This window comes from Barbatula barbatula, assembly GCF_947034865.1.
Source record: "Barbatula barbatula genome assembly, chromosome: 13".
NCBI classification, from domain to species: Eukaryota; Metazoa; Chordata; class Actinopteri; order Cypriniformes; family Nemacheilidae; genus Barbatula; species Barbatula barbatula.
Genome location: NC_136776.1, coordinates 11781638 through 11903533, shown reverse-complemented (window position 1 = coordinate 11903533; position 121896 = coordinate 11781638). Strand labels below are relative to the sequence as shown.

Here is a 121896-nt window from a genome sequence, read left to right as displayed (position 1 = left end):
CAATGTCTTCCGCTATGTATTCAGAAATATTGTGCCTGCTTTACACCAACTCATTTCCTACTCGAGCCTTTGAGACCTCTATCCCACTTCCTCATCTGTGTGTGCTGGAACAAATGTCAACGTTTCAAAAAACATTTCGGTTTGAATTCTGAGCAGTGTGTTTTTATGTCTGCTACACAATTTTGATGCAATTGGATGCACTGATTAATCAAAATTTTCACAGAAATAACACAACGAAGCAATAAATTATACATAGATAACTAACATTACATGAATGATATGAAAGAATAAAATTAATGATCAATATATAACAAAAATGATTCCAAAACATAAAATGTTATGATCCATCAACAAATAAATGACCTTCACTAAACACTATATTAAAAAAGATTACATTTTGTTTAGTTATTATATAATGTAAACATACGTAATATACTTAATATCACAATATAACTTACAATGTTTGTAGAAAAAAGTATTTATTTTATATTCTAGTTTATCACATGCTTCACAACTAATATTTTAATTGTAAAAATATTAAACGTTAACAAATATATTTTTTGCATCTTCCAATTTCATGAGGCCTAAGTGCCTTCCAAATGCTTTAATCCTATGTCAGACGTTGGGTATTATAACCAATATCAATGGCATTGAATAATGATGACCTAGTTGGAATTTAGTGTTTTGGCAGAAAATAAACCCACAAGAGCTGGTTGTCCTGTCTTCTACACTTGCTTTTTCTCCCCAACTCCCCAATTTGGAACCTTTTATTGTCACTTCTCATGTTATATTCATAATGCCATGTGCATGAAATGGGAACATCAAAGTAATAAAGGTCTCATTTTGAGCTCTAAACCGCTGAAATATGTTCAATACATTATTTAGACTAAATTGTATGTATTTGTTTGTGTATTGCTCACCTAAGAAAAAAACTGTCCTCATGCCATATATGCCATAACATTGTGCTTTAAAACAATCTCCAATGTGTCAATGCACAGTCAACTAAAATGTATTTTAAAACAGCTTTTTCTTATTTACTGAATTACTTTTGCACTGTTAGTTATTACATATCATACATTTAAATGTATTTTATATTTGAACATCAGCATCATTTATGTATTTTCTTATTTAAGTCAATTCATATTAAATAATGTATTCTACGTTAAATTAATATCCAATGCCTATGATGCAATATTGTTTTTATCATTTTTTTATTTATAAATAATATGCTGCTACACGTTGAACGGTGCACCAATGCTGCGTTCCAGACCACTCGGAACATGACATCTGGATTTAGTCACATAAGTATTTATTGATATTAAAACATTCACTTTTCTTAAGATTAAGTACCATTAAAACATCAAAGCATTAAAACGATGTTTTCTGGATTGAAGTGGAAAATGTCCTCAATCCAAGATGTCTGGAACTAGTCCAGCTAATAAAATAATGCAAAAAAGTACATTTACATTTAGCAGACGCTTTTATCCAAAGCGACTAACAAAGAGTTCAGGGAGCAATAAGCAATAGTGCGATAGGTGCTAATACAAAGTTAGTTTCAACAAAAGCCAGACCACAACCTGTTGAGAAGAGAGAGGGTACTTTTTTTCATTTGTAAAAGTATATGTACCGTTAACAATTTAACCTGACAACTGTGCCATACAATTCGTTTTTTAATCTTAAATTGCGTTTAAATCACCCGAAGATCGCAAATTCGATTCCAAATGGGTCTCATGATGTGATACAGGTCACTTTCACTTTCCACAGTCTTCTTTAGCGTCCGTGTCTGCTGAAACGTTTCCAATCGCGCAGAGCTCCTCCCCCCAGATAATTTTCCGGTTTTATCGATTGACGATTGGCTCTTTTTTCTAGAAGGCGGGACTTCCTTGCTTTTTCGTCCATTCATAATAAAAGCATTGCCGTATGCTATGATTTTCAGCTTTTGCATATTCAGTATAATTCACACCTTCCAACAGAGTGTCTTCCGAGCAGCCGAGTAATATTCCTCTGCCAGGTATAAATGCACTTATGCGTTATTTGTTACGATGTATTATTACACGCACTTGACCGCAGTTAGTTCGTGTCGAATGAGGGTTTATCAAAAAACAAGAGTTCACTACATATATAAACAATTGAATGCAATCGTTTACACTGCAGTACTTCCAGGACAGCTGGAATCAAAATGTCTCTGCTGTTGCACGTGACTGCGGGCTTGATTTGTTAATGTAAGCGTTGTCAAAAGTAACCTTAATGAAGTAGAAGTTCATCTAAATGAGTCGTAATAAATCATGTCGTGCCTTGGATAAGATATGCTGCACAAGAATGAAATATTAACCTTTTAGATAGGAAATGTACAGAATATTGTGATGCACTGTTTTCACGATCTAAGCGCACTGTTTAGTGCTAGTTTAACGGCGGGGAAACGAGTCGGCGCGTGGACTGCGATTCTCTTAATGAATAAGTAGTGGGTGTTTTGGGGCGTAACCTGCAATAAACCAATCAGAGCGTCATCATCTTCCATTGCCTTTAATAGATTGTACGAGCGCTGCGCATAACGCGCTCTTTATAAAGTATTGCGCCATTGACTTTAGACCCGGGTTGAGTTGGTCTATGGCGCAGTTTATTGTCAGTTCCTCAAAATAGAGACGCGCACGAGCAAATTTACACGAGTAAATTTATCAATTTTTAATCAATTCCTTTTATAGAAATAAACAATATACACTAATGTTTAAAGGTTTAGAATCACCATCTAATTTGATTATTCAGTCCACATTTTTTATTAAATAAATGTTAGTTTTGTTAATTTAACTAACATTTTGCACAATATATTTGTCTACAAAATCAATTTGAAACATTTTGGCAAATACCGTCGGATCAAAAGGTTTGAAACTATTTACATAAAATATGGTCAAAATATAATTTGATTTGTGAAGAGATTTATTTATCAATACAAAATTGTCGATAATCTGTTGAACCCCTCAGAATAACATCTTGAAAAATACAGGAGGTGTTACAACTTTGATGTCTGCCTTTTAAATTTATGTTTTTAGAAAAAAATCGGTCAAGTGTATTTTTTCAGTTTCGGCTGCTCCATGAACAAAACAACACACTGGTTTAAAACACAAAGCACATTTTGGCTCTCTCGACAATAGACGTGATCCATTCTCATATTTATTGTTTGTCTTTTCATTGAAAGCAAAAGTAAGTTTGTGTTTTTCTCCTCAGCCATGTTAGCTAAAGAATCAAAGCCAAACCTCAGCCATTCCCAGGTTACCGAGGTAATCCTGAGGCTGTATGGTCTGCACACATCTGTTATTCGCCCGTTGCCCAGTTATGATGACCAGAACTTTTATGTGGACTCCAGTGAAGGTGGAGAGTCCGTGCTGAAGGTTTTGAACTCAACAGACAGTCAGAAAGTCACTCTGGTGGAGCTACAAACCCACACTATGAATTTCTTACATCAAAGTGGCCTTCCAGCTCAAACAACTCTGCCCACCCTGACTGGTCAGCTCATGAGCCTGGAGGAATTTGGTAAGAGCAAACCTGTCAAAAACTATTAAAAAGTATCAAAGTAACAAGGCATACTATTTACAGTATATTTTTTGTTTCTTTTTCCGAAATTATTTTGACAGATTGTGGTTTTGGTAAGCAGAAATATTTGGTGCGATTGCTCACCTACCTGCCTGGAACTACCATAGCCAAAATCCCCCCCAGTCCACAGATCTTGTATGAGGTCGGGGAAATGGCAGCTACATTGGATACAACTCTTCTGCAGGTACAGTCCTTCATTTCAAATAATAGTTTACCACAAACGTACATTCTATTATTCGTTAAAATCCTATTAAACTATTAAAACAGAACAGTATATTATCAGCATGTTTGATATCTGTTAATTGCAAAACATATTGTGATATATATGTTTAAAATATTTGGAGTATTGCAAATATCAATATAGTGTGCATTACAATGAAAATGTAAACACACTGACAGACGTGATCAATTTTTACGATTTACAAATCATTTCTTGCACCTAGGATTTTGTATGTGTATATTTGTTTGTTGTTTTTGTGTAGATGGAGCACCCAAACATCAGTTGTCTTCAGAGGGAAGGGTTTATATGGAGTCTATCCAGTATTCCGCTCTTGAATCAGTATGTTTATGTGATGGACGGGACTCCTGTACATGAGATTGTCAAAGCCGTTTTGAAGCAGTACGACACCCACGTCGTACCCAAACTATCATTGTTTCGCAAGTGTACGACTTTTGATTGACTTATTTACTCATTATTTATTTTGATTTACACACTCCAGAGTTATTGCAAAAGTAAGCTATCAGATTTTGTACGTTTTGGAGCCTGACACCTTAAAATTTCTTTGTATTTATATATAAAATATCTTGAATTATTCCTTTAATTTCCCCATCGCAGGCATCAACCATGGAGACCTCAATGACCACAATCTCTTGATGGAACCCAACGGACCCTCCAAGTTTAAGATATCTGGCATTCTTGATTTTGGAGATATGAGTAGCGGGTATTTCATATTTGAGCTGGCCATCTCTATCATGTACATGATGATCGAGAACCCCGATCCAATAAATGTCGGTGGGCCGGTGTTGGCGGGATGGGAAAGTGTCTTTCGTCTCAACGAAGCAGAAAGAGACTGTCTCTATATTCTGGTTCTGTGTCGCTTCTGTCAGTCTTTGGTTCTGGGCCGGTACACCGTCACACAGCAGCCGGAGAATGAGGAGTATTTGATGACCACAGCAAAGACCGGCGTCCTGCACCTCTGCCGGCTTTGGGAACTAGGGAAAGAAGAAGTGGAAAGGATTTGGTTCCAGAGCGCTGCACAATTCAGACAGTCAGCGGTTGTCGACAGTAACCAGAGCTAAGTGTAGTAAGTTGTAATGCTTCTATAGTGATTGGTTCACCCAAAAATGTATTCACCCTCATGTCATTTCAAACCTGTATGACTGCAGAACAGAAAATATGTTTTTTTCAAACGACGGTAACGACACAACATTAGCCCCATTGACTTCCACAGTAAAGACACAAAACCACTGAGACATTTCTCAAATACAAGTACGTTCAAATGCAGGTTTTGATAGACATGAAGTTAAATAAATGATTACACGATTTTTTTGTTTAGGTGAGATGTCCATCTTGATCAGAATCTATATTTGTTATAATTATGAGCTGCTCACTCAGAAAAAGGAACATCTTTTTCTTTTTCATGAATTACTAGAACACTAAAGGGAATTATTAACGGTCAATGTTCTGAATCCCATGTATACCGTAGCCACCATTGCATATTTCAACCAGCAAGAAGTTTTGAAGAACATGACTTTGTAATTTACAGTTCTACAAACGTGCTTTCATTTCAATATTTGTTCGATGCATTTTGCATTTTCCTTGTGCCTTTAACCTGTTGTAGCACAAATAATCCAAATGCATTTTTCCACAAAGCAAAGTGATGAAAATTAATATGATCATGGTATATTTACTGTAATATGTTCGGTATGGAATGTGATGAAGGGCCACATAAATGTTTTGGTGTCCAACGTGTAAATAAACCACTAGCTGACACTGACGTTTGATATTTGACTGCACTGGACTTTATCAAAGGTCTGTTTTACTGCACAGATTAACTGTTGGGAAAGCTCAGAGTTCTGTTCAGATCTTAACCTGGCTGATATATTGTGTCATTGTTAGCATTGATAGTTTACCGCGGTTGCATTGTTGCTGGCGCAAATGCCAAACATGACATTTGATGTTTATGAAATACAGTATGAGCTGTAATTTAATATCCTCAAATTTAAGATGTTTCTTTTCATTTATTGTCCAGTTCTTTTGCTTAAAAGTCTCTTTTTATTCAAAGTTAATATACTGTAATGTTATAACCGACTCATGCAAGTGCCAAGATGCTAACAGCAAACCCCATTTTTAGAGGGACGTTTCTGTGTAGTGTACAGTACTAAGTAGTTTTATAGCCCTGTGGTTGTTTTACAATGGTGCACTAAAGTCTGCTTCCATGTTAATAAAGAACTGATGTGGGAAGATGGCGTAGAGGAAGATTGTGTAAATATTACCAAAGGACAATACACAAGATGTTGTTCCTTTAAACTCGTCTTATGGTGTGTCCCTTTTATTCATGCAATACAATGATTTTTTAAAAACACAAAATGTGTTAAAATGACACTGGTGGTAAAAAGTAAAACACAAACAGCGTGCTATCAAAGAACACATCCTTTTTGAGAGTGTACAGTAAGCATTGACAAAATGATTTATATTTTATTCAAAGTAGATATTTATTTTTAAACTGTACGGCTTCTATAACAGCAGCTTTTAACAGTGACTGAGTATGCAGTATGTTTGTACTTCCACCAGACGGCGGTGTTACTGCACGGACAGCAATAGACCTTATAGTTGCACGCCAAGCTTTTACTTCTCAACAGTTATCGACTAGGGCCTACACAAGACAACATTGTGACATCAGAATCAGATGAGCTATAATTCCTTCATATATCATTATTTATATATAATACAGCCATATCAACTTTACTAGCTAGAACTTACTTCACAACCAATTGTTTTTTTTTGTTAAAAGATTGGATAGCCTATACTTGGATTATAGACTACATAAGAACATATTTAAGCAATAAATCCCATTTTGAAATATATAACAGGCATATTCTGTGCATGCTACGTGTCAAACCATGTCAGATTCCAGGTCCTCGCTGAGTTGGGAATTTCTAAATGAAAAGACGACTAAATGGATGACAAATGTGTCGTGTTTTAAAAGCAGTGGAAAGGCTTCAGAAATATCTGTTATTTTATCTAAAGGTTTTTTACGTATCTCAATGCTTTAAGTGATACATTATGAAGGTATGTACTCGAGACCGTAAAACATGTAAACATATAAACATTTTATCATACTGAACATCTGACACCATCAAGCCATATATAGCAAGCAACCCAACATGGCAACTCAGATGACTGAAGACCTGAAGAAAATAGGCGTGTGTCATGATGTATGCTGTCATAAGTGCATTAATGCGTTTATTAATACATAGTTATGCAGGTGAATTTTAAACTTGGTTTTTAACTGGATTATTGTTAAAATAATATATCCACGTGGGGTGGCGGGGTCTGGATGGAGTAGTACCTTTGCAGTCCGGCAGCTGCACCTTACCTGGTGGGGCGGACGGCCAGCACTGGCCCGCATCCATCTCCTAAATCTCTCGCGTGCTGGCTCCACTTGCCACACCCCTGAAATCCACCTCAGCTGGCGGGGTAAACCATGTGAGGGTTGGTGTTCACACTGCATCACTAGACGGATGAGCTGCTCTTGCAGCCAATGGCTAAAGGACGGATCATGGACTGAACCAACAGCCGAGTGTGGGGGAGCAAAGGGAATTGACCACAAAGCCCTGTAAAAACCTACACCAGGAAAAATAAGAAGCAAAAAAACAAGCTGGAATGTCAGAACCATGCGCCCTGGCAACTCTGATGAACTACGCCAGGTTTGACCTTAAGACTTGACTACTGTAATGCGCTACTTAATGGTTGTCCTGCATCATCAATAAACAAACTACAGTTAGTTCAGAATGCAGCTGCCAGAGTTCTTACCAGGTCCAGAAAATACCATCACATAACCCCAATGTTATCAACCCTTCACTGGCTACCCATTAAGTATGGTATTGACTTTAAAGTTATTTTAATATTAAACGGTTTAGCCCCTACCTACATTACAGAGCTTCTATCACACTACAACCTACAACGCTATCTAAGATCTCAAAACTTTTGATAACACCTAGAATAACTAAATCCACTAAAGGTGGTCGAGCTTTCTCATACGTAAACTCAGGAATAGCCTTCCTGATATTATTCAAGGATCAGACACACTCTCCCAATTTAAATCTAGATTAAAGACACATCTTTTCAGCCAAGCATTCACTTAATGCAAAAAGAACACTGGGAGACTGCATTTATTCGATTTTATATACTAGAATAATTTAGCTTGTGCTATAAACACTATGTACTGTGCTGTGTTTGACCTTTTTTGTGTTTTTCTCATTTTCTCCTGTAAAGCTGCTTTGGAACAATGCACATTGTGAAAAGCGCTATTTAAAATATAATTTAATTGAAATGACTGCACATCGACATTGCTGCTTGACAGGAGACCAGAATCCCTTCTTCTGGCAGGGAAAGGAGCCTGAAGAGCCAGGAATATATGGCGTTGGATTTGCAGTTGGGAACTCTATGCTGTCCTCATCAGAGCCCCCTTCTGAAGGTTAGAATCCTCTCTCTCTAGCTCTTCAGGCCCAGAACAAATCCTGAGCATCTACACTCCTACACTTTGCTCCTCGGCTGAGTCAAAGGACGAAGGGACTTTAACAGCCATTTAGCCATTTTGGCAAGCTCAATGAAAATGGACAGAGATTGTTATAACGTTGTTCGTACCATGACCTGTGCATCTGAAACATGTTCTTCTCAACCAAACCCTGCCATTAAGTGTCCTGGTGACACCCCAGATCTTGTCACTGGCACCAGCTTGATCTTGTCATTACCAGAAGACCCCTGCTGGACTGCGTTCATACTACACACAGTTACCACGGCACCGACTGTGATACTGATCACTCACTGGTTGGGAGTAGGGTAAGCTTTCACCCCAAGCGGATCTACAACTCCAAGCAGAAAGGACTGCAACATATCAACACAGAACTGACATCAGTTCCAGAAGTTTGCATTGTGCCATTGAAGGGGCCCTAAAGGACTGCCCAGACAACAGCGCTGAAGAGAGATGGACCTTGCACATCTGCATGTAAAGACCAAGGTGCGGAGGGTCCTGATTATGAAGACGCAGCCCTGACTGCCCATACCACGGAAGCACTACAGCCCCTCACCAGCATACAGAAAACCAATGTCATGGGCCAGAATGTCGGCAGCACTCCTTGCATCTCCATCGGCAATTAAAGCCTCAAGGTAGTGGAAGATTGTACGTATCTTGGCTCCACCATCTCCAGCAACCTCTCCTTGGACAACAAGCGGAACACCAGAATCGGCAAGGCATCAATAGCGATGGCACACCTGACCAAGAGAGTGTGGAACAATAGCATGGTCAACCCCAACACCAAGATGAAAGTGTGCAATGTCTTCTGTCTGTTCTCTATGGCAGTGAGACGTGGTCTATGTACACCAGGCAAGAACGGAGGCTTGACTATCTGAGGAGGATACTGGGCATCACCTGTTAGGACCGTGTGCTGGCCCCGGCATTTTTGGCATGCATGCACTCTTTTCACAAAGACACCTACGCTGGCTTGGCCACGTCTGCCGAATGCAGGATGGCCGGAATCCTTAGGACATCGTGTATGGCGAGCTCACCACCGGCACCAGACCAATTGGCAGACCATTGCTCCGGTACAAAGACGTCTGCAAGCGTGACTTGAAAGCCGGAAGCCTGAATCCTGCAGACTTGGAAACTGCTAGAGCAGACCGTGCCAAATGGCGACTTGTCACAAGGATCAGCACAAAGCTGAGCAAATGCAAGAGAGAGGACCAGTGGACGGAGAAAAGATGGGGCAGACGGCAGAGAGCCCGTGGCCACAGAAGCAGTCTCAGGCTTCACCTGTAGTAACTGCAACAGACTCTGCTGCTTTCGTATTGGACTGTTTAGCCACAACAGGCACTGCAATTCCACAACAGACTGACCCGGGCGCAGATACTTCATTGTCTCTTGAGACAGAGGGATGCCGATTGGAATATTTCGACAAATGGATCATGTCAGTTTATATTATAGCAACGTGATTAATTTATGTATTTTATACCTTTTCTAAAACATTTAATTGTAAACTGAGCGCACAGCAAAAATAGAGATAAGAAATTGTAACAACCAAAACATGTCAAAACATGTAAGTTCTTCTTGAACTTACCCAAGTGTGAAGGGAAGTAAGGAAACTTGACAAAGCACAAACAGTAATGTGTGAACAAGCGAGTGAACTTTTTCATCATTTTACAACACGTTGCAAAATAACGTGTTTTGAAGTTGTACAAGAAATGTTGTGTAGTTACTGATGAAGTTGTTAAAACATTCTCATAATACATTCTCCACATTTTTTTATGTCAAGTTTCGAGTCTCTCAAAAACATTTACGCATTTGACAGACGTATTTATCCAAAGCCACTTACATTACATTATTCTGTACATTTTGTTTCTAAGAATGTGCAATCCCCATGGAATGCAAGCGCCATGCTCTTACTACTGAGCTACAGGGATGAAAACAAGTATGAAATAGCAGCAGACCTGATCCAGAGTCATGAGGCCCAAATTTGTTGAATGAGTAGAAAAAAAATTATATACTCAAAGCTATGTACTTTGAGGGTGTTTAATGCCTTCATAAACAAATTTTGCTTATAAAAAACACTAAAGTTCAACCGGCAGATCAAATAATTGTTCAAATTTTCACCCCCCTAATCCAGTTTTTCAGCATCACATAACCACCAGAGGTATATGTACCATCTTGGCTTAATAAATACAATTGAATTTAAAGTGACACAATGACAATAAAGATACACTTTAAAAAACGGGCTGTTTATACCCAACTGTTGGTTTCAATGAAACTAGAAAATGTCCATATTTGACCCAGCCATGGGTTTTCAACAACCCAACATTTTCTTAAATTGACCGCATACCGCTTAATGACAAAATATAATAAATTCTATTAATTATTTTATATATTTATGCATGTAACTTCCTGATGTCACACAGTAGCTGATGACATCAAAGCACATGGATCCTCCCTCACAAACGTGTGTGCATTAGTCAACTGCTTCTGCAACCCATAAACACTCAGTCAACATGATTCGCACAAGTCGCATCACCCTTCTGTTTCTCGTGCTCTGTTCCCTGAACTGCCAAGGTGAGTTGATTTGCTTTTTTAATGCAAAAACATCCGAATTGAATATTGAAACGAATAGGCCTGTGTATCTAATATGTATTATTATATCTCTGTTGAGTTTTTTACACACTAAACGCAAGAAGTAGCTGTCTGAGATTCTCGTGACAGCTCGTCTTTGGTTAACACTTGGCCTTTTGGCTCTGTGGTACAGGAAGTCCTCCCACCTCAAATGCTCTTGAATCTATGACTAAAGAAGCTGCAGATGATGAACTTGTTAGCATCACCAGTGATGCACGGCCTCCCCTCACCAACGTCTCCATCAGTCCTGTTCTTCAGCCCAAAGAAAGCATCCCGCCTCAGTTCACATACTCCTTGAAAAACCCTCAGGGTAAAGTGTGTGTGCGGGTCAGTCTTGGAGTGGAGTATTTGGTGAGAGAGAACAAAGTAAGTCTGTAACAGTCTCAGCACTTTTACTTGACACTTCAGCATATACGCTCAAGGGGTGAGAACTCACATTTGGTTTATGAACAACCTTGTGGCAAACCAGATAACGGTTCGCCAACGGTTCATTTTCAGCAATTCAGTAAAAAGAACAGACAATTTTTGTCAGCTGGAGTAACAAAGAAATATAGTTTTCCTGTAAGATTAAAGGATATAAGGATATATAAAACATTGTTTTTGTGTTTATCTTGTACTTTTGCTGTCGTTTTCTGTAATTGTACAGTTTTTTACCGTATTTAAAAAAAATCCCCTGTAAAATTACATGTTTTCCCCGTTTTTCTATTGTAAATCTGCAGTCTTTTCTGTAATTTTACATTTTAAATTTATTTCAAAATACATAGAAAATGACGTTCTTTTGAGAGAATAGCACTTATGCAACCATAAAGAATAAATTTGATTTTAGTTATTATGTACGATTGTGTTTTGCAATTGCAGAAGAAGTATTATTTCAACATCAATCCCAGTTTAACACGTGTAACTGGATACTGTGGCATCAGTGAATCTCTGCTCTCATTGGACTTTGATGGTGGAAATCTACAGTTCGTTTTCAAGAAGGTCTGATTCATCTGAATCTATTTTTCACAAGATCTCAATTTTCAGTTTATTTTATCAAACATACATCACAAAAGGCTAATGTATTTTATGTGTCACATATGTTTAACCGTGCTTTTAGGAAGGCAGCGTCTCATACGTAAATAGCATTAAAGGTCATCTGAAACCTGCCCCTCCTTGTAAAAATTGCAAAAGTAAGTATACTACACGAAAGTCCCCAGCCGTCCAAATAAAGAAAAACATACTTTGCATAAATAAAAGAAGCTACTGGATTTTCATTACCCTATCATCCCATCTTGACACAATATGTTTTTTTAAGCATTTTAAATACAACAAATTAGATGGATAAAATATGCACATTTAGTTAAAATAAAAAATTAAATTTGGTCAGTGCTTTGTCAAAAAAAGAAATGAACATTTGTTGGAATTACATTTTGCCATTAACCTTCTTCACACACTCAATAGGCAAACTATACGTTGGAGTTGTGGCTCACGAAAAGCTATTCAAAGCCAACAATGGTCTGAGCTTCAAGTGCCAAAGTGAGACGACGCTGATACTGGCAGACTTCTTCAGAGTTAAACTCGTACCTCTGCAGATTCAAGCCTTTGATCTGGATAAGGGTGCCTTTGGGAAAGGTACTGTGGTCATCCTCTTATGCATGTGTACATTTAATCCTCCATATAGTGAATATTGAACAAATCTATTTAATTTTAAGAATCATGTAAACTAAAAAACTCTTACTTTACAATAAAGGGAAAGTTCATTCAAAAACGTAATTCTGTCATCATTTACTCACGCTCATGTAATTTCATACCTGTTCCGATGAACACAAAGAAAGATATTTGGAAGAATGTTTGTCATTTTCAGTTGTGGGACATCATTGACTACCATAGTGGGAAGAATTAAATGGTGCCTGAAAACTCTTTGTTTTCCTAAATTCTCTCTATATATATATATATAAATACTATATTTTTTTGCTATATGGTACTGGATGATGTCCCAGAACTGAAAATTGCAGACATTCTTCCAAATATCTTTCTCTGTGTTAATTGGAAAAAAAGACATTTATGCAGTTTTGAAACAACCTGAGGGTGAGTAAATGATGACAGAATTTTGGATGTAGTATCCCTTTAAAGTTTTACTTTAACATTAAGAAAAAACAATAGAAACATCACAGTAATTGTAAAGGATTTATTGGTTATAATGGGAACTGCACTGGTTTGAACATAAACTTTAATTGGTCTCTGTGGGTTTTCCTGGTGGGATGTTATCTGGCAGATGGGAATCAATAACACACCATTAAATAAGACCCATAATACGCTGCCTAATGAAACTGTGTAATGGTTTTAGTGGTATTTGTGATAGAACTATTGGTTTTTCAGCAGTGTGGTTTAAATAATTCAACAGGATGTTAAGATTCAGATGCTATATTCAAATAATAATGCAACTAAATGCATGCATGATTTATATAGTTTCATCAAAGAAAACAGAATCTGTTTTTCTTTATTTCAGAGGTTGAGTGCTCGGCGGATTATAACAGAAGGATGATCCCGATTATATTGGGGTCTGTGGCTGCAGCAGTTTGTCTCATTGCCATTCTTACCTTTTTGCTTGTCCGTGAGCGGCGCGGGCAAGGCTACGAACAGCTCTGAGGCTGTATATATGCGTTATACTAAGCACTGTATGGTGATTTCATCATGTTAAATTGTTTGAATATATGGTTTTGGTAAACATTTGCTCACTGTAATAGCCAACCTTTGATGGCTAATTCTGATGTGTAGGACAATAACTCAAATGCAGTCACATATATTTTAAAAGGATTATCAGCTAAATACCTTTTCCAAATAAACACAAAAGACTGTAAAAACGTATTGAAAATGAAATCTTGTGGATTTTTTGCATAATAAAAAAGCAGGCAGAAAGCACATGTACCAGCCGTACTTTGCTAAGTAATTTCCTTCTGAGTTTATGGCAAAGTATTTGAAACCTACATTTATAACAAACTCCAAATTGTAGTATACCTAGTTTGATAAAGGTTAAGATGTGAATAAATTTGTATTACTGCACTCTTCCAAATGTATAACTTCAAGTGAATTAATGAGGCTTTCTATTTGAAGATATTTTTAGGTGGATATAAGTGTTTATACAACTTCTGGTGTTTAATTCATGCTTTATTTCTGGATCATTCCCCTGAAACACGGTTTGCATTCAACATGTGTATTTTGATTTTAAGAAAGATTGTTCATATACATTTGTGCAAGGTGTAAAAATTCGGGTAGGGATTGCTACAAATATGAATGAGTAAACCAAAGGCAGATACAGTATTAAAGGGGGATAAGAGATTCACTGCTGTTTCACATGCAGGGGTGTTACGGGAAGACTGTTTAACTAATGTTTTATGATGTAAAAATGCATGTTTGGTGCTGTGGGGAGAGAGAAGTTTCTTGATGAAACTTTTTTTTCAATCGGATCCAAAACAAGCAGTTTAATCAACTTCATGTTTAGCATAAAAGGAAAGTTATCACAGAAAAGAAAAGATATCACATTTGTCCGAATGACCCTTATTTAACATATTGATATTTTGAAATGAAATTTCTAAAGTTGAGCAGCTGTGCAGTTTAACAGAAGTAAACACGCAAACGATGATTTATTTAAGTGTTTGAGATAAAAAAAAGTTACTTGATTCATCGCCGTGTGTTGGCATAGAAAGAGACGAGTAGGCCTACAGACAAAACAAATTGGGGTTGTGAGGGTGTGAATATACAAGAATTGTCATTAGAAATTACTGCTGTAGTCAATGTAAATGCAAAAATTGTGGTCAATTTAAATGTTATTTCCTGTGAGCTTTTATTTTTTCTATGCATTTTCTATGTTAAAATAAAACCCTCCTTCCCTAATGTGCTGAAGTTTAATTAATTAATTAAGTACATTTTTGTTTGTATTTATTTGATTTACTTATTTTATAGCGAGTGTTGTGAAAATGCGTATATCATGACTGTAAATCTGCTTGTCTTTAACTGCTTTTCTGTTAAAAACTAAAAAACAACAACTGTTAAAACCTTTAGTCTAGAGCACTTCACATACTACATATCCCACAATACCGGCACACATACGTCCGTTTCCGCCTCCCGACTCTCTACTCTGATTGGCTGCCGAAAGTACGGCAAGCTGCCAGTAGGGGTAAAATCTTTGCGTGTCAGGTGGCAGCTGCCTCGCGACCCGTCAGTCTGCCACGTGACCCGTCACTCCTGCCTCGCTGCCTGTCACTGTTTTAATCACCTGCCTCGCTACCTGTCACTGTTTTATTCACCTGCCTCGCGACCAGTCACTGTTTTAATCACCTGCCTCGCGACCAGTCACTGTTTTAATCACCTGTTACGCTGCCTGTCACTGTTTTAATCACCTGTTACGCTGCCTGTCACTGTTTTATTAACATGTTACACTTACTGTCACTGTTTTATTAACATGTTACACTTACTGTCACTGTTTTATTCACCTGCCACGCTGCCTGTCACTGTTTTATTCACCTGCCTCGCGACCAGTCACTGTTTTATTCACCTGCCTCGCGACCAGTCACTGTTTTAATCACCTGCCTCGCGACCAGTCACTGTTTTAATCACCTGCCTCGCGACCAGTCACTGTTTTAATCACCTGTTACGCTGCCTGTCACTGTTTTATTAACATGTTACACTTACTGTCACTGTTTTATTAACATGTTACACTTACTGTCACTGTTTTATTAACATGTTACACTTACTGTCACTGTTTTATTCACATGTTACACTTACTGTCACTGTTTTATTCACCTGCCACGCTGCCTGTCACTGTTTTATTCACCTGCCACGCTGCCTGTCACTGTTTTATTCGCCTGCCTCGCTACCTGTCACTGTTTTAATCACCTGTTACGCTGCCTGTCACTGTTTTATTAACATGTTACACTTACTGTCACTGTTTTATTCACATGTTACACTTACTGTCACTGTTTTATTCACATGTTACACTTACTGTCACTGTTTTATTCACCTGCCACGCTGCCTGTCACTGTTTTATTCACCTGCCTCGCGACCAGTCACTGTTTTATTCACCTGCCTCGCGACCAGTCACTGTTTTAATCACCTGCCTCGCGACCAGTCACTGTTTTAATCACCTGTTACGCTGCCTGTCACTGTTTTATTAACATGTTACACTTACTGTCACTGTTTTATTAACATGTTACACTTACTGTCACTGTTTTATTAACATGTTACACTTACTGTCACTGTTTTATTCACATGTTACACTTACTGTCACTGTTTTATTCACCTGCCACGCTGCCTGTCACTGTTTTATTCACCTGCCACGCTGCCTGTCACTGTTTTATTCGCCTGCCTCGCTACCTGTCACTGTTTTAATCACCTGTTACGCTGCCTGTCACTGTTTTATTAACATGTTACACTTACTGTCACTGTTTTATTCACATGTTACACTTACTGTCACTGTTTTATTCACATGTTACACTTACTGTCACTGTTTTATTCACCTGCCACGCTGCCTGTCACTGTTTTATTCACCTGCCTCGCGACCAGTCACTGTTTTATTCACCTGCCTCGCGACCAGTCACTGTTTTAATCACCTGTTACGCTGCCTGTCACTGTTTTATTAACATGTTACACTTACTGTCACTGTTTTATTAACATGTTACACTTACTGTCACTGTTTTATTAACATGTTACACTTACTGTCACTGTTTTATTCACATGTTACACTTACTGTCACTGTTTTATTCACATGTTACACTTACTGTCACTGTTTTATTCACCTGCCACGCTGCCTGTCACTGTTTTATTCACCTGCCACGCTGCCTGTCACTGTTTTATTCACCTGCCTCGCGACCAGTCACTGTTTTATTCACCTGCCTCGCGACCAGTCACTGTTTTAATCACCTGCCTCGCGACCAGTCACTGTTTTAATCACCTGTTACGCTGCCTGTCACTGTTTTATTAACATGTTACACTTACTGTCACTGTTTTATTAACATGTTACACTTACTGTCACTGTTTTATTAACATGTTACACTTACTGTCACTGTTTTATTCACATGTTACACTTACTGTCACTGTTTTATTCACATGTTACACTTACTGTCACTGTTTTATTCACCTGCCACGCTGCCTGTCACTGTTTTATTCACCTGCCACGCTGCCTGTCACTGTTTTATTCACCTGCCTCGCGACCAGTCACTGTTTTATTCACCTGCCTCGCGACCAGTCACTGTTTTAATCACCTGCCTCGCGACCAGTCACTGTTTTAATCACCTGTTACGCTGCCTGTCACTGTTTTATTCACATGTTACACTTACTGTCACTGTTTTATTAACATGTTACACTTACTGTCACTGTTTTATTCACATGTTACACTTACTGTCACTGTTTTATTAACATGTTACACTTACTGTCACTGTTTTATTCACATGTTACACTTACTGTCACTGTTTTATTCACATGTTACACTTACTGTCACTGTTTTATTAACATGTTACACTTACTGTCACTGTTTTATTCACATGTTACACTTACTGTCACTGTTTTATTCACATGTTACACTTACTGTCACTGTTTTATTCACCTGCCACGCTGCCTGTCACTGTTTTATTCACCTGCCACGCTGCCTGTCACTGTTTTATTCACCTGCCTCGCGACCAGTCACTGTTTTATTCACCTGCCTCGCGACCAGTCACTGTTTTAATCACCTGCCTCGCTACCTGTCACTGTTTTAATCACCTGCCTCGCTACCAGTCACTGTTTTAATCACCTGCCTCGCTACCTGTCACTGTTTTAATCACCTGCCTCGCTACCAGTCACTGTTTTAATCACCTGTTACGCTGCCTGTCACTGTTTTAATCACCTGCCTCGCTACCTGTCACTGTTTTAATCACCTGCCTCGCTACCAGTCACTGTTTTAATCACCTGTTACGCTGCCTGTCACTGTTTTATTAACATGTTACACTTACTGTCACTGTTTTATTAACATGTTACACTTACTGTCACTGTTTTATTAACATGTTACACTTACTGTCACTGTTTTATTCACCTGCCACGCTGCCTGTCACTGTTTTATTCACCTGCCACGCTGCCTGTCACTGTTTTATTCACCTGCCTCGCGACCAGTCACTGTTTTATTCACCTGCCTCGCTACCTGTCACTGTTTTATTCACCTGCCTCGCGACCAGTCACTGTTTTAATCACCTGCCTCGCTACCTGTCACTGTTTTAATCACCTGCCTCGCTACCAGTCACTGTTTTAATCACCTGCCTCGCTACCTGTCACTGTTTTAATCACCTGCCTCGCTACCAGTCACTGTTTTAATCACCTGCCTCGCTACCTGTCACTGTTTTAATCACCTGCCTCGCGACCAGTCACTGTTTTAATCACCTGCCTCGCTACCTGTCACTGTTTTAATCACCTGCCTCGCTACCTGTCACTGTTTTATTAACATGTTACACTTACTGTCACTGTTTTATTCACCTGCCACGCTGCCTGTCACTGTTTTATTCACCTGCCACGCTGCCTGTCACTGTTTTATTCACCTGCCTCGCGACCAGTCACTGTTTTATTCACCTGCCTCGCTACCTGTCACTGTTTTATTCACCTGCCTCGCGACCAGTCACTGTTTTAATCACCTGCCTCGCTACCTGTCACTGTTTTAATCACCTGCCTCGCTACCAGTCACTGTTTTAATCACCTGCCTCGCTACCTGTCACTGTTTTAATCACCTGCCTCGCTACCAGTCACTGTTTTAATCACCTGCCTCGCTACCTGTCACTGTTTTAATCACCTGCCTCGCGACCAGTCACTGTTTTAATCACCTGCCTCGCTACCTGTCACTGTTTTAATCACCTGCCTCGCTACCTGTCACTGTTTTATTAACATGTTACACTTACTGTCACTGTTTTATTAACATGTTACACTTACTGTCACTGTTTTATTCACATGTTACGCTGCCAGTCACTGTTTTAAACACCTGTCACGCTGCCTGTCACTGTTTTATTCAACTGCTTGCTGCCTGTAAAAGTTTGAGAGATTCTAAACTTCTATAATCTACAGGTTAATATTTTATTTACAGACAAAAGTTTGCAAAATCCTTACCCAATTGTAAATACTGTAAACAGTCATTGCTTAGATATGTTTGCAAAATGTTATGTATCCTGTAGCATCTTTCATATACTGTAGGCAACATGTCATTGTTAATAAGGGTGTTAAAGTTAGATCTATTACACCTTAATGTTTAACTGTCCTTGGTGAGTGAAAATCTCTGTCATCGATTATTGTGTTAACTTCACAGACCTCTCCAGTTCAATGTCATCATGAGGAGTGGTGTTTGTCTCTCAGTGGGGGGTTTGGGGGCTGATTGATGCTTTTGTTCTAAGAAGTTGTGTGAATTTTCTGGGGTGTGATACATTTAGATTCTGCTTGTTATCTGATCTGTTAAAACAGGCCTTTATTTTATACTCTGCTTAAATGCTTCCTCACATTACATTACTTATGTTGGATTGTTTTGTAGTATTTAATAGTACAAATTAATGCTCCAAATGCTATGGCTTTGTGAACTGTAAATTATTTCTTCTGTCAATAAAGAACTATGAAACTGAAGTTTGCTCTGAACATAAATTATATATTGCTTTGTACATCTGATCATCACCTTATTAAAAGATGTGTAGAGAAACAGTTTAAGATTCTATACATCAAAACTTTATGTATTTCATGTGTAACAAGTTAGAAAACTAAACGTAAAACGTTTCCTAAATATCAATGTATATTTTTTTAAAGAATAAATAATAGCCTAAGTTTATAAATAAATGTTTACACAAACTGTAAGTATAGTTTCACTAGTGATACATTCATGCTTTGTTGCACAAACAAACGCATCTTAATACCAGGTGTAAACGGCCCAAAGTGACACAAAAAAGCGTCCCCCACCCATAATGCACAGAAGTGAGGTACAGTCTACCCTCCCCCAAGTTGTCCTTTATGTCGCCTTTACATGCTGACTAGGCTACCTTCAAAGTTAGTTATTTGATTGGTGTACGTGCGTTAAACCTGGCGATTTGATTGGTCGAGCAAAGACGCTATGTGTCGGAGACAACGGTGAAGGATTCAAGGGGCTTCACGGACTAAGTACAGCATCATTTTCAACGTAAGTTAATAATCGTTATTTAACGAAAATAGTTTATTATATAATATTTTTTATCATTTGAAATATTGTTGGTTGTGTATGATGTGTTATGAACTTTATGAAGAGGATTTTGTCAATCAATTGACTACTCAACATATAGGCCTATATATATACTTTTTAATCGCAACTTCAAATTCTTTTTAATGGGTTTAGGTGTTGACCGTTATTTGAAGAACCGACAATGGAAGGTAAGCTAAATATTCGATTGTTCTCATTGTTTAGTTTTTATTTTAAAGTTTGTTGCATATGTTTATTTATTTATTTTTGTATTTCAATCGGTACTTCAAGTAAATTGTATTAAACACATTTTCCAAGGCGTTTTATTAATTGAGGATCAATTGTGGTTGACTCGGGGAAATCTGCTAGAAAACGCAGAAGAGATGATGCAGTGCGTAAAGAAAAGTTGTTGATTGTGACAGTGAAACCAAGTCAATGTTGTCAGTCAGTTTTGGGCCTGCGTCCAACCGAGTCAAAAAAACGACCACTCGGTGTCGCACAGATAGTTGGATTACTCGAGAATTACGTCGTTATGCATGTTTTCATGGTCTCTCAAAGCAACTTTATCTGTTAAAACCTCTGTAGGCCTATACTGTATATAAAAATTTCAACCAACACATATATTGTTGGCCCATATAGGCATATATTGTCCTTGTTAAGGTAAATATGCTTTTGTTTGTAGTAAATACATTTTCACGTTGCAATTATATATTATTTTTATAATGTTCACTTTACATAGACTTAAAAGTGGTGATAATTATAACAAATGTTTAAGTTATTGCTATTTTTATGATGTTGTTGTCATAATCACATGTGAGTTGCGTTATATTGATTGTTGCCATGACTTATGTGTTCAGGTGTAAGTGACAGTGTATTTAACACAAAGTTTTTGAACAGATGCCTAACCAATGGGCTGTTTTAATTAGATTATGAATAGAATTAAATAAAATAACAGTTAATGAAAAGTTTTTTTAAGTATGAAGTTATTTTTAATAATTCATTATTTAATCATTTGTTTAATTTATCACTATTAAGGATTTTTTCCTTAATTCAGTTGTCTAAGTAATTAATTACAGTTATGTTAAGTTCTTGCCTCCCACCAAAAAGAGTTAAATTAAATGTGTAATGCAACAAATGTTTTTGAACATCAAATAAGCACATTAAACCAATTTCTGAAAGACTATGTGACACAAAAGACAGTATTAATGATCAACGAAAATGTTACTTTGCATCTCTTCTATATTTAATTCACAGGAATAAAATTTGAGTTTCGCAGCAAAGAGGAGTTTTTAAAAATAAGAGGCGATCAAGACTGTTGTTACTGCTGTACATCAGTTACAGCATCAGAATATCATTTGTCTATTCGGCATATTCGATTTGCTGTATACTTCGAGGATGGAGGCACCAGTAAGTAATCTCTGAAAATTAATTTAATTTCCAAAGATATATACAAAATATGCAATCTTTTTACAAAATCTAAAAACATGTTTTTGACATTGTAGACAAGTTTACCATACCTTGCAATTGCCCAGAGCGGAAAAGTGGAAAAAGGAGCCATTGGCATTGTCCTAAGTGTGCCAAAATAGTTAATAGAGCTCCAGATTTTAAATCCCACTTACAAAATCATGGTAAGTTATTGAAGACCATTTAAATTATTTATTTTGGTGCTGACACATTTGTAAATAACCCGCACATTTCAAAATTTTGCTGCAACAGGACTGACAGTGACAGCAAAACCTTCTGGTGAGTACACTGACAAATGTAACTCAACCAATCAACAGATTGAAAATAGTTCCTTTTACCTAAAATGATAATAACCACAGTGGAATCTGTCATATTTTTCTCAGATGAGAAAGAACCCTGTGAACAGACTGATAATTTACATCAGGAGCAACAAGGAAAAAGAATGTGCCAGAAATGTGGCATTCATTTCAGCAGCATGTCAAACTTAAGAAGACATGAAAGAGAGCAGCACTCTGGACAGGAACCAATGATGTGCATTGACCCAAAGAATGGACTTTATGTTACAACCAAACATTCCCATGGTCTTAGACTTCCCATACACGTACAGAAGTGTTTACTAGCACAGCACTATGATTGCGAAATGGATGAGTGTAGGGATTTTATGGGCATAGCAGCCCAGAGTGGAAACCCTGGTAAGGAATGCCACCACCTTGAGAGGACCAGGAATGCACTTCCGTATATTTCACCACCAGCATTGCACAGTAATGCCATAAACGAGATGGTAGAAAAAGGACTTGTTTCTAATTCCAGACAAGAAGACTGTATGGCACTATTTAAACGTGCTCAGTCAGAGGAAGTAGACTGTGTGTTCCCTATATTCTGGGGAGAACAGATTTCTTCTGACAGATACATATTCTTCTCAGTGTTCACCGGACAGAAGGACAATTGGTGTAAGTTTGGAAGGACAGTATTAACCTATGATTCAAAGTTGGGTAAATGGCACTGCCAGTGCTTCGGATGCAAAAACAGGAACAGTTGTGTCCATAGATACATATCTATGTGGTGGTTGTTCCAAGAACATCCCGATGTAGTAAAAAATACAGCTGAAGAGGACATAGAGGATATAGAGGGCAATGACAGTGAAGCAGTGGAAATTCATCCTCACCAAGAATATACCCAAAGCAATGTCATCACTGCAACAAACTACTTGTGGGACTCAAAAAGAATTCCTGAGGAACTTCCTCTGGAATTAACTAAAACGGAGATGCCCATTCCAGTGACATTTGAGCCGGCAGAACTGTGTTGTCCTTACTGTCCTGGGCCTTGTCCACCTGAACTTACAACATTTGTCATAACAACAAAAGCAACAGTATATGGGATATTTTCACAGAATAAAGGTATCAGAACTTTTCAGTTTTTACAGAAGTCACTTTTTTAGTGATTAAAATACAATTATTTAGTTGATGTGATTCCATCCAGGTGTTTCTGTAAATGGAAAGGAGTGTCCAGTTTGCAGAAATGTGGTTCGTTTTCAAGACTACAGTTCTGGCTTTCACAATTATAACAACAGAATCATTCTGACCATACCCTTGTGTTCATTTTTGACAACTGGTCTTTCAGTAAGTACATTCAAATGGATCATATGCTTTACAAAAGTACACTTTAAAAAACTGTTGTGTGTTTCTGTCAACACTGTGTGTAGTTAAGCACAACATAATTTGTGTTACTTGTTACTAGATTTATTTAACACACATTCAACATGAAACTAAACATATTTGCCCGGTTCCACAGACAAGGTTTAAGGCTAATCCCAGATGTAACTGAAAATAACTCACCTTAAAACATCTTAAAGTATGTCAGCGCCATTGTTTTAAATGTGTAAAATGCACACCAATAATGTTTTTTACGACATTTTTATAAAAGTATCCTAAATATCATAATTTAACTAAGGCTAGTCCGGATTTAAATTAAGCCCTGTCTGTGAAACCGAGCCATTGTGTTAAAAAAGCATAACACAAAAATGTGTTATTCATTAAATAATCCTTTTTAAAGTGTAAGAACATTACAAGAACTCATTCTTTCTTTATTTTACTTTCAGAACCACATTGCTCTGGGTCGAATGCTGCGCACAATTGCATCACATTCTGGATGTACAGTTCCTTACAACCCCCTCAGAAAGGCGTTTTATCACTTTTGCGCTCTGAGAAAGTACAGCTACAGTTTTTTCTGTTACCGCTGTGGACACCACCCATCAGTAGTGATCGCAGATGCCAACTGGAAAATTGCCTTTGATTTGCCAAGTTAGTGTTATCAAATATACTACAAAAGTTTTTTTTTTATAATTTATCACACCATTACCTGTTTTGTGTTAACTTATAATGTGTAAATTTTTCATATAAATATATTACTAGTCCATCTGTTGAGACGTCCTGAGAGACACAACATTACGCCTCAAGACACAGAGATCAATGTGGCAATGAGATGGGAGAACTTGGAAAAGGAAATAATTGCCACTGGCTTCTCTGATGGTAAGCATGTTATACTTCATAAAACAAGTGGTCTTTAAGAATTTGAGTAAATTTGCATGATGAGTAATCTTAATATCATAAATGATAATTGGTCTTAAAATATTAATATTCTTCAGATGCATCTAGCAACCCCTTCAGGAGCAACCTGACATACTCTGGGTTTGCTCCATGGATTGGTCAGCATACAAGAGTTACTGATTGCCTACCAAAAACTGAGGTGTTCAAAGGGTTATCCCACAGTGAAAAGGCTAGCACCACAAGCCATGTTGGGAAAAAAATAGATGAGGACCAGATTCTGCAAGTACTAGATTCAAAAAAGGTATTGTATGACATCCAGCATATTGATATACTGTAAGACATTAAATAATGAATGTGTATTTTTTTCCTAGCCTAAAAAGGATGAGTTGATCAAAGCTTGCAATTACCTTGGTGTGTCAGAACGCGGATCAAATGCTGACATAATAAACCGGCTTGAGGAGCTTCTGCTATATAAGGATCTGTATCCTAAAATGTTTGTGAAGCTTAAAAAGGCTGGAGGTAAGAGGACCTTTTATTTCATGGCATGCAAATTATTTGAAGCAGAGCGGGCCTTTTAGGGCTAAATATTACCTTTTTACCACTACCTAAAGAATCTTGTCCTGAGATGTGAAGTATAAGAGAGAAACAAGGGACAATGAACGGACAGGAATGTGACATACATTTTGTAGTATGACTTGTAGTGAAATGTAATTTACAAAAATATGATTTTAGCTTGGTTTTCAATGACGTTATGTGGGGTACACAGTATGCATGTATATGCTTAAAATAAAGCATATTCCCATGTAACGTATAACCTAAACGTATCATTAATAATTGGAGTATCATCAATTTTACAACAGCATATATATTTTAAATTGATCCTTTATAACTGTTAAAGAACCTTCAAAGAAAAATAACAAAAAAATATTATTTGTTAAATCTTAATCAATATTATTTGTGGTTTGCACTTATCTTGTTTCATAAAGTAATTTGTGATATTCTGTTAATATAGGTGGAGTGCTCCACATGGGGTGCACTCATGGCGTTGTGTATTATACGTCACCTTTATGGTGGCAAGAGTCGGCTCGGGATCACGGAGATGCTCTGTTGAGTTTTAAACACCCTCCCACAGTGTACATATCTGACATCGCAGGACGTGTTGCCAGACATGTGAACAACCGTACACAGCAAAAAATGTTCCATCCTCATGATGGAAGGATATGTGAACCAACAGAGGAAAACATCTCTTTGGCAACAGCTGGGGAGTTGAGTTTTAATCCTGACTGGGTCAAAAATATCAAGATGAAGAGAAGACTCGCCCATAATCAATCTGCAGAGGACAGACTTTCTAGATTACACCCTGAAACTGGAACATCAGAACGCTTCGCATTCTATGATAGGTTTCATCAGAAGAACCAGAAACGACCCGAGGAGAGACTGCGAAGTCTGAAACTGATTCCCGAACTGGCTTCCCTAGTGAACTCATCAGAAGCGGAACAAGTTAATAGAGAACTGTCCTCTAGTCGGTATTCACTGTGCCAAATGAAAGACACTCACTATATGTTTTCGCTACGCCTGTACTTTCATCTACACAATGAAAGAAAAAATGCATTATTTTTAAAGGAAATGCAGAAGCGTGCAGCAGAAAACATGCACTTAGGAATAGATGGCAAACTGTTTTATGGTCAAAAAGGTAAGAATGTGAATGGTTTAATTATTTTTTCAACAGTGGAGTAATTTGAAGTAAGCTGTTCAGCGACCAAAACATAAATATGTATAAATGGTTACAGAGACACACAAAAGACCGATGGAAACACAGGGCACACCACAAGGCCAAATGGATGCAAAAGTGAACAGTACATCAGAGACAGGGGTGAATTTTTCTGTGGCAATGTTCCCAGTTGATCCATCCAACAAGGTAATGTGTATCACACCACTTCTAACCATTACCAACGAGATCAAGTAGAAGTGTAATGCTAACATAGTTTTAATACAAATTATTTTCACAAATTTAGGAAAAAATCTCCAAACTTTACGCTGTACAGAGGAGAGAAGAGAACACGGTTGCCAGAATTTCTCCCTATGCCATTTTGTCTCTCCGGGATCTGAAAACTATTCTTCCCCCACATCTCCTGACTGAAAGCAGTAGTACAGCAATGCCCTGGCTAACCGACAATGTATGCATTATATGTTCTCAAGCTTTTATGTAATATTGTTATCTATAAAAATTATATCTTTAATTTTAAATGTATCACCTCACATAGAAGTTGCTGTATACAGTATTTTTAACAGATTTTACATTATTTTCCTTTAAAGGTTGTGAATTGCCGCATTGAACAAATTGCACTACAGGCCAATGGTGTAAGTTATCTGTAATCTTTTGTGTATGGTATTTAAAGACAAAACTATTTATAAGTATTGTGGAGTTTTACATTTCTTGTATTTTCAGGTTTTGGCTTTGGACACCGACACATATATATTGTGGTACAGGGACTGTGGGGCAAAAGGAGAAGTGACAGTTGAACATTTGAAACGACTTCAGGTATTCTTAAAATGTAAAATTTTCTCAAATACATTAAGACTAATAGTCACAATAGCATTACTGAATGTTTGTGGTTTCCTTAGAATGCTTCAAATGCACAGAAAATCCTTTTACCTAGGGTGGTTGGATTAAAAGATAACCCAGAGTTGGGATGTCACTTCATTTTATGGGTAAGTAACACACAATGGGATAATATAACACTGTTTATATTCAATCTTTGTACTTTGTACAAAAAATTACTCATAATTATAGTTTCTATTAATCTTATTTATTATACAGGTTTTTGATATTGCTGAAAAGCAAATTAGAGTGTACGACAACACCAGCCGGTATAAGACAATTTCAGTAGAGGACATGGGCATTTTAAAGTATTGTTGAATTTTCTTACTTTCATTTTCAAAATTAGTTTGTCTAAATTGTGGTCAAACAATTAATAAAATTAATTTATTTAATACATGTTTTTTTGGCCTTAATGATGTGCTTTTTTAGAAATGCATTTAGAAACCTTGACAAATTGGATGGATGGACTGTGTCCAGTCCGAACCAATGGAGGAGAGATGATGGAAGGAACTGTGGGGTTTTTGTATGCACCGTAAGTTAACAAGGTTTTATATTTTTTGTTCGTAAATATAAAATGTTTTTTAAATATATATTTTATATTTACTCATAATTTAGCTTTACATTTATTAAATCATTATTATAGATGGCAGAGATGGAAGCAAAAAATATTAAAATGATTAATGAAAGGCTGCACAACGAACAGTTAGGCTACCTTCGGCTTTACCATGCCTCATGTATGGTGAGAAGACTGCAACCTCAGGTAATAAGAGGATAAAGAATTTAGTATTAAATGTGTTAGGTTTTATTTAAGATGCTTTTGTTTCGATGCCAAAAATGTACATTTCTTTTTAGAACTTTCCCCGCGAGGTTGATGGAACAGTAAAAAACAGTGTTGAATCAATGAGTGCAGGACAAAACAGTTGCATGGCCCAGGAAGAAGAAGTTTGCCTTTATCAAACAATTAATTCCAAGTAAGTGATGACAATGCTATTTTGATATGTTGCATAACTGTTATACAATAGTTACACTCATTTTTATTATTGTTAATACTGTCTTTAGAAAAATGCATCCACGTGTCAACACACTGAGCTGGATTCAGTGCGACCATTGCCAAAATTGGCTGCATGCAGACTGTGCTGGCATCACACTTGAAAATATCACAGAAGAAACACCATTCAGTTGTGGCTGTGAAACCAGTCATGTGTATACCTTTGAGAAGTATGTAAACCTTTTATAAACATAGAAGTTTCATGTAAAGTACTTGTTTTTAATGTTTTATTTTTACAGGACACTGGCACTCTTGAAGGAGGGCTTAATGATCCACCTTGTAATAGAAGATACCGAGATCTTGGTAAATATTTATAAATACATAGTACACAATTGGAATAGCAATATCTTAAGGCTGGAATACACTACACAACTTGTAAAATCTGAACAGATTTAAAAAAGACATCACACTTGCAGACTTTTAGAACTTTTGCACAGAAAACAATATGTAATAAAATATGCAGACTGGCGCAGACTTTCTGCAACAAATCCAGACTGAAAATCTGAAGAAAAAGTATTGTAGTGTATTAAAGTCTTTAGATGCATTATAGTGTTATTTGTAAGTATGTAGGATGTACATGGTCTTTTGTATTAGCACAAATCGTACTATTGCTTTTTTATGATATATCGCTTATTGCTCCCGGATTCTTTGTAAGTCGCTTTGGATAAAAGCGTCTGCTAAATGACTAAATTTAAATTTGTAAACGAATGTAGGATATTTACTGTGTTGATCGTGGACTTGTTAATAGTCATAAATAACATAATAAAAACAACACTTCTTAAGTTAAAGTAATACCACATACTGTTTCTTAACTATTAAATTGTTTCACCTGTAACTTGCAACACTCACATTCCAGGAATTACACGACGGCTTGAGGAATGGAACAATTCTGTCCAACAGAATGTTTTTATTTTTACATCCAACATTTGCCCCCAAGCTAAAGATGAAGCTCAATGAAAAGTTGAGTTTTTTTGAAGAAAATCAGGTAGCACTTCTGTTTTTATTATTTGCCTTTTGTATTTGCCTATTATTTGCCTTTTGATACCCTTTCTACAATGACATGTTTGTGCATTTGCTATATTAATAATGTTTTACATGTTGGCAGACTTCAAATATAGAGTACATGTGAGCAGACTAATATGTGTAAAATTATTTAAATGATTGCTTTTTAACAGACAGAGGCAATAATAGAAAGACTCTATGAAGTCACACAACTGGCTAGAGATTCCATGGAGAATACATCCTACATACTTGATGTTATGACACCTGAGGTAAACATAATGATACTTTTAACACTTCTACACAATAAATAGGACAATGGCATTTAATGCACTTTGCACAATTTAAAGCTGTACAATGTTTTTCAAAAAGGTTACCCTCATTATTCTCCACAAGACTGAGGGCTTTCACAGGTACCAGGCAGAAATGGCATTACAATCAAACATTTCTTTGGAGTAAGTCTTCCTTTTCTGTTGTTATTCCTTTCTGGCTAACATACGTATTTATTTATTTATTTATTTATGTGTACTATTTGGCTTTTACAGGGTTCAATGTACCAATCCACCATGGTTCTAAACGAACGGCAGCAAGAATCTTTTTCCAACCCTTTCTTAACAGAGGGGAGTTCATAAATATGGTTCATGTTACAAATGTAAATATTATAGTATCTTTGTATGTTTCTGCTGTAACAAAATAAATTACTTGACGGTATTTTTTTATAAATACACCATGTGGGGAAATGTATTTAACATAATATACTTTTGCTTGCTATTAAAAGTTTTTTTCCATACTGGCTGTGTACACCACCAAAAATGTTGAAATGATATTCAGCATTTTAAATGTATATAATTCTTAGCTAATAGCCTACATTTAGCTTTAATTAAACAGTATTTATATATCATATTTTAATACAGGAAAGCTGCCCAAAATGGACCCAAGAATGATAACACAAATAGCATATACAACATAAAAATAAGACTAACGCTGTGTAACAAATATTGGTTGATGACGTTGTCAAAATACAAATGTGCGCATGCGTGTTATAACATCATCGCGCTACAGGAAGGCACGTAAAACAGTGACCGATCTTGTGGCAGGCACGTAAACAGTGACCGATCTTGTGGCAGGCACGTAAAACAGTGACCGATCTTGTGGCAGGCACGTAAAACAGTGACCGATCTTGTGGCAGGCACGTAAAACAGTGACCGATCTTGTGGCAGGCACGTAAAACAGTGACCGATCTTGTGGCAGGCACGTAAAACAGTGACCGATCTTGTGGCAGGCACGTAAAACAGTGACCGATCTTGTGGCAGGCACGTAAAACAGTGACTGGTCGCGAGGCAGGAGTGACGGGTAACGTGTCAGCTGTCACCTGACACGCAAAGATTTTACCCCCTCTCCAAGCTGCTAAGGTTAACCGTTCTGTCCGTCCTGGCTAAACTTATTACCACAAATATCATTTTACATTGATAAATGACTTCATTGCGACAACGATTGTTATTGTCCGGCTAAGTATCGTTTAATTTGACTGGATAATGTCGCAGAGAAATTCATGAAATAGATCAAATAAACCAGACAAACCAATCGTTTGTTAACGTTACAGCTAAATGCTAACACAGTGAACATGGCTACAGTGTTTCTGACAACTCGCACGAGCAGAACTTTAAACAAACATCTGCTGTAAGTGCACATCTACATTGTTATTAAGTGAACATTTACACGGTTGTAAAGTTGGGAAGTGCACGTTTTTATTCTAACTTAAATGTTAATATTTCGCTTAGCTATTTAGACTTTGTGATCTTCAGTGATCTGTTTTTAGTGATCGAAGAGATGTGCTGAATATATATTGTCATATTAAACATATGAAAACTGATGCGTATTACGTCATATGAAACAAGCAAAAGCTTTTGAAACAAAAAGAGAAACCAGAAAAAGAGGAATGCAGTTATTTTTACAATGCGGAATAAACCTTGGATAGGGAATTGAACATATATTTTTAACTCTGAAGAGTTAGTCTTAAAGTTGTGTTAGTGCTAAATATGCATTGCATTGCGTGAAATGGAGAGGTCACCTCTGCAGATGTGTGTGCCCTTGACATTAGCAAACCCAATCTGTTCACACTGTTTACTAAACAGATCAAATTGAAATAATGTTTGATCTCATCTTCTCTTGTATTTAGGAAACCGATCTGGACTAATGGGTTGGTCAGATATGCATCCGTGGGTAAGATCACATAGGAAACAATCATTTTACTGTCATGGAGACGTGCAAGGATTCTCACTTGTGTCCATGTTCATATTTGTACAGGCAGGATTGAGAAAGTCCTTATCGCCAACAGAGGAGAGATAGCTTGCCGGGTAATGCGGACGGCTAAGAAGATGGGTGTTCGCTCTGTTGCCGTGTACAGCGACCCAGACAGACATTCCATGCACGTGGCCATGGTGAGAAAATATAAAAGTCGTTTTCTGTAGTCATTGCTATCTAGTATAGAAGTTGACCGAGTATTATTATCATGTGTTACAATCTCACTGCAATAATAGGCAGATGAAGCGTATCATATCGGACCTGCAGCTTCTCAGCAGAGTTACTTACGCATGGACAGGATCCTAGACGTGGCCAAGAAATCCTGTGCACAGGTATTTCAATGAGAGGATGTGTTTTGTAGCCTGAGCATTACAGTCGACTTTAAATGTACAAAAATAAACCAAATGGGTTTTTCTGGGGTAAGGCGGTTCATCCTGGATACGGTTTCCTCTCTGAAAATACAGAGTTTGCTGAACTGTGCAAACAGGAGGGGATTATTTTCATCGGTCCGCCTTCATCGGCCATTCGGGACATGGGGATCAAAAGGTACACATAAAATGCTTTAAACATCAAAGTAAGATATTTCTTTCTTGTTTCTTTTAAATAAAATCTACATTTCCGTTGCAGCACATCTAAACACATTATGTCAGCTGCTGGCGTGCCTATCATTGAGGGTTACCACGGAGAGGACCAATCGGATGAAAAGCTTCAAAAAGAGGCAGCAAGGATCGGCTATCCCGTGATGATCAAAGCTGTCCGTGGTGGTGGTGGAAAAGTGAGCTGGACGTTGCACACGAGAATCATTTTGTAATGTTACACTATTCCTTCCCCTGACGTCTCGGTGCGTCATTGATTCGCAGGGAATGCGGATCGCGCTCTCAGAAGAAACCTTTCACGAACAACTGGAGTCCGCCCGAAGAGAAGCCCGCAAGTCTTTCAATGACGATGTCATGCTGATCGAGAAGTTTGTTGAAAACCCCAGGTCTGGTTTGTTAGCGGAAACGGTTCTTGCCCCGAGTTCTAATACAGTGTGATATATGAGGATTTGTTTTGTTGCGTTAGACATGTGGAGGTTCAGGTGTTTGGCGACCAGCATGGGAACGTGGTGTATCTGTTTGAGAGAGACTGTAGTGTTCAGAGACGGCACCAGAAGATCATTGAGGAAGCTCCGGGGGTACGAATGACGCCATACATCAGTTACATTCATACATCCTGTTGAAATGACCTTTTTTGGCGTAGTCGTCAGGATGTACTTTGTTAATGTAACATCTCTCAAATCTTAAGATTGTTCTAGGCTACATTAAGGTAAAATACATTATATAGACAGTATTTAACCGTGGCATATTTACTATGATCTCTCATGACTAGCTTATTGTTAGGATGAGAAGCTAGTTACACAAAGATTCATCACATAGGCGTGATGCGCATAGATTTATTAATATATAAATGTTTTGCTGATGGAATTGTTGGCTGTGTTTGTGTCATTACAGCCAGGCATTAGTCCCGAGGTCAGACGGAGACTCGGCGAGGCAGCGGTGCTGGCGGCTAAAGCCGTCGACTATGTCGGAGCAGGTGAGGATTTTGTTATGCATTCCAGTCAGCCAGTGTTCAACATAAAGGACAAATATTGTTGTTAAAGAATGATTTTGAGTTTGTATGTATCTCTATTTTAAACATTAGGCACGGTAGAGTTCATCATGGACGCCCAGCACAATTTCTACTTTATGGAGATGAACACCCGTCTGCAGGTGGAACACCCCGTCTCAGAGATGATCACAGGAACAGATTTGGTGGAGTGGCAACTGCGGGTGAGACAAGGGACAATCTACAGACCAAGCTGAAAATGGCATCCTTGTTTAAACTCAAAAATGAAAATCGTGTGATTGTTTATTCACTCTCAGGTTGTTCCAAAGCTGTATTTGTTCTGCTAAACACAAAGGAAGATATTTGGAAGAATGTCAGTAACCAAACAGATCTCATTTCCCATTGACTTCCATAGTGTTTATTTTTCTTACTCTGGCAGTGGATGGAGGATGAGATCAGTTTGGTTACTTACATACAAATATCTTCCTTTGTGTTTAGCAGAACAAACACATGTATACAGCTTGGAACAACCCGAGGGTGCATAAAGATATTGATTGTTGGGTGAAATATCACTTTAATGCAGGGTGCCAAGCTCTGAGATGGGGCAACATTTTCAGATTGTATTTATTGTATGTAATGTACAGAACTAACTTTGTGCTACTGTAATATCTAATATTGGGGTAAAAAAGTGGATCTTGATGATTTTTTTATCATTTCGGTTATATTGAGCTAATAAGGGCCTGACAAAAATAAGGGACAAGCAACATATACATCAACTCCACAGATCATTAATGTGTTTGTGGATGGACTGTGCAACCCGTTTCTCGCTGTTTGAGAGAGGCTGTATGGCTACAACATGGCATCATTTGCATATTGTAGTGTTTACAATGCATTTAGACTGATTAAAATATTATTTCCAGTTCTCCACAAGGGGTCACAGCTATACCTTTATTTTCCACAAGGCAGCTTGTGTATTTATTTTCTGAAATTGTCATTATGTGTCGGCTCTGCCCTTCAGGTGGCAGCGGGGGAGAAGTTGCCCCTCTCTCAGGAAGAGATCTTGTTGAGGGGTCACTCTTTTGAAGCCAGAATTTATGCTGAAGACCCCAATAACAACTTCATGCCAGGAGCAGGGCCGCTGCTCCACCTGTCCACCCCGCAGGGAGATCAGTGCACACGGATAGAGACGGGGGTTCGAGAAGGTACTTCCCGTTAAATTGTGTGCAGAGATTGCTTATACAGAATGTATTGGTCTCATGTACCTCAATAGTTGAACTCACAAAGACATGTTCAGGTTACAATATATTCTAAAACCAAACGGATATTCTCAATGAAAATCTTTTTACATTGTGATGCCATATTTATTGACCCCCAATTTCACATTCACATACTGTTTTACTCAAGTTGTTAACATTTTATTACATTTAAAGGTACTGCAACATACACTGCCATGACACATACAGCAAGTGCTTTAAAACTTAATATAAAATAAATAATATATCATTTTGTCCAGACAATATATTTTTGCAAGGCAGACAATAGAACAGAATTGTTCCCGTACAGTAACGTAGTGTCACAAACAATAAACAGTTATTTAGTTTTAAGGTTTTGTTTGTTTAATAATGATTCAAATGACGTGTAAACAGTATCTGTTGTTATTGTGTTTAAGGTGATGAGGTGTCGGCGCACTATGACCCCATGATAGCTAAGCTGGTGGTTTGGGGGGAAGACCGCCCCGCTGCTCTGAAGAAACTCAGATACTGCTTACGCCAGTACAACGTGAGCAAACTATATGTTCATACAGCTAAAACAAGATTTTTTATCAGGAAAACGACCAAACTGCTTAGTTCATTTGTGCACAACACATACCAAAAGTGAAATTGCAGAAAGTACATTAACAAGACATCAACACATGTGACGACACGTACGATTTAAAACAAGACGGAAATACGGAATGATTCAATGTTAGGGTTTTACATTTCAGCTATGGGCGATATTATTGGTGTTACAATCTGACCTTTACAGGTCAAAACACTTGTTTACATAAACAACAACACATGCAAAACATACAACAACAAATAAAAGAATAAAAAACGACAGGACAAGTCACTTTAGGCTTGTTTATATCAAGAAAGTTGACTACATTAGCATCCACACCAACAGATGATCATGTTTATCATGGTGTTTATTCTATGCTGCACTTTTACATTTTAAATGCGTTTCGATTGGAAAAACATTCTTTTAGTGATCTGTATCTTTATCATTAAAGTTGTGATCTGAACTTGAATCTTTTTTAGCGCTTGGTATGAATGGAGAATTCAAGTATTGAATGTCTGTATAGCAATGTCTCACACTGACCGATCTCTCTTTAAAACAGATTGTAGGTCTAAACACCAACATCGAGTTCCTGCTGAGTCTATCAGGACATCCAGAATTTGAGGCAGGAAATGTTCACACCAGTTTCATTGAGCAGCACTATGATGAGCTCTTCCCAGCAGCACAGAGAGCGTCTGGAGAGATGCTGTGTCAGGCTGCCCTTGGTTTACTGCTCAGAGAAAAACAACACACTGACTGCTACAGAAACCAATCCAACGGTGAGACATTACGCAGAGATTAGTCTGCAGTATATTTTCAGACCGTTGACAGTGAGAGCATTTTTGCAGTACATAAACAGCATTTACCTACATGTATTATGTATAGTTTTCTTGTAAATAAATAGTTGTTGACCTGTAGTTTCCTTTTGCAGACACTTACTCTCCATTCGCCTCCAGTAACGGGAGACGACTGAACGTCGTGCACTGCAGGAACCTGACCCTGCAGTTAGGAGACAACAGTAAGTGTTCACGCTCTAATAAACACACAGACAAAGCAAAACTGGTCCGTGATGACATCATCAGCCAATGAGTGATGGGCTCCTGTCAACACATAAGTGCTTGGGGCAATGGACACACAATGCTAATCATATTCATAAAATGTGTTCCTACAACTCCGTTGGAACAACATTGTGCTAGCAGCTTCTCAGGGAAAACGCATATTGATAAAATGTGAACAGGTAGATGTGCTGTAAGTGACTTATTTTGTTATTTGATTATATAACAAATATATATACACACCCCACATATCGGTGACTTAATATCCGGTGCGCCGCAATACCCTCAGTTTACGGTTGTACAAACTACGGCAACATGCTAATGAGGAAGTGGTTATGCAGCATCGGTTGTTCTGTTATGATGGCTCACGATGACACTTTGGCGAGTAAAGGAAACTCAAAAAAGCGTAAATCTAAAAAACGACGACTCTATGACTGTTTTAAACATGTAAAACTGTGTAGCATTACGCTACCAAATCAATTGACAAAGTCCAATATAATTCACAAGCTAACATAGCATTACGTTCCACATTTCTTGCAAGGGAATTCTTTGCGATGACGTCCATGAACATGACGGGCAATCTCCATAAGCCTCCTTAAGCAAACTTTTAATATTAACTTGTTGTGTATGATGGTTGGTCAATGGCTTGTTTGTCCCGTCTCTTCTTCACTGTGATTAGCTCTGCGTTAAAAAGTAAAAATGTTAAAAGACCGGCCAAAAGAACTGGTGAAATATGATACATATTGCATCAAAATACAGTGTCATCCGTTTTTTTTAAATAAAACGGAATGTTACGTGCGTTTTTACGCAGTATTTACATATGACATGGAGCACATGTACATTTCCTTCGTACCGACTAAGATTTTAATGAAACTGAAAATTGACTTAAAAAACAGTTTTACGAACGTTTTACACAAACTCGTTCTGCTCGTGTTTCCTAAAATGAAGCCTATTGTGAACAGACATATTACTTTATGTTGTTGGTGTGTTCAGCGTTTGAGCTCCAAGCTCAGGTGATCCTCTTTTGCGTTGATAAAATGTCCCGGCTAAAAATGTCACAGAATGAATTTACATCATTCTGAATAACTGCATGATGGATTTGGCTATTAATAGGCCGCACACATCTTCATACTTCTATATGTCAAGACTGTGAGGTTATTCTCCTGAAATAGCAGCATATCCTCTGCATTATGTATGAGCGGTAATGTGATGGCATTGATCATCAGTAAAGCAGATTGGAGCATAAATGTACCAGCAGAGCGCACGAGTCAGGTCATATTTCACCTTGAAATGACTTATTCGTTTGTTTTTCACAAAACTGCATCAAAGTTTCATATTACATGGGCTTTTATTTTGTAAGTGTAGCAGTACAACATATGCTGTCCTTGAAAAATGTATAGCATGTAAATGCATGCTGTCGGGCTGTCAGAATATCAGATTTACAATTATCACGGTCATTCCCAACAACATCTTGAGGATTTTAAATAAATGCTATCCGCCACATTTATTTTTAATTTCGTTTATTTACTTCTCTTTTTTTAATTGTCGTGGCTCCTAAAGGGATTGTTCACCCCAAAATGAAAATTCTGTCATTCTCTTGTTTTTTTGCACCTGTATACATTGTATTGTTCCACTGAACACAAAAGAAGATATTTGGAAGAATGTATTCAAACAATTCTGTGGCACTAATGACTTCCATCGTGAGAAAAATTGACTATGGTAGTCAATGGTGCCCCATAATGGTTTGGTTTCCTACATTATTCCAAGTATCTTCTTTTATGTTTAACAGAACTAGAAATAACTCAAGAAATACATACAAATCTGAAGCAACACGAGGGCGAGGAAATAATGACAGAATTATCATTCTGGGGTGAACTATCCCACCATAAAACCAAAATGGAAAATTCTTATTTTCCATGTAATATCACAGTATTATAAAGATCTACAATAATATTATGTCATACATTTGTGTAGGTCATTTTTTCTTCTGTATATTAAATATTACTAGGGAGTAATATTTAATATAAAAAGCCAGAAACCTCCCCTTATTCTAATGAAAATTTGGGGTGAACATAAAAATTATAATAACAATGCAGTGTTTCCCCTAGTTTAACGGCTTTGGGGGGGTCTCTTTATTTTTGCGGCGGAGGTCGGGACCATACTTTTTAAAATAATGTTAAATTAACAGTAAACTCACTGGAATTGGTCGGGCTTTTGTTGAAACTAGTAGCACCTGTTGTATTATTGCTCCTGTATGACATATCGCTTATTGCTGCCTGAACTCTTTGTAAGTCACTGCGGATAAAAGCGTCTGCTAAATGACGGGAAGTGCCGTTGGAATGAGGTAATGGTAGGGGAAACACTGCAATGTCACAATGCAAGTAAAGTTAATCACTTTGATGATTTATGAACATATTTAATTTTTTGCAGAAGTGGCAATATATGTTACCTACAATCCAGATGGAACATTCAGTATGGAGGTACGTTTATATTTTCAGATTTTCAAATGTTGGCTATGTATAATGAGCCTCTATGTGGATGTTTATCGTATTAGCAAAACTGTATTCTCAAATCAAAAGCTTGTTTGAGGAATAGAACCTAGTCGCAGTTATAGTCAAGGATTGTCACGCATTAAAAAGATTAATGTGCAGGAATAAATGCTTTGTTGTTGTCAGACCGAAGGTCAGGTATTCCACGTGTCAGGAGAGCTTCAGATGGAGGGCGATGTGACTTACCTGTGTTGCTCGGTCAACGGAGTGCTGTCCCGACCCAAACTGGTCATTCTGGATAACACCGTACACATCTTTTCTACGGTGGGTTTGGTTGCGTTTATCAGTCAGACTTCATCCCCTGTGACATGTCTGAGGGAACGATTTTTGATGGTCTGGTATGTTTTCTTTTGTAGGAGGGTAGTGCCCAGATCAGCGTCCCTGTGCCCGAGTTCCTGGCCGGTGTTAGTGCCACCAGTGCACAGGGAGGCGCTGTTGCACCCATGACGGGCACTATTGAAAAGGTTTGATGCAGGATTTCTGCCGCATTGTAGCAAAAACAGTCCCCATACAGTGTTGGTTTTTGTATTACCATGCACTAGACGTATACCTAGATGCCGTATTCAGCCGTACCAGACTCTCACCTTGTATTTCATTAGTTTAGCCATAATATTCGGGTCTACACAACTGCACTGTAAAGTTTCATATTCATGAGGCATCTAGTTATATATATCTGAGTTTTACATTTATGCTTCATTTAAAACAATCCAGTTACGACTTGTGAGCAATGTACAGTTTTGCTAGTGTAACTGATGTTGTATTTTGTTTGTAGGTCCTAGTTAAGGTTGGAGACTCTGTCCAGAAAGGAGATCCTTTAATGGTGATGATTGCCATGAAAATGGAGGTGAGGCTTCAACGTCCATATCTCATTGGGTGTCTAATCCACTGCTTATGACTTGTTTGTTTCTGTACAGCATACCATCCGTGCGCCCAAAGCGGGGATCATTAAGAAGGTGTTCTTTAAGGAGGGCTCACAGGCAAATCGGCACTCGGCTTTAGTGGAGATGGAGGAGAAGGAAAATGAAGCAGAGTAACTATGCAATACATTTAGTGTGACGTCAAAATGATAGATGTTAAAAACTGGGGCTGTCCACTTCTAGTCCACAAGAAACACCTTGTTTAACCTTTTTTCAATTGTTCTGTTTGGCGTCTTGTAGAAATAAATCTAAAGCAAGCTATACACTTGTTTATCTAACACCATAAACATATTTTGAGTTATTTCAGTCCCTGATTTAATTTATTTGTACGAAAAAGCCACGGGACCAGAACAAATGATATCATTGTTTGGTGGATGATGTATTTGCCCCATTTTTCTGTACGCTTGGTTTGTTTTCCGGGTCAAACACTGATTACTGTAGACGCTCATTTTTAAGCGTATTCGTATGCATTTGCATTTTAGCAAAACAAATCCAGCTACAAGCACTTCTAATAAGACAGAGAATACAACTGTGATGTGTTTAACCAGACATGTTGTTTAGTGTATTGTAAAAAGTAAATGACATCTGTGTTGTTAGTGTCTGTACTTTATAAATTCTTTCTAAAAGCATTCGCTTGACACCATCCCATGCTTTTCACTGTCGAGTAGAAATGACACTCCACAAATTAAAAACGTATTTATTCTGTAAATATAACTTTCATAAACATCAGCATTTAAACATATGAAGTATAAGGAGAAAATCAAAAGAAGAGAAAAAAACATGAAACTGCGAAATGACTGATATCACTGCTACATCGAGTTTATTGCTAATGTCTTCAGATAAATGGCATACTGAATTGCTATATCATTCAATACTTCACATAGCAAAACACTTTTGAAACAGCCGATCTGTGTTCATGAGTCATTTTAGGTTCGTTCAAACAACGACAGCCACAAAACGGAAGTAACAAAACTAATCCACAGTATGACGTAACGGAACAATTCCAAAATTTCAGTCCCGCCATACAGGTCACGGCACCAGATGTGAAGGATCCAGGTCCTTGCAGCAAAAACAAATCCCGTTTTCCCAAGTCTCCATTGAGAGTTACAGTGACTCACCGAAGCGTCGCATGCAGTCGAATATCAAAACGTTAGTATAGTTGATTTAGCAAGTTTAAAACGGTTGTCTCGATGCCTAGGCATTCATGTAACAGCCCATGAGGGAAGATTTTTCCATTGAATCAGTTAAATACACACACAACAAAATCAAACAACTAATGAGTGGTTAGCAAAGTAAGTGGAAAAACGAGAAACACACCAAAAACTGAACTAATGACAATGGTTAGAAATGAAAAACCGTGCGCGAGAAACGAAGTAATAAGCAGGCACGTGGCATATGAAGATTAAAGTGAGCGAGTTTAAGAATGATATGTCAGTTTTTTCCCCATCTGCAACATTCTTGCATCGTCTGCACAATCCAAAACAGGTTGGGTAGAGGCATCTTAGGTTCTCTTCACTCTAAAGGAGGCTACAGGTTTGCAAGCTAGTGCTACTTATGCTAAACTTACATGTAATACCTTGAAAATCAGGCATTTAAAAAGAATCATGGCTTTCAAACAGACCCCTGGTTTTCCTCAGGAAAGACGGCGGCCCTTTGCATACACTTCCACGGTTTGCGACCGTCGGAATCGTTCAAATGAGACAAATCCTTTGGTTAGTTTGAGAAATCGCTGCTTATCCGCTGTCGCCGGTCACGTTTGACGCTCGGAGATTCAGAGCCGCGTGACTTTTCTGTGAAGGAATGGCTGGTGATTGTACTAGAGCGGGGAGGGGGAACGGCTCGGTGTCTCTGGACTCCACGACTGGTTCCTTTTGGGCTGGTGCATGCATGGGTGTCCTTAACAATGAGAGACCTCCATGGGCGAGAGCGTCAAGATGCTTCGGTCATTGGAGAAGGTCTCAGAGTTGCTCCATGATCTGGAAGCATCAAGGAAATTGGGAAGAATGAGGGGGACAGTGGGGATTCTTTGGACAAGTGCACAATATACCATTCCTGTTCTATCTGCTCTACAATCTGACATTTATTGGAGAGCTGGAAGATGATGAGGCACTAAAAAGCTTTTTTAAGACCTTTATAATAGGGATGCACAATACAATAACAATTGATTTTAGCGACTACATTGGCAACATTAGGTTAGAATTGAAATTTGGCCCTACATTGGTCATCAACAACTTTAAACATGACAAAACATAAATATTAAACTGACATTTTAAAAAGTGCTTGATCATCTTTCACAAAAAAGAAATGATCGCTATTGGTCAAAATTTGTATATCGGTGCATCCCTACTATACCAATCCTCCAAAGCTTTTGGAACTGGGCGCATGAAGATCAGCAAGCAACAGTCAAAGTCAATGGAAAATGAATGCAAAATGTTAGTGTAACATGGGTTAATGTGCATAGTTAAGACACCAGACACAAATATAAACACATCCTTCCACGGCCTTGACAATATATTACATTCTTCTAAAAAAAAAACATAACCTCTCCGTAAGCATATTACAAGGTACCTATATCAGGGAACAAGGTTACGTACATATAGTAAATATAGAAACTAACCGATGACATAAATCTATAGACTGTAGAAAAATATCTTGCACGTATACAGGTTTGCTATAAAGTGTATATCATATATTTGTAAATAGAATGGCAGGCCAAAAGCTTCTCGAACGCCATACCTGTCCCGCTTAATGTCTTCATACAATTAATTAGCTTCTAGGACGGAATGCCCTTACAATACAGCCGGATTATAAATAGACCCATGCTATAAAAGATAAAGAGTACATTGGTAACTACAGTAATGCGATTATCTTTGGATCACGTATAAGGAAGAAGAAGGACGCAGCCAATAAATTAATGTAACGTTGTTGCATCCTGCAGATGAAGACAACCGTTTTAAGGTCTTGTGAAGGGGTACAGATGTTAAATGAGTGTTTTTGCATTTATATACTACTGACTGCGTACCGTAGTAGATCAATTACAGTACCATCACGGTTTGAAACAGTGGTTCTCAACTGATAACGAAGGAATGATTTGTGAGATATGATACTAATATAGAAGACTATAATAATACTATCGGCCAATAAAACGATCGCCCTCATATTTGCTTATATTATGCTTATTAAAATAAGTGACTTGTTTGACTATGTTTTATATTAATAACATTAAAAGCACGGACTGGAATTCGATCATTTTTGCTATGAAATAAGTCAACTCAAACTATTTCCATATTTCACAGCTGTGCTTTTGAAACCTCATATCTTCATATTTCCTGATTAAATGGCAAAAGCTTTTCATTAGGTTTTATAAATATCTAACACACAAAAAGTATTAAAACGTGCTTGTGAACTTTGATAACGCTGTAAGGAAAGAAAATCTGTTTTTAGGAAATGATTATTTGTATTTAGTTTGATTACTTTTTAAATATAGGGACAAGATCATGTTAGAAACTAGTCAGATTGGGCAGATGACAACAACAAGTTATGATTTTACAATAAGGTGCTATTAGTTAATAAGACACTCAGTCTTATTACTTATTAACAAAAAGATATGGGAAGCTTCTGGGAAAACACACTGACGAAAAGGACCTGAACACATTTTGGCTTGTGAGAAACCAGTTGAGAACCACTGGTCAACAAAACGTGGACAAAAAAATGACAAATGCGAAATGCCACTGAACTAAACATTAATTTATTATCGTATAGACACTTTAATTTGATATCAAAGTAAACAAACAGCGATAAAGCTGAATAAAGTGTCTAAGAAAACACTTCTGGAAAAACGTATTCACTGACCGCTCAACAGCACATCCCTACGGCTGCCTTCATTCAAATCGTCTTTATCTTTCGTAAGGCTTGAAGTTTAACACAAAAACGGACCACAGTTTCCAGTGTCTCTCTCGATCAAAATGTGGTCCCGTATTTATTCGGGCAACGGTAGACGAACGCTGCATCTACAGTCGACATTGGCCAGTCATATCAGAAGTCATCTCTGACACCCTGCTCTTCGATGGCAGTGTTCTAGCGCTTCAACTGGAACGGGAATTCTACATTTACTAAGTGCTTCCCAAACTACGGATACATACAGTTGAAATGAATACGTGAAATGCTTAAAAGTGCATTACAGTAGCTAGCATGCCGTCACAAATTCCCTCCGATGAGAGAAATGCACATGTGGCAAAGACAAAGACACTGATGCAACACTGGGATGCGACAACTCTGAACACACAATGTGAGGTTGTTTCAAGGATTCGGTCATTATAGTACAACATTCCACAAGCATATACTGGACTTCTGATAAGTAGACGGATACGGAGTCTGATATATAATTGAGGCACAAGCTGTATGGTAAATCTTCAGCAGATCGTAGAATCTGACACACAAAGCGACGACAACAAAGAACGATGTACCTCGAAATGAGGCAAAGTAAACTCAAAAATATAAGAATTACCAAACAGTTCCTTTGTATACATACATAACTAGACCCTACCGTCTCACTAAGAGGTTCAAGGCAAATTAATGCACCCGTTTCTTTCCTAAACGCTATGCTTTAACATTTTGGGAATGCTTGAAGTGCCTTCAATCGTCCGGTGCGGCCGGCTCTTCTCGCTCCAGCTTGTAGGAGATGTGCTTACAGCAGAGGCTAGAGAGAGAAAGCTCGCACCTGGTGGCCCGAGAGGGGTCGCAGCGGCCCATCATTCGCTCCACCAGCCGGCCCATTCGGGTGCATGAGTTTTGCCCTTCTGAGAAACAGCACATGGAGTCCACACATCCGATGCCCTGGTTGGCCTCAATAAACTGAAAACAGACAGAGGGAGAGAGAATGAGGTTAAAACGTAAACACAAACGCATGCCTCTACTAGATAATGGACAGGGTGAGCAGGTTACTTTCCCTTGACAGTCCCGTATTTAACAATGCAGTTTGTATTGTTTCTTTTTTCAATAAAAGTGTCAAAGATGCTTAACCGTTGATCGCCCAAACCAATGAAATATTAGACAATTTCCACAAATAAAGTACAAAGTAAGTCCAATAGTAAGATGGACGGAAAGCAACTCAAAAATTACAAATCTGACAACAAGTCAAAAAATATATATATATTTATACAAAATGTAATTAAATATTAATATAAATGAATATATGTTGATGCAAACTGACCAAATTAACAAATTGCGATGCTAAATTTTCATTCACTATTTAGTTGCGCTCGAGGACATCTGCGGGTTCACGTGTAAATGCAATGAAAAGACGAGTCAAAAGAAGCAATACACACCACACACGCACCTTATTTTTAGGCCTGTCAAAAACGCGATTAATCGCATCCAAAATAAAAGTTCGAATATGCACAGTACACAGACATATATTATGTAAACACAAACTTTTATTCTGGATGCGATTAATCGTCGGGACAGCCCTATTTATACATGTACTTGTACACCCTTATATTGAACTTTACGTGAGAAAAGGGACTCAAATACAGGACCAAGGATCCCTGAAAAGATAGGGCATCTGTTCATCCAAAAAATAGAAGGAATAATCTTAAAGCAATTAACTTAAAATCAAGAGAAGCGGTGCATGGATTCATTAGGGAAAAATGAATAATGAATACATCATAGTGACAAATGATCCTCTCTCTTCGAATCCAAAGACATAGATTTGGCTTCCATCTAAATGATTATAGGCTGGTACGGTTTCAATAAATTACAGCTCAAAGAATGCATTTGCGTGTAATATTAAGATGTGTTTTAAGTATAGAGATACATCGCTATTTACACCCTCCCTTAGTTTAAAAAGTAAGGAGAGGCTCTATGATTTAACTACACTTTTGTTTGAAGCTGCCCATAACCAAGAATGCTTGAAACCACAGTAATCGCTATGTTTAATTGACAGTTAATGAAAACTAAATGGTATCTTAATTCACCGCAAACCCGACCTATGTGATTCAAACAAAACTGCAATGGCCAAGGATCAAAGATCATCCGGGAAGGTCCATAAGTGGGTGCAGTCTGAATAAGATCTTCTTCAAGACCCGCGATTCTCAGTTACCCTGACTTGGCATTATGCAAACCACCAATACCAACATCCCTCCAGACCCACATCAGCAAAATTACAATCCGGTCCAAAGACAAAATGTTCTCCCGTAAAATGGTTTTAGAGTAATGAATAAATTATGAAATATACACACCTCCTCGTAAAGTGTAACTGATGACCGACTGGCATCCACAAACACAACTGTATGTGTTATATCTGTAACGCGTGTTCATTTCACACTCCAAACAGGAAAAATCTGCCTGGATATCTGCAGTGGTCTAGAATTACCTCCTCATAGATGTTTACACCAGGTGCAGCAAATGCTCTAGTATGAAAATGCCCTCAAAAGCTGCACTGACTTTTGTATCCTGTACCGTTATGGGAACAAAAACCTAAATGACCGGTTTGCTGCAGATCTACGTACACTGAAATGTAGATTGCAATGCATACATAATATATCCATAATCCACTGCATACAGAATGGCAACATTTTAGGATTTTACAAATAAAAAAGACGTAATATCGACATTAGCACCAGCTAACAGTTTTGATGTCTACTCTTCTCCATTTACATGACATCCCTCGGCTCGGTCAATCAGAAGAATGGCTTCTCCTATCACAGCTATGCGGACGACACACAACTCTACTTGTCATTTCAACCGGACGATCCGACGGTCGCTGCTCGCATCGCGGCATGTCTGAGTGACATCTCGCTTTGGATGAAGGATCATCACCTGCAGCTGAAACTTGCAAAAACGGAACTGCTTGTGATCCCGGGCAACCCAAAGATTCACCACAACCTTGCCATTCAACTAGGCTCATCAACGATTACACCGTCCAGCACAGCCAGAAACCTGGGAGTGGTAATCGATGATCGGCTTAACCTCACAAGTCATGTTGCCAGCACCACCCGGTCCTGTAAATTCATCCTCTACAACATTAGGAAAATTCGACCTTTCCTATCGGAGCACTCTACGCAAGTCCTAGTTCAGGCTCTTGTCCTGTCCAACTGGATTATTGCAATGCGCTTCTGGCTGGACTTCCTGCTTGCACAAGCAAACCTCTCCAGATGATCCAGAATGCGGCAGCAAGAGTGGTCTTCAATGAACCGAAGAGAGCGCATGTAACTCCGCTCTTCATCAGGTTACACTGGCCCGCATAGAGTTCAAAGCTTTGCTCCTGGCCTACAAGACCAACACCGGATCTGCACCATCGTATCGCCACTCGCTAATGCAGATCTATGTTCCTGCCAGACCACTGCGGTCTGCAAAGGAACAACGACTAGTGGTACCATCCCAAAAAGGAAAAAAGTCACTCTACCGTACCTTCTCTGGATCTTATCCACATTGGTGGAATGATCTACCAGCTGCTACAAGATCAGCAGACTCTGTAGCCATCTTTAAAAAATGCATCTCTTCCGTCAACACGTCTCTGATTGATTTATCCTAATTCTTTTCCCTTTCCTTCTTAAAAAAATTATAATAATTACTAACCTCACTATTCTTAGCTTTGTATACCGTGCTAGGCTTTAAAGGACTAGTTTTGATGCACTTATGTATTTTGTTGCCTATGTTGTAATAAATGCTTCCAATGTTTCCTCATCTGTAAGTCGCTTTGGATAAAAGCGTCTGCTAAATGACTAAACGTAAATGACAGGAAGAGGCAGTGTCCCATGACAGGATGTTGGGGGGCCAGTACTACCTAGGGGAAAGGGGCGGGCTGCACCAGAGGTGGGGGAGGAGAAGCAGCGTTCAGTGGCCGATTGTCCTCCCCTCTGCTCCTGATTTGAGCAGTGTCATATTCTGACCTGCCTGAAATCTTAGCCCCTCCATCTAGAAGGACAAATAACGCGGTAAGTCTCGAAAGAAAGGTGAACGAGCATTACAATGCTTCACGTCCGCTGTGAGAAACACATTTGAAGACAATTTTCAATAAAACAATTGTAAAAGCTATTATTAACAAAAGAATCTATTAAAACTCAATTAAAGTGGGCCAAATACTTGTGTTCGAGCCAAGGTTATTGTAGTTTACTAAAATGAAAACGTATTGATGAATTTTTGTGAAGTATTATCCTAACAAATGCTGTAAACGAAAATGTTAATGTTGCCTCAAAAATAAACTGCAGCTAAAGGCACTAAAATGATCAAAATAATAAAAAGTAAAATAAATTAATCTTATGTTGCAAGATAAAAATAAATAAATAATGAAAATCATAACATGAACAAAAGCATAGAATGAAATTGCTTAAAAAAGGAACTAAATTTAACATAAAAACTAGAGATGCACCGATAATATATTTCTCCACATATTGCTACACCGATATTGTAAATCTGCATATAAAGATATTTTGGTGTTTATATTAACTCACATTAACTAAATTCTAAAATATAAATTAATAAACTTTCTGAATGCTATTAATTCATATAACCACTATTAATGTTGAACATCAAATTGATGATGTTTCTAAACATTTAATACACACATAGAACAAATTCATTGCACTTTCTTGTCCTCTTTTGATTGACAGGATATATCGGCACTGATCATCACCTGTTTTTAAACTCTCACCCATTAGCCGATAGTGTGAAAAATCACTTTATCGTCCGATTATTTGCCGATATATCGGTGCATCTCTGATAAAACCAAAAAACTATTTATAAAATAATTACAAAAGTCCCAACCGTACAATAAATGGAAGATTTATGTCCCGGGACAATGTGTTTAGGAATTGCAAAGACTTCACTAAACCTTTAGGTAGTTCATTATCCATCCATACAGGTGAAAGCAAGAATTAAAGACTTTGTATTTTCACCGATGTAGCTAGATTGGAGATCCTCATCCTTGTTTTGTCTTTAAGGCCAAGTTAAAGGAAACCGTTTTAGGATCATGCAATCCAAGATTCATATATTTCAACAATAAAGCAACTTAAAGGTTGTAATGCAGCGCTCCTAGATAAACACATATCTCCAAACATGCCCTGCATGCACTTGTGGGTGATGGGGTACACATGCAAGGAGAACTGCTCTCTTTCCTCTGCTCTCTCAAATGCTGGTTAGTTTATTTTCCGCAGCATGCAGAGTGAGAGTATCTGTCCTACTCTACCTAATCTTGCCCAGCTGATTCTTGGCTCTGGACAGAGGCTGCAGTGCGATGAAGTCATCACCTATAGCCACACGGTTGGTGTACATCTACAGAACACACACACACAGAGGGTCAGTAAAGAGGAGAAAAGCACATGTGCGGTTAAACACACGCCCTGAAGGTAACAATCCATACGCGTTCAGAAATGAAAGAGACAGGCAGCGGATGCAGAGAGAACGCACGCCGTGTGCTGATGCCACAGAATCGTGCTGCTGTGAAAGGAAGCGCTCAACTACAGTTACCGTCTCGCTTAGAGGTGTCAAATTTAGCGTAGGGTTGGTCCTACGTCAATACGCATATCTGGAGTAGACACAAATCAACGCACAATGCAAATCAAAGCATCTCCCTCCAAAAAGAATCTTAACGTCAGCCCAATGAGGAACTGTAGTGTTATGTCAGTAAGGAGTTCCGACAAAAAACTATTTACAGGATGCACACAGGCGCAGTGAGTGGCTCTTAAACCTGTCATCATTCATTACTATCATTCTTGCATTGTGTTGTTCCTGCACCACCACCTCCGCAGGACTCCAGAGCACGCGGCGTCCACTGCCAAGATCTCAAATAAGACTCATGAGCGTGTTTGAGTGATGGTGGCTGTGTGGTAAGAAGTAACGTGGCGAGATGAACTAAATCTCTTATTTATACTTATACACCAACATGCACATTGATGCGCTCTTTCTGAGCTCATATTGAGGTCGGAAACGTGACGCTCACCTGAGATTTCTGCGTGCTGGTTGGATGCAGGTGCCTGAAAAGCACTTTCTTGATGACATCGGGAAACAGACAGGTGATGATCATGATGATAATGGCAAACCAGGCCGAACCGCTGGATAGTAGCTGGACGAAGACAAAATACATGTCCTGCGTGTGGAGGAACGGCCTAACATCACGAAAACATAATCAAACCGCGATTAGTTCACATAAAAAACATGACAAGCAAAAGAAGCAAAATAGCCATACAGTACCAGATGATGCCGCCGTAAAACAAAGAGAAGATGAAGTAGAAGGCGATGGATCCCCACGTGACGAAGTGATTCATCCACGTCCAGAAATGTGTTTCTAAGGCAAGCTGTAAAGAAACACTTAAAATGAACGTCGTGCCCACATTTTATCCAGAAACTACACACGCTGGATCCAACCTCACCTTCAACGTTACCGTAATAACCATCACAGTGAATACTAAAGTGCCAAAAGTCCAGTTTCCAAACATCTGCAAGAAAGAAACCAAAAAAAGATTGACGTGCTTCGACTGATACAGAACCAAACATCTGGATGGTCGGAAGCCATTTACTCTCAAGCAAACGTCAAGTGCTAGAGGGACGCCTCCAGATCTGGTCTTAATTAACCCTCATAATTGAGGACGGCATTGGCAGTAATGGAAAGAAAGCAAATGAGAGCCGAGAGAGAGAGAGAGATACACTCACACAGACAGCTGGCCATTTATAAAAGACACATGCATCAGCTGGAAACCACTCAATTCTTACCAGTTGCTTGTTAGCTCGCAAAATCTGAGAGCATGCACGGCAAGAAAGAGAAAGACATAAGCAGAAAAATGAGAATACGGATAAAAAAGGACAATAGTCATGAAGGCTGTGTAATGGTTATTAATCTCAAAGTGCATTTATTATCTTAAGCACTTTGAGCTCCTTAGATCCCAATCTATATATATATATATATATAAATAAATAATAAAACTGATATCAAAGGACTGTCATGCTGAAGCAGAACAGAACTGAGATGGACACACATGAGCTTAAGAGATAAAACAAGAGAGGAACTAAACTACACTTAATAAAGCTGAAGAGGAGTCCTGACCTGTCCGTTCCCCATCAGCGTGGTGTCCTCTCCCATCAGGATGTAAGACCCAAAGAAAAAGACGAAGGCGTGGCAGAAGCCCAGGAAGGTCCAGTACAAAAAGGTTTTGAAGGAGAGGAGGGAGTTTTTACTGTTGTCTCTGATGAACAAACAGAAATTCATTTACTGTGCCTGACCTGAAATGTGATGGCAAATCCTTTAGTGATCGAGTATGTATTGAGAATTGTACCTGTAAAGTGCTGGTTTGCTCTGCAGCACATGTGGATGCACCAGTTGCTCAAACAGACTGTACACCAGTATGGGCAGAGAGGTGAAGCAGATATTATACAGCGTCAGATACACGCTGTCATACAGAGTCTGTAAAACACCACAAACACGACACGCGGGTATTACAATATCACAATCCCTTAAATAACTGCAAAACATTGTTCTATAGTCATGTGTTTTAGTGTTCTCTGTATTACAGTTCCTCAGTATTTGTATCTCTGCCCACAGGGACTGCAGATGAAATTTAGCTTTGTATTAAAAAGTAATCACTTAAACCCACTGGAGTCATTTGGAATACAAAGTGTAACAAATTGTTGTTTTGCCCGACATTTTTATAGTTCTTGTACAATTCAGTGATGCTAAATATTGTGATAATATTTCTTTTCATGTGGCTTCAATGTTTTAGCGTACAGTAGGTAGTTAACCAGAATGCCTACTGCCGCGTTGAATGCCGCCGTTGGGGAAGGGCGGCAGTTAAAAAACATTTACATGTGAAAATAGTTGCGAAATTTCCACCATGAGGCTCAAAGAGAGAATTTTCACGTTTATATTTTAACCACGTGTACTGTGAAACAATGAAAGTTAAAGTGTTATCACTTTATTTCATTATTACATGACAGGAAGCAACACATTAAAGATTAAAACAAGAGTTATTGAGAATTGAGCCTGGTTAAAAGAACACACTATTATAATAAAGAAATATTTTCTGTCCTTGTACGAGCAAACCGCTGAACCATTTAAGTGTTTTAAAAAAGTTCCATAACCACAGTTTAAGTCCTAGTCGCAGGTAAGCTTTTATGATAAATGTATCTTTATTCAAGGAGAATCTCATTTCTCACCACAGCGCAAACGCAATGAAGATCAATATTAACATTAAACATTAAATAGTCTTCATTTAACATATCCCCAAGAATATGTTGCTCAAGTCAATTTTGAGATGATGTCATTAGTTATGGCATTTGGTATATTGGAAATAAAAAAGCGATGATGGGTGACTACATCTGGAATTTGTTTTGTGAAGACAGTATTAGTCATAAAAGATAGAAACCAACAAATGTACTCTTTTGAAGTTTAGGACGCCTCATTTTTACAAACTGTTATGTTAAACCGTTGTTTTGAGATCCGTGTTATGCCACTTTCTTGTCATTTCTGCATACATGAAATAATACCAAAATATAAATGTGTGAAAATTGTTGTTATTTTTGATAATAGCTTTTTGGAGTTTAAAAATTTTGGGACCCGTTTAGGTAGATAAAATGACAGATATAAAAAAATCATTCTTTGTGTTCAACTGAAGAAAGAATTCAACAATTCAAGTGACGCCAGGACACCAGTACATAAAAGATGACCTCTTCTGTGAATACTTGACAGACAAATGAAAAATATGAAAACAAAAAAACTTCTCTTAACAGGTTGTGGTCTTGCTTTTGTTGAAACTAGTAACTTTGTATTAGCACCAATAGTACTATTGCTCTTTTATGACATATTGCTTGTTGCTTTGGATAAAAGCGTCTGCTAAATGACTAAATGTGAATGTAAATAAAGAGACACTTACTTGTTGTGAAAACAGACAGAAGAACTGGTATAAAAACTGAGGGGTGATAAAGCACACATTCTACAAGAAAAAACAAATACATTCATAATTACATCACATCTCGCCTAAAGTGCACGCAAATGGCAGACGGAAACCGTACCTTGTAGAAAAAGTATTGCACAAGGGTCGCTATTCTAATATAGTAGAAATGGCCGTGCACCAGCAGCAATTTGGAAAGGAATCTGAACCTGGCGATTGCATAGTCGCTGTTTCTCACAGCTTGTCTTCCTTCTTTCCCCATGATACCTGTGTGGAATGGATTCCTGTTAGCTTGACTGCCAAAGGATGCGATTCACTAACGGACAAATTAACATTTTAATTGCAAACACCCATCTCAAACTTAAATGCCACGTTTGCTGTTCCTACCGATCCCGACGTGAGCTTCCTGGATCATACTGACATCATTGGCTCCATCTCCAATGGCTAACGTAATGGGCTTCTCCGGAGAAGTCTTGAGAAGTCTCACCACCTGCCAAACACACAGTGACCATTAACACCAACATTGTGAAAACAACAGGCTAGTGTGGGCCAATTAAGCCTAGACCGAAGACACGAGGTCACTCGCCTTGGCTTTCTGGAGAGGTGCCATTCTGCAGCAGAGCACCGCCGAGCAGTTCTTACACACATCCATGAAGAGTTTCTCATGTTCCCGCAGAGCCAGAGACAGACTGGCCCCGTCCACCACCAGCCCGTGCTGGATCACGTGATCTTCTTTGATCCTGGGCAAAGATCAATTATCCGCCACAAGTCATTTTACGATTCTGCTTCTGATTTCATTGCAGCGATATGAGGATTGTCACTTAAAACGACAAACTCAACTGTACCTCCTGGCAAGCATGCGGAGCTGCTCGGCACACTCGCTGTCGGATTTCTGCTGCACGAGCTCTAAGATGTTCATTGTACGGTGGAAGTGACCGCAAGAGAGACTCACGCTAACAGCCGTCTCGTGTTTATCGCCTGTCAAGACCCACACCTTGATCCCAGCCAATCGCAGGGCTTCTATCGTCTCCTGGACCTTATCCTGCAGCCTTTGACAAAGACAAAAATGTATTGCGCTTTAGTGAAAGTGATGTGACGTGTGGCGGAATTTAACCCATCCAAGAATTGAAAACACAACCCGAGAAGTGGTCAGACATTTTACACAAAACCACAAAATACAGTACAGACTTAAGTTGAACAAAAAGAACAAGAGCGGCCATGCTTTGAATTTAGCGCTCGGATTTGCTCGTTCGTTTACATTTCAATTTCGCTAAATATGGCGCCACGTCTATAACATCCAACCTCATTGGGTCTTTGGTCACGAAAACGGGTGTTTGCTTTGCAAAAATACAGTGAAGATTCGACTGAAGACGCTCAATGAGTACACTTTGGAGAATGTGGTTTATGGCTTTAGTTCTTTGTGGCTACAGGACAGTCACTTCAGTGCGATTACAGGAACATTCCTGCATGACTTTATATTGTGCTGCGGTTCACATGGCTGGCCTTCAGTCCACAGAGAGCCGCATGAGTCACCACGACATGTCAAACTACATCAGCAGCAACAGCCGCACACCCACTCACTGCTGACTTACAGCTCACCGTGTGATCACACTCTCGTCACATTTCGCCTATTACAATCCATTAAGGTATTATTAAGCCCAAAATGTAAATTTAAGCAAACATTTTAATTCATCACTCATTAACCTGTAGCTCAACTGGCAGTGTTGAGCCAGTTGGTGCCCTGTTCACACAAACACGGGTATTTTTAAAACACAGCATTTTCTATTTGGTTTGGCCGTTCGTCCACACGCAAACGCAGTACCCGGTCAATGAAACCGAGCTTTCTTGAAAACTCCTGCCAGGGTAAAGCTTTATAGAAAAAACTGAGTTTTGGTGTATGACTATCACTCTGTGTGACATTAGATTTCAGGCTTCTGATTGGCCAACACAGCTTGAATGGTGATATCGCCACCTGTTGGTTTGGCATGCGCTTGACAACACTTCAGAACGTGTTTTCATGTGGATGTGAACGAAGAAGGAGAAACTCGGTTTATAAAAATACTCGTGTACGTGTGGACTAGGCATTCAATTCTTGTTCTAATACCCGGTCAAGTTCTCGTGTGAAAATTAAAAAAATTTGAATCACTTTTCTAGGTTTTTTAAACAAACATTTGTCTAAAATTTTATCCAAATATGATTTTTAAGTTATATTGTATTAGAAAATTTGACCTATTTGATTATTCTTTCATTTAAATGCATTTTAATGAGAGTTTTTAATCAATAAGAGTGTGTCACCATTCGAGAACAAGCTTATTATAAGACCACAACAAGCGTATATTATATATTTAAAACAGTTAGCTAAACAACGTGTATAAACAACAACAAAAATTGTTCCAGGCAAAGCATGCAAAAATTCTAGACAGACTTCGAGAAGTGTTTCAACGTCTTCCGTGAACTTGAATACAGATGTCAGCCTTCAGACTGAATTAACACAAATCTGATGACTCACTTGTCCTCCACACCGGTGGCTCCCAGCACTTCCAGGTCTTTCTCGATGAAGTTGAATACCTCGGCTAGCCGTTCCTCTCTCTGTTGTAGAGCTGTTCTGGCTTCATGGAGCCGCTTGTCCACTTCTTGGTACTCATCCGCGCTGAAGTTTCTGCAGGCCACCACCAGCGTCCGCAGACCTTTCTGCAAAAACATGTTGCACATACAACTATTGAAATGTGTCAGTGGAGGGAGTCATCTGTCCAGGGCACTCGCTTTTCAGAGCGATGAGCTTTGTACAAAATCCACCTACTAAAACAACCAATTAGAATTACGGAAGTGTCGGTTTTATTTTTTATTTATTTACAATCCCATTTCAATGTCCAAATATTCTATTAAAAGGCTTTTGTTCTTTAAAAGGGTGTACTTGTATTATTATATTATCATTAACCAGTGGTTTAAAATATTTATAATATGACGATAATATTGAATATCGCAATTTATCGGCAAACAAAAAGTTACTATCGCGTTGGCCTACTGCTTAGGTCTATTATTATTGTGTTGTAACTTACAGACAGAATCGGACAGCCATAGAAATCAGAGAGCATGTAAAACAATCTCACCATAGCAAACTCATCCACGTGCACTCTGGTTTTTTCGATCTCTCCACTCGTGGTGTAGGGGAGGATGGCTGATTCAGCTCCTTTTGTGAACAGCACCTTTTCACCTATTGAGAGACATCATGGGATAAGGTTAACTCATCATCCGGAGCGTCTGTACAATCACCAGCACATACGTGTTCAAAAGCACATGCCTGAGGGCTTCTGTAGAATCACGCTCATTCTTCTGCGGTTTGCATCAAACTCAAGAACGTGGAGGAGTTTGTACCTGCGAGCAGAAAGACGGCTGATAAATAACTCGAAATGCTAAGATAACATCATTTACTACCCTGTGAACATTGGATTTATCTCAAGTAAATGCAGAAAGGAGCTTTACTTCTCTGCTTTCCCAAACGTTTTAATCTCCATGGTTTCTCCACTGCATTTTGTGAACGTGACACCCATCCTGAAGTAAAAAAAACATGCAAGATATTAAGTGATAAAATAACGGTTTTCTCTGGTAAACAATTTCTCAGATCAGTGAAAGAGGTTACAGGTCATTACAAATGTAGGATAACCAAGCACGACTTGATCCAGCAATGAAAAAAGCTGTGCTCTCACCTCTTGGTGGCTTCCACGAGTGCCTTCTCATCAGGAGAGGAGGCGTAATACTCCATCTGAGGTGTGAAGCCATTGGCATGAGAGAATGGGTCTCCAGGTGCATCTGTTTGATCATAACTGATCTGTACCGTATGACACAGCGAGACAGCTTTCAGGAACAACTCCTCCTCTTTGTTCTGAAAGATATGTTAAGAAGCAGAGATGAGCTGCAGTGGCTGACAAAGTTCATTTATTTTGTTGTCATCGTATTTCGTAACACATTTGGTTATTTTTATACGCGTTGTTACTTTATACTGTTATTGTCATGAGATTAAACCTTACCAGACAAGGCACGGGTCCGTCTGGAGTGTCTGCTGTCATTCCTTCGGGGACAAGCTTTCCATTGATCTCCTGGTATTTTATGCCATTGATGGAACATTCCCTGAACTGCATCTCGTTCTCGGTCAGAGTTCCCGTCTTGTCTGTGAAAACATACTCCACCTGGGACAAAACATTATTCTCTTTTTTAAACTATGTAGGACAAAACTGAATCTACGCACACAGATAGTCCAATATCGCTTTCATTTTCTAATTCAATTTCAAATCCTTTACGCCACAGATGTAAGTTTTTGATTTCATTTGGTTCAGGACAGCTTCGCACACACCTGGCCGAGCTCCTCGTTGAGGTCCGATGTGTTTACTTGAGCTTTCTGGTCACTTTCTTCGTGGTAAAGATCCAAGTCCCAGCCGATGAAAAATGAGCCCAGAAACTTCTGCAGCTCAACAGTCACGTACAGCGAAATGGGGATAATGAAGTTGTACAACACCAGGAAAGCCAGGAAATCAGATATAAATTTCAGAATCTGTAAAGAGAACACAACCACATGTCTCAAAGTGCAAAATGAGCAGATTTCATAGTGACGGGTGTTCACAATCAAAGTGCCATACGTGTACTTATTAGTGAAGGCGCTCATGGTGAACATATAAAAGAACTAAACTTGTAATACCAATACATGTAACCTGATTTAAATTTATATTTATGCATTTGGCAGACGCTTTTATCCAAAGCGACTTACATTGCATTATACTATACATTTGTTTTAATACATTTGCAATCTCTGGGATCGCACCCATGAAACTGGCGTTGCTAGCGCCTTGCGCTAACCACTGAGCCAGAGGAAAGCTTTTTTTAATTCGTGTTTTGATGAGATATTGTTGTGTAGTGACCTGGCTGCTGTTTCTCTCCTTATCAGTCTTCTGGTTGTAAAAAGGCTCGTCCCACGTTGTCTCTGCCTGCCACGCGTACTTCAAGATAGTGCTGAGGATTGCTTCAAAAAGCAAAATACCCAAGTAGATGATGAGAAATGTATTCATGGACCTGAACGAGAGAGACAAGACGTGTGGTCATTTAAAGGACAGGCAATGTACAATCGAAGAGGAGAAATGAGAATACACACTTCTCTACTGCGGAGCGCTTCTGGGATTTGCATTTGTAGTTCAGTGCCATCTTGGACTCCATGCCGGTATACACCGCCACACCTGCACGATATACATTTTTCACCCACCATTAACAAAATGCTAAGTGACACATGTGTATAAGTACTACACATGTTACTAGAGATAACATATTAGCACAATAAATAAATAAATGCAAAATCTAAAACTTATATCTTAAGTCTTTGGCTTGTTTTCGAGTGATTTTATTAAGAAACCCCCGTTTAACTCTATAACCACAAATGCAACATTTGATGGTTTCTCTGATCTCACAACACAAAAAACAATTCAAGTTGTACCAAATATTTCTTTGGTGTTTTTTAATCTTGCTCCTCGAAGCAGGAGGTTCTCTGGTCCTAACGGTCTGAAAGACATAAAAATGAGTAACTCTCAAACCCCAACGCTCCTCTTGAATGAAAACCAAAATCAACACTTAGGTTACAAATTCTTAAGCATTTTTATTAAGTTCTGTTTCGATGTTGCTAAGGGTTTACTGGTCAGTACTGGTCTTACCTGACTATCTCCTCTCCTTGTTGGTCTACAGTTATTCTTCCCACATATCTGAGGTCAAACACATCAGGCGAGAGTATGAGTCACACGGCGTGTAAAATTTACAACATGGCAACGATCTGGACTTTTTTCATGCTTCAGCATTGTAAAGTTCTTTAAGAAACCATCCTCATGAGGGACGATGCTGTAGTAGTTGATTTCTAGGCTGTATACCTGTACAAGTCAGCTTCGGGTTGCTGGCACTCCACCACAGCCTGGATAGACTCCAGCCTAGACACCGTCTGCGACACAGCTGTTTCTGGCACTGCAAAGTGCGTCTACACAAGATACATTCGGTTTACCACTAGTGCAGTTTGTAAAACCAGAAAATACAATGCAAAAAAATTCTTCCCGTTCGGTCTATACATTCTCCATACAATTGGCAAACTATACTGCTTCTCTTTAAATCAATTGTATGAGCTTCTAGAACATCTTTACGAGCAGATGAAAACAAAGACCTTCAGGTTAGTCTCTCCATCCAGGCTGGCGGTAGTAATATGGCAAGTTCCCTCCGCCCGGTCTGATGATAAGAGCACCAGGTCCGCAGGAAACGTCTCATCTTTGGCTACTCTCACAATATCACCCACCTGCACACATTCACATTTAAACATGTCGTCATTAAATACTCATTTTCATACGGTTTATTATTAGCAGTGGTAGTCTGTGAAAAACCTTAGGGGGCATGCGAATCAATATTGAGTAATTTAATGTCCTAAGCATATAATGTACAAATTAATCTTATTTTTGTCTCCTTTGTGCCATTTGAGGACAATCTGAACAAATGCAAATAATGTTGTGCCATTTGAATGTGCATCCCCATTTATCAGTTTACGAACAAGAGCAGGACATGCCCTCAGCTGGACCTTACTCTGATATTCTTGGATCGCGTCTGGACCAGACTGCCGCTGCGCACGACAAATACTGGGGCGCCGTTAACTTCATTGTCAGCATTGTGCCGCAGCCAATCCTCGTATCCCTGTATTTTTCAGTATTGAAACAAAAAACGACATTTACCCAGCAATCATACTGACGCAAAGTTGTGTGCACATCTTTTTCCGGAGGCTCACCTGTTTGATGGCAGTTACTGTGATGACGAAAAATAGAGGAAGTCCACTTGTTATAGGGGAAGTGGGTGTGTCTATCATTAACTGAAGGGGGAGAAAGCTCGTCTGATTAGGAAGCAGTGCAATGTACCATCCGCTGACCGCTTTTACATTTGGTTTCTCGAAATTTGTCACCATTGTTTTATCAATGCTCATTGAAAGAAACACTGCAAAACACTAGTTGTGAAACGTATAAAAACAACTCATTTGCATGAAAAACTGCTGTGCAAAGCAGTTTTTCATGTTAAACTAAAACTATGTAGATAAATGTTGTTTATAAGAACATATTCCTGTGTAAACATACATTAATGCATATCCATGTGTACGTATTGCACTTAATGTATTGATGTAGTTATTCATTTGTTTACTCTCCTGTTGCCCTAAACCTGTATTGACTACCTTTAAATGGAGTAATGAATAATCCATTCATATAAATAATCTTACATGCAGTTACAATGAATGTAGGACTGGAACCTAAAACTTAAATACTCGAGTCTAAAACAGCATCATTAAGTGGTTTATTATTACATACGTGCACACTATCCTAAGCCCTCTGAAGCCGATAAATATCATTGTTTGAGAGCAAACTATTCGTTCATCATTATTGTCAACTTTCAAATAGTTCTCTACATATTTATCCAGTTTGAAGAATTGGCAGATTTATTTGACAAAACTAGCCCTCATGTTAGCTGGAGGGAAGAGCATCAGTAAACAACTTAAACTTTAGTCCACATTTATTGTACTTGCATGGAAAAAAGCAATCATCCGTTACATTACAATTTCTTTTTTGTGTTATACGGGACTACATTTCTCGGGGGTACTTTCTATTTCAGTCAATTATAGGGAAATGGGGAAACCAGTATCATCATCATTTTTGGTCATGATTCAGGACTTACCTGAACTAAGAAGATGATGAGAAAATAAAAATTGGCTATTCTTCTGAACTGCTCGAACAGATTCTTGGGGACAAAGTTCCATACGGTGTACTGCAAAGAGAAAACAACAACAACATGGAGAATTTCACTGTCAAATCCTCCGGCAGAGTATGAAAAGTCTGCACACGTGACAGTCAAATAACTCAAAATTTACATCTGTAGCTCGGCTGCAGACCTTTTTACATTCGCTGCATGTGAACTCCTACCTTGGATGAGATGATCCTGTTGTCTGCAAATCTCTGAGGAATATAATGGCCGTGGTGCGGGAACTTGTTTGCTATGTAAACTGTCCGTGTGTCACTCTGATGGGGCGGGTCAAAGCCCTGTAAGAAATAAGAAAAGACATTCTGGTTTGTGTGTCGGACGGGCAAGCAAAGAGACAACATTTCCACCTGCACCTCACATTCACACGGGGAAACGAACAGATGTTTGGGATAGCAGTACAACCATGTATACGTTTCCCATTAAAAGAAATCTGAGATCAGGCATCAACAAGTATGCAAATGTTTAAATCAAGACTTCGGAACTACAAACTAATACAGTACGGCAAGATATCGGTTGCCTGCCATCACAAAGTTCATATTAAGCATTTGGATTTATTAATATACCAGTATGAGGAGTGATGGGTGATCTTCTCCATAGTCAGATTGTCCTATCGCAAGCCAGCGAGATTGCTCTATTAGAAAAATGATAGCGGGGGCCCAAAAATGACTAGCAAATGCTAAAACAAGAGCATGTCTCATGAATGAGCAAAGAATGATTAGGGGCCTTAACAATTATATTAGGTAGACAGAGAGGGCAATAATGCCATTACCGGCAGAATGATTGCAGACAGGAGGCAGTCAGATACACTTGACCAGGAATAGAACGTTGGCAGGGCTGGGATGAGTGTAAGAGCAAGAAAGTGTGCCGGAGGTCAAAAGCAGAAACAAAGATGAAAAATGTCTTGAACTCATCAAAAGAAGTACTGAATGAAGATGAGTCATTCCCACATGTCCCAAGTTCATAATGCACACAAACAAATTCACTGGTGAATATACCATATCCGCTTCAGTCATTGGCAGGGAATCAAGACTACCGTGTCAGTGTACCCAAGGAGGTTGTCAAATTATTATTATTTATCTGACACACAAATGATATCGCACCTTTAAAAAGAAGAATTGGGAAAGACAGCAGCACCAATTCAAATGTGAAAGTCCCAAAACAGACTCCATGTTCTCTAGCTTTTAGCACACGTCACATTTATAATCGTCATCGGTGCATTTTCTCTAAATTCACATTTGTTTTTTGAACATATGACTTTTAAAGGTATCATATAGGAGTTTAAAGGTGTCGTGAATTAAGAAATACATTTTAACCTGTGGGTGTGTCATATAAAAGCTCATTGTATTCAAACGAACATCCTGTAAGTGTCAGAACTGAAGACGTCCTTGAAATGACAACTTCTATTAACACCAGGCCATGACGTCATTGATAGGTTGAACGACTACTTCTCAAGCCCCGCCCACTGGTTCACAACTGACTTAAGCCATGTACACAGACCCACATTTGTTTCCCACAGGATTTTGACAGACTATTGGGGCTGTTGACGCCACAGACTAATTAGCATATTTGTGACATCATCACGCCGTGCTTGCGTCATATCAGTGTAAGCACTTGATATCTGCTTTCCTTCTCATCTCTGATCTGTCACATAATACTGTATTTTACAACTGAATGCCACCAGCAGTCACTTTAACGCAGTCACGTTCCAGCTCACGTGGGTAAAACATTGAGCGTTTGTTCGCTTCATTTCACTTCCTTTTCTAAACAAGGCACACGTCGATGCTGGATTTGCGGAGAGACTGAGATTAAAAAACAATGTTTTGAACCCGCCTGGAATCTAATGCGAGTAAAAATATATGTACGATGCGTCACGATTGCTTTGTTAGATATCGCTTTATATGTCTTGATTATGTGTAACCTATGTGTCCAACCAAGTTTACAATGTCCACAAAAATGCTGGAGGGTTCATGGACCCCTCAATAGTTCCAAACAAATCCGTGCTGTTAACCTACCTAAATAGTTTTTAGCAGGACACATAACAACATTTTGTGAAATAATAGCACATTGGGCCTCATTTATCAATCTAATGCACAGATCCGTGTGCAAAAATCATCTTACTACTGTGTTTACGTGCGATTCATCAAACATTCGTATGGCGCCAATCTCATCGTAGGAATGACCGTACCTTGATAAATGTGGCGTCTGAAATCGTAATTTACATATCACGCCCTATATATTCAAGGTGTAGATGCCTCGCCCTCAGATTTTATGACATGGAGAAATGTAATTTGGCAAAAAAGATGGACTTTTCCGATTAAGAAATTGAAGATAAACTTGAAGAGTGGAATGTAGGAAGTAAAAAACAGTTAGGAAAGAGATCACTGCTGCGGTTTACATTGCTGGTGAAGTTTACCGAACTCCAGCTAAGGCTTGTATTTTTTTTTGTATATTTATGTTTTGTAAATATTTTATATTATTATTGTTTCACTATTATTTTTACACAAATAATTTTGTAGCTTTAAATTACTTTGGTTGTATAATGCGTTTACATTTAAACTAAATTTATCTGAGTTCAGTCTTGAAACTTTGTTACATTGATGTGTTAATGTAAAAAAGAATGTAGATGTAAATTACTGATAATTTTGAGGCCGCAATAATATAATAATGTGTTTATGTAAATGTTTTTCTCCTTTTAGGTGAAGAAAAAATTGCCTGTGGTGGAGGAGACAGATGCATGTTTCTAAGAAGGATAAGCGATTAAAATCTTGCATTTCAGGCTGCTTCAATTAAGCACATACAGTTTTATATTTGCTTCATTTATTTCACTATTTCAGGTCTGTCAAAGGCAGGAAATATATATATATATATTACACAAGTGGTATCTTATTAAATAATTGCAGATCTAAATGATACCATTAGCCTATTATTACATACTTTGCTAACTGCATGAGACTTTAGTTAAAGAGTTACTCTTTCTGCCAAAATTCTGCCAATAATTACTCATCCTCATGAAGTGTAAAATCTAAATGACCTACATCTTTCCCAAAAACACTCATCTGATGTAGAGCCTGTATGGTCAGAGCACTCATGTGTCGGCGATGTGGCTCTTGAGTTGGTTGCGTTGCAATCTAAGGAGGAGACTGAGGAGTCAGAAATCTTCCAGAACTACCTTAATATGCGTTTTTGGAAAAAATAGAAGTCATGCAGATGTTAAACTACTTGAGGGTGAGATATTAGTGGCAGAATATCCATTTATCGTTGGAGTAACCCTTTAAAAAACAACCTGGAAACCTTTAACAATTTTGGGTCACTCAGGTATGCAATAATGAATTATATATACATAACACTACAGAAATGCATCAAAAGCAAGACTTAAAAACCAACTTCATTGTTAGGTATGTCAGGAAATAATATATTTTTTTATGTAATGCATTACACACGCATCTGTCATATAACAAAAGAATGAAGACTTAAGATTAACTAATCGTTTCTGTGTCCGGTACAGTCAGTTAATTTGGCTAATAACATGCAACATTTCTCAGATCAAGGAAATGACTCGAAATGTTTTCGTTCATTTTGCTGAATGAGATTCAAACATCCGAACGACGAAAATGACTCAAACTTCCCATCGCGAATCTGCACCAAATATTTCAATCGAAATGAACACATGGTAGCAGTGCCTCTCAGACATTAAAAGAAAGCGACCGCAGAGGCAAACCAGATCTAGAAACACTTCCTGCAAAAGCATCAAGACACAGCCATTAGATGAACAAACGCTGCATTACAACACAAATGTTTTGCAATCTTCAACTACTTACACAAAGCAACTGCTACCTGATTGAGAAAAACTCAAATACGTTTTTAAACAACCTAGAACCACATTTAGTCAAATTTACATTTAGTCATTTAGCAGACGCTTTTATCCAAAGCGAATTACAAAGAGTTCAGGGAGCAATAAGGGATATGTCATACAAAGAGCGATAGTACAATAGGTGCTAATACAAAGTTACTAGTTTCAACAAAAGCTAGACCACAACCTGTTAAGAGAAGAGGTTTAGTGTACTTTTTTTTGTCTGTCAAGTATTCACAGAAGAGATGGGTTTTAAGTAGTTTTTTGAAGGTTGTGAGAGATGTGGTTGACCGGACCGCATTGGGAAGAATGTTCCACCAGAAGGGAGTTGTGAAGGAGAATGAGAGGGAAAGCGATGTAATGGCCTCATGAGAAGACAATACAAGACGCCGCTGGTTTGCTGAATGCAGGGCTCTTGATGGGGTGTAGGAGGATGTGATAGTATGCCGGCGCAGATCCAGTGATAGTCCTGTATGCAAACATCAGTGACTTGAATCTGATACGGGCTTCAACCGGTAGCCAGTGGAGAGAGATGAAAAGGGGTGTCACATGTGCCATTTTGGGCTGTTGGAAGACGAGGCGTGCTGCTGCGTTTTGAACCAGCTGAAGTGGTTTGATAACCTTTGCCGGAAGACCAGCAAGGAGAGCATTGCAGTAGTCCAACCTTGAGATTACCAGGGCCTGGACAAGGAGTTGTGCCGCATGCTAACATAGGGTCTAACCTTCCTAATGTTGACTAAGCACATGGACAGGATCGCGTTATCTTTGCAATGAGAACCACTATTCAACGCTGATAAGAAATGGAGTTTTTTGCTATGACATCATCCTCGTTCAAGTACATTTATTCATTTAGCAGACGCTTTTATCCAAAGCGACTTACAAGTAGTTTTATACAGTGGCACATTACTGCACAGCAATCAGGGGTTAGGTGTCTTGCTCATCGATGGTAACCTTCTATTAGGGCTGTGTAGTGATTCCAAACTTTTCGTCAATGTTGGCCTTCGTCAATTACGAAAACAAAATAATCGAGGGAATATGATTATTGTGCTGCATTTCATTTGGCAATGATCCTCTTTTGTCTTGTAAAGAAATAGCACTGCTGAACCACTGTAAAGGAAAGGGTGCGCTGTGGATTTATACTACGTTTATTTATCAGTACAATTCACAGTTTAAAAGTTTTGTGTTTCTTCTATGTTGTTTTAAAGGTTGATACAATAATAAGATGTTCTTATTGCCGCACACACCATAGTCATAGTCGTGGCTATTGTTTATGGTCGACAGATGTGTTTGTTTAAATGTACACTTTACCATGTGCGTATGGGGTCAAATAGGAAGAACATTACCTGGATGATCACCAGAAAGGTGTGGTGCTACTTAGAAAATAGACAAAACAATACTTGTTCACTGGTCCATGCAGAAATAGTGAACACAAACACATTTGCTCATTTAGGGGCATAAAGATTTAGATTTCGTAAGAATAGCTAAATGTACAGAATATTAAAAACAAGTTCATTCATACAGTAAGAGCCAAAGGGGTCTCTGGGAGCACAAAGGATAGTAAGGTGAACATTAAAGGAACAAACGTGTTGCCAAAATCTCGGCACGAGCCCTCACCTGTGATATGTGTCGCAGAACAAGCTTTGTAGTTTTTCAGAAGTGTTAAGATTGAGAGAAACAACACAAACAAACCGAAACTAGCAACACATACCAAACAAAGTGCCACACGTTCTTCCCTCCGAATCAATTAAAACACACAATGCCTAGTAAAGTTCACATTCGCTTACAATCTTACCTAAATAACTCTGATCACTTTTGTTATTTGCCGATATCAGAAATACAACATTTCCTTCAATACCTAAACTAACACCAGCACGGAAACTGCTTTACACGTGATAAACGCGGTCACCTGCCTCAACGTAACTTACTCAGTAACGTCAGTTATTAAATCTGTCAAAAAACTTCATTGGCAGACTGATGCTGCCTAGCCCGCAGCTAACTGACTGACAATGCATTCACAAAAGCCAGAGAAGCAAGCAGCACGTCTCTGGGACAAACGACTGAGTTTGAACGGATCTTTAAAAGTGACAGCGTCATACCAGCTGTTGTCGGATCCAGCGGATCATTCTGTCCTCAGGTACCGTAGCTCAGTAAGCTAGCCCACCTCACCGACACGAGTCCCCGCGGCATCAAAACAACTGCTCGCTCCGATACTTCCCCCTCTCCACATCACACAGAAAACGTGTAGCCGCCAATAAAGTGCGATTTCCGACCCATCGTCAAATACGTAGAAGCCCGAACGCAACCGTGCAGCGACTGCGCTCAGCGGTGATGACTTCTGACTGACAACATCCCGGAAGTGACGTCACCAATCCCGCGTATGAACTGCGCACGTCGGCGGTGAAAGTTGTTTCACGCGCTACGGGAAAGTTCCCACCGTAATATTAACGTGGTGAGGTGTACGTTATATAAACGCGTCGTTTCATGTACCACGAGCCCCATTTCTGTGGATCAGAATACGTTATACGAACGCGATCGCTAAATAGTCATAACCTTGAAGCTACAGGTCACGCTCGCGTTTTTCAAGCCTGTGTATGACGTTATTGCTTATGAAGAGGAATACACACTTCATAGTTTAGGTGCGCTTTTTATTACACTTGTCGTCACGACGTCCAGCGATCCATTCACAATAGTACATTTTTATGTGAAATAAAGGTAAATGCATACGACTGTTTCTCAGCAGGCTGTGTGTGTGTGATGTGTGCATTTCCAAACAGAAATATCTGGACGTCACGTTGCACCTCAAAGGCAGAATGGGGAACAGATGCAGAGATTATAGCATAGTGGAACATGCTGCATTGAACCCAGTAGGCCTACATGCACCATGAGGATTCATGTCAAGCCCGGTTTCACAGACAGGGCTAAAACAGACCACGAGACAAAACAATGACACTGACATATTTTAAGAAATGTCAGAGCAAATTATAACAGCTCAAACATTTATTTAGTCTGTCTGTTAACCGGGCCTCAGAGTACTGCATTATACTGCCATCTGCTGAGTCTCTCTGGAATAATTCAAGAATATATGCATATTATGCACACTTGCACTATTGTTTAGTCTAAATTATTATCTGTTCATAGCCACCTGTACATTAACGTTCATAGTATATAGTCATCTGTATATATTGTTCATAGTACATTCCTACTGTCATATTTTCATAAAACATACCTACTGTAAAATATTTTCATAGTCCATGCCCACTGTATAATATTCTCCTAATATTGTATTCTGTATTTATTCACTGTATATCCTGCACTTGCTAATTGCACTTCTGGTTAGACCTAAACTACATTTCGTTACACTGTACTTGTATATGTGTAATGACAATAAAGTTTAATCTAATCTAATATTACAGCTGTCATATCGCGCCCTTATAAAACTGAAGACATTCGAGTATATGCTGCTTTGATGCAGCATCTTAACCATTGGAGTGATGAATAAAAAAATGCCACAGTGATGTTTATATATTGGCATTACATTTACATAAGATTACATAAACATTTACTTTTGTTAATGCTAACAATAGTCCACGTTTACAGCTTTTGTCTTATTTCTTCATGATTTTATCAGCCATATACATTATTAAAACTCTACCACTTTCAACCAAAACTTTCTGTTAACATTTTAACCTAATAATTTGTTGTTCTGACGATGATGGTTGTTATGATGGTCGGTCTTAATGGAGTCGAAATTTGCCCCCATAGTAGGAATAAACATAACTATGGAAAGTTTCTATTTTGTATCCAGGAGTTGTCTGTTCTGTTGCAGGATTACACTGCAATGCGGTCAATATGAGTACAGTATCTCCACAAATAACCCTAGTCTATGAATCAATACAAACTTTTATTAAAAACTTTTTAAAACAACAATCTGTATCCATCACACAGAGAAATCAATATATACATATATACAGAAAAACTACCCAGCGTAAAGCGCTGGCCACTACTGTTAGGCTAAAACCACTAGATAAAACAAAGAGTCAGTGTTCCGAACATGCTTTTGTCTGCTGCCACAAACCTGTTCGTAGTCAACAAAATGCCCTCCATGAAAGCGCCCTGCTGGCACCTTGCCTCAGCCACCTCTGCTCGCGCCCCTTCACCTCTCTTTGGGACTGATCCTTCAGCACATCCACAAGGCTTTGCAAGTAAGAACTGCTTTGCCCATGGTCCCCCTTCTCCCGTTTCATAATAGGGTCACGCAGGCTTCTGGACCCTACAACAAGGCATAGTCATGCCCTCCGTGAAAGCAGTCTGCTGGCACCTTGCCTCAGCTGCATCTCCTCTATGAGCGTGTCCACAAGGCTTTGGTACTGAGCATGGCTTTGCCTGCGATCCTCCTCCATCTTTTGGACACTCATGTCAGACCTTTTTCTTTTACCTGGCAGAAGAGAATGACAAGTTTAGTAGTTTTTCGTTTTTCCCCTGTAAAGCTGCTTTGGAACAATGCAAATTGTGAAAAGCGCTTTATAAATAAAATTGAATTGAAAATACAACTGTAAATAGAAGCATAAAACAACACAAACAGAGCTGAAGAAAAAAAATCAAGAGACCTTTCGAAATTTTGATTTGATCAGCGTTTCTTGATGTTTTGTGTCCATTCCAGTGTCTGTTGAATTTCAACAAAATCAAACCTCAGGAGTGACAAAGTCATCCAACAGGTGTTAAAGACACATGAGAACTGTGATAAAAATCGAGGTTAAAGTTTTAACTTTTCCGTGCAAATATTATTATTGAATTGCTTTTATTTTACTTTTAGAAGATGTGCGTTTTCAAAATTGTTACTGTAATAATTCGATTTAAACCTGTAACGTATGTTCCTACTCCTAATTTTAGTTGTATTCATGTAATAATAGGTTTTATATTAATTTTAGTTGAGCCATTTTGGTATATGCTTTTGTCATGTTATACTTATTAGAAGTGCCTGAACTTCTGTGTCGGTCCACCTGTTGTACTCAATGCTTATGCTTGTGGTGAGTGTGGAGTAAACACAAACTTCTTCTTATAGACTTTTATGGCGGTTGGCAAGCAAACCTTTTGGCATTAGCGCCACCAACTGGACTGGATAGTATTTTAAATGTCCGAAGTTTAATTTAAACTACTCAACAGTTGTTGATTCTTTTGGCCACATGTTGTTCTCGCAGAAACCGTCTTATAGTTTTCCAGTACCTGTATGGAAGAGTATGAAAACATTTTAAACTCTTATTCTCGATTCAGAGTCAAGATAACAGTTTATTTATTTATTTTATTCGTTCATTTTATTTGATGTCCATCTAGGATTGTAACTTATACAACTTGTCATAACCTAATAAATAAAACTTGTCAACTGTCAAAACTAGACCGAAAGCGCCCTCGTGTGTGGTTGAAGGGAAAAGCAGGACCACGCAAGCCAAAGCTTCTTTGAAAGCATCTCTTGTCACTAGGGCTGAACGATACATGAACTCAACAGATGAATAAAAGAAAACAGTTTACATGCCCTAAGCGGATGTAATAAACATTTGACTTATGTTTAGCCCTGAAGACATTGGTTCATGCTATTTCCCGCACCAGAGCCTGATAAGGCAGCTTGGAAGAAGCGCCCGCAGATCTCCGCAATAAACTTCAGCGCGTTATTGACAAATATACAGACACAAGCCCCTCTACAAGATGCGCTGTTTGATGTGACAGATTTAGTCTGAGGACCAACGATGCGATATTTGATATGTTTTAAACGAAATGAACCAGAGAAGTTCAGGGAACGTCATTATATCTGTCTATTACTTGACTTGAGACATTGGATCATTTAAAATCCGTTCAAAGCGAGAACAAACGATATGCAAATGCTCTTGTTAAGTTTTATTTCAAGTTATCTTTACATTGTGTTGTGAACATGTGGAAAAATGTCATTATTACAAACTAAAATCAACATAGTAACGTATTAACACAACGCCTTTCTTTTTGCTTTAAACTCTATAAGCAATAACATGTTTACTCTTTCATATAGTATATATAATATCTCAATATGGTCTTGACATTTCTTTTGGTTCAAATGGTCGGGTGTTTTCAGAGTTTAAACAGTCGTTTTAGCATCAATCAATAAAAAGCTTCTCTATCTCTTTTTAATAAAGCAGAACCAAATCTGCTATCAACTGCATTAAAGTATACAGTATAGACATGCAGCGTTTTAACACTATTTCAACACATTTACACACCATTATATTTGTGGACAAATGTAAACACATTTGATACTATTCCACAGAATTTCCCCAAATTTTAGTGCAAGAATTATCATGAAAAGTCTGCAGATTCCGGATGTACTCGCTTATGAGGAAAAACAGCAAACTGTATGTGAGCAAAACCTATGAGGGGAAGATGTACATATACAATGGGATAACTAAAAGTAGTTTCAAGTTCATGTTATGCTCCTTAATTGATTTTTTTGTCTGGAGCCCTGGTGCATCCGTAAGTAATATTTTTGTCTACCTAAAAATACTGTAGTATACTATATACTTTATTCAGTGGGAATAGGCTATTCAATGTTTAGGTTCGCAAAGAACCCATTAAAGCACCAAGGAACAGTTTAGTTAACATTCACATTTGAATATTTATCGCAAGTCATATCGTCATCGCAATATGCCGGGTAGCATACACAGGGAATGTGCTTTTCGAATGACAGGAAGAGAGACAATTATTAAGTGAGAAGTTTTTTTTATTTGACTTTTAACAGAGTTGAAAATATTAATAAATGGAAGTCCTAGCATTTTCGTTGTTTTACAGATATATGTCACCGCCGCATAGAGATGAAAATAGTTAAACATTTCATGATGGCGAATCGCCCCTTACTGGACATCGGTTGACTAAGGTTTGTTATCTAAATGTTGATGCGCGTCAATCAAACTCAAATAGTAGGCCTAATGGTGGACCCCAAGGGAACACAAACTCACAAGAGCCAGAAAGAGGGAAAAAGCTACGCAGCCAGTGTTTCTACGGGCCTAACATTTATATGATAAAACAGTTTTCAAACATTTAGCTATTTATATCTTTCACAGTTAAAGCGGACCTTAACCTCGGCCTCTGTCCATAGCAAATCCCGCCTTCCTTTAATTGTTTGGCCACCTCAATTCAATAAATTAAACTCATTCTGTTTTGACTCAGCAAGGTAAACAAAGTAATGTTGCACATTAAAAATTATACAATAATGTAAGAGTGTAAATGATTATATGTATTACAATTATTAAATAGATGATAACTAATTGGGACAATAAAGAACTCTCTAATACCCTCACCATACAGTTTATTATTAAAGACCTGTAAGCCATTTTCAAATATTTTCTTCACTTTGTTGAAAATAAATGCTTGTATGATCTAATATGTGATGTGAATGTAGTTCGGCAAAAGGTTGATTCGATCTTGCGTTCATATGTAGCGTTAGCTCTATTGGTCACGCATCTAGACCACAGAAGCTGGGGGCAAAGATGTGTTGTTTTTACGCTCTAAATTATTTTGCTGAGATGCACCCACTCACATCCGCCATTGGTAGACGCGCAAAAGACACAAAATGTAACGGCCCATAAATTATTCGTATGTGGTAATAAAACGTTCAGTGCTTTGCTGAAAACTTTCCCCCCTTAGCCCAACAATTGAGCTAAACTGTTCTGGGGTATTTAACACGATTATTTTTTACGTTGTTAAAGTGTGCGGTTGTGGGCGTTTTGGGGTGATTTTGTATGAGCTCACCTCTCATTCACATGCATTCAGTATAAACATATAACATAGCACAATACTTAGGGTTGGGGTTCAAATATGTAAATCTTTTGAAAAAATTAGATATTTACATTGGTTAGTGGTTGTAAGAATCACTTGTTGATAAGACTTGTTTGAAATTTGTCAACCTACTGCATGGTTGCCAGGTTGAAAGGCATAGAAACTCAGGAAAGCCAGTGCTTTACAGAAAATACACCCAGACAGTTCTGGTTTCTGTTTGTTGCTGTTTTAATCCTATTTAATGGCAGATATGTGTAATTGCCCACTTAGGATCCTTAAAGCAGGGTTCCTGTTGGTCTTGCTTGGTTGCACCTGGCAAGCTCTCTGCACTTTAAGAGTCGGTTGGATTGAGTTTCGTGAGAAACTAATCCTTCCTGCCTACATCTCCAACAGCTACTGACCCACAACGAAATGAAATGTCTCTCTAAATATTTTCCATGGCTGACCTAACTGTAGGCTATCTGAAAAAAACCCTAATTTGTTCATTTAAGATTTCAAATGGTTTCACATTGAACAAAGTCCCCAAAATAACTAATAGCTTGTACAAGAAGAGATAAGTCACAAAAAGCTTAGCAGTCCACTTAAAAGCACTATGTTTTTAATAGGTTTTCATGCAAATGTTTTACAGACTATGAGCGATGATAAAAGGGATGCTTGTCTTACACTAATAATTGTTTTATACTTTCTGACCCAAAAATCAGCAGGGATTAAACTAACTATAGCTTATGACGCGTCTCATTTCCAGAGGGACCTGTTGTAGCTTGAGGGGATACCAAGTTGACAGCTCTCAAAGCGTTGTGTGGCTATCACAACATGCTAATGGTAAACTGATTATAGGGTTTGTCAGGGAGTCTGTCACACATGCTCTCACGTAATAGGCAAATATGTAGTGTGGTCTTAGACATGTGTTGGATTTTACAATGATTGTCATGCTGCAATTGAAGGGCCCTTTGCCAGTTATATCCAAGTTGGTTACCATTCAACAACAAAAGACTTTGAATGAATGTGTCTGGATTTTACATTTTAGCATTAGAAACAGGGAATAAATTAAGCATTTTGTTCAGCACGTTTTTAAACCATACTTAAAAAAATATTAGGTACAGTGTGTATCTTGAGACAAAAGAATCACACAGACATATTTTAAGATATGTCAGTGAAATCTGTTCTTGATCAAGACACCTTTAACATTTAAGTTAGTCTGCGCCTAGGCTTAAGGCCTGTTCAGAAAACCACCCCTAAATATAGAAAGACTCAATACTATTAACTTATTGTTATCTTTATATCATATCCAAAGAACTTTGCAGTTGACAGCTAATAAAGCCCTCTTCAAGAAACCACAGCTTGTTCTAAGATCTCCAATCTTCTATTTGTGTAAATCATAACCCCTTCAACTTTTTTCTCTTATTCAGAGAGACCTGTGGGGAATTTAAAACAGGATGTAGGATCAAACACAATTTAGGGGTACCACAGGGTTCAACTTTGGGCCCTCTGCTTTTCTTCTTGCATATTCCTCATTTTTGCCAATATCAGAAATCACATCATAGATATTTCTTCAAAAATAATACCCTACAGCTATGCATTCCTAATCCAAATAACCTACTTTATGCTTTTATAAGTTGAAATGTCCACAGGTCATACGGATTTTGTAATAGTGTTACATTTTTACATTTCAACATATATAAAATCCCAATTTAACCCATGTCGAGGTTGAAAGTAAAAGCTATGTTTTTACTATATTTATAGTGTTTCTTATAGTGTTATTAAGGTATTTGTAATGGTATGTGATGGTTAGGATTCTATGTAGTTGCTAGGATGCTGCTTTGCAGTTGCTAGTGTTCTTTAGTGATCTTTATTGCACTGCTGTGTGTTTACAAGGGTTTTACTAGGCAGCTGCTCATAAATAGTTATTTACCAGCCCCTCTCCGAGTATAAGGAATAGGTCCCTCTGTCTTCTCAATAAATAGGGTTAGGGTTGTTCTAATACCTTACAAAAAAAAAAAAAATCAAGGTGATATTTGTGTTGGGTAAAGCATTAATCAAACGTATATCTTGGCTGTTTCCATTTACATATTATTACTTTATCTCATGTGCATTTATTTATTAAATTACATGAACCTGTTCGGCTTTGAGGAGCTGCAGTTCTCTATGTGATCAGTATGTGGGCATCTGACATGTTGAAGAGTCCAGGTGTTGCCTTGAATGTTATCACAAGACCTGGAAATGAACTCTGTTCAAAGAGAGCGTGTCAAAATCACGCCGCTTGAAGTCTTTTGTTTCGCCTTTTTTGCTGATAAATCTGACCAAGTTCACTGCTATAAATCATGTATGGTGTAGACAGGCTTTGCATGTGTCAGATAAGCTTAAAATAGTTGTTGAATTAGTTGGCAATGGTAAAGTAGGGACATCTTGCTCTAAAAAGCATTTAAAAACTATTTTATTCCATACAATTGAGTTATAGTACAGATAAGGTATATTTAAAGCCAATACAGACTCATATTGCTGCAGGTTCAGGGGAACATTTGTATGACACCGTTTCCAACTATAAACTTTGTTTGATTGTAAGAATGATACTTTCTATGACTTAACTACAAAAATATAAATTTGTGAAAATGGAAAAGTCATGAGCATGAAATATACATGTTCTATCTATAGGTATGTGCAAATAATTGACAACCAAACAAAAATGGTCGACCATAGGCATTTTGCCACTTTATCGTTCAGTGGCACTTAGTAGTAATAAACCAAGCTTATTAACTTTCAAGCCAAATTCTTTTGATGCTTTTGATGTTTTTTTTATAAAATTGACATCACCAACTACTGGCCTGGCATGCATAATACAACTTCGAAGTTTCCGCAAATCTGTGTTATCGACCACAGATTCAACTACATGTGTTTTATAGGTTGTCAACTAAAATCTTCAAGGTATTTTGGCAGTATACGAATACTGCATCACTATTTATATTGCTCATGTGATTTAGATACGGAAAGTACAGAAATACTTAAGGCCCACGACAACTGTTAAAATGTAACTTAAAAACATCAACTTTCGTGATTCAACTAGATTTTTTAAGTCAGTTTACTGTTTAAGTCAGCATTTGAATTTTTTTTGACAAACTTTTAAGCCCGGTTTCAAAACCAGGCTTAAGCCTAAACGTTTGCAAGTTTGAGCTGTCTAAACTGAAAATAACTTGCAATGACTGATCCGTAAACACGTCAGTGCTATTGTTTTGTTTCAAGATTCAAACTAGCATAGTTTTTTACTTAGGAAAGCTACTTAAATATCCTAATTTAACTTAGGCCTAGTCCTGGTTTAAGCCAAGCCCTGTCTGTGAAACTTTGCATAAATTAACTTTGAAAGCCACTTACAAATGTATAGTAACATTCTACAAAACCACAATGCCTTAGTTAACACATAAGATTGCCTTGACAACAGCACATAGCAACCACATTGAATTGCCACTTAAGGAACCACAACACATTAACAACAGCCTAAAAACATCTTGAAAACTGCATAAAAACATTCAACTAAATGGCCTTGAAACTATCTAGAACACCCTAACAACCTCCCAGGACATCTTAGCAACCAGGAATGCCCAAGCAATCTCTAACACTCCAGTCTCATGTAGCCTGACCTTAGGTTGGAAAATAATTGTTAGATATTTGGTGCAATAAGGTATTTTCGAGTTTAGTGCGCAATATGCATCAGGTGGTTGGTGAACGGTCTGTGGGTGTGATGTTTGAAGGCGAGACTACTCGCATCATATCGTTGTGGTGGTGAGCTTTGCAATAACAGGTACTATAAAAACAAATATTTTACACTTTTCTTAAAGCTGCAATCTGTAGCTCTCTATCGCCATCTCTGTTCGAAACATAAAATTGCAGGTTCATTTACCTCTTAAAGTGAAAGGTCGACCAAAAATGAAAATTTTGTCTCCATTTACTCACCCTCTTGTTGTTTCAAACCTGTTTGACTTTCTTTCTTTCGCAGAAGGTGAACTATTTCTATTTCAAACTGACATATTTCCTACGAAATCATACATGACATTTTAAAGTAAAAGTTTTATATGTCTATCAGTTTTTAATGGAGTAAGATAAGGGGACAGGAGACTTGCCCAATAACCAAGTTTGTTTAACAAAAAAAATGACAAATTGCTTCAAGCATAATACCACTGAACATAAACTAAAGGGGAAAATTTCTTCTAATATACGTGTGGCCTTTTTGCTAAAACATGTCTTGAAATTGCCATGACATCATGTGCTTGCCGACCCTGCCTCGAGTTAGCGTGAAGTGCCCTGTCAAATACTTTCTTGGGGCTGTTAGTACCTGCATGTGTCTTAATCCACTCAATTTCGCTTGTTTTTCTCTGCTTAAATGGAAGAGAAGAATGCCTGAGGACTGTCAGCACACACCTGCAGTCTGCGCTCCCCGGGCTGATCTCTCGGCCTCCAACGACGCTGCCGCAACACGAGAAAGATATTAGCGACTATGAGAAATGTAACAAACGTAGCGGCGGTATAACAGAGCGGCTCCCAAACTTGGCCGGGGTCCAGGAGGAAACAAGCCAGGGCAGTGAGAATCCCACGGAGTCCTCCAGACGTTGTTGGCATGATGAAAGGTGGATTCTCAATGGCTCATCTCACCGCAGGCCTCACCGTTTAAAGCCTGTGATGTTTTGGGTTTTTTTCATAAACCTGCAATAATTACATGTAAGCAGGGGTTAAACTTTAACATTTACACCTGTAAAGTGAATAGCGTCAGTTTTCTTGAGCGACAGCGATTCATAGCTGTCACCTTGGCGGTTAATCCATGCATTTGAGTTGCTTGCGCTCTGCTCAAAGACCACCAAGTATAAATGCAAAGTTGTTTGAGCCGTTATTTTCAGTTTTTTCTTTGTCTTGAAAAGAAATAAGTGAATCATTTATCTTGAGTAAAACTGTAAGCTCTGTTCCAAACCCACGTTTTCTGCATATTAAGGCATCCTAAACATGCTTCCAATACAAAGACGACTCAAAAAGGTACAATATAAAATACATATGATTTTAAGATTACAAGTGTTTAAATAATTTGAAGGTGACGTGTTTATTTAAGAGATGGTATAATGCTCTAATGGATCATGACCACATTTCTTTTTGGGCTTTCCGAAGAACCCTTTAGTGTGATTCCATAGCCTTATGACTCTTTTTCCATTATGAATAAACGTTTGTTCCGTGGATGTTAAAGGTTCTTGGAATTTAGCAGTGAAGCTGGCAAAGAAAGACATTTAAAAAAAGCAAGAACATCATCATTCATTCAGGTTTAAAAATGATCGATTAAAATAATGAAAATGAAGTAAAAATGTAAAAAAGTCTATTATGCCCAATTAGACGTAACATAACATATGTCATATAACAATTAACACAACACATAACACACAACACAACACATAGCATATAACACAACACAACACAACACAACACAACACAACACAGATAACAAAATTGCTATTGGACAGTTGATTAGAACGACCATAATTCATTGATCATATGTACAACTCAGTTTCCAACCAGATGATGGCACTGTGTATCCATCAATGCCCTGTGTTTCATGTGATCCTGCCTCGGACTGCAGCTTTTTGCTTTGCACCCACTGACCCATCTAGTTTGAATAGATCTGTAGTAATTAGTAAATAAAGCCTAATATGATTTAAATTCTGAAAGAACAATAATACAAATGGGGGTGGGTTCTTTTGGAAAAAAAATCATGTCATTTAATTGACTGTTGTAATTGTTTTGTTATTTATATTGTTATTTGTGTAGCCTTATTAAGTTTACTTTAGTCAGATTATATAGTAAATGATGAATAACAGCAGAGTTGCTCATTATAATTGTTGTGTATTTCACACTGGCAATAGCAAACTTGACTTCATTCACATTTGAAATATATTTTGGTGAATTTACCAAATGACCAAAAATATTATTTTATAATACGTGAATGCACTAATTTTGTTTGTATTAATGCAAACTGAACTCATTATATCGATATGAGGTGTATAGGTGAATTGTTTTAAATATGTTATTTGGACGACATATTTAGGAATGTTTCTCTTTTTCAGTTTTTTATTTCAAGCCCTTTGTGCAGATTTGAGATTCACTTATTTAAACCTATTTATCATATCAGATCTCACTTTGTGACTTTCAGGTGCACAACAAGACGACGGTCTTATACGAGTCAATGGCTTGCAAAACACAGCAGCGCGCTCGCTGGAATCAGCCCGACTGCCAGACATGACATAAATGGCTAAGCGGTCACAATTACATGAAAGATTGTTTGTTCAGCTAAATTGATTCCTCTGTTTTCCAGGGCTTGTTTGCAGTGCTCAAGCTGTCCGGCGCACAATACCGGCTCGCTTCTGAGAACATTTCTGCTCTGTGTGTTTATCCGCCTGTGCGTACTGTAGTGACTTTCACACGAGCATTCAAATCCATCTTTTAGGCCGAAAGTGCATGTGTCCACATAACCTCTCACATACATGGCTTCCAAGAGGCGAGGGTGTGCTCGTACACCGACAGGGTTGGGCAGAGATCAGAAGTAACATACAGGTGCACGGTGACAATTGACTGCGGATTGATGTTGCCTACAGAGAAGTTGTGGTTTAGTACCTGCGTGACTACAGCGGGTAACCCGGGGAAGGTGGAATGGGGCGGCAGCTGTGTGTATGGAAATTCTTTTCTTATTTGTTTGCTTTTTGGATGGCGAAAGTACCGCTGCGCTCTAATGACACTAATCCCTCCTCAACGCAAGCGGAAATTCTGATGGTTTCAACAGAAACTCCGGACAATGTCCTCCTCCGATCCTCAATTACATCCGAGATGATGAAGTTTGTTTGTTTCTGGGCCAGATTCACAGGAAGGACTTGCACACACACACCCACACACACACACATATATATATATATATATATAAAACTTATCTTGAACTTGTTACCTTCTGCTAAAGTAAATATTGGTTTATGAAGCCTCAGAAGCTTTCATGTCAAGAACAGATATCCGCTGTGTCAACAAGTGGAATGAGAAAGTCAAAGTATTACTTTCTCGTGTTGAGCATAAAGACATTTGGATTTGGCTTTCTGAGTCAATAGTCTCACACTTTGTCAATAGGTTAAAAGACTTTGTAGAACTGTACTCCTAAAGTCTTTTAGCACACGCGATTTCATTAGGGTGGTTAAAGGCATAAATCCTCTCTCGGCCCCAAGGACATGTTGTCATGGCGACGGCGAACAGCAAAACAAAAGCCGGGCAAAAGAGACCGGTTTAATGTCCAGAAACGGGACGGGATGCAGAAAGTGACGCAAAGCTAAAGACTTGAAATTGAACTGTCATAGCTTGAATCCAATGAAAAACTCTGTACAACTGAGACATTTTTAACTATTTTGATGAAGTTTCATATCGTACATACATTTTAGTACTGTTTGATTTTGCGACAGTGATGGTTATAGGTTTATCGGTGTTGCATTTTCTAACAATTATACGTTTTTGTATAATTCACAAAACTATGCCACCTTAAAAGAGATGCTGACCCACATATTATGTGTTCCTGGCCGAATGAACTGCATGATGTACATAAATTCGGAAACATTTATACAGTTTTCATTGCGTTTCTTTGTAAAACGAGATTTGCGACTCCTGATTTTTTAATTCAATATAGGAAAGAGCTGCCAATTGTTGGCTCTGCTTTTTCGAACATACGCTGCGTTTAGCATTCATCTTCTTCAACAAGCTGTCACCGTTCCACATGGCCCCCAAGGAAGGCCTGCCAAAATATCTGCACTCGCAGAGGCCCTCGTTGGACGTGACTCGAGGTTCAGGTCCTTTTGTTTCAAGCAGGGCCCATGGAGCGTGACCCCGAGGAGTCGCATGCATGCATTAATCATGAGGGGTGGCCGGGACACCCGACAGGCCAGGACATTCCTGGGACCGCTAGCCACTGGGCAGGTGTAACTCGGAGGCTGGCCCGTCTCCGCTGTGAAGCCTAGGTAGGGGCCGGAGGCGTTGCTATGGGCCCGATCCCTGCAGAGCGTTCGGCAAGCGTGCTCCTGACAAGTAAATAGGATGAGTAATTAGATATTACAATGAAAGATTAATGGTGTCAAATAGATGGTTCACTCATGGAGTCTTGTCTACAGTAGGTCATCGATCTTTCGCAGTCCTGTGCTGGTCATCGCCACGTTTGCAACCACTAGAGTTTGGAGAATGTAAATGTTGTGTTTATGTTTGGTGTTGCGAATAAGGTCGAAGGAACAATTTATTGTTCTGCCAGAGAGCTTGGATTCCATCCAGTTCCTCATGCCCAGCGACTAGACTCGACATCACCCACTCAGTGAGTGAACAGGTTGTGTTGGCACCCTAACAGTGGACATATGTTCCTCTTATGGTGAATCAAACCATTTTGTTCGGCGTTTAAGTGAACATGCCAAGGAAAGTTGAATCGTTTCATTTTAATAATGAATTATTAATGATTACCACATCATAAAAATGAACATTGGTGAGTGTCAAAATAAGACATGAAAGATTAAGACAAACAGACACTACTAGTAATAAAAAACAATAATAATAAATAAATAATATATTTGAGTAGGGTCATAATAATGATTACAGGTATTATTATTAATATAAACATATTAATTGTTAAACTACACAAACTATTATTTATTTATTTATTTTAAATAATATTATTATTTGTATTATATGATTATAACTCAAAATTACCATATATAATGTAGCATGTAAAAACATTTTCTTTTGTAGTGAAAAAGTCTTCAATATCTTTGTATTGCCCGTTTGTACATTTAAAACGTACTTGAACTCATTTTTCTTTCTCTTACCACTGTGCTAATACTAAACATATTTTCGGGTTTAACTGTTCCTGAAGCTCAATTGGTACATCATTACGATTGAAGCGCAAAGGTCTGAACCCTAGAGAACTCACACATACTCATAAAATATATACAGTTTGAATGCACTATAAGTCCCTTTGGATAAAAGCATATATGCTGAATGCATTATTGTAAGTGATGAACCTAAATTAATGTGCCCTAGCTGGTACTCGACATGACCTCAAATCGCGTTTCTGTCAACATTCTTTCTTAATTGATGACGACAGGTGCAATTACACACGATGGTCAGTTTAACCGAAGCTGACGCTCATTTTTCTGGACACCTCCTCTTAAATTTTGGGTTCACTGACCTTCGTGACCTGCCGGAGTGCCTGAGACCCTGTACGTCAGGACACATGTCTGCTGTTTAATTAGGGAAATTGAAGGGATGCTCCGCAATACATCATCTAACAGGGCCTCTGCCTTATCTGTGTTTTCCATTGTTTCAGAGAACTCAAGTGAGCTGTTAACCATTGGTGACACGTTTTGGGGTTTTGTTCATAGTGTGCTGGTATGTTTTGTCTAGAAACTGTTTTTCCTGAATTACTTTACATGGTTTACTTCAGCATAAATTTTGACCCCATATTTTTTACTTCACTCATATACATGTGAAGTCATTCTTGTTCAAAAGTTCAGTTTTGTGTTGATAAAGAACTTACTCATTGTTTATTAAAATTTTCTACATTTCTTAATATTAGTAAACTCATCAAAACTTTGAAGTAACACAAACGTAACTTTGGGAATTGTGTTGTGACAAAAAAACTGCTTTATTTAATCATCTTCAACGTAGTCATCATTTGTCTAGAATTTGCAAAAATTGATGTCTTTGTCATTTTCTCAAGCAGCTTCTTCACATGTATTCTGAACTTTTATTGGCTGATTTTAGTCAGCCATAGTCATTCAAATTTTCAATGATTCGTGCTAAAAGAAACTTCTATTTGCAAAACTACTTTCAGACATTTAAGCAAACACCTATAGATTTGAAAGGTCAAGAGAAACATTTCACTCAAGTGACCTTACACTTTTCAAATGCATTTTGCATTTTTTTAGCTTTTTATCATTCGCTTCTACAAGAAAAGAAGCAAGAAGAGCTGTTGTTTTAATCATATTATCCTTTTGGCTTTAAAACCTGAAATCATCAGTTACAAAACGCTTGCGCTCACTCGTTGTCAGACATGCAAAGCACCCAAAAGAAAGGTCAACAAATGAGTAATTACACTAATCTCTTCTGAAGCCTGCTGTCTGTATACAGAACATATCAACAACCTTACAGTTTACAAATCATTCTTTCTGAAACATACTAAGCACCACCAAAAGCAATTCTAGTAGCCATGTTTTAGTTGTTCCCCATCTTTGTATTGCACGATACGGCTTTTAAGGATGAGTGTGTATGTGTGTGTGTGTGTGTGTTTGTGTGTGGTGTTTTGAAATGGTGTTTGCTTTGGAGCACATATTATGAGATGAAAGAGATATAGCACTACGCCCTGCGGTGCTCCGAAATATGGAACGCTCCACGTTTGCTCACCTGGACCCGCAGTCAGTTCAGAAGCATTAGTAAACAAAAGGCTGGCTTTTCGCTGCGAGCATGTACAACAGATGTTCACTGCGGCTCTGGATAACAGCTGCCCTTCACTGTCTGACTGCAGGGCGTCACATTTGACTCGCAAGACTATGTTTTGTGATTCTGTAGTTTCGTGACTTTGTTTAGTCTAAATTTAAGGTACGTTTAGGTGACCTGGTGAGCTGCTAACCTTCAAAAGTTTAGACAAGAGGTACTGTAGGCTACACTCTAAATGTGTTTAAAGGGTTCTCTACAGCGACGCCATGGAAGAACAAATTTTGCTCCACATGAACCATTTAATCAAAGGTTCTTTACAGACCCAACTCTCTCTTACTTTTAAATCTGAAGAACCTTTTTTCGCCACAAATGGAACCAAAATGTTCCTCTATGGCACCAAAGAACCTTTTAAAGCATCTTTTCTTTCAAGAGTGTTCTTATGAGATACTGTCACAGGCATCTTTTGCTGCGAAGACCCTCCTGTAATACAGCCAAAAGAAAGACATTTGTGATAAAAGCTATTCATAAGAATTTTTTCATAAGAAGTAAACAAAATGGTTTAGTTAATTTAGTTTTTTATGAACTCACTTCTTGCTTTTTTTCTACCCATCTACCATTTAAACAGTGCTTTCTATATAGCATATTTGTGGGGGTCGTATGAAAAGATTACTAAGTTACTAAGCTCCCGTTTGTATCACGGCATAGAGAAGTGTCCATCGAATGCACATTCACAAATCTCGGCGGAAGCAGTAGAGCGTCTCAGTATTTTTCGCTTACTGTTTTGTGCATACTGAGGTTTCGGACATACTACTACTAATTACTACTACTGATGATTCATACTCCTTTTTGCCAAGTAGGGAAGTAGGCGATTTCGGACGCAAGGCAGGTTTTAGTCCTAATGCCGGGTTCACACCAACGGCTGCAATCACCAATTGCGGCAATCGTGCTGGCCGATTCGCTTCATTTGAATCGCCCGCCGTGGGCGTCTATAAATGCCTTTGCATTGCCTTTGTGTGTAATTTACTCAGGCAAACAAGCTTAATTGTGATGGTGTGAACCCAGCATTACAGTGGCATTGAATGGTGCCTGTTTCTTCTCAAGCTTCAAAGATACATTGCATTGTTCCAAAGCAGTATTACAGGAGAAACACTTTACAATCATACTGCAATAACAATAAGCAATATCGTTTTGGAACATTTATTAGTCTCTCTTTATGTTAATTAGTGCCAATACAATAATTCATGTTTATCATTGTGCATTAACTAATGTTAACAGATACAGCATTGGATGTTAAACAAGTATTAGTAAATGCTGAAATGAACATGAATCAAGATACATGCTGCAGTATTGTTCATTGTTTGTTAATGTTTGCTAACTCATAACAAATACAACTTTACTGTGAAGTGTCCAAAAACAATAAAATATTTATCTGGCGTATTTTCCAACTGGTCTTAAGACGTTTGGGAGGCCGCTATTTGTATTCCATGAAAAAAGGAGGTGGTGCAAATTATGAGAGAATTTACATTTCCATTGTATTCCATGGACAAACTTATATTATGATGAATTAAATGGATCTTTTTTAATATTACAATTCTAGATTTTAATTGAAATGCAATCCCAATCCCATGTCACACACCAACCAAACTCTTGACAGTCGACAGGAGCATTGGCAAACCACTGTAATTGCTACTGCTTGACATCAAGTTTACTGTGATAAACTACTCATCTAATTGAAATAATGGTATTTGCCAAAGCTTCTCATTAGTTGCAGATAATTAAGCATGTGTGATTGAAGTGCCTTGATAGCGGTTAAACAGTACTAATCAAATAATTCACAGCGACACAAATGAGTCCACTGAAATGTCTTCATTGTGTACACAGCAAATCATCTGTGTTAGCTGAAGATACTGTCTTTACTGCCTACTGACCGAATGAACACTTACCTTCTAAGACTGACCTACCTGACCCAAATACAATCTCCTGATCTACATAACTTCATTAAATCTCAAACAATAAGGTGCCGCGGGGACGACGTATTCTTACGGAAGGGAGTTAGCATTTAATCACTTCTGGTACCATCGCCCCAATGTTAATGAGTTTTATGAATGGGCTTTTGGTTAAATGCCTAAAATAAGGTCTGTGGTTAACAAAACCTCGTATTTTCACGTTTTATTCTAGGTCATATAACACACCAGTTATAACCCGCTAGTGATTTTTAAAGCTTTATTGTGTCTTAAAATGACAGTTCACCCAAAATTAAAAATGCTGTCATTATTTACTCACCCTCATGTCATTTCAAGCCTGTATGACTTTCTTTTTTCCGCACAGCACAAAAGAAGATATTTTGAAGAATGTTGTTACCTGGCCCCCACTCACTTGCATTGGTTTCGTGTCCATACAGTAAAAGTGATCAAGGTCCATTACTGTTCCGTTACCAACTTTCTTCAAAATATCTTCTTTTGTGTTCTGCAGAAGAACGAAAGTCATGCAGGTTCTCTGAAGAACTATGACAGTTGATAAAAAGCACTGTCTGCAGACATCTGCGTATTTAAACAGGCAGTCCTTCAGCACATCAAAAGCAAACTTCACCTAACCCCATTTTTACAGTAGCCAGCGTTTATGGTGATTATGTGAGTCAACGCCACAGACAAAGTCAGAATGACACGTACATAAAATGGTTTATGTAGGACCCAGCCGTCACCCTTAGTTAGCTTTTAATGTTGCCTGGGAGAGCTGTAGGGCCATAAGCAGTAGTCGTAGTGGGTGTGAAGAGAAGCATGGGTCCTTACAAGGTTATTCACACAGTCATCCACAAATGACCCCTCTGAGATTTGTGTTAAGCCTCCCCGCCACTCATAAAGGCCAATCACGTGAGGAATTTCCTGTCTGAGTTTGCTTTAACAGCTTGGAATAAAAGCTGCAGGGACTTGTGAAAGAAAACTCAGAGGGGAAGGTTTTTTTTTAAGCTGATCTAAACACCTGCAACCCTTTGCCAACCGTCTACCCCAGTGGACACTATTGCTTTCAATGCGTTGCAATTTGTCGACAAACTTTGAGTCCAGTGACATCAGGAAATTGCCTTGTTAGAAAGCCCCCACAGAACGATGACATCATCATATGGAAGTGTAAGTATTGTGGCCCCAATCGCATAATAGGGACGTGCCCCTCCTAATCTGCTTAAAATCTCCTCCCAGAGGAACCTGGCGAGGGTCCTGCGGGTAGTGCATACCAGTGTATTACAATCGGTATTGAGTTTGTTTCCTTAAACTCCAAAGTAAGTTACATGGAGATACTTGTTCAAACACTTGATTCCATTCTTTTTATGAAAACTAATCTATGCGAATAGGACGGAGACAGCATGGTTATTATATTAACTATTAAAACTATCACATAAACATTTCTGTTAATTCAAATTAATTATAGTCCTACTTTACATATTACTTTCAAAACAAAAATGAAATAATTTAAGACACTAAAATGATTACCTAAAAATACATAAACATAAACACAAATAAATAAATATAAAACAAACAAATAAATGAAAAAGCAAACAAAAGATTTGGTGCTAAAAAAAAAAAAAAAAAAAAAATACCTAATTAAAATACAAATCAAAATATTATTAAAACTTCAATAAAAACAATCTTAAACCATCACTTTAAAAACTTATTTTGTAGAATTTTGAAGTGTGGAAATGCTAATTTACAAGTAAAATAACAAGAAAAACATGTCGTTTTTTTACCTTTTACTTTTTTTTCTGGCATCCAGCTGCCAGAATATTACCGTTTTGCATGCTTTTTTACAGTATATAGTAGTTTTTTGTATAAACTGTATATATAGTAGTTATACTGTATATAGTAGTTTACAGTTTCAATATATCTGTACTACAAACACACTTTAAATTACATGTAATTATACTCTATACTTATAAAGTTGAGATTAAAACTTTAAAAAACCTCTTGTATTTGTATTATGTACAACTCCTCTGGTGTCGTGTCCTATTTCCTCAAACCATGACTCCCTTATTGCTATGCACTGCACGAACAGTCACTGCGTTTGTTGATCCACAGGACTCGAACGAAGGAAGGCTCTGGATGGGGTTGGGGGGTATAGGTTCCCCATTCATTCATTCCAGCCTCTCATTTACATTGTAACAGCCCTGGCTACGCTCCTAACTACCGCCCAAATATTAATGCACTCTCCGTTCCCGCTAACAGCCTTCATCTCAAATCTCCAGCAGTTTCAGGAGGAAAGCTCTTATATCTTAAGTCTGCACTCCAGACCTCCTCTCCAACCCCCCGTCCGACGTTCAGCTTCTTTGATGTCTTATTTTCTCATCTCTCACCGGAGAGTCTTGAAAGAGTGGCTATGGAAAAAAGAAACCTTCTTGTTTTGGATGGCAAAGTGAAAATGGTCTTGTAACAAGCAGGTGCACTGGGCCCTAAGCAGCTGTTTTTGGTACTCAAGACAAGGTGTCCCAGGTCTCCTTAAACACTTCATATAATCCTCTCGTGCAATTCACACTGTAATTGCTGAGATTCACGCTCTCTCTATTCTCCAGTGTCCACAGTAAACACGGGCCGGTGAATTAATGAGACCTGTGAAGCTAGACAGGACTGTATCACGCAGACCATTGTTCCTGTTTCACATTTGAGTGCTCGATTGTACGTACGTGCCTTTTTCCCTTCGAATCCAAAGATGGTTTAGGTTGGGCGTGAATTCGATGAGCTCCGCGTGGCATGGTCAACAGCTCAAGTCTGGCACATATTTCATCGGCTGCTAGTAATGTTTCGCACAAAAGCGCTCTTCCCCCAAGGCCTCGGCTGATCAACTGATGACTAATGGAGGGGGCGGGGGCGAGATGTGTCTGTCACTGTCGGCGTGAATGCTTTATTTGCCTGGCGAGGTCATTTTCTTGCTGATAAATATTTAGTTTGAGAGCTGCTTGTCACATAAAGCCATTTTGGAGATTTCTGTTTTGTAGGCGATGTGTGTAAATATTTTATTATTAAAGCTGCAAAAAAAAATTATTTCAGAATTTAAACATTTGTCAAAGCTGACAAGCTCTTTTTTAATACTTTTTATAGTTAACTGTCTATAAAACCCATAAAAAAGAGTGACCAATTACTAATTAAAAAATCCAAATCATAAAAATGGAGATATCAGGTTTTCGCCCCACTGCGATGACCGACAAACCTAAATAATTTGTAGGTTGTTTGCAATGAAAAATATAAACTCTAAAATTCAATAAGGCAAGGCAAGGCAAGTTTATTTATATAGCACATTTCATACACAATGGTAATTCAAAGTGCTTTACATAGAATAAATTAAAAATAACCATTTGATAAAACAGTGAAGAAATAAGAAAAAAAAAATGTAACCAGTTAAGAATAAAAAAATAAAATAGTTTAGAAGAAACAAAAAATAAATTAACCAGTTGAGAATAAAAACTTGTTCTGATTCTTGAATCATCCCAATCAGGCCAACATAAAAACGTTGGCATAATTTTTATCCAATGTGGCTTTTGACAATCAATAAGGTTTAGTCTTGTTGGGTGTAGAGATTCTCAGCAGCTCCAGGTTACTTTCCGTTAGATTTAATGCCATTTGGATTCAGCGCCATCCCTCTTAAAACTGAAGGAATGCAGATGCAAAGGACTAACGGATTTAGGGTCCCCCGCACTGAATTCTCGCACACCGCTTAGGTTCCCTTCGCCCCCTTCCAAAAGCCCCCAGGGATGACACAGCTCATTGATGCATCTCTCATTAGCATTTTACCGGCTCGCTTCACTAGTTTCAGAAGCAATCCGTCATGAGAAAAACGGAAGAATGTGCTCTATTTGCATGATGCTGTGCCAGACCTACACTTCTGTTCTCTCATGGTCATTTGGTTATATGCCCAAGACTGTTCAACTTTCCCAGGGAAAATCTTAGAAATCAACGAGACTTTGTTTGGTGCAGTGAGAGGAGAAATGATTTGCACTCTGGCATTACACGCACAAGTGAAAAGTTATTGTGTTATGTATTCCGAATATGGTATATTTCTATCAACCTATGAGACTTTTTGTTTACAAACAATAAAATGCGTAAGTAAGTAATGGTGCTTGCTTTTATACTCTTATTCCTTAAACAGGGGGTTAAGGATTCGATTTAATCCCTGATACAATCTTACATTTCAGCTTTGACTCATACCACCATGTTTGTGATGTGGATACCCCAAATAATTTTATGTGTTTTGTTACTTTTCAGAAACTTTGAAGCTGTTTTTATATTTAGTATCCACCCAGACAGACAAAACTATACAACCATTAAAGGAACAGTTCACCCACGAATGAAAATCTGTCTGCATTTACTCAAATTTTCTTTTTGAATATTTCTTTTCTCTGTTAAAGATATTTATAAAGTTTTATAAATAACTGGAAGAGATTTGAGGGCAGACCTGACCTGTTGAAAAGTGACAGTCTACACCCCTCCTGGGCTGGTGCTTTCGTCCTGTCTAAAAATATGGCACATACTCTGCTTAAACTTGACTCACTGGGGCCCAGGTCAGGGAGCAGACAGAATGGCATAACCAATGGTCTGCTTGCCGTCTCACGTCGCAGAATACACAAATTGCACAACATGCGATAATCTCGTCTCCCAAATATCATAAAATAGAGACTGTGTCCGTCCCCCGGATTGGCAAACATAAAATAATGCGTAAACCTCTTAAAGGTCATTTAATTAAGGCTAAACAAATTAAACATGAACAAAATGCAGATAATCAACTGTTACGACTCGGATTGCTAAATATTAGATCTCTCTCTAATAAAGCACTTTTTGTTAACAATATGATAACCGATCATAAAATAGACATGCTCTGTCTGACAGAAACATGGCTAAAGCCAGATGATTATATTGCTTTAAATGAGTCTGTCCCCCAAGATTATTATTATAAACACGAGCCTCAACTACAAGGCAGAGGGGGAGGTGTGATGCTGCACTTTACCGTAACTCTTTTAGCATTTCCCAGAAGTCTAACTCTAAATAAAACTCTTTTGAAGAAATGGTACTTCATGTATCAACACCTTTTTTGGTTGTTGTTGGTGACTTTAACATCCATGTAGATAACGATACAGATGCTTTAGGAATGGCTTTTATAGACAGTCTTAACTCCATGGGCGTTAGACAACATTTGTCAGGACCCACTCACCTTCGTAATCATACTTTAGATTCAATACTGTCTTACGGTATAAACGTGGACGACATATAAACGTGGACAACGTTAAAATCCTTCAGCAGAGACATTTCGGATCATTATCTGGTATCACGCTTGCCTTACTGGCCTATGGCTGCAAATCAAACTCCTTGTTACAAATATGGTAGAACAATAACTTCAACTACCAAGGGTACGTTTCTTGATAATCTGCCTGAATTGTCTCAAATCTCTAGCATGAGTAATAATGTTGAAGATCTTGACTTTACCATTGAAAATTTTTAAATGCTAGACACAGTTGCTCCTTTGCGCTTAAAGAAGATTCAAATTGGCAGCCCGACGCCGTGGTATAATGAACACACTCAGGCTCTAAAGAAAGGGGCATGACAAATGGAGCACAACTTTAAACAGGTAATTTGACGCGGCTAAAACTAATATAATTGTTTGCTTTAGATGTTATACAATGTGCATAAATGAATTAAGGGTTAAAATTGCTGTATTTTCCACATACTGTGCATGTTTGTATCTCCACTTTGCTCCGCCTCTGAAACGCGCTGATATTTTACAAAGCTCATCGCTCTGAAAAGCGAAGTGTGCTAGGATTAGCCAGTTCACTAGTGCGTAGTGATTGGTGGAATACTGCATGGAAATGTAACGCCTCTTACCATATTCGGAACATCAGGTTCCAAAACTACTGACATGTGATAAAATTGCATCGATCTTTCCTTATCGATTCAAGCCCGAATCTGATCCGTAAAATGAAGATTAAGCCGATACAACTTTGCCAGCACAGAAAAACATGTATTTCCGGAAAATCACCCCTTTAAGAAAACTAAATTAGAGGTATTTCGTACAGCATGGAAGGATAGTATTAGAAAAAAAGCCCTAAAAACGTCTTGATCTGCCTACTTTTAATCACCAAACCAGCACAACACTAGGTTTTTATTTAACACAGTGGCTAAATTAACAAAAAATAAATCATCAGCGACTTCTGATTCTGTATATAAACATAGCAGTTATTTATTTATGAACTACTTCACAAATAAAATCCAAGATATTAGAGAAATTGTTACAACTATACAACCAGAAGTGAAACCCGCTGAACAAACAACTAACTGCTATTAGGACAGCAAGAAATTGCTATTATGTTCTACCGTAGATCTAAAATCATTAGATCATCTTAATCAACACAATGCATGCTAGACCCTATACCTAAAAACTGAAAGAGATGCTCCCAGATATTATAGATCCTTTTCTTAGCATTATTAACACATCTCTGACACTAGGACATGTGCCTAAAGCACATAAGGTGGCTGTTATAAAGCCCCTTGTCAAAAATCACCAACTCGACCCTAGAGAACTAGTTAACTAAAGACCTTTATCGAATCTACCTTTCATATCTAAAGTTCTTGAAAAAGTAGTCTCAACTCAATTATGTTCCTTCCTCCAAAGGAATGGCATCAATGAAGATTTCAAGTCGAGTTTTAAAGACCATCACGTAACAGAGACTGCTTTGATCAGAGTTACAAATGATCTACTTTTGGCATCTGACAGAGGTTGTATCTCCTTATTGATGATGCTAGACCTTAGTGCTTCATTCGACACCATTGACCACAGCACGCTCCTACATAGACTCGAAAAAAAAGTATGTCAGCATCAAGGGAATAGCTTTGAAATGGTTTAGATCTTTTTTATCTGACCATTTTCAATATGAAGCGATAAACAATGAGGTGTCATGTAAATCGAAAGTCCAGAACGGTGTACCACAGGGCTCAGTATAAGGGCCTGTGCTCTTCGCATTATACATGCTACCTCTAGGAGATATATTAAATTGAAAAAGAGTTAGCTTTAACTGATATTCTGATGATACGCAACTTTATGATACATGTATTGAATATAAAGCTCTACATGGTTTAGCTCCTCACTACTTGAGTGAACTTCTCTTGTATTACAGCCCTTCACATGCATGTTCTAATGTGTCCGGTCATTTGGTAATACCTAGAATCAAGTGCAGGTGGTAGATCCTTTTCCTATTTGGGGCCTAAACTTTAGTTAACCTAAACAAGTGCGTTTTTGTATATGTTTCTTTGTAAAACTCACAAAGTTCCTTTTGACTCAAACAAGATATGGGCTGTTTCAGAAAAATGCTGACAAGTTTCTACCACCTGTTGAGTGCAGACAAAGTCCAAGAATTTCAAAATGATCAGTTTACAGAATACTTGTAAATAGTTTCACATTAGGACATTCTGTTTTACACATATTTGACTTTATATTTCCACTCAAGGGTGATGTACTAGTGTCCTCTGTAGTAGATGATGTCCGACTTTGCCATCAAAATTCAATTTGAGCAATTCCGAAAAAATGTCAACTTGAAGATTAATAATTTTTATTATTTAATAAAGGTTTTCACTATATACTGATGACTCAGATGTCAATATTTGGTGGTTTGAATCCTTATGTGAAGTCATTCTGAAAAGCTAGTTTTCCATATTCTCGTAAGTGAATTATCACATTCATAACAGAACTGTCACATCCATAACGATACATATACTTTATAAATGAACAGATGGTTTAGTATTATTGCTTCTGGTTTACAAATTAGAAAAATTCTACAATGTTGTTTCTCAGAAACGTGCGTCCTTTTTTGTCACATTCAACAAATTATTTTTTCTCTTTTTAAAATAAGAAACTTGTGCATAGACTGATATTTTTCTGATGTCTGGACTCATCAGCAGTTTAGTAGAATATACAAAAGATGATTCAATATATTGGTAATAAATACATTCTCTTTGAATTGATATTTCAGGGTTTGATTGGAAATGTTACATCCATATTGCTGGAATTGGCCTTTGAATAGCTGTCCACTGTAGTCATCTCTATTTGTAAAAGGGTTAAACAATAGAAGTAAGATTTCAATAAAGGAATATTAGGAAACTATTAAATTAGAAAATCATTAGATCATCTAACTATTTATGTAGTACTGAGATTACGTCGTCCTCTCATTTCTGCTCATTATCATTGGTATTTTCAGCACCTTTAAGATGAACAAGATCTGGAGGTTGCTGATTTGTTCTTCTAAACGGCAGGTTGTACACGAGAGCTTCCACCTCAAAAGTTGCTCGTAATTAATTTTACCTCTGCCAGCGCCTGGAAGCCTAACCCATTTCTATCCCCGATAGCTCTGGGCGCAGCCTGTTGTTTAACCCTCAGTCTAATCCGGCTCATCTTGAGCTGATGGGAACCACTTTTATCCCACTTCTTCTGGAGGTAAAAAGGAACAATCTTCTTATTCATGAGCATCACAGACCAACACACGTAGACACAGAAAGACAGTAAAAAAACTGGCCCTGATTAATGGCCGCTAATTAGCAATGTTAATGACCAGGTGTCCGTAAGCCGGCCAGATTCTCTCAGCATGGAGGGGCTCCTCATTGAGAGCCCGGCAAATCTATTCCTAGTGACCCCTTCCCCTCAGCTGGCAGCTCCCCGACGCTCCCATCTCTCTCATTACCCCAGAGAGAGTCTCAGAGGGAGGCCGGCGCTGAGAGAAGCCTCTGTTCCCATTTCCAGCCGGGCTTGTATTAATTAAGGTCAGGATTGGCCAAGACTGTGAGGTCCTCAACGGAAAGTACGAGCGGAGAAGAGGAGGAGTTTGTAACCGTTTGGAAACGTCAAACACTCAGCTAATCCATCATGACCGTCAGGAACAACAGTTAGCAAAGCGAAGACAAAATCCGCATGAGCGCTGACTCGCAAGGCGTCGCTTTTCAGTGTATGGACAAAGATGAGAAAACCATATCAAAGCCGTATTAAATATAAAAAATAAATTGTCCACTTACATCTGGATGCTAACAAAAAAACAATGTTCTATCCACAAGCCCCCTGCTAATCGGGCTGGCATAATTGCGTGTATTGAAGAGTTGTGGAGCTACGGTACTCAAGGTTGCCGAGTAATTAAGGAGGCATTTTCTCGCCAAGCTTTAGCATCCCGGTTATGTTCTACTTCATTACCTTTTATGCTAAAACCTCGATTCATAAGAGGCAGGAAACCATGTCGCAATTAGCGATGGGATAACACTTGAGATATGGGGAAGCGGTCTGCCGTGGGAGGGTTGACATTGAGAACAGGCTTTTTTGTTTGCAAGTTTTGCATGCCTGTAGGAACGCAATTGCCGATTACGGTATTTCAAAAACGTTTTGTTTTGTTTAAGGTTAAGATTCGTCGGTTTCTGAAAGTTAGCTTGTTCAACAAAAAAATCGTCTGTAACTTGGCAACAACGTGTCATATTCAAAGATGTTATAATAAGGCCAGACCACCACTACTAAGATAGTGAAACTGCAGTCGCTCAGGTAGGATTTCGTGATAACTTGTGGCAGTTTAGGTTAATTCTGGTCCGTTCTCGGGCAGGAGAGTGGGAAAGCTGCATTTATCACACACTGTGCCATCAAGCTCTGGTTCCCACACACTCTGGTTACATCATTACGAGGTTTGCGAGCCCGGCCGTCCAATGGCGCTGCGGGTTACCGGTCAGCTGACCTGGGTATGAAAACATGGCCGAAACTCTATCTGGGCTATGGGGTTTCAGCCCAAACCCACTGATAGCCGTCTTCTCTGCTGCTGCACTGCAATTTTCAGATTCTGTTTCACCTTTGCTTTCATGCTAAGCTGTCGGCTTCCCAAAGGCTGATGAGCGTGTCTGTGTACGAGTTGGGCTGGGGCAGGCTTTGTACCCAGGTGCTGTGGTGGAGCACCACCTAGCTGACATTACAACAGACTCCCTAGAGTGAACCCCATCTCAATGACACCGGTTAACAATGACGTTTCCCTTTGGGTGCGATCACTCACCTCTCTTCTAGTCAGACGCTACCTGGTTCAGTCCGGGAGAGGTTGCGCTCACAGATGTTGTGCTCTAACAATGCAAGCAAGGAAACATATAATCATGATACACTCTTCATAAACAATAGCAAAAAGATTTCGCTTGTGACTTGGATACTTTCTATTTATCCAACAATAGATTGTAAAAGCTCAACACTAGGGGGAGACAAGAAACAAAAGGAGCAATTTCCATCAAGTATCACCCCCCAAAAGCATGCATGAATTTTCTTTCTCCATTGGTGCTTGCTTAGGCAACAATAACTGTTTTAATCATTAAGTTGCACGTGTACAGTGCTTGCTCTGCATGTATAGGCGCATCTTTAAAATCAAAGTATACTTTAGGATTTGACTGTGAGTTTTTCTTTTTTTGCCTGGGCAAGGAAGGAAGTAAGCCTAGCAATACTTCAGTCAACTCCTTACTATGCTCCAAAACCAATGAATACACTCTCATAAACCATGTAGAAATGTTCTGGACACCAACCAGAAAACTAAACAGCTATCCCTTCAAACCACCAACATTGCTGTGGTGTTTTACCTGAGCAAGCAATACTAACATTTTGATCATGAAATATATACCTTACAAAACATTTGTGCATGTTTTTAAAGCAAACATCTTTTGATGCTGGACTACAGAAATGGTTAAAGTAACAACAATAATTTTGGATACTTTAAATACATGCATGTCGTGGTTGTCTTTCATTTGTATGCGAAATAAAATTACATGAATTATTCTCGAGCAGCAACCTCAGTGTGTAAATAATCAGCAAGGTAGCGGTGCTCGGTCAATGTCCGCAGGCTTCACACATAAGGACACTTCTGCGGCTCTTCATCTCACAAACCACACACATCCTGAACACCTTGGACAATGAAAGCCATATTAATAGACTCTAATCTTCACGCTAATAATTCAAAGCTCTGGAGAGTCGACATGTGGCAAAACCAAAAACAGTCTTTATTAAAGCCCCTGGGATTATGGTAAAGCCGATATTGGACAAATGTCCAGTTTTAAATTACTATCATTATCAGCACACCGTTTTTTCATATGTCTTTGACTAAGGTGTTCCTGTATAAAATAATCCTTCCAGTACCTATATCTGTGGTTGATGGTTGAGCATCAGAAGCACACAGATCCTGTCCCTCTATCTAGCTGTGAGAGTGAGTGACAAGCTTCCTAGTCTTTCAAAGTGTAACCTAATCTAAGATCTTTACCTTAAACCCTTGGGCAACATGTTCCCCTGAACTTGATTGTTAATTCTCATGGCACTTTGACCCAGAGTGAAACCAGATAGGCCTCTGGGTGCAGGGATCGAACTTCTTCATGTGAAATCATTTGAATGATGGCTTGCACTAAATCTATATTTCTATTTGCCTAAATAGTGCAATAACACATTCTTTTAATAAGATTGGGGACATATCGAATGTACCTTAACATTAGTTTATTTACTTTTAAAAACCTTTTCACAATTTTGCATGGCAGCTTTAAATACATTTTGGTAACAGTAGTATAGAGATAAAATGATGCATTTTTTCTCAATACGATGTATGTCGATGAAACTTAATAATAATAATAAAGATTCAAATGTTTGCAATCTGACCTTTTAATTGTTTCTATTCTAGTTATTTCTATTTATAATATGCCATGTATGTCATTTTTTAATGGGATGTATATTAGTAGTGCCCACTATAAAAATAAGAGAGAGAGTAGAATTATTTTATAAAAAAAGTGTCATGAAAGAGTTTTCTCATTGAAAGGGACAAAGCTTAATCAGCCATATTTATATTTATAATATGCCATACGTATTTTTAGAGATACTTGATATGCATTTGTAACCAATATATTGAACCATCTGTTTATATTTAACTAAACCCTTGTTGATAGAGTCTAAACATCAGAAACATATTGGTCTGTGCACAAGTTTTCTTTTTCGAAAAATGCATTATGGATGGTGATAAAAGTCTCAGAGATGTCCGTGGCAAAGGTTAATGATTAGTGTTATAGGGGTGGGACTTCATCATTGCCCCCCCTGCAAAAATGTTTACAATCTATCTAATCTATTGTAGGAGGTAAAGAAGGAGTCTGCATTATTCCGAGTATGCTTTGTTAACTCTAAGTCATGTCAGTAATTTTGGTAATGCTTTGGATGAGTGGTTTGCAGTTTTGTTCACACCGCCGTAGCATTGATACTCACCCGCATGCCATTACAGCATCCCAACATAATGGCAAGAAAATCATCAGTTAGTGATTCCTTATAAACATCTCCCTACCTTGACCTTTGTATAAATGTGTGATTTGGTTCTTATAAGAGAAGGCAAAGATACACGGATAAGTCCAACGTGTAAAACCTCCTTGATTAACCATAAAAAAGAGACTAAAAGAGGATAAAATAAACTCTTAATGGAATTGCTTCTTTGGTTGCCAATTGTACCAATTGGGTAATTCGAACCCTTGTAAGTACAACCCAAAGTTCAACATTTCTCTCTGCATTCCTACACTGAGACCTTTAGCTCATAATGTACATGTGATTTCTGTTTGCCCGAGCCCGACGAACATTACCGAGACTGTCACACCAGACACCCAAGGTCAACCGCGTCTACATTTAAACCTGGCTACCTGTTAACCATTGGTTTTAATAGGAACCAAACATTCGCTAATGAAAATAGTTTTGCCAAGGTTTGTCAATTGTTCTCTCGCAGTTTTCCACTTCGCTTGCGTGTTAGCATGTTCGCCACGAAAAAGCTCATCTGATCAAGGTTATCTTTTCTATCAGTGCTTGATGGGTTTTATTTATACAGCGTAGAGCCTTGTTTTTCCATCTTTTATTCTGCATGTTTATCATGTGATCAATGGCCTAACATACCAGTCACTCTGCTTATAGGCCCATTCACATGAAAGACAATAAATATAAAGTATACAAAATGTGTCTTTATTGTCTGTATGGATGCAAATGTAGTATACAAGCCTTTAGATTTAAATGATCTATTTTACCTTTTTTATTGAATCAATAAAATGTCTATTTATTATAATTCCAAAGTTTTTTTTAATGTTGTGAATCTGATACAGTAACTTCATCAATACCTTGCACACAAAGGGCTTTAGAGGAGCCTTGTATAATTTTCATACAGCCTGTTATTTAACTCACAGTTCAGTGAACCTCAACATGATTCAAGATTCAAGCACAGTTAAAAAATACTCTTCATCTATGAAAAAGACTGTCAATAATCTCTAATAGTTCTTTATTAGTCATCACATTTGGCAGGGTTTGTAGTCGAGATGCACCGATATATCGGCCAATAATCGGTATCGTCGGTAAAAACAATTTTTCACTGATAGTTTTATATATTTCCTGTCAGTTAAGAAATATTCAGTTCAATACCGAAAATTTTTGAATTAATTTTCGGTATCTGCATGAAATTTTGTAGTTTAGTTTACAGTGTGGTCTCCTGAGGCTTGGTAGCTCTGGTTCTTTTGTTTTATTTCTGCCCAGTCAACCAGTGAGATATCCATTGTGCTAGACTGGATCTGCTGTGGCTTTGGGAAACTGTTCCCTTCCAAATTACCTACAAAATAATATTATAAAATAATTTAAAATAATGTATGAGGCTTTTGTTATTCGCTTTTCTTAATAGTTTAGATCTGACGGAGGGTAACGGTAAGCATTCACTTGAAATGGATTTTGAAGTCATTTTCATTTAAATGTATTTACAAAATGTCTTCAAAGGAGAATTAAAATAAATGAGGCTATGAACCGAATCAAAGGTTTGGCGTGAACGACAGCTTTATGAACTATTGCAACAACAACCAGTTTACTTTCTAGGTACATAATTTAACATTACAGCGAATGGTAGGTCTGGTAAGACTGGCAACATATTTTCATTAAGATTGTTTGTTAATAGGGCATATTTTTGGTAAAGGCTCTTAGTAGAGCAGAGTATCTTGGTAGTGTATTTCATTTAATAGTATATTTAAGTTTATAGTTTAACAACACATAAAATGCAACATTTGTGCAATCCATTTTAACTAAAGCCATAACTGTCTTTAAGAAAAGCTCTGGGTTAACAGTGTAAAGGACAATAACTATACAATAACTTCATAGCGTTTAAATGTTTCAAATGGATTTTGATTGGCTGCCAGTGTTGTATCATTCATCAGCTTGAATAATATCACTCAGATGTGATGTGGACTCCCATTTTCTGTTAAATTAAGAACAATTTTGAAACGTAATGGTCCTGGCTATGAATGAGCTTTTCCAGTTTCCAAACACCTGCAATCCCATGGTTTGTAATTGCTTGTGCTTAAACCGAACGTGACGGCAGTGCTGTGCTTTTTGTCATGTGGACAGGAAAAATGCAGTTTGATTAATTTGCAGTACCACTTCAGTAGCCAGGCCGAGATAATGCCAGAAACTTTTGCGTTCCTTCTGCTAAGTACTCAGGGATAAATTTTTGAACATTTCTCACGGCTCTCGCCCGGCTGCCGTGACTTTTAAGGAGAGGTTAGACTGTACAATCAAATTAGTTCTACGCGCGGCACATTAATCCCGCCGCGACCAAGGAAGCACTGCTTTCTGACAAGCTCCTTTCTGAAAAGTTGACACCAACAAGGAATTTTGAATTCTGTCCAATTGAGATAAGGCCGTGTAGACACGGCGGTTGAAATTTGAATTGCTGTACCTGCCAACGTGTGGGATATTTAGAAGATTTCTGAGGATGGAGGGAGGGCCGTACTTACAAGCGCTATGTACACGTGTCACACTAAATCGGCAAAACAAAGCAAACGGGCTGGCGAACTACAGTGACATAAGCCGAATCTAACACAGCTTCTTAGTAAACACTTAAAAAAAAATAAGGCGGCGAAACAGCACGACTTCAGAAGAGAGGGTGGGATTATAAAAATGCTCTTAATTCGGACCTTGATGATCAAACGCTTCGCTGGATGATACACTCTTGTGTCTCCTCGGGGCAAAAGGCATGAGAAATTGTTAACTGTCTCATTTACCTGATCGCATGGCCTGATAATGTGACAGTGAGAAAGACAAACATTTCCCTGTGGATTTAACACAGCACATTTCCCGTTTCGGTTTCAGATTTAGTTCTTGTAAAAGAAATGGTTTCTCATTAACTTTCAAATGATTCCACTTGTGTTCATATAGTTTTATAGAGATACTATTGTTTACCTGTTATAAGTCTGATGTTCTTGCCCTCGGGTGCATATCGTTCTGTTGGTCTCTTTTACCTGTATATCCTCCATAAATTATTCATCGGACCATCTGCATGCAAACAGAAACTCTTTCAAGAGAATGGGCGCCTAAATAAATGAACACAAACAGTCACGTAAACACAATTTCGGATGTTAGACTGTTATTGTCTGTCGTATAAATGGTGAACTGTTGAATTCCTTGAAAAAGCCGGATTAGATATTCATATAAATTTGGTGTTTCAGTTTATAAATAGTCATGGTTTTTGACTATACATTGGCAAACATCAAAGTATCACAACAGCATCTGTTTGAAATATACAAATGTGGTCGTCTCTCATCCTGATGTCCCACGATCCTGTTGGAAAATGGACGACAGGGCAGGAACTGACAGGATGATTGAACATAATGCCAGTTTAGCTCTTCTCTTGAAAGACCATCTTTTGGGTATCAGATACCTAAAGTTGAGCTTTCTGGTCAACCAGACACCTCCCTTGGGATCCTCGTGGGCCGAGGGCTACCTCTACCTTGCTGGCGGAGATAGTCACCTGAGCCAAGATCAAACGCTGCTTTTTCCTGCTGGGGACGAAACACACACGCACACACACACACACACACACACTCTCTGACTCAGTGTGTTCCTGTCCCAGGTAAGAAGGTGTGGTTAGACCCATGGGACCGAGAGCTCAGAGTTCACCTCACTGCCAACAAGGGGCTGATATGAAAGATGTGACGATCAACACCCGTCCATCCACCACCCAAAAAAGGCAAGAAATTGAATGAATCTCACGAATACATTTATAGGCTATATTTCTTTTCAAAATAACCATATAATAACAAAGCTGCTTTATGTTAGTTACAGGAAAGTACATTCAGTATCACTAATATACCAATTATTTATTAATTATTGTTATGTGAAAAATAAATAAAATATTTATGCAAAAGGTGTTTATTATGCAAAATTAGGCTGACTATATTTTTTTCTTACTTAAAATGGTATGTGTGTAAACATTTTGAGTTCACAATACATTTCAAATATATATTATTATATCAAAACAGTATAATCTTTTTCATATTGTTATTGTTATTAAGATAATATATATATAATATAATATATACAAAACGTATTATTGTGTTACAATATTTGTAATTGTTTTTAGAATATATATAATTTAATGTCATTTTTTACACCTTACCTAAATAACAATTACAATAAAAATAACAATAATACATTTTTAGTATTAGTATTAGTAGTATTCTTATAGTATTGTTATTATTAGTATTACGAAGCTTTATACATTATTGTTTTCTTTCACAAAATGTCATGAAAGTCATCCCACAATTTAAAAAAAATCGAAATAGTTTTCTTTATGTAAACTACACTTGATTATTTTTTTATTTTAAAGTGTAACAGGTTTTGTGAGATTCAGAAAACAAGAAACGGGTGGAGTTGTCCATTTTTGTCCTGCATGTCAAATAAGATTAAGAAATGGTGATCTCGCAAAGGTGATGACATCTTTGTGTTTCAATTTTGCTTTCTTCAGAGACTAACACCATTATGCATTTGTCTGCAGCCGCATGGGCTGTAATTCTCATTCATTTACTATTTACTACCCCTTTTGTCCTGTTAAAAGACTGCATGTGTGCTATGGGGCTTGATTTGGTGTTGGGCTTTTGTATCGCCCTGGAGGAGCTTGTCTAGTTGATACTCTCAATCCAAATAAAAGCGGCTGAACAGAAATGTTATAATAATAACCTATTCAATGGACATAACAATCTTGTTAGATCAGGACCGTATAGAGAATGAGCACATACATAATGATAGCTTGTTTAGACCAATTTTCCTTAATAGTGTTGTGAGAACAACATCTTGGACCTGAATAGAGGAATACAGATAGATGTGATCTTTACACAGAAAATAATTGCAGAAATTTGAATCATAAAGCTTGGATTGCCATTTACTCTATGTGTGGCTATTAGACACACGACTCGATGATATTTTACACCTTACATAAAATGTATGAGGTGATGATATTGGTCTCTGTTAATCTATAGATGAGCGGGCCGTAATGACTGTTTTATGATGTGTTTATGAATTATGTATTATGTTTTGTCAAAGAATATACCTTTGCCTGCCATTGTGGCTGTACAAAAGCTTAAGTATCTCAAAATGTATCATCACACAAGATAAGATATTTCGAGAAACGTCTCAGTGGTCTTGTCTTGGTAAAATGGAAGTCAATGTTGTTTGGTTACCAAACGTTTTTCAAAACATATATTTTTGTGTTCTGCAGAAGAAATCATGAAGGTTTGGCATAATACAAGGGGGAGGAAATAACAAAATCATTTAGATTTTTGGGTAAACCTTCCCTTTAAGGCCCACAGACATTATAACACTGGATACAGTCAGAATAGCATAATCATATTTAAAGGATTCCAACCCTTCTGTGTAAATCAATGTAGCAAACGAATAAATCGCAGGTGTTTCGTAAGTTCATTCGTGTTGAGTTAGACGTAAATAAATTTGATGCTCTGATCAGATTCACCTGAGCTCAACATCCCAGCAATAGTGCTGCCCAGGGGACCTCTGTCATGTAACTTCCACCCCGACCAACATACTTTCAACACAGGGAGTATATTTTACCCGAACATCCATTAAATGTGCCGGAGAGAACAGTTGAAGCATGCATTTCTCATTTTACCTGAATGTAACTCAAGCAGTCTCCAGTAGATCTGTACAGGCAGGGAAGGATCTGTCTGTTTAATAGGAAGTATTACATTAGCAGGACTGACAGGGCAGACACAGTGGTGGGGTGATGGCCGCAAAGTGTGTCAGTTACCGGGGGAATAAGGGCGAACAATATGCGGTAGAGAGCAGGGTTGCATTACTGGGTGGAGCTCTGCCCTGCCCTTAAAAACATGTGAGAACTGAAATCTTGTCCCATCCGCAAAAATAAGCGGAAGAGGGGATCGAGTATGTGAGACAAACTTAAAACAAAATGATGACAAAAGGAGCGAAAGAGAGCGATGGAGGATTAAATTGAAAAAAGAAAGGAAGGGTAACCGCAAACGGTAACTAGGCCCTCCAGCCAAACTTGTTCAACCAACACAAGTCGCCTGCAAACCAGCTGTTACTAATGCACAAGTCAGTGTTAATACTCCAGAGACTGTGTGTGCGTGTGTGCTCGTTCATGGCCCAGATGGGAAATGGAGCTGTAAATCCGGACCAATGCTCAACACAAGAACAAGAAATTACCATAATTTGCATTCATGGAACTGACTTTACAGTATATAAGTTAACCCGTATAGTGAAAAGAAAAGTAACACATCCTCATTTTAGATTTTAGGATAAAATTAAGCTCAAATTTGTAGTCATCATTCATTCATCATTGGCACATATTGGCATAACCTCTATGATCATTTTCTATATTTCATAAAATGCTGCAAAGACTCTGGAGTAACATATGGGTTGGACAATACAGTAGGTTCAAAACATCTGAGAACAAATATCAGTACTGGAAAAGGCTAAAAGGTGCATGTTTAAAAAATCGTATCAGTGCATCCTTATGAATTCAGTATTATTTATGCGGGGCTATTTCGCATGAATTGGTACGATGTTAATCATACAAAAATGTACGATTATCAATACAGACGCCCCTTCCCTTACGCCACTGGCGCCAAAGCAAATCGTGCCAAATGTATGAAAGAGATTGTGTTGAGTTCTCTGGATTGTTGCTTAAATAAGCTTTAAAGACTTTACATGCCATTTGACTTTGTAGATACAACCTCTTTGCTTTTTGAAAAAGTCCCAAAACACACTGCAAAGAAAAAAACTCATCACATAATGTAAATTGCCAATAACTCAATTTTGACAAAAATGTGAGGTAGAACCTCAAGGCGACAAATTATGTGTACTTGTACTCAGATATTGTGATATTGTTAAGACGTGTGCATTTAAATTCATTTTCAAACACGCAAGCAATGCTTCGAAATCAAAATGTAGAATAGAAATGTCTTCATTAATGGCCACTTGCCTGAAGTAGAAGTACACGTCGGAGTAGAAAACTTTAAAGCTGCCAAGATGTTGATATTAGCCAAGAGGGGTAAAGGCGTAATTGGTCCATCTAACTTCCGAGCTGACAGGCCATGTTTTAAACAGATGAGTATACAGTTTCATTACATTAACAGCATCAGTCTCTGCTCTTTGAAGCTGTGCCCTGGCACTTAGTAATTTGGTAACAGGTTGGAAGTGGGCTATGGGGTAAAACAAGACTCTGTTGTCTTGGTAACAGCCATCTTCAACCAATCGTCTAATTTTTAAATCAAGCACGGAGCAGAAGGTGAAATATTAGCAAACGGTTAAGAAATTAACCGGGTTTATTCCAGGCAAAAACTAAACAAACCAGAAAACATAAACATATACACTCTGGCTTGTTGGCTAAAATATGGACAACCCTCACATTTGATTTAAATGATCCGGAAAAACTCAACCATGGGTTCAACAACCCAGCATTTATTGAAATACAAATCCATTTGAGATTCTTTCTTTGTCGCAACACAAAATACACAATGAGGACTCACTTTAATGTATCAAATCATGGAAGGTTTGTTTTCCAAGTACTTTGGTTTTGGTGACAATCTGATATTGCCATGGCACCTCAATTCATCTCCTATTGACACCTCTTTTATACATGGTACTGTGCTTGTGGATGTAACATGATGTAATATAGTACAACAACATAGAACAGAATACGAACAAGTGTATTATTCATTACTCATAAATGACAGGTTTGGTAAGTGTTGACCTATTGGGGCTATTCTAAGCAGTGGAATTGGTCAAACTGGTTCTCGGTTTAACAACTCATTCCCATTGTAAAGGACTATGGGATGAATTAGAAAACGTCAGAGGAGGTGGCCTGATTGGAGGGGAGCATTGTGGGTAATAAGAGATTACTTACTTTTGACTTGTTTGTATCATGACTAGAGGTCAGAAGTGGGTCAGCGCACATGGCAAACGTTAGGGGGCCCGCAGATGACGCCCGCGGAGTGCCTGGAGCCAGAATGACCGAAGACGACGTGGGGTCGGTCTAACAGAGGCGCAGTAGGGGTGGCACTCTGAGAAATTAACAAACAGCTGCACATTACTGCCACAACACATTCCAGACACCTTCAACCACTGACCCATTTCTAAAGTCACGTGTTACTTACTGTTGAAAACAATGTTCTTTAATGATACTCATTTGAGTTTCCAATTAATTGTCTGGTAACTACATTGTATAAAGTGAAAACATGCGGATGTAACTTAAATCTCCCTGGTGTGGACCAGAGTTCATTTTTGGTTTTTATTTTCTTTAAATATTTTTTAATAAAATTAATTTGACTACATTTGGTGTACTTTATTGTAATAGTGGGACCTAAAATATTGTTTGTATTATAAATATAACCATCAACTTATTCAGTGATAATTTAGGTGTAACCATTATTACCAATTAGCTTTTTTGAGAAAATATATATAATAGAACACCATACAGATGTTCAAATTAGAAAATATTATAATCCCAACAAAGATAACAGCTAATTTCATTTATTTTATCACCAATATCTTTGTCATGATAACTAGGCAGTTAAAATTGTATGGTATATTTTACTGTAATGATGTAACGTTTGTTCTATTTTTGATGTGAGTTTTTAAAGTGCCAAACCCAAATAATATTTTATTATGAATATACAAAGTTCAATGTTTTGTGTAATGCACTGTACTGATGTCTCCATAAATAATCATGACCATGAATAAGCAGTTAATCGAGATGGTATTATGTGCCTCTAAGTACAGGTTGTCACATTTTTGCTTTTCTATTATCGCCTCAGACTTTTGAACCCCAATGTGTTAAGCACTTTATGTGTATTTCGTATATAAAAAAAAATTCTTGCAGGTGAGTTTATCGGATAAGCTCATTGGGAGAGCGCTTGATAGCTGTCTTTGGATCAATCCCATGAAGCATGTTGAAGGAAATACGAGAGACGGGATTCGAGTTTCAGCGAGTAATTTGGTTTCCAAGTCACTAATTACATCCACGTATTACAAGGATGATTGATTGTCATTTAAGCATTTTAATCTGGAAAATACTATTAGGAATATAGCAGCTATTTTTCAGACATATTGACACTGGTCATAAACTTTACCTGAAAGAAGACTCTACTGTAACTAAATTGCAATGTGGCCTATACAGATTTCAAAGAGTTTGAGCCCATCTAGTTTTATTTCTAATATCAGTAGTCCGATGATGGACATATGCTGTTTAAGTGTGTGTGTTTATGTTTGTGCGTGTGTTTGTGTGTAGAGAGAATGAGTAAGTGAGTGTAAAGCGTAATGCACTTCTTCGCCGTGACTCATCCCTGCGCTCTGGTCTTTTACCACTACAAAAGACTTTAAAACACAACTTAAAGCGCTTAACCCTTATCATTTATTCATCACGTCAAACACATCATCTAGTAACTGAAGAGGGGTAAATGGCAAGTAGGCTTAGGTTTGTTGTCAAAAGTGGCTTTAACTGTCCATGAACTTCGAAACAAAGCCTGCGGTTCGCTCGACTCCTCCCCTCAACGTTCTTTATGTCACTGACATGCAGAGTGAACTCTGTCTTGGTAATCAAATAGCACTAAAGTTATTTGCATTGTCACAAGGAGACCTTGTCCAAACCCGAGCAAAAGTTGCATTGTAAAAGAATGTTGGTAACCGAAGAGTGCCCGTACCCATTCACTTCTATCTATTCACTTCTATTCACTTCTGTATTTAAGTAAACCAAAATGCAGCAGTAATAAAGTATGTTTAGCTGTCAGTCAGTTTACTGTAGGTTTGTGACAGATTATAAACCATATTGTCTTGTATCTACATATAGCATTTATGATATGATATTAAGAGCATGTTTTCATGTTTTCATTGGAATATTTACAATAATATTTAGAGACCCCCCCCCCAAAGCCGTTAAACTAGGGGAAACACTGAAATGTATAAAAGTTATTGGCCACATTGTCTGAAATGCATTAGGATTTTTTTTGCTGATTGAAGGCCATTGCACATTGAGTCCGAAATTTGAGTCCGAAATTTTCGCACGTAAAAAATAACATTAACACACTGCTTCCGATAATTTTGTACATCATAACAAAAATGCGGAATTTTCTGCGTTTTTCGCATCCGTTAGCATTTTGAGAGGCATTTTGACAATTCAGAGACACCGTACAAACGAGCGCCAAATACGAAAAAACGGATACGAACATTTCGGACTGTATGTGCAAAGACCTTGAGCTTTGAAGGTTCACAATGCCAGTAATCCTCATATTTGGCCTAAAATAGTTGCTGAAAGCTGTTCTGCGTATTTTATGTACCGTACAATAGAGTGATATATTATTGTCATTAATTTGTCCAGCCGAGTCTGTTTCTCAAGGTTTTTATTTCCAATACTTTTATTGATTTTTCTCCTCAACTGCTTGCTCACCAGGCCGAGACAAAGTGGTTTATTTTGTGGGTAATGTAAACGTATCACAAAACTCAAGCGAGATTTTGCTATCCTCTACACTTCTGCATTCTTAAATTCTTGCATGAGCTTTTTAAAATGTCTACGTCACGTGCAAGATCAGAGGTCATGTTGACGCCTCAACTCAGTTCTGTACGTCTAGTTGCGTACAACCAGAAGCCACTTTTTAGGGTTTGAAATATGAATATATATTTGGGATGACATGAGGGTGAGTAAATTATGAGTTAAGTTTTGTTTTATGAGTTAAGACTTATTAAACACACTGAAACATGGAGACATTCTGCAATGCCGCCGCCATCATCTTGTACACGAGACTGTATTTACAGCAGCACCTCCTAGTCACGATCTCATCTCATTAACAGCATGTCTCCTTCTAAAATTAGAGGTCATACTCTAATTTTGCTGCTGTTTGATCGCATTTCTTCCGTCTTTTGATAAGAGCCGGTCTGAGACTCGGAGAGTAGACACGGGACCCTACAGAGGCAGCGGGCGTCGAGCTCGTGATTACGGCAGCCCCTCAGACATGCCCGCCACTCTCGACCTGCATAGATTTTATTAATCTGTCCTTTGGGAGCTTTCCGTGCCACTCAATAACCGCTTTCAGATCCCACAAGACACTCGAGTGTGATGGAGAGCGCTTCTCGCTCATGTAGCCCCTCAGCTTCCTACCAGATTAACCGCACAATCCATTAATAACAATCTTCACCCTTCCCGGCTCATTTTGAGCACTTTATTTCAAGTGACATACATTTTAACAGCGAATACATTGGGGGGTGTAATGACAGCACAGATATTAATTAATTGCATGTGTAATTGCAAAATTAAGTTTGGGAAAGTTGGTAATGATCTATGGAATTACACCATGTGCTCACATTATGAGACTTTTGACTAGCCGCTGCCTACGAGTGGAACATTCTCCGCATAATCCAGAAGCGGTTCCTCGGTGGCTGTTGGAGGTTTTTGTATCCCTCCATAATCTTCCTGTCATGCCTATCACTCATGTTTGACCATCAGTTTGTTGGAGAAATCCTCTATTGATTTCAACTTTGCCACTTTAATTAACTTTGCCTCCAGTTAATGGGGATCTAACGCAAACTCTGGGAAAGTTGAAGCAGTCGGACGATTGCTACTCATTTCTGCTTTTGTCTGACGGCGGGCCAGAATGAAATGTTCAATTGTTTATTGTCTTGAGTATTTGGAGCAGATGTGCAGTGCTACTGCTGTGGTTTGATATGGAGACCGCCATTGTTCGGAGGAGAATCCATTTCTGTGGGTTAGAGAAGGACAGAAGTGTCATCATGTATGCATTTGCGCAGACAAAAGTTGTGTAATTTGTGCTTGAATGATTTCTGTGTCAGCTTTAGTATTGATTCGGGCTTCAAACATGTCGGATCCGTTCAATTGTTAAGAACCATAAACTGTAAAGTTTGTTTCTCAATGCCTTTTCGTGAAAGTAACGCATTGCCCATGAAATAATACTTATAGTAAACTTTCTTTAGCTCTGTAACTAACTAGTAAATATGTTTAAATGAATAACTAATAATAAAATATGTTTAAATTAAATCTTTATTATTGGTTAACTGTGAACCAAAGTTGTGAAGAAATGCTATTCAAATATTATATAAAAATAAATAAAGTTCTAATTCAATTTGACTAAATTAAAAGTAAAATAAAAAAGGTTCTTCAATTTGTACTTATGATGTAGTATAAAGGCAGATATAGTAAAATCAAGTAGAGAAGTGCACAAAATATACAGAAATTGACATCAACTACGCTGCACACCATTAAAGTATTTAAAAAATACATTGTAAAAAATCCACGTTTTCTCGAAATGTGCACTGCTTTTTTGTGACGTTTTTCGCTTTATTTGAAAAACATATTTAATAGAAATAGAAATTGTCAAGTTACAGTTTTTTCCTGTAATAAGAAAAAGTCCTGTAAATTTACTGATTTTTTACAGCGTATACATTTTTTTATTATTTGCCATATAAGGCCTCATTTCAAACAATCAAATCAATTCCTTTAGCATTTCTCCTTTAGTACTTCTCTAGGTTTAATACTTCTGATTCATTTTCAAGTCAATTGCGAGTCAACGTTTGCCTTTTAAATTCAGTTTACATCTACGCGTGCATTTGTTTTTTCGACTCCGCCATCTTGCAGTAACAGCTCTAGTGTTGAATCTGCACAAAACCAACCGAGCAAAAGTCCTATAGTATAGTTCCTCCATTATCTCTACAACTGCATTAGCTCGGACGTGGTCGGCTGCCCCAGCCCGTGGGCAGTGAAAGGGTTAAGTGCGATGCTCCCGATAGTTTGTATGTTTCTCATGCAGTTCTGTTTACCCTGAGAGAAAGGCTTTTATTCAGAGGGAGACTCATCTGTTTGTTTCCCAGGAGTGTCCTCCTCTACAGGTACAAATGACTTGTTGTTCCCGCATCCCGTCTGCTTCCTTGGCGACGGATAGACGAGAAGTGCCGTGTGAGTGAGCGAGACTCAAATGTGATCTGGGTCGGGCCGTGGGGACATGGACACACCTACACGCACACACAGAGTCCCTCTCTCAGGCACATACTCACACACTGGCGATGCCAACCTCAATCCCAATCTCTTGTTCAGAGAACAGGTGAACACATCCCTGTAGACCCACCACAGCTGCTGCATAAGTTTAAGTGTAGTTTGTTCAGCGAGAACGGCCCTTTAGACTGAATGACAGGGGATATAGTGTACCTTCAGTTAGCTGTAAATAGAGAGCTTGTGTTACTTACAGAGCTATTGTACATGGTGCACACCCAACACAATCTCATACGCGTAACTTTTTCATGAGGTCTGCTAATTCGATCACATTTTGGTGCCGTAGGTTAAAGGGTTAAGGGCGGGGTTTCATTCTAGCTTTTTTCATAATCATAGATTTGAGTACAATTGATTTTATATGTATTCATTCAAAATATCAGATTGGCACACACATCTAAACTACGCATTCACTGAAGTGACAAAACTAGAATCTAATTGTGATAAAATCATATAATAGAGCGCTGTCTAAACGCTCGATATGATACCAACAAATAAGTAGCATAGAGTATTACTGTATTTTGACCTTTCTTGGGTATTCTTCAGTTGCATGCAAATGCCATGGTTCGTGAATATATTAAAGCATCAAATGTCATTGTATGGCAGTATAACCACAATTCTATTTTGAATGGGACGCAAATAAAAAAGTACACAAACATTATGGAAATTCAATGGGTTATTGGTAATAATGGTCTTTGCAATGTCATGTAAATATCATTGTATACCGTACGAATGATTTAAGCACCACAGTATTCATTGGCTAGTGACTGTGATCTGATACTACCGTTTCCCAGAAAAAGTTGATTCAAGTGTGCTATTAATATACTTTCAAACTAAATCAAACATACAGTAGGTCCAATTCTTTTGTTGTCAGCAGCTACATTGCACTATATTACTATATATATGATACACCGCTGCTGCATTTCTGTTTATACTCTTTAACTGTTTACAATCGTACATCTGTTGTATTCTGGACTCATTCATTCATGATCACACAAGCAATACCGATGTCTATATTCATGATCATGCACGCAATACTCTAAACTACAAACTGTTGCATAGACTTATACATGGTTTATATTTATGCTAGCTATTCTTTTACTTTTGACTTTTTTATTCAGGGGTTTTAAAGGGCTGCTAACTCCATTTCGTTATGTTGTACTACTGTGACAATGCATTGACAATAAAGATTCATTCATTCATTTACTAGCCAAAAAATAATTTAGTATACTTTTAGGTCTACTTTTTATCTATTTTATGTAAATGAATACTCAAAGTTTACTACTGTTAACTTAACTTTAACCTTTTATAAACGAAAAAGCGGACCAATGTAGTCCCAATTATTCATGTGCACTTACAAGTATATAGTACTTGCTACATAATGTATAAGGTATAACCACTACAAAACGTTTTGAAAGGAAATGCAGCATATGTATTCACAATTCTGTCATTTTCATCCACAAAACTAGAAGCCAGCATTTATCAGAAAATTTCAATATGTACTTTTTGAGTGCCTTCCACAGTTTTGCATTGCTGCAAAGCAGCTTTACAGAAAATTCCTTTCTTAGAACAGACTGAAAAAACATAAGAGAAATAAAAATATGTAAATAATAATAAAATAGAAAGAACAGATGGTATCACAACGTGCTTGGAGACGAATAAATAAAATAAAAACAGTTTATTAAAAAATCTAATTTATTATATAAGTCATATGGGTTTGGAACATGGCGGCGGATGACATCATTTTTTAGTTCCAGTGAACTGAAAAGCTGACATAATGCGTTTAATGCAAACAACATATTCAATGTGTTCTCAGGTCAACAATAGCAAAAGCAGTTGTGCTGTAAACCTCCTCCAGATCTAAAGAATCCGATAGAGGGACGGACTATCGCATTTTATGTGCAGTTTACACCTTTTTTCTTGATCTCTGAGCTATGTAGGGATCGAGTTCCCCGAGAAAGAAAGGCAAGGGGACGAGGAGAGCAAAAAAAAGCAGGGCTCTCTCAATGCTGTTCGGGATTGAAAAGCGAGACTGGTGCTGACAGCTAAATGCGCTAATTTTCTTCTGGGAGCAGGGTTTGTCTTTCCAGGGCAGCGGGCAGTCGGCAGATACCGTAGAGGCCTTGTACCCTGTCCAGTGTGCTCATGTCAAAGGACCTGACGGGAGCAGCGGAGTAAAAGTTGAGCTTCATCTGTTCCATTGCCATCTATTAACAGGTGAACCCGACTACGAAGGAAGGTGGTTGAAACTCAAAGTCTGCCTGAACCATTTCACATGGCAAATACGTTCTTGAGAGTTAACCGATGCATCCAGGGCGGAGAGAGTTTTTTCGCCACTATGACACCAGTAATTTGATGTCATTATTTTCAATATGATGGCTAATACGTGTTTTCTACTTATAGGTTGAGAGAATACAATGTCTGTGCAATAATCGCGGGCAGTTTTTTCTCTCTTGTGTTAAAGCTGCATTAGAGTAGTGATTACCTATAATATAGGCTCTTATCTGCTCTGGGTACTGCTTCATTACACCCACTGTATTCCTTACAGTGCTATGAAACCTGAATCAAAGGCCCGGTTTAAATGTTAAGAGCTAGTTTGGATTCATCTGAACTTGACGCACACTGGCACACAAAGCCGTATTCACTGTAGTCAGCTTCAATAGAGACCAGGCCTCAACTCCGTCCAAAATCTAATAAATTAGCCAAATATAATAAAATATTTACAGTATTTACAGTGGCACCTTGACCCACATCTCCTATTGCTCCTAGTTTGAATATTGTTGCAATGTTACCATATGAAATCACATACATTTTACAATAAAAATGTACACTCCTTTATGAAAATTAACATGGTTTTACTACGAACAAAACTAAATTTATAGTGGTATACATTTACAATGGTTTTGAAAAAAAAACTGCGAGAGCAGGATCTTCAACCTACACTTTAGGTTCCACAAAGAACCACACGGTCAAAGATTCTCGCTCTTGACTTTATATAATCCGAAGAACCTTTTTCCCAACGAACAACCTTTTGTGAAACAACATGTAAAGGTTCTTCAAAAGTCCTCTTAATTTTAAAAGAATATTGCAATGTAAAAAAAAGACAATTAATATATAACAAATACACTTGAACAATCTTTTTTTCTTTTGTATCTTTCTGATGTTCTGTAGGAGGGGACACTCTTAAAAATAAAGGTGCTTCAGAAGGTTCTTTGATGCCGTAGAAGAACCGTTTTTGACTTATTGGTCTCCATAAAGAACCTTTAACATCCTAAGAACCTTTCTGTTTCAGATTATGAAAACGCAAGAAAAGGAATTGGTTCTTTAAAGGACCTTTGACTAAATGGTTCTTTGTGGAACCAACAAATGGTAATTCTATGGCACTGAAGTGCATGAAACAGGCCTGTGCGTCTAACATTTCAGAAATGAATATTTCACCCAAAATTAAAAGTCTTTATTCACTATTGTGTCGTTCAAAACATTTTGTTAAAAAGTTACGACATTTTGAAAAACGTTGGTAACCATTGAACCCCATTGACTTCCATATGGACACAAAACCACTGAGACATTTCGCAAAAAAGCTTTTTATGTGTTTCACTGAAGAAAGAGTCACAGTTTGAATTGAATGTGGGTGAGTAAATGATGAATCTATTTTTATGTGAACTGTCCCTTTAAGTGAACACTGTGGTTTCATTTCTTAAATATTACAAATGTACTGCTTGAATTAGAATATGAATATGTGTGCTTCTATCAACTTTGGCTGTGTATGAGGAAAATCATGTAAAGTGGTGTTACACTCGTTCAGCAGTGTACAAAGTGTCACTAGAGGGCACTACCACTGCATAGCCCATAGAAAAGTGGACGAACCAATTGATCTGAGCCGGATTGATAGTTTGTTTAGCAGCCCACTAAAACAGAATATATCTCCAAACAAGCAAACGTTACCAGTAGAGTTTCTTTTATAATAAAATAACCACGCTAAAGACTTAAAGGAAAAAAAACACGAAAAAGTATGAACGTTAATAATCTAAACTGACAGCGCCATGCATGTTTATACCATGTTTGCATTTTTCATAGATTTAAAACAAAAAACATTTCAAGCTGAATATTGACCAATCAGTTTGGAGTCTCCGAAACTCCACAGCGGACCCTTTGCGGTGACATCATTCTTGTCACAGATGTTTTTTTCACTTTAAGAAGAGGGACAAAACAGCAGTAAACCCGGGCCAGCTTGTGGTGAGGCTGTTACCCACGATTCACAGAGGCGCTGGATGGTTCCCACTATTTTCCGGTCGGCCTGGAAACGGCAACTTATTAATCTTGTGATGGAAGGCCAGCTGCAGCCGTGGCAGTTACCGTATTTCACCATCAACCTTCTTCGGAGAGTGCCATGGTCATGTTTGTTCCCTTCTATTCAGTATGTTTGATTCTGTAAAAATAAAACAATGAAAATGTTGCTGGTAATCACCTCAAATCTAACCAGATGAATCCTGACAAACTCGACTAACCATGATTTAAGCGTGGTGTGTCATCGCTCTTTTTTTACTGTCCCCCTCCCGTTCGTCTCTTTAAAACCGTGCTGATTAGGTTTACTAATTCAGAGAGACTGCTTAGTTTCCAACTTTAATGATATTCCCCCGGCATATCACCCGCGGTTGCCTGGAGACCGGATTTGAGCTAGGCCCCTCATTCGATTCCCACACATCAGAGCCCTGAAAAGCGATTTTTTCTCCTTGAGCTTTTGATGCAGTCTCCTCTCAAACCCTTCCCCCTGCTGTGTCAGTATGGGTGGGCAGAACGCTGGCAGAATGGGCCGGGAGGTGAAGGGGAGGCCTGTGGGTTGCTGGTCACACATCAAGGCCTGAAAACAAAGGCCCCAGGAACCTTCCTTACAAACACAAATTCGGCTCACTGAAAGTAAATGTGCTAGCCTCCGTTCATTAGGGTGCGGACGTTCACGCAAGAAAAGTCAGCGCTCGAAATGCTCCTCGACAGCAGCAGGTAGTTCAACCAGGGTTAGGCCATCGCAGTATTGGGAACTTACAGAAGTTTTTAACAACGCTACAAAAATGACTTAATACTTCTCCGTGATCCAAAGTCTGGGGAACTGAAAGATCTTTTATAGCAAAGTTTCTGCTTCAAGTAAAATGTGTTCACCTCAAAGTCGCAAAAAACACCTGCAGAAAATGTTCATGATGGTATAACTTAATGATCAACGTTTGATCACTTTGTAAGATGCGGCATTGAGATCGGTTTGCCATTTTATTGCTCCTGATAAATTTGGTTCCAAAAAAGTTTCTCCACGTCTTTAGTGTAAATACTTTTGCTACTTTAACGCTTAAACTGAAAGAGCTTTTTAAAACTGGACATCTTTTTTCACTCCTCCTGTTTTGTCCTTTTCCGTGAATGGAGTGTAAATGGTTGAGGATGTTCCTGCCACTCATACGAGAGCGTGGAAGTTTCATGTTGCGCGGGGAAAGAAAGGCAGCATTTGTATGCCCCTTATCTAGTCTCTCTCGTCATGTAGGCCACAAAATGATAAGAGTAGCCCCACCATAACAAGGAGGAGACTGTTTCCGACACAAAATAAAATCATCCTTGAGGCTGCTACAGCATTCACGTGTGCTGTTTCGTTGGTTTTGAGTAGCACGTTTGCCTGCATGAACCGAGATACCAGCTAACACAAAACAAAAAGATTTTTGAGATTTGTAAGAAAACAGGTAAACATGTTTTATTCACAACTTTTTTTGGAATGATGCCACTTTTTCCATGGATTTCTAAGAGGATTTTTAGTATTTTCGCCCATGATTTCAAAGGAAACATGTGAACAAAATATTTTTGGCCGATTTGCTGTTTTCTACATAAAATCATTCTTCATAATGTAAAGAACATTCTGTGAAAATATAACCTTGATAAACTATAAATATATATATATATGGACACTATGTTTTTGTGCAAAATAATTAAACAGTGTCAATAAAATTCAGTTTTGATCACATTTAAAATAGTACAGCGTCTCCAAATCTATCATATCATCTCTGTTATCGAGCAAAAAACAATTTCTTTGTTCATTTTTTTAGGCTGGCACTACTTTGATGCTCCTAATCTCATGACTAGAATAATATATTATTTGACTTTACCTTGAATTTCAGACGGGATCACATATGTTTTCTTCACACTTTACATTAACTGTAAACCAAGAGGAGGGGGTCAAAACAGAAATGCCACATGTTCAGTTCACGTCATGCTTCTTGTGACCCTCTACAATCTTCTCTACTTGTTGACACTACTTCAGAAAAATTTGGACTGCATTTTCAACACTTGAGTACCCCGACACATCCTGGCCAAGAAGCACCTCTAGATGCCTACAGGCTGATGTAAGACTCTTAAATGAGGGCATGGATTAGTCTGGTTGCCAAGCACTGGCCACTCCAACAGCTTTCCATTCCAGCGCTCTCAAACTCTCTCAAAAGTGCCATTTAAAATGGATGAAACCCTGTTTTTTGCCACTGAGACTTGTTTCTGGTTTCCTTTGTTAAATTAAAGTTCATTTGTGCAAACATTTATAACAACGTGATAATAAGAAATATGGCAGTTTTAAGAGAATTTGTTAATCAGTTAAGTATCCCATCAACCTTTAGTGTTTAATGTATTATTGAGTTCTGAGAGTAATTTCTTTGTAAAAAAAGAAAAAAAAAAAATATATATATATATATATATATAAAAATGATGTAGTTCTGGAAAGGCAAATTATTTACGAATATCCCATGCAAATCTCTTTGCTCTGTAATCTAAACAAAAATTGTATTAATGTTTCCTTATGTAAAATGTATGTTGATATATAAAAGCCACCTCATATAATGGATTAGCACACGATTTACTGATATCACAGGCGAATCTCTTTGGTCTATAATCTTCTTAAAAACATCAAGCTTCTGTTTCTACCAAAGTCGGTTAAAAAATTGCCGACCATCCCATCCCCCTCTGTCACTGTTGGGAAGTTTACCGATGCTATCTGGTCAGTGGTACATAGCCACACTGAAAATGCAGCATGGGCGCTCTGCCATTGTTCCCATTGCTAAGGCACTGAACGTATTGCGGGTCCAATTGTTCTCTTTATCTTTGTGTTGGTCTGAAAATAGACGGACACACTTGTGGGTTTTGAGGCACATGCACAGCGATTTTCAATGGCCGTGTTTTCTTTACTCATTCTCTTTGCATAGGCAGTGGAGTGAAAGCCAAAGTCTTGTGCTCTTACATGAAGACGTGGATTAGATGAGATTGATTGATCGGTAGATGGACCGTTTCCTCTCCATCACTCTTTTATCATTGGATAATGGACTGTTTAGTTGTAATGTGATGCCCTTTGGGTTCATGAACAACCTGACGAGTTTCTTTTTGAGACTAATTCATTTGGAGGGTAATGAAGTTGTAAGGACACTTTGCGCAAGCTTTCAATTCATTTAGAAAAAAAGCATCGCTTGTGGTTTTCATTGATCTATAAAGCTTTAACTTTTCTTTAAAACAAATATTTAACATATTTTTCAAGCTGGAGAATTTAAGGACTTCTTGTTGAGAATTGTAAGCATCTCTCGTCTCTCTTGTTCCCGCTTTGGACTTTTCACAAGTTTGATTAATCAAGAAAAATTAATTTCCACAGCAAATTACAGCGTTCGCTCCCAGCTTTTACTCTGAGTGAGTGCTGTTTTGACAGTTATTCCCATTGCTTGTCTTCAAGCATGATTCGCCGCTGTTTAATGACAAAGATATCATGTGGCGCATCTTCAAACATGACACTGACATGTGGTATTTAGTCAGTCATTTTGTAACAAGTAAAATTGCACTTTTATGACATTCAAGTGTTTCCCATGATGTAAACGTAGGCCACCGCTCATTAATAATGCATTTATCGAAAAAAAGTGGAGAGAAAAGAAAATTTTAGTGAGCTTTTGGAAGTCAAAAGCAACAAAAGAGACAAAGAACCATTGTGTATTTACAAAATTAAACAGCCCTGTCAATGTGGCGGAGTGAGTCATTTTTTGAAGGCAGAAAAGTCGTATAAAGCGGCAATTTCATTCTAATTTCATTCCAATCTGTTTCTGAAACAATTGAAGTAGGCATTGATGTGTTTATCTCAATGTGTAATTGGGTATTGTTCATCTCTGAAAAGTTTCCATCAGCGGGAAGGAGATGGTGGAGAGAGGGCTGCTCGCTGTTTTAACGTGGGCGGGGAGGTGCGCTTTAACACTTCTTATTGCATTAGAACTTCTCCGGCACATTTAAATCAAACCACGTCGTATAATTGGCCTTCGAAGCAATTTCCAATTAATTTCCAAGAGCTTCTGGACATGCCGTAGACATTTTCAATCGTGTTTTTGAATAGGCCTGAAAGGAAAATGCTACCATAATGAGAAGTATACACGAATGTTTTTACAGTGGCTCTAAAAGTAAAATGTATTTGAACATTTAAGTGTCATTTAGATACAGACGAGATGACAATGCAAGTAAGTCTCAAGGTGATCGATTTGTGAATGCTTCCAAGCAGGTGTAGTTTATTACATTAACTAAAGAAAATGTTTCATTGTTGCGGCTGTGTATTTTTTTCGGGATATGGAAAATTCCTACTTGGTCCACCGGACTCCTGCATGTAACTGCTTTGCAGGTAAGTTTTATAGGTGTAAGGCTCTTAACAACGTCTCCTAGCAACCAAATCGCATAGGATGCACGCTTGCATTTGTTTCACAGATGTATTATTAGATGTCTGGCTCATTGGCGCATCTTACATGCTTGTTGCTTACATAATAGGAGTTTCTGAATTAATGTTCTAGAATAAAAACAGAATTGATCACGAGTAAAAAACTGCAACCATACTATGCCCGCTGAATTTATATTGAAGCCAAAGATCTGTACCTGATACGAATAGGCTAGCCCGACTGGGGATCACATATTCTGGTTGGCAAGATAATGTATATAATAAATGTATTTACTAAAAAGTATTTAATAATAAGTATTTCATTTAGATTTATTTTAATTGTCAGCTGGATATTTTTGGAGGGACCCAAGAAAAGACCCGGCCCTGACCGGCACCCGACATGCAAAAATACATTTGTTAAAAAGAAAAACCTGACCCAAGACCCGATAAAACTGGACCTTAGACTGAACCGATGGCAGCTTGTTTCAAACCCAATTGTCAAGACGAATTATGAATAAGCCACCTCGTAAAATACGTACAAATTCCCGCGTGTTGGAAGGTGTGGAGAACGCCTGAGATTAAACTTACTGACTTTCTGTGTTTAAAGTGCAGCATTAATATCCTTGATTCTGTTAACAACCAGAAAGCATCGTTTTTTTATTTTAAGAATAGGGAAAAGAAAACGTGTTTGTGCCACCTCTGGAAAAAAAAGACGTTGATCTTGAGATCACGTACACACAATACCACATACATTTGCATGTCAATTCCAATAACAAGTCAAAAACCCGAAAACCTGAATCGACACATTAGCTATCATGTATAATACGTTTGGAAAATGATATGAGCCATGTCACTAAAATCACAACTAAATTGTTGGTATAAGATTCTTGGAAACCGCAGAAACAGTAAAACACTCATAACATGTCAGAGGGATTGCCCGGGCATGCCGTGTATCTCTGGGCCCTTACGTTTGAAGTCATTCATTAGCATTTCGCATTCATGCTCAGTTTAAGCATGTCAGCTCTTCTCAGACAGCATCAAAGATTTGTTTGCATGTGTTTATGCTTGTATCCGTGCGCACATGTGTGTGTTTTAAGCAAGGATCAAAGCAGTCCTGATCCAACCGTGCTGTCCTACACAGATGTGTTAAGAACACACAAACACACGTTTTGAGCAAATGCAGCTTTGTGTACGTTTCTCAGAGTAACTCTCGCTGGGTTGCGGGACGTCCCGTGGGACTGGGGTCTCGCTGAGCTGGATTAGGGGGTTATGTCCCTCGCGGCATAGAGACAAATGGATAATTAACTCCTTCAAACAGCTTGTGTGTGAAAAGAGATCACCAAACAACTCAGCGACTTAGTTCTTCTTGGTTTCTTCCAGCAAAAACATCTCACTGATGCTATTTTACTGATATTATTTAATATTGTTTTGATAGAAGATCATGAAGAAGTCATCTGAATTGTAGCATAGCTGAAATGTCATCACTCTTATATCAAAAAATGTTGTTGTCTTTACTGCACCGTTCAATCTACGTTTAATAAACTATGATAAACAACCATAAAACCAAATGTTGTTGGTTTCAGAACAGCGGATTTGAGTTAGTTCTATGAACTCTGGGAAGGCTCACCCCGAGAAAAGCGCTTGCACCTCGACTACGACAAGCCATGATCAATGGAGCTCCGATATTACGATTCACCATGTCAACGCTACCAAAGGAAAAAGCAACATGGCGTCAAAGAGCGTGAGAGTGAGGCACACTTTCCGCTCTTAATACAGTGGCTTTACTATTGCGCCGAAAATGATAGAAGTTTAAATGAATAAATAGATCAATGTACCAATAAACAAATCAATGAATCAGTAAATGAATGAATAAATAAATGAAACAACAGAAATAATAATACAAATTCTTATGCTCTCGCTACCCATCGGTGCCCTAGTTATAAGTATGAGACGTCATGGTGTATAGGTCATCTGTAGGGCGTCAGACCTTAGGTAGGAATGGCTGCACGTCTAAATTAATGGTTTATTTCCTTTATTGCTTCATTTCTGCACTTACGTCTGTATTTATTCATTTCTTTTTTCATGCACTTTATTCATACCCTTCTAAAGTTATTTAAAACTAGCTATGCTCTGATATAATCCATGCACGATGGCTGATGTTATTGATGTAATGATGGACGATATGTTTCGATATAAGTCACTGTAAACAAAAATGGTACAGTTTTAGTAAAAAATGCACAGGAAATTGATATCCCAATGAATTAATTCTCTTTAAAAAGGGTTAGTATTGTTAAAAGGTCTGTTTTATAGTTTTAACCCTAACCCAATTTCTAGTAATACATTCTATGGACCCGATATTAAAATGCTTTTAGATGAATGATTAAGACCATAATCCACAGGTGTAATCTCATTAAAAGATGTTTAAAACGGTAAGACTAGAGAAAACATCTAAATATCAAAGCTGATCGTAAAACTAAACTGATGGTTAGTGCGAGGATCCACTAAATTATTTTAATTCATATTGTTTAACACAATTCAAAGGTCACAATTAATTGAGAAGATCATGCAGTGTTTTGAGCCCATCTTCAATCATGGTCTCTATAGCAAACAGGCTGCATCCCTTTTCTCTAAACATAGGATTTCAAAGGAAGGGCGATTATTTGCTTAGTATGCGCCGCTAATCCTGCTTTATCTGCACGAACACCACCTAAAATACTTTGATCAGAGAGAGCAGCGTTCAGACCTTGTTTATTCACAGATATAATATCTCTAGCCATGTCTTGAAGGTGAGAAGATCCTGTTTAATGGCGTTGATTAAGCTATTCTCATGGCCCTCTTGTAATGGAATATATCAGTCGTCACTCTCTCCCATTTCCTATGATGTTATTTTTTTCAAGCCCAGCTACTCCACCTGGCATTACATGCAGTATGGTTTGATTTCATTACCAGAGCCGTTACTCAGCTTCAGAGAAAGAGAGAGAGACACTTCTAGCGTTTCTTCCTCTAGGGTATGTGACGCTTTCTTGAGTGACTCAGAGATGATTCATTCGCCCCTGCAGGTGTAACTCCAAACAAACCTGTAAATAGACCACACACTGTATTGTTAAAATGCATTTGAAAGTCTACGTTATGAGAAAATCGTGAGATGATTCGATGCAATTCACGAAATCACAATGTTACAATATTCATTGCCAAAACATTCCATTTTCAATAGTATATTTAATGTTCATTAAGATTGTAATGAAACCAAAAGTAATAGATATAAGCAAGAAACGCCACTGCTATTACAATGAATGGGGAGGAATGCAATTCTCAATATGGACACTCGATATACTATTTAATTCTGCGATTTTCTTGTAATGATGTAAATAGCTGCCTGGAGGCGTTGCAAACATGGCCTCCAAGGTGCACGACTTTCGTAACCGGCGACGCTTTAATTTAACCTTTCTCTATCCAAATTACTACAAATGAGTACTTTTATGATTAAGAAAGGTATTAAGAAAGCTAAGCCCAGCCTGATCGCACAGGAATTCGTAACAATTTTTTAAAAGTGGCTCCTGCGAATGAATTTGTATGATATGAATACAATTAAAAAAAGGAATACGAAGCCCTTAAACCTAACCATCAGCGGGACAAGAGAAGATCGTACTAAAGGGTACAAATGTACGATTGTCTTGGATAAGCGCTAAGAGAGAAAGCAGCAGTAAATGCAAAACAACAACAATAGGAAATATTATGGACATCATATGGTAAACAAAATAAGCATAGTTCTATGATACAAATCGTACTTTTTAATAAAGATGAATCGTATTGTGCTAGATTGTTACACCCTAATAAAAACTATTCAAAATGTGGCTTTCGTCAAGTTTAACCTGAATTTTTATCCTTGGTTTCTATCTGTGTTGCACTAAGCTTTCAGCTTTTTTTTTTACTTGGGCCTGTAAAAAAACACCTAGCAACCATCCAGAACACCCTAACAACCACATTACACAC

General features: G+C 38.1%; 4 protein-coding genes across 5 annotated transcripts; 3 read left to right on the top strand and 1 right to left on the bottom strand.

Annotated features, from left to right (window-relative positions):
* Window positions 1-1897: 1897 nt before the first annotated feature.
* On the top strand, window positions 1898-6115 carry LOC306903228 (hydroxylysine kinase-like). Its single transcript, XM_079472238.1, has 5 exons — window positions 1898-2011; window positions 3223-3528; window positions 3630-3772; window positions 4071-4251; window positions 4424-6115. Exons 2-5 carry the CDS (start codon window positions 3225-3227, stop codon window positions 4885-4887), a joined length of 1092 nt encoding a protein of 363 aa, XP_079328364.1. The 5' UTR covers window positions 1898-2011; window positions 3223-3224; the 3' UTR covers window positions 4888-6115.
* Window positions 6116-10797: 4682 nt separating this feature from the next.
* lamp3 (lysosomal associated membrane protein 3) lies at window positions 10798-14841 on the top strand. The gene is made up of 6 exons (XM_079470917.1): window positions 10798-10913; window positions 11104-11336; window positions 11829-11948; window positions 12067-12139; window positions 12411-12581; window positions 13459-14841. The coding sequence occupies exons 1-6, from the start codon at window positions 10853-10855 to the stop codon at window positions 13596-13598; spliced, it is 798 nt and encodes a 265-aa protein (XP_079327043.1). The 5' UTR covers window positions 10798-10852; the 3' UTR covers window positions 13599-14841.
* Window positions 14842-15080: 239 nt separating this feature from the next.
* On the top strand, window positions 15081-39787 carry mccc1 (methylcrotonyl-CoA carboxylase subunit). The gene is made up of 20 exons (XM_079471209.1): window positions 15081-15120; window positions 30218-30493; window positions 30993-31036; window positions 31121-31254; window positions 31354-31449; window positions 31542-31663; window positions 31745-31892; window positions 31978-32099; window positions 32180-32291; window positions 32608-32689; window positions 32798-32925; window positions 33720-33903; window positions 34371-34480; window positions 35079-35295; window positions 35448-35534; window positions 38002-38051; window positions 38247-38384; window positions 38477-38584; window positions 38893-38964; window positions 39035-39787. The coding sequence occupies exons 2-20, from the start codon at window positions 30438-30440 to the stop codon at window positions 39152-39154; spliced, it is 2130 nt and encodes a 709-aa protein (XP_079327335.1). The 5' UTR covers window positions 15081-15120; window positions 30218-30437; the 3' UTR covers window positions 39155-39787.
* On the bottom strand, window positions 39720-65997 carry atp11b (ATPase phospholipid transporting 11B). Of its 2 annotated transcripts, XM_079471208.1 has the most exons (30): window positions 65677-65997; window positions 59892-60008; window positions 59647-59736; window positions 58715-58795; window positions 58516-58623; window positions 58106-58234; window positions 57822-57925; window positions 57612-57659; window positions 57398-57462; window positions 57062-57143; window positions 56832-56982; window positions 56270-56467; window positions 55947-56105; window positions 55626-55801; window positions 55402-55470; window positions 55220-55293; window positions 55029-55132; window positions 54428-54609; window positions 52764-52967; window positions 52505-52658; window positions 52306-52408; window positions 52040-52185; window positions 51901-51960; window positions 50308-50435; window positions 50079-50217; window positions 49408-49473; window positions 49229-49332; window positions 48978-49143; window positions 43758-43891; window positions 39720-41013 (listed from the first exon to the last, which is right to left on the bottom strand). In XM_079471208.1, the coding sequence occupies exons 1-30, from the start codon at window positions 65701-65703 to the stop codon at window positions 40935-40937; spliced, it is 3447 nt and encodes a 1148-aa protein (XP_079327334.1). In that variant the 5' UTR covers window positions 65704-65997; the 3' UTR covers window positions 39720-40934. The 2 variants fall into 2 exon arrangements, with proteins under 2 accessions (XP_079327334.1, XP_079327333.1); XM_079471207.1 differs by lacking the exon at window positions 39720-41013 and having other exon boundaries at window positions 43528-43891.
* Between the last annotated feature and the right edge of the window lie 55899 nt (window positions 65998-121896).

Bases quoted from the DNA above. Each gene is read 5' to 3' on its own strand.
- LOC306903228 (XM_079472238.1), top strand. From the start codon at position 3,225: ATGTTAGCTAAAGAATCAAAGCCAAACCTCAGCCATTCCCAGGTTACC. The intron at 3,529-3,629 runs GTAAGAGCAAAC...TTATTTTGACAG, and splicing joins CATGAGCCTGGAGGAATTTG to ATTGTGGTTTTGGTAAGCAG. The intron at 4,252-4,423 runs GTACGACTTTTG...TCCCCATCGCAG, and splicing joins ACTATCATTGTTTCGCAAGT to GCATCAACCATGGAGACCTC.
- lamp3 (XM_079470917.1), top strand. From the start codon at position 10,853: ATGATTCGCACAAGTCGCATCACCCTTCTGTTTCTCGTGCTCTGTTCC. The intron at 10,914-11,103 runs GTGAGTTGATTT...TCTGTGGTACAG, and splicing joins CTGTTCCCTGAACTGCCAAG to GAAGTCCTCCCACCTCAAAT. The intron at 11,337-11,828 runs GTAAGTCTGTAA...TTGCAATTGCAG, and splicing joins ATTTGGTGAGAGAGAACAAA to AAGAAGTATTATTTCAACAT.
- mccc1 (XM_079471209.1), top strand. From the start codon at position 30,438: ATGGCTACAGTGTTTCTGACAACTCGCACGAGCAGAACTTTAAACAAA. The intron at 31,450-31,541 runs GTATTTCAATGA...TTCTGGGGTAAG, and splicing joins CCAAGAAATCCTGTGCACAG to GCGGTTCATCCTGGATACGG. The intron at 38,585-38,892 runs GTTTGATGCAGG...TTTTGTTTGTAG, and splicing joins TGACGGGCACTATTGAAAAG to GTCCTAGTTAAGGTTGGAGA.
- atp11b (XM_079471207.1), bottom strand. From the start codon at position 65,703: ATGATCCGCTGGATCCGACAACAGCTG. The intron at 57,926-58,105 runs GTCTTTGTTTTC...TATCTTGTGTAG, and splicing joins ATGGAGAGACTAACCTGAAG to ACGCACTTTGCAGTGCCAGA. The intron at 52,659-52,763 runs GTACAGTTGAGT...ATCTTTGCCCAG, and splicing joins CTCCGCATGCTTGCCAGGAG to GATCAAAGAAGATCACGTGA.